General features: G+C 40.0%; 1 protein-coding gene across 1 annotated transcript; it reads left to right on the forward strand.

Annotated features, from left to right (window-relative positions):
• The first annotated feature begins 37,556 nt into the window (after positions 1-37,556).
• On the forward strand, positions 37,557-114,054 carry LOC128638024 (EF-hand domain-containing protein D2-like). The gene is made up of 4 exons (XM_053689901.1): positions 37,557-37,892; positions 42,817-42,964; positions 70,979-71,113; positions 113,421-114,054. Exons 1-4 carry the CDS (start codon positions 37,630-37,632, stop codon positions 113,451-113,453), a joined length of 579 nt encoding a protein of 192 aa, XP_053545876.1. The 5' UTR covers positions 37,557-37,629; the 3' UTR covers positions 113,454-114,054.
• The last annotated feature ends 20,585 nt before the right edge of the window (positions 114,055-134,639 follow it).

Here is a 134,639-nt window from a genome sequence, read left to right on the forward strand (position 1 = left end):
ATAAACCGGCGTTAGCCCAGAAAGCTCTTAACTCCTGCTATTTTCCGGCGGCTGGAGTTTTGTCGTTAGATGTCTAACGCTCACTTCAGAAACGACTCTAAATACCGGCGTTAGAAAGATCCCATTGAAAAGATAGGATACGCAATTGACGTAAGGGGATCTGCGGTATGGAAAAGTCGCGGCTGAAAAGTGAGCGTTAGACCCTTTAATCACTGACTCCAAATACCAGCGGGCGGCCAAAACCAGCGTTAGGAGCCTCTAACGCTGGTTTTTCACGGCTACCGCCGAACTCTAAATCTAGGCATAGTGTTTTTGGGATACTATAGGATTTCTCCTGGGTACTGACACAAGACCTGCTATTCTGTTGGTAATAATTGAAAACAGCACTTATGCTATAATAGTCTATATAAAAGGGGCTTTTTCAGGTTGTTAGGAAGGATAAGATTGATAGCAGGATATAAGAAATTTCTTTTTGTACAGACGTGCATCACATATCATTTATTTTTCAGTTACTCCTTACCTCCTTCATAACAAGCTATAAAAAACGCCTTTGTATTTTGAAAATTGAACAAAAGTATATTTATGTCTAGTTGAATTGGGCCACTAAAATGTTTTTTTTTGTTTTTTTTTCTTTTTCTTTTTTTTGGAATGATAATATTTTGTAAATATTGTTTTTTCTACTAAAGATCGTTTGATCTAACGCTGGGCCATAGCTGCTTAGGAAACTCACAAATTGCTTATTAATTATTCTATTATATTTCCCTGTAAAAGCTGCACTGCTAATATATACCTGGTAAAGGGCCTCTAATAATTTTAGCTCTTGTGGAGAGTGCTTAAAACTTTCCTTCTCAAATAACCTTAACTCCAGTAATTCTTAACATAGTACCAGTCATTATTGGTTTTAGAGTTACGTATAGTTCTGTGGTTAAAACTCTGCCTTGCTGGTTTTGAAAATAACTGTATTCATTTTGCTGGGGGCTACCTCTTAAAACTGAAACTTCACTAACTGTTTCCTCGCCTACACCTTTTTTTTTTTTTTTTTCTTTCTTTTTTCTCTCTTCTCCCTTCACAATCCTACACCTCATTTCATGAAGTAATCACATTATTTATTTATTTATTTTTTCTCACGACACTCACGATACCTTTTGGTCTAGTACCATCTGCACCTTAGACACCTAATTATTCACTTAGTTCTTTTTGGACATTAACACACACCATCCCTATATGCACTCAGCCCCCTGTCCTTTTCACCACTCCCCCCCCCCTTTTTTTTTTTTGTCTCTCCTTCACGGTAATATTACACTCAATTACCTTCTCACATCACCATAACACACACCTCGACACTAATATAATTCACTTCTCCTTCACCCTGGTTTAACAGGTTTAAAGCCCAAAGGGGGTTGTTTTATTCCTTCCCCTTCCCCCCCCCTTTTTTTTTTTCTCTTTCTCTTTCTCTTTCTCATTTCTCTCTTTCTCCCACCAAAATCATTCCACCGTTTTTTCATGATCGACACCTGTCCTATGGACACATTTCTAAATACTTCCCTGAGAACTCTCTCTCCAAATATGGCAGGTAGGCATAAAGACAAAAAGTCAAAAGGGGTTTCTGAAAATCTATCAGATACCACTGCACCTACTATCAACCCCGCTATAGAAGCTCTAAATATCCAAAATCTGGTCTCTAATATTTCTGAAGCACTAACTCCCAAGTTTGATACCTTAAAATCTGAGATAAAACAAGATATAGCACAACTTTCCCAGGAAATTAGGCAATTCTCAAACAGATTGCAAGAGGCAGAACAGAGGATCTCTGACCTTGAGGACCTTACTATTACACATAGCACTACCCTAGAGGAAAACAATACCAAGATCCATAAACTAATGTTGAAAATGGAAGACCTAGAAAATAGATCCCGTAGAAATAATTTAAGGATCATTGGGATACCTGAAGATAAAAAATATGAAGACCTCTCCCTTTTTGTTACTGAGACCCTTGTCCAACTTCTAGGAATGCCTAGCTCTCATATAATAATAGAGAGGGCTCATAGAATAGGTCCATCTCCAACTGACAACAAAACAAATAATAGGCCCAGACCAGTGATAGTGCGATTTTTGAATTATCTTGACAAAATAAACATACTCCAACAATTCAAAAAGAAACAACCAATCAGCTTAGAGGGTGCCAAGATTCTCTTGTTCCAGGATTTCTCTGTTGAGACTTCCGCAAGAAGAAGAGAATTGGCACCTATCTGCACAAAAATGATTAAAAGAAGCTATAAAGCCACACTGCTATATCCTTCCAAATTAAAAATAACTGTCAGGGACAAAGTATACTTTTATGAAAACGCACATGAAGCCGAAACTTTTTTTTCTGAAATAGAATCTGCAGTACAAAGTGGCGTTAGTTAGTCAGTAATAAACAAATATTTGATTAACCAGATTCACCAGGCCCCTACGGAGTAGGTATGGAGCTCAGTAGGACAAAGACGACCTCTAAAGAGGTCAAAAATGGGGTCAAGAACCAGCAGGGAAGGTTTTCCTGCTGAGAGTTGAATTGAGATATGATCAAATTAATTCTTTCTTTTTTCTCCGCCCCTCCCCCCCTTTTTTTTTTTTTTTTTTCTCCTCTCTTCCCCTTCTCCTCTTCCCCCTCTCTCTCTCTTCTTCTTGCCTCCCGTCCCTGCCCCTGCTATAGTTATCATAGACAAATTAAAGGATGACTAAGAGATTAGATAAACTCAAATTAATATCATGGAACATAGGAGGCATCTCGACTCCTATTAAAAGGAAGGCAATCATCTCTCACCTGAGAAAAATGCAGGCGGATCTTGCGTTTTTGCAAGAAACACATTTAAACATAGATGAAACTAAAAAAATGAAAAGTTCTTGGGTTAAGGAGGTTGTTGCCTCCCCCAGCTTTGGAAAAAAAAGAGGGGTAGCTATATTAATCGGAAAGAGGTTGGAACACGAATTAGTTCACTCCGAAAGGGATCCAGAGGGGAGGTTTGTACTGGTAAAAATTAAAATCCAAGGCCAACTATTCACTCTTTGTAATCTGTATGCACCAAACAAATTAGACTATGAGTTCTGGGATATGCTGCAATCTAAAATACTACTTTACTCAGAAGGTTTCGTGGTGATAGGAGGCGATTTCAATATGGCCCCGCAATCCCCCCTGGATAGACTGCGGCAGGTTAACAAACAAATAAAACAAAAAAGGGACAATCTTGAAACAAAATTATTTAAAACTTTAACTCACAACCTTGCCGTCAAGGATATTTGGAGAATACAAAATCCAGACGTCCGAGATTTTACCTGCCTTTCCAGGGCTCATAAAACTCTATCCAGAATAGACCTTTTTCTAATTGATGACAGATTATGTACATCGAAAACGACTGCAGGAATAACTCCTGTAATCCTATCGGATCACTCCCCTATCTTCCTAGAATTACAACTTAACCGTTATACAAACCCATCTGCAAGGTTCTCTTTTCCATATTATCTGGTCAATGACCCCAAATTTAAAAAACATTTAACTGATAGATTTAAGGAATACCTTCTATTTAACTCTGGATATGCAGATCGTCCGGAAATCTTTTGGGGAGCTGCTAAAGCAGTTATAAGGGGGGAAATAACGGCATACGCTGCCAGGATCTCGAAAAAACTGAGAAAGAGAGAGAAAGAGGCCACGAACTATGTGATAAATGCGTACAGTAGTTATCTAGTGCAGATAACACCCTTCTTTTGGGCTAAATACATAAAAGCCAAGAGCGAAAGAGACGCTGTGGCATTATTAATTGAAACACAAAGAAACTGAAGTTTCAGGCCAAGCTTTACCGGTTTGGCAACAAATCCGGCAAGCTACTAGCCAAATTAGTTAAAGGAGACAACAAGCCCCCCAGGATTGAAAAAATTTCCATCTAGGGAAGGTACTGGTTAAAGCAGACGACATTTTGGAAGCTTTTACAAAATACTATAGTGAACTTTACTCGGCAAAAACAGAGGACAAGGGCCAGTCTGAACAATTCTGGAGTCAGATCATTTGTCCTACAATTACACCAGAAATAAACTCTGCCTTAAATAGCCCGATATCCAATGAAGAAATTAGCAAAACGATATCCGAATTATCTATGAATAAAGTAGCAGGCCCTGATGGCATCCCCAATGAGGTTTATAAAATCTTAACTCAAGAGATAACTCCTTATCTATGTAATACCTATAATGATTTCTTCACCACAGGCAAACCCATACCAGCCGATTTCTCCGCTCTTTCACAACTTTACTTCTTAAAGGAGGCAAGGACCCCAATCACAAGGCTTCTTATCGACCCATAGCACTTTTAAACTCAGATTACAAGATTCTTGCCTCAATATTGGCACGCAGACTGCAAGGCGGTCTTCCACATATTATTCATAATGACCAAGCAGGGTTCATGCATCGACGAAATTCTGCTTCTAAGATACGGGAAGTTTTGCTGGTGTCCGAATTTTTTGGGACACGAGAGGAGGGGACAGGGGACAATAAAGATCTTGCAATAGTCGCCATTGATGCGGCTAAAGCATTTGACTCAGTTTTCTTCAGCCACCTTTTCACCTCTTTAAATAAATTTGGGTTCAGGGACAATTTCCCTAACTTCATAAAGAACCTATACTCATGTCCCCACACTAGACTTATAGTAAATAATTCTTTATCCTCTGATATTATCATCGAAAGGGGAACGCGACAGGGTTGCCCCTGTCCCCCCTTCTCTTTAATATTGCCATAGAATCACTAGCAATAAGGATCAGACAGAACATTGAGGGCATCGAAATTGGCAAACACGAAATGAAAGCTGCATTATATGCGGACGATATTCTTCTCTATATCTCAAACACAAAGGTAAATATACCCAAATTGTTCAGCATCATAGATCAATTTGGCTCATTCTCTGGGTATACAGTTAATGCTTCTAAGTCCGAACTATTCTGGTTAAAAAAGACCACTGACTCAATTAAAACAGCCCGCTCAGAGAGGTCTCTGAATAGTTTAAATACCTTGGAATTATTATTCCAGTAAGATTCAATGATCTTTATAAATTTAATATACACCTATCCTGACAATGATTTGTGAGAGATTAAAAACCTGGCAGAGTCTACCCATCTCACTTTCTGGGAGAATAGCTCTCTACAAAATGGTTCTCCTCCCGAAACTCCCTATACGTTTTACAAAACACCCCGTTAATAATATATGGAAAAGATATCCGGCTGCTTAATAAGGCAGTTAGAAAATTTCTCTGGCAAGGGAAGAAGTCGAGAATCTCTATAACAAAACTAACTCTGGCCAAAGAATATGGGGGCTTAACCTTGCCAGATATTAGGCATTACAATTTAGCTTTCCTTGCACGAACTGTTACAGATTGGATCCATTCTAAAAATTATGTCACAAACATATCGCTTGAGGTTAACAATGCCACCCATTTCTTCCAATTGGCCTGGCTCACTGCGAACCCAAATCTTTACCCCCTGAGATAAAGAAGCTTAAAAGCCTCTTGAATCCCATCAAAGCCTGGTGGAAAATAGGGGCCGCGTTAAGAATTGACTGCAGTACCTCCCAGTACCTCCCAATAAAAGGGAATTCCAAGTTTCAGCCTGGCTTGGAATCGGCTATGTTTGACAGATGGTCTCAAAAAGGACTTGGAAAAGTCCGGCAACTTTTTGAAAAAGACTCAAATGTCATAAAAACATTTGAACATCTGAAAAACGAATTTAATATACCACATAAGGAGTTCTTTGCATATTTACAGCTCAGACATTTTGCTCAGGAATAGCTAGGAATAGTGGTTTGTCTTGGACCCTTGGTAAATTGGAAAATTGGCTAACTCTGATCAAAGTGGGATGTATGTCTATAACCCCCTGTATGCACTCCTTAATTCCAACAAAGGAATTCCAATACTAGAACAATTAGCGTTGGCTTGGTCCAGGCTTATCCCTTCAGAATCCATAGATTCGCATAGCGTGCAGAAATCAATTGTAAGGGTATCCCGGGCTACTCTCTCTGCTACATGGAGGGAAGCACACCTAAAAACTTTACACAAAACATACTTTACTCCAGCTTTAGGCTATAAAATACATAATTCAGATTTAGTGATTGCCCCAAGTGCTCCCTTCCTGCAGCAGATATGTTGCATATGTTCGGAACTGTCCGAAGTACGTCAATTCTGGTACAGACTAGAATTTTGGATTAACAAGAATTTGGTAACTTCTCCCATGGTCCTCACTTTGCCACAGATCATATTTTGCGTCCAACCGGGGGAAGGGCAACAACCTCAGGAAAAACTTATTACCCTTTCAATTTTAGCTTCTAGATACTTGATTCTTAAGTATTGGAAAGATTCAGGATCCCCTTCAATCTCGGAGGTGAGAAATTGCTTAAAGAAGCAATGCATGATTGAGCAAAGAGATACTAACATTGATAATGAAGGTGACATTAAAAACATTTTTACGAAGTGGTCAGCCTTTATTAAAGGATACCGACTAATGAAATAGAAACGTTAATCTTTCCGTTTAGGAATTCAGAGCTGATATTGCTCAATCTTTGGTAAAAAGACCTTCTACATATCAATCAGCCTAACCAAGGTCCTCTGACTAATGCAACAAAAATGATAACTTTTACCATCTAATATGTCAGAAATGGGGGTTGTGACGGGGGGGGGGCTGGGGGTGACGGAGAGGAGAGGGGGGGAATCTTCCTTCCTTCAACCCCTTTTCCTTTTTTTTTTCTTTTTTTTTTTTTTTTTTTTCCTTTTTTGTTTGTTGTCTTGTTTGATGGTTGCTGAATGCAAACTTTGCAACCCAAGGGAGGGGAGGGTGAAGGGGTGGGATAGGGAGGGAGAGACTCAATACTAAACAAGTGAAGAATTAATTAATTAAAGGCAGGGGAAATGTTACATAATCATATGTGTTTGTCTATTTTTGTGTATGTCTATCCAAACTAATATGTTAACTAGATGTTTTTTCTTTGTGACATAATAGCCATATTTGATGTGTTATTGGATGTAACTGCCCTGCTTTTTATTTCGTCTTTTTTGAAATGTAACCCATTTGTTTTACTTCTCATGTAATATTAATGTATGTAATCCTAATAAATAGAAATTTAAAAAAAAAAAAAAAAGCACAATTATATTTCCAGTTACTCTTTTGTATGCTTTTTTTCTAATCCTTATTTTATCACCTCACTACTTGGCTATTCATTAAATTGAGTTATGGGTGTGGTGGGAGGTGTATTTATAGGCATTTTTAGGTTTGGGAAACTTTGCCCCTCATGGTAGGATTGTATATTCCATACGTCACTAGCTCATGGAATCTTGCCAATATGAAAGAAATTAATTTAGCAGGTAAGTTCTTACATAAATTATGTTTTTCTGGTGTTCCTTTTGCAGGAAATGCAGAAGATTTGCTCTAGCTAATGCCAAAGAGGCCTGGAGAGCCTCATCAGCAGGATGTTTCTTATGGGCTTGCTCAATGTTTGTAACCTGAGATAAAAGCGCGTTATAGCTGTCTTTTTTTGTCTAGAAAGTTTAGCTATCTGTTTGATTAGCACTCCTCTGATGGTGCATTTATGCGCCTCCCAGATAGTGGTATCCTGCGTGTTGTCATCAACATTGAGCTGTAAATATTCCACTAACATTTTTATTTTATTTCTGTTTTGAATAAGTGGTCATCTGATAATGTATCATCTAGCTTTCATATAAAGGGCGTGATTGGGGAGTTGGGCTAGAGTATTGAGCAGCTAACTGGCGCATGGTCTGAATGAATGTTGCTGTTAGTGGTGATGGTAAGGCCTCTCAGATCTGTAAAGAGGTAGTCTATCCTATAATATTTTCTGTGAGGGTTGGAATAGAAGGTAAAATCTTTTTGAGTATTTGGTGGGGAGTTCTAGAGATATCATCTGACGTGTCCAGTGTGGGATCTTAGGATGCATTGAGGTCCCCCCCAAATATAAGATGCCTGTTTGGATTTCTAGAATTTTACGGGTGATACTTTGAAGGAAGATATGTTGGGACTGATTAGAGCAATATATTCGCCAGTGTTATGGGCCTTCCGAAGAGTGAACCGGCCAGAATCAGGTACCTGCCCTCTGGATCGTGATGTGTTTGCGAAAGCTGGAAAGGTATTTTAGCGCTAATCAAGATACCTACTACATTTTTTTTTGTGGGGCCTGATGCAAAGGGGGCAGTAGCTTATCAATGGTTAAACCATGTGGGCTCATGCGCTGCAGAGAAGTGTGTTTCCTGTATATATATTATATCACCTCCTAGTCTATGTAGATCCCTATAGAGCGCTTGCTGGGGTTATTAAATCCCTTAAAATTTATAGTAAGGAGCTCTACAGAGAGGTTTTTAATGCAACTTTGTGATGAAGCCATAATAGCGGAGTGGGGAGAGAAAAAAAAAGGGGGGGGAGAAAGAAAGGGAAAAGAAAAGGGGAAGAGGTTAGGAAGCAGGAAGAAGGAGAGGTCCCTTACGAAGAGGGGGAAGCGTTGTGTCTAGAAGACCAGATTAAAGTTTAGTGTGAGTACTGTGTCTGGAGCAATACACTGATATAGCATATAAACAAAAACAGTCACAGTGAGTAAATGCAAACAAATAATATACAATTAGTGTTACAATAACAAATCAGGGGTAGTTTCCCCCATGTCTCCACATAGAATATAAACATTTAAATATGAATATGTAAATGTGTGCACTCCTAGGGTATGGGCTGTATCTCTGTCGCCTATCCAAACCCAGCTTAAAAGCTGTAACATAGGCATTTTCATCCATAATAGGGCAAGTAAACATAGTACAACCTTTCAAACTGTTGAATTATTAATAATCGCTCCCCAGTGGGCACCCAGTATACTGTTGGTGAGCCAGTTTTGCTGCTACCACGGTATTATCCTACTATTCATCTATTGGAATCATCCTTCTGTATAAAGCAGTTTAAGGATGCTCTGCATCTTATATATGCTTGGACCCCACTATTGCGATGTTGGTTAAAACTTTTTATTCACAGAACTTATTTGGAGACAGGCCTGCCTCCACTGCAGTGGATTACTGCTTATTCTACTAGGTCAGTTGACACTTCTTGGGCTTTCAAGAATGAGGCTTCAGTTGATCAGATTTGTAAGGCAGCTACTTGGTCTTCTTTGCATACTTTTACTAAATTCTTCCATTTTGATGTTTTTGCTTCTTCTGAAGCAATCTTTGAAAGAAAGGTCATTCGGGCAGTTGTCTGTTTGATGTTTTCCACCTGTTTGACTTATTTTAAGTGCATTAAAAAATAATTGGAGTTGTGGATTAAATTTCTCCCTTTGTTACTCGTGGACACCACAGCTTGGGAATTTGTTCCCAAGAGTAAAGGTTTGTGGACTCTCACCACCTGTATGAAAAAAATAATAATTTATACTTACCTGATAAATTAATTTCTTTCATGGTGGTGAGCGTCCACGAGTCTCCCACCCTTATGTTTTTTTGGGATTAGTCTTTTTTTACTGCACATTTTATGGCTGTTCTTTTTTTCTTACCTCACTTGCTTGGCTATACGTTAGACTAAGGTAAGTGTGAGGTTGGAGGGGTTTTATAAAGCTCTTGGGGTTTGCAAATATTTGCATCCTCCTAGTGGTAGAGAAGAGTAATTACCAAGAGTAAGGATCGTGTACTCTCACCACCATGAAAGAAATTAATTATTCAGGTAAGCATAAATTATGTTTTTCGACTTTGATCTGAACCTTAAAAATACCGGCCGTGTCAGTAAAATACCGGCTGGGTGGCAAACCTAGGTTAAACACATAGTAAAAGTACCACTATGAAGCCTCAGATCAGTGCTGGTCTTGGCCAGATACAGCAGTTGAGTCAATCAGCCTCAACTTAGGTTGTGTGACTGCCACAGCTATTTATTTTGGCCTGTCAACTAGTTTCATGTTTGTGAAACACTGGTCCATATGCTAGAAACTTATTGGCTGATAAGCAGAACTCCTACATCGTTATTGGTGTACAGTAGTTAGTATGATTTGATACCCATATGCTAAACCACTTGCCAATGATGTAGCATATCCGTAAAAAGCTGGCTAGAAGAAATATGTACATCTCCATGTAAAAAAAAATATATATTATATATATATTTTACCTCACAAATTTCTTACTAGTTAGAGCATTGTAGAGGAACTTCAAACAGCCAGTTTGGATGCCTGACCTTTGACAATCCCTTTATTTTCTAACTCAAGGAAGTTTAATATGAAATCTAGCAATAACATAGTGAAATCCAACAACATTTATGGCAAAACCCCACAAGATCACAGTAAAGAAAGTTGGTTTGTTTTCTTTCATACACCTGGTGAGAGTCCACGATCCATTACTCCTGGGAATCACTGTTCCCTGCCACTAGGAGGCAAAGATTCCCAAACCCCAAGAGGCCTATAAAAACCCTCCCACCTCACAGGCAACTCTGTTTTGTCTTTACCTCCACTGGAGGAAGGTACAGAATGAAGATGTGCATGTGATTCTTCAGTGAGAGGGGTTCTCAGATTGTTTTGAGTCCCATATCCCACCCCCCCCCCCAGTACAGTTTTTTTATTAAGGGATATATTTGTAGTATGGGTAGTGGCATATTTTTCACCCATTGGGATTTAGTCACAAGCCTTTCCACGGATGTTGCAGGGACTTGTCCTTTGCCTCCTCCTGTTGGGTCAACAACATACTCATAATAGCAGAGGATCTGGAATAGGTTTAAGCACTGGTTTGGCTTCCTACTGGTTTTCTCCAGTAGAAAGGGTGCCTACTGGTAAGTACTATATTTTTTAGTATATGGCACTCTATAAGCCTCTTAGGTTATTGTATCATATATTTGTTATATATGTATATAGCCTTGGGACAGTTTTTAGCGTGCATATAATTAACACTCCCGGTGTTTTTTGTGCGTATGTTTTTATGGACAAATGTGAGGTGCATACATTGTTTTAACGTACATCGGCTTTTGAGCTTGTATGCATCTGAGTGATAGCATACATAGTTTTGGTGCACTTTTTCTTTTATATGACGTCAGGTTGACACACGCTCCCTCTATTCCTTTGTACGCTATTTAAATGTTGGATTTCCTGATTCCTATTGCCTTTTCGTAAGTTTTTTAAGAGCTACTTTAAGAGGTGTTTCCCTTTCCTAAAGAGCTCTTTTAATGGGGATATTACCATTCATATTTATTTTTGTTTTTTCTGCATTTAACTTATACATATAAGTTTTTTGCAGTTATGGAGCATTCTGACTCTGTCCCTAAATCTACATTAGAAACTGTCATCTGAGCACTTTCCTTCCAATGCTGTGTTTGTATAGTAATCAGGTTGAGGTTTTACCTTTAGCAAATGTATGAAATAAATGTATTTTTTTAAAATTGTGTTTTATATGAACAAAACATATCAGGAAAAAGATGAACAAGAAATCATCAAATGGTGAACCGTAATACTTTGACCATACATTACATAGATAACAACAGTAAGTATTATCTATAGTAAATACAATGAACTATAGTTATAAGCTAGGCCTGATGGAAGTCTGGTTAATTAATATAGAAGATTAAAGACTTGATAAAGTGTGAACTTCATAAGTTAAATTATATATATATATCTAGGTTCCTGTCTCCAATGGTATTATAGGCCATATCTGGTTATTAATAGGTGACAACCTGTCAGGGTGCCAGGAATCAGACTGAGACGAGAAGTGCAAAAATAATCACACCTTTATTAACAGCAAAAAATTATAAAAAGTCCACAAGTCAAATAACAAGCCAGGAATCAAAACCAGAGCTGGTAGTCAGGCAAGCCGAGTCAGGAGCCAAACCGAATAGTCAGACGAGCCGGAATCAGGAACAAGGAAAACAGCAGAGTCAGGAACAAGCCAGGGATCAAGAACCAGGAAGGACGTCAGGCAGCCAGGTAATACACAGGAACTCTCACAAACAGGTCTGAGACAACGCAAAGGCAAAGCATACTGAACAGAGGTCCTTTAAATAATAAGTGATTACATCACAATTCTGAGACTGCATGTCTCACATGGATGATGCACACCAGTCTGGCCATAAAAGGAAGTGCAGGAAATGAGCAGCATCCCCCACAATGCACCATAGTCAGGAAGAGGTGAGTAAAATGGCTGCCAGCAGCACATGGCAAACACAACAGGGAAAAAACCCTGACAGTACCCTTCCCTCAATGACCCCTCCCCCTCGGGAGGACAAAAGGCTTATTGGGGAAACGGGCATGAAAGGCACGGAGGAGGGCGGGAGCATGAACATCAGAGGAGGGAACCCAAGAACGCTCCTCCGGACCGTAGCCTCTCCAGTGAACCAAATACTGTACACGGCCCCTGGACATACGAGAGTCAATAATGCTGCTGACCTCATACTCCTCATGGTTGTCAACAAAGATAGGATGGGGACAAGGCAACACAGTGGTAAACCGATTACAAACCAATGGTTTCAAGGGAGATATGAAAAACATTGGAGATGCGCATAGCAGGAGGAAGGTCAAAAGCGTAGGCCACAGGATTAACCCGTCGGAGTATTCGAAAAGGACCAACATAACGGGGAGCAAATTTATTGGAAGGCACACAAAGGTTCAAGTTGCGGGAGGACAGCCAAAATCTCTAAACAACCTGGTAGGAAGGTGCGGGCAGATGCCTATGATCAGCCTGGAAATTTTGGCGCTGCATAGAACGATGAAGGCAATCCTTGAATCTGCACCCACGTAGAACGGAGTTGCCAGAGATGCTCCTCCAAAGCTGGAATACCCTGAGACATGAATGAATCGGGCAACAAGGATGGTTGAAACCCGTAATTCGCCATGAACGGGGATATCTTGGAGGAAGCATTAATAGCTCTATTACGAGCAAACTCTGCCCAAGGTAACAGTTCAGACCAATTATTGTGGTGATCTGAGACATAGCAACAGAGGAACTGTTCCAGAGCTTGATTAGACCGTTCCGCAGCCCCATTGGATTGAGGGTGATATGCCGAGGAGAAGAAAAGCTGTATCCCCATTTGAGCACAAAAGGCAAGCCAAAATCTGGAGACAAACTGGCTACCCCGGTCCGACACTATCTCCTTGAGTAACCCATGTAAATGGAAGACCTCCCGGGCAAAAATTGAAGCAAGCTCCTGAGCGGTAGGCAGCTTTATCAAGGGAATGCAATTTGACATTTTAGAAAAACGGTCAACCACCATAAGGATAACAGTATTGCCATTGGAAACAGGGAGCTCGACAATGAAGTCCATGGAAAGATGTGTCCAAGGACACTCACCATTAGCAATAGGTTGAAGAAGACCCACAGGAAGACGTTGAGGAGTCTTATTCTGTGCACAAACTGAGCAGGAGGCAACATACGCAGCAACATCAGAACGAAGACCTGGCCACCAGAATTGTCGAGTGACAGACCAAATATTTGGTTCTTACCTGGGTGACCTGCGGCTTTAGGGTGTACAAAAGTTTAGTTAGAAGATTCTCAGGAACAAAACACTTACCACTAGGTTTCTCAGGAGGTGCATTGGTTTGTGCAGCCAGGATCTCCTCCCCCAAGAGAGAAGTCAAATTAGTACGTATGGTAGCCAAAATATGGTCAGGAGGTATAACAGGAGTAGGTACAGACTCCTCCTTGGACAGAGGCGAAAATTGTCGAGAGAGGGCATCAGCCCTAACATTCTTACTACCAGGCAGTCCAAGCGCCCATCTGGCCTGTCGGGGCGACAAACGTTTTGCTTCAGATAGATATGTTAAATTATTGTGGTCAGTAAGAATGAGCACTGGCACGCTAGTACCCTCGAGAAGATGCCTCCATTCCTTAAGTGCCAACATTATGGCTAGTAATTCCCTGTCGCCAATTTCATAATTGCACTCTGCTGGAGACAATTTCTTAGAGAAGAAACCACACAGATGCAAGGAACTGTCAGGCATAGGACGTTGAGACAAGAGGGCACCTACTCCAGTCTCAGTCGCATCGACCTCAAGAACGAAAGGCAGGACAGGGTTACGATGAGCCCGAACTGGAGCGGCAGCAAAGGCAGTCTTAAGACTATTAAAGGCCTTAATGGCAGTAGGTGACCAATGGACTGTAAATAGGTTCAGTAGGACAGGGGTGAGGAGTTGGCAAAATATTTTATAGAAGACCGCCGTAAACCCATCAGGACCCGGGGCCTTTGTATTTTGCATGTGGTTGACAATTAAAGTTCGTTAGAGTGGGGCATTAAGTCTTCTTTAAATGAGTCATCTAGAGAGGGTAGATTTAGTTTACTAAGAAAAGCTGTAATGGAGTCTAAGGGCGGGTCAGTAGTGGAGCCAGATCGGCCAAGATTGTAAAGTTTAGAGTAGTAGATGGCGAAAGCCTCTCCAACATCTTTAGGAGACGTTACCAAGGTACCTTCTTTGTCTATAGCCAATATCCGAGAACCTGAGGTTCTGCCTATGAGTTTGCAGGCCAATAAGGCCGAAGCTTTATTATCTTGGTAATAAAGGAGTTGTTTGAATCGAGCGCAAGCTTCTTGAACTCTCTCTAGTTCTTTGGTTTTGATTTGGGACCTAATATTGATTATCTCATCAGCTATTTCAGGGGAAGGTTTTGTTTTGTTTCAGTTCTTTGGATGTCAGCTTTGAGACCAAGAGGCCTAGGGGGGAATGGTATTTAGGACAGTAAGATCCACTGAGGGAACACCTCAGGGGAGGTTAATTAACAGTAAGTAACTGAATTTACTACATTTTGAATTAAGTTTTAGAGGAGAATATAGTCTACCAATAGCCGGGAACATTTAGAGAACATAGCACACAGAAATTGCTAAGATCAACCCCAAAAGGAGGACAATGAACTGAAAAATGTCTCTTATGTAAGGTAAATATCTAGACTACTTTTGAAAACAATAACTGAACTTGCTATGAAGTGACGTGAAGGAGAAACATATTTTCAGAGTTTTGGAAGTTCTCTCCAAAAGGAAAGGAAAGAACAAGCTGACTATGGTTATAGTCCTTCTGGGCAGCGTTAGGGGACTGTTCTCTGTGGCAGAGGATGCCACACTGGAGCTAAAGGCTGAAGTTGTTTTGTTTGAGTCAGCTGACTTGTGGGTTCGAGTGAAGTAGTTAAGTTCCAGTCCTTGAGCAAGGCTAGGCCTTCCATCGGAGTGGTGACTGTATGGGCTGCACCATTTCTGGAAATTATCAGCTTAGTAGGGTAGCCCCATCTATATCTAAAATTTTGTTTCTGAAGTTCTTGGGTGATAAACCTGAAGGTTCTTCCTTTTTTGTAGGGTATAGGCTGAGACATCTGGATAGATGACTATAGATTGGAACTTCTCTGGTAAGCTGGGGTTGTTGGCCATCTCTCGTAGAATTTTTTCTTTGTTTGTGAAGAAATTTATTCTCACCAGTACATCCCTAGGTTTGTCTTGTGGGACATTTCTGGGTCTGGGGATCCTGTAAACTCTGTCTAGGAGCAGCCCCAGAGGATCGGGAGCTGAAATAATCTTGAGGCATAGTTCAGTGATGAAGCTTTCTAGGTCAGAGGAGTTTACATCCTCTGGAACTCCACAAAATCTCAGATGATTTCTCCTAGATCTGTCTTAGAGGTCTGCTACCTTGAGTTCCAGGTCTGAGATTTGGGGAATAGGAGAGAAGATTAGCATGATCTACAGCCAAGTCTTCATGTTTTCTCTCTAGGGCCTCAGTGCGCTCGCCAGTGGTGGCTATATCTCTACGTAATTCTGCATCAGATCCTTTAATGACTTTGGTAAGAGTGTCCTGCATAAGATTCATGCGCTGAATGAGAATGTCTACTATATTAGAGGCCATATCTTGGGTGGTTGAGTTTGGCCCTGTAGGATCAGCAGAGTTTTGCTGAGAGTGATCACACTGGGGGGACGGTGGGTCTAAGGCAGACATTTCTCTAAAGTGATCAACAACTGTATTTTTATTAGGTAATATGGCCATGGATTTTTTTTTTTGCAGACTGAGGCACTGTATAAGATAGTAAAAATGAGCATCACTTCATAGTATTAATTATATATACTGAGTAAATATGGGTGAACTAGAACCCAGAGGTGAAAGCGTAGCTAATTACTCCATTATTATTTACAGAGCTACCGGCAATCTGGCTTACAAGGGTCCCAGGACATAGGTTGCAGTAGGATTCCTGTCAGCAGGATAATAGATCAAGCTTAAAGAGAGTTAAGAGCGGAGAGAGTCCGCTGGTACTGTGGCTGAGAGGAAGGATAGTGGAAAATTACTTTTAGAGCTCAAATGTGGATGTAGCTCTCCTTTCAGTATATGTGGGGTCACTTGGAGTGTTAAAGATGAGCCACGTGGCTTACTACCTGCTAATAAATGTCTTTTTAGGCTTCAGATGGGATTTAGAGGAAGGATCTCTCTATCTTTGAGGCTATCTGTTGCCACTACCCTCTAGTTGCCCCCTCAGAACCTTATGTCGCCTGTTCCTTGTTGTGGGCCTGCTTCCTAGAGATGATGCTGGGTGAGGGGCTATGTAGTAGAGTCAGATCGTCAACCTTGTAGCACTCCACTCTTCTGGATTCCTTAGTTCAGATGTTCCCTGTTTGTTGGTGTGGGTGTCAGGAGATGGACCGACAGCTGCTTTGTCCCATGGGGCCTCTGGTTGTGTGCCGGGATGTCGAGCTCGGTATAGGCCGCAAGCTTGCTGCTAAATTTGGACCTCTGTGCTGATCTCGGTTGACCGGGAATCAGGATCTGTGGCTGCACTGCAATCGGGTGTTTCCGATAAGGCGGGAGGTTCACTTTGGGCCAGGTTTTAATCCCACTTTCTTGATGGGTTTGATTAAGGTTTATGTAGGCCGCGGCACTGCCCGGCGCTGGAATTAGTGGGCCCGCTGCTCTTAGCATGATGGATGACCTGTCCAGGCTGCTCGCTGCTTCTATATTGTGGACCTTGCAGTCTTGATGATTTGGGCCGGTATAAGCACCTTTGAGAGGCTCAAGACTGATTTTTCTCCATGCAGCTCTGTGAAGACACGTCCGTTCAGCACGGCTGTACGCTCCGCCCCTAAATGTAGCTATGTTTTAATGCATTCTGACCAATCTAATGTGGCTTTTGCTTCTAAAGTTGTTACTGTTCCTTCTGTTTGTTCCACACAGAATAAGTAAATAGATTTTGCTCTTGGAGTGAAGGACTTTATTCGTTCTACAGTATCTGAAAAGTTGGCGGTTACGCCTCCTTCAGGTAAGTGTAAAAGGTGAGTTCAGAATTTACCTTCTACTAGCTCAAAGCCTTCTGAGGTTAATGTTACTGGTAGTGAAGCTACTGAGTCCTCAGAAGTATAGGTATTTTTCTGATGATCAAGGGGTTACCTCCTGATCATGAATCAGAATCATCATCCTTTACATTTAAGGTTGAACGTATTCTTTTTTAAAGGAGATTTTGCTTACTTTAGAGGTTAAAGATCCTAAGTAGATGGGGATAAGCCTATTAATCATTTAGATACTATCCTAAGTAGATGGGGATAAGCCTATTAATCATTTAGATACTATCCTAAGTAGATAGGGATAAGCCTATTAATCATTTAGATACTATTTAAAACATATGGTTAAATATCCTCAAGTGCTTCCTATTCCTGATGCAGTCTCTGAGATAGTTTTCAGAGAATAGGGTAAGCCTGGTATTCCTTTTAATCCTTCCACAAGGTTTAAGAAAATGTATACTTCACTGGCTTCAAACATTGAGTCTTGGGAAACCTTCCCCAAAGTTTCAGAACAAGGCCCCCCACGTAGGTGAAGGTTTTTTCTGTCTAATGTTCAGAGAAATCCAGTAAAGGCTCAGGTCTTTTTTCAATCAGTTTCGGATCTAGAAACTAAGGGGAGTGATTGTTCCTGTTTTGTTGTTGGAACAGGGAATGGGATTTTATTCCATCCTCTTTATCGTTCCAAAGAGGAAGGGAACTTTCAGACCAGTTGTGGATGTAAAGGAAAGCAGCAAAGGAGAGAAAATTGATTGGCAAAATAAAACAATTGGAGAAATATTAACAGAGGAAGGATGCCTTTAAATTTCAGGTGATGCCTGCCTGAGAGCGAAATGGGAGCAATGCCAAGCAGGTAGTAACTAGCATGTATACTTGTACTCTCCTTGTCAGCAAAATATAACCCAGGGCAAATGACCCAACGGTCAGTATGTAGTTAAAATTATGGTAAATCCTAGCGTTTGTGAAACGCTAGGATTTACTATTGGAACAAATAAAAGGGACTTTTAGCCGTCAACCCCCCACCCTGACAGCTGATCTGAAAGCGGATGGGGAGCCACAGCAACCTTTATATATCCGAAGATTAACTTGACTAGACAGAATGACATAAGTCTTGTGAGGAGGCAGTAAGTACATTTTTGTACCATTGTGTAGTAATGGGTTCTCGGGGCTGAACACCTTATACTATCAATTTTGAGCAACACAATATTCTAGCACCAAGGGATAGAGCTTTAAAGCCATAGACTTCAACTCTTTAAAGTGATGGTAAATCCTAGAGTTTCTGAAACGCTAGGATTTACCATTGGAACAAATAAAGGGGACTTTTAGTCATGAAGTATAAAATACTTCATGCTGAAAGCTCCTTTATTTGTTTGCAGAGTTCGCCACACTGAGCTGCTCAGTCAGACTGTGGCAGAATGCTATTTCTCTAAGAGGTAATGTTTCCACCACTTAGCCAATAGCCGTGGGGGAATGCCAGCTTGGCGCTATTTGGCTGAGAAGTGACATTTCCACCTCTTAGCCAATAGCCATATATACTTGTTTAGTTCATATTATCATATTCATCCCATAACCAATGACAAATCTTCAATTAGAACATCTGATTTTGGTACAATTACAATACCACCTGTGAATAAAATGGTTTTTTTTTCTTGAAACTCAATTTTTGGTAGCTCTCGAGTCCCTCCATCAAAACGATTGTATCTGCTAAACCTGTCATGTCTGTAATTACAGCTTTATCTGTTACTCAAGCGGTCTCTTGGAAATTGACTAGGAGATTTGTCACTTTCCTAAGTTTTTAGACAGTCATTATACCTAGACAAGGATGTTATAGTCATTTACTGCATTGAAGAGGTTTATCGATCTTCCCAATTCCCTTCCCCTGTTTGTAACCTTTAAAATTTAAGATTCAAAACTTTAAATCTTGAAATTTAAAAATGTAAAATGTATATGCTAGCTGTATGCTGGATCTAAAAGCTCTGAACAAATTTCTCAGTTACTATTTTCAAAATAGACTATTTCACTTTGCTGAACAAAAGACAGAATAGTCCAGTTTATGTCCACAATAGATTTAAAGGATGTTTACCTTCATGTTCCAATTCACAGGGAACATTATCAGTTTCTAAGCTTTGCCTTTCTAGACTAGCACTTTGTTTGTTCCTCTACCATTTGGTCTGGCTACAGCTCCCAGAATATCTTCAAAGGTTCTGGGTAGCATTTTTTTATGATCAGAACTCAGGGTATTGCAGTGTTTCCTTATATGAACAATATCTTGGTTCAAGCTCCATCTTTTCATTCAGCAGAATCTCACACCAACAGACTGTTGTTGTTCCTTCAACTACAAGGTTAAAATAAAGAATCTAAGAAGGTTGAAGCTAGTGTCTGCTTGTCTAAACCTGCAGTCTTCCTCTTTTTTCCATTATTGGCTCTCTGTATGGAGGTCTTAGGTCTTATGATTGCAGCTGCGGATGCTATTCTGTTTGCTCATTTCCATAGGAGGCCTCTCTAGCTTTGGCAATGAGGCAGGAATTATACTCCGCTATCTCAAAGGATTAATTCGATTTCAAAACAAGTCAGTCTCTGTCTTGGTGGCTGGATCATCAGCTTATTATGCAGGGTGCTTTTTTTGTTTGTCCTACTTGGTCTGTGATCACTACAGATGCAAGTCTTTCAGGTTGGGGGGCGTCTGTGGGGGTCACAAAGCGCACAGAGCGTTTAGTCTTCTTGGAAGGCGAGGTTACCAATAAATATTCTAGAACTCCTTGTGAGCCATTCAGAGTTGGCCTCTGAAAATGTCAGTAATCAGGGAGAACTCACAGTTCCCTAGCCATGAAGGAAGTATCTCAAATTCTTTCTTGGGCAGAAGTCAATTGCTGTCTAATTTCTGCTGTTCATATACCAGGAAGGGATAATTGGGAAGTATATTTCTTTCATGTAAATGGCAAGAGTCCATGAGCTAGTGAAGTATGGGATATACATTCCTACCAGGAGGGGGAAAAGTTTCCCAAACCTCAAAATGCCTATAAATACACCTCCCACCACACACATACTTCAGTTTTACAATCTTTGCCTCAGATGGAGGTGGTGAAGTAAGTTTGTGCTTAATTTGTATGATTTCTTCAATGATAAGCGCTTCTAAGCATTCTGAAGCCCAATTCCTCTCAGAGTATAGTGTTTTTCAGAGGGACGTGAAGAGAGTATTGCCTGTTGATTTTTATGGTTTCACTCATGGGAAATCTTTTCAAGGTTTCTCTGTTATCGGTCATAGGGATTTCATCTCCTACCTCCCTTTTTTACGATATACTCTTATACCATTACCTCTGCTGATAGTTTTCAGTACTGGTTTAGCTGTCTGCTATATGTGGATGGGTGTCGTCGGTAAGTATGTATCATTATTTAAGACACTCTCAGCTATGTTTGACGCTTTATGTATTAATATAAAGTTTGAAATATATGTATTTACTTATATTTGCCATGAGTCTGGTCTATGTGTATTTCCCTTTGCAATCTAACAGTTTCAGAATGAGAATTATGTTTTAGGAAGTTATTTTCTTACCTGGGGTTTAGTCTTTTTTTCCAGTTTGACTTGTTTTTCCTTAAATTTCGCGGGCAAATCTAATCGTGAGGGTGCAAAATGCTGTTATTTATTGCGTCATTTTTGCCGCAAATTTTTTTTGCCGCAAATTTGCCTTCTATAGTGTCGCAAGTTTTGTCATCACCTGCGTCTTTATTGACCTTAGGTTGTTTGGTGCAAAGTCGCACTTGTTATGACGTGAGTTGCGTCATTTATGGATGTTGATTGGCGCCAAAAAAATTTCACTTTGCGTCGTGCGTCATTCTTGCCGCCAAATTTTTTTTGTTACAATCACCCCACTCCCCACTTCCTTTATGCTCCCTGCTCTCTTTATATTTTAGAGTGTTATATCCTTTACCATTTGGAGTTTTGGGAAAAAGTCCCTAAGGTTGATGGGGATATTTCTACTCTTGCCAAACGTACTACTATTCCTATGGAAGACAGTACTTCTTTTAAGGATCCTTTAGATTGAATCTTATCTAAGGAAAGCTTATTTACATTCTAGCTATATTCTCAGGCCTGCCATTTTTATGGCTGATGTTGCGGCTGCATCAACTTTTTGCTTGGATAGCTTAGCACATCAGGAAACAGATCCTGATTTGTCTAGCATTGTTCGTTTGCTTCAACATACTAATCATTTTATCTGTAATGCTATTTTTAATATCTATATATTGATGCTATTTTGATATCTATATCTTGATGCTATTTTGATCATCAAGATTGATGTTAAATCTATGTCTTTAGCTATTCTAGCTAGAAGAGCTTTATGTCTTGAATCATGGAATGCTGACATGGGCCCCTAGTTATCAAGCCGTCAACCACAAATACGCTGGAATTCCACAGCGTATTTGTGGCGAGGCTGATTCGCCTTAGTTGTCAAGCCCTGCTGCCCGGCAAAAGTAGAATTTAGTGACGTAAGCTTCGATCCGCCAGACTCAGTCTGACACAGATCGATTCTTATGTCACTCCAGATGTTCCGAACACAAGTTCGGCACAATCTGATTACTTTTGCTAGTTATCAAAAAACTAGCAGGTACGCTCTGCACTTTTCCGGCCCAGCGTACCTGGTTTTCAATCCGCCGCCCTGGAGGTGGCGGATCCCATAGGAATCAATGGGAGTCTGACCATAGCGAAAGCTCATGTTCGCTGCTGCCCGACATCCCATTGATTCCTATGGGAAATGTGTACACCTAACACCCTAACATGTACCCAGAGTCTAAACACCCCTAATCTGCCCCCCCCTACACCGTCGCAACTAAATACATTTATTACCCCCTAAACCGCCACTCCCGGACCCCGCCGCAACCTACATTATACATATTAATCCCTAATCTGCCGCCCCCTACACTGCCGCAACTAAATAAAGTCCCTAATCTGCCGCCCCGGACCCCGCCGCAACTATAATAAATATGTAAAACCGCCACTCCCGGACCCCGCCGCAACTATAATAAATATGTTAACCCCTAAACCGCCGCTCCCGGACCCCGCCACCACCTACATAATACCTATTAACCCCTATCCTGCCCCTCCTACACCGCCGTCACCTATAATAAATTTATTAACCCCTATCCTGCCCCCCCTACACCGCCGCAACCTACATTATACATATTAATCCCTAATCTGCCGCCCCCTACACTGCCGCAACTAAATAAAGTCCCTAATCTGCCGCCCCGGACCCCGCCACAACTATAATAAATATGTTAACCCCTAAACCTGCGCTCCCGGACGGGACCACAAACTTTTCATTTGCTTTCAGACAGACAATATTACAACTGTGGCATATGTCAATCATCAGGGAGGGACTCTCATTCCTTTAGCAATGAAAGAAGTATCGCGGATAGTTTCTTGGGCGGAATCCAACTCTTGTCTAATTTCTGCAATTCATATCCCAGGTATAGACAATTGGGAAGCGGATTATCTCAGCTGTCAGACTTTGCATCTGGGGGAGAGGTCTCTCCATCCAGATGTGTTATTTCAGATTGTATAGATGTGGGGTATTCCAGAAATAGATCTGATGGCTTCTCATCTAAACAGGAAACTTCCCATATACCTTTCCAGGTCCAGGGATTCTCAGGCAGAGATGGTGGATGTGTTAGCAGTTCCTTGGTCTTACCAACTTGCTTATATTTTTCTGCCTCTAGTTTTTCTTCCAAGGGTGATCTTCAAGATCATAATGGAACAATTGCATATGTTTCTGATAGCACCAGCATGGCCTCACAGGTTTTAGTAGGCGGATCTTGTCCGGATGTCTAGTTGGTCACTTCGTTTAAGGCCAGACCTTCTGTCTCTAGGACTGTTTTTCCATCAGGATCTCAAATCACTAAATTTGAAGGTATGGATATTAAACTACTTTCTTGGAAAGTATTGTTCATTTTGGCTATCTCTTCTGCTAGAAGAATTTCTGAATTGACTGCTCTCTCTTGTGAGTCTCCTTTTCTAATTTTCCATCAGGATAAAGCTGTTTTGCTGACTTTGTTTAAATTTCTTCCTAAGGTTGTGAATTCTAACAACATTAGTAGGGAAATTGTTGTTCCTTCCTTGTGTCCAAATCCTAAGAATTCGCTTGAAAAATTGTTACATTCTTTGGATGTGGTAAGGGCTTTGAAATACTATGTTGAGGCTACTAAGGATTTCAGGAAGACTTCTAGTCTATTTGTTGTCTTTTCTGGTTCTAGGAAAGGTCAGAAAGCTTCTGCCATTTCTTTGGCATCTTGGTTAAAGCTTTTGATTCACAAGGCTTATTTGGAGGCGGGACAGTCTCCGCCTCAGAGAATTACAGCTCATTCTACCAGATCAGTCGCCACTTCTTGGGCTTTTAAGAATGAAGCTTCAGTTGATCAGTTTTGCAAAGCAGCAACTTGGTCTTCTTTGCATTCATTTACTAAATTTTACCATTTCGATGTATTTGCTTCTTCTGAAGCAGTCTTTGGTAGAAAAGTTCTTCAGGCAGCTGTCTCAGTTTGATTCTTCTGTTTATAAGAACTTATTTTTTGGATTTAATTTCTCAGAGGAAATAGCTGTTTTTATTGTATCCCTCCCTCTCTAGTGACTCTTCTGTGGACTTCCACATCTTGGGTATTTTATCCCATACGTCACTAGCTCATGGACTCTTGCCATTATGAAAGAAATTAATTTATCAGGTAAGTTCTTACATAAACTATATTTTTCTCAGTTTGCAGTCTCTACATCCTGGAGAATGGTCTCTACATTTAGGATGTTTTCAATCAGATAGTGGATCTTTGGGATCTCACAGACATAAATCTGATGGCTTCTCGGTTGTAACCACAAACTTCCCAGGTACTGTGCGATGCAGTGTTTGTGGATGCTCTAGTTGTTCCATGGTCATTTTAACTAGCCTATGTGTTTCCATTTCTGGTTCTGTTTCCAGACTGATTACCAGGATCAGGCAAGAGGAGGCATCAGTAATTCTGATTGCTCCACTTGGTCTCGCAGAATTTGGTATGCAGATCTGGTTCAGATGTCCAGTTGTGCTCCTTGGACAATTCCTCTGCATCCAGACCTGTCTCAAGGTCTGTTTTTCCATACGGATCTCAAGTCTCTAAACTTGATGGCATGGAGATTGAACAGTTGGTTCTGAGGCAGAGAGGGTTTTCAGGTTTTAGGCAAACTTCCAATTTGTTTGTTAATTTTTCTAGGTCTTGGAAAGGGCAGAAAGTTTCTGCCATTTCTTTAGCTTCTTTGTTGAAGCTTTTGATCCATAACGCTTACTTGGAGGCAGGTCAGCCTCCACCTAAACAGATTACTGCTCATTCTGCCAGATCAGTTGCCACTTCATGGGCTTTTAAGAATGAGACTTAGGCCCCTATTTATCAAGCCATCAACCGCAAATACGCTGAAATTCCGCAGCGTAATTGTGGCGAGCCTGATTCCCCTTATTTATCAAAGCCTACAGACCGGCAAAAGTAGAATTTTGTGATGTAACATACGATCCGCCGGTCTCAGTCTGACACAGATCGATGTTTATGTCACTACAGATGTTCAGAATGCAAATTCGGCACTATTTGACTACTTTTGCTAGTTATCAAATTTCTATCAGGTACGCTCGCCACTATTCCAGCCCAGTGTACCTGGTTTTCAATCCGCCGCCCTGGAGGCGGCGGATGCCATAGGAATCAATGGGAGTCTGAAAGCAGCAAAGCTCATGTTCACTGCTGCCCAATATCCCATTGATTCCTATGGGAGAATAAAGTTACGTTTACACCTAACACCCTAACATGTACCCTGAGTCTAAACACCCCTAATCTACCGCCCCCTACACTGCCGCCACCTACATTATACTTATTAACCCCTAATCTTCCACCCCCAACCCCGCGCCACCTACATTATACTTATAAACCCCTAATCTGCCCCCCCCCGACACCTACATTATACTTATTTACCCCTAATCTGCCGTCCCCAACATCGCCGCCACTATATTAAATTTATTAACCCCTAAACCTAAGTCTAACCCTAACACCTCCTAACTTAAATCTAATTTAAATAAATCTAAATAAAATTACAATCATTAACTAATAGTTACATTGTAGCTAGCTTAGGTTTTATTTTTATTTTACAGGCAAGTTTGTATTTATTTTAACTAGGTAGAATAGTTACTAAATAGATAAAAATAAAAAAGCCCCCCAAAATAAAAAAACATAGCCTAAACTACCAATAGCCCTTAAAAGGGCCTTTTGCGGGGCATTGCCCCAAAGTAATCAGCTCTTTTACCTGTAAAAAAAATACAAACAACCCCCCCAACAGTAAAACCCACCACCCACACAACCAACCCCCCAAATAACATACTAACTAAAAAAAACTAAGCTCCCCATTGCCCTGAAAAGGGCATTTGGATGGGCATTGCCCTTAAAAGGGCAGTTAGCTCTTTTGCGGCCCAAAGCCTTAACCTAAAAATAAAACCCACCCAATACACCCTTAAAAAAACCTAACACTAACCCCCTGAAGATCAACTTACCGGGAGATATTTTCATCCAAGCCGGGCGAAGTGGTCCTCCAGACGGCAGAAGTCTTCATCCAGACGGCATCTTCTATCTTCATCCATCCGGCGCGGAGCAGGTCCATCTTCAAGACATCCGACGCGGAGCATCCTCTTCTGCCGACAACTACCGGACGAATGAAGGTTCCTTTAAGTGACGTCATCAAAGATGGCGTCCCTTAGATTCCGATTGGCTGATAGAATTCTATCAGCCAATCGGAGTTAAGGTAGAAAAGAATCCTATTGGCTGATGCAATCAGCCAATATGATTGAAGTTCAATCCTATTGGCTGATTGGAACAGCCAATAGAATGCAAGCTCAATCCTATTGGCTTGCATTGGCTACCTTAATTCCGATTGGCTGATAGAATTCTATCAGCCAATCGGAATCTAAGGGACGTCATCTTGGATGACGTCACTTAAAGGAACCTTCATTCGTTTGGTAGTCGTCGGCAGAAGAGGATGCTCCGCGTCGGATGTCTTGAAGATGGACCCACTCAGCGCCGATGGATGAAGATAGAAGATGCCGTCTGGATGAAGACTTCTGCCATCTGGAGGACCACTTCTGCCCGGCTTGGATGAAGACTTCTGCCCGTCTGGAGGACCACTTCGCCTGGCTTGGATGAAGACATCTCCCGGTAAGTCGATCTTCAGGGGATTAGTGTTAGGTTTTTTTAAGGGTGTATTGGGTGGGTTTTATTTTTAGGTTAGGGCTTTGGGCCGCAAAAGAGCTAACTGCCCTTTTAAGGGCAATGCCTATCCAAATGCCCTTTTCAGGGCAATGAGGAGCTTAGGTTTTTTTTAGTTAGTATTTTTCTGGGGGGGTTGGTGGTGTGGGTGGTGGGTTTTACTGTTGGGGGGTGTGTTTGTAATTTTTCTTACAGGTAAAAGAGCTGATTACTTTGGGGCAATGCCCTGCAAAAGGCCCTTTTAAGGGCTATTGGTAGTTTAGTTTAGGCTAGGGTTTTTTTTTATTTGGGGGGGGCTTTTTTTATTTTGAAAGGGCTATTAGATTAGGTGTAATTAGTTTAAATATCTGATAGTTTGTTTTTTATTTTCTGTAATTTAGTGGGGAGGGGGTTGTACTTTAGATAATTGTATATAATTTAGTTAATTGTATGTAATTTATTTAATTTTATTTAATTGTAGTGTTAGGTGTTAGTGTAACTTAGGTTAGGTTTTATTTTACAGGTCAATTTGTATTTATTTTAGCTAGGTAGTTAGTAAATAGTTAATAACTATTTAGTAACTATTCTACCTAGGTAAAATAAATACAAACTTGCCTGTAAAATAAAAATAAACCCTAAGCTAGCTACAATGTAACTATTAGTTATATTGTAGCTATCTTAGGGTTTATTTTACAGGTAAGTATTTAGTTTTAAATAGGAATCATTTAGTTAATGATAGTAATTTTATTTATATTTATTTAAATTATATTTAAGTTAGGGGGTGTTAGGGTTAGACTTAGGTTTAGGGGTTAATAAATTTAATATAGTGGCGGCGACGTTGGGGACGGCAGATTAGGGGTTAAGTATAAAATTAAAAGAGGCTTCTTCCGGGTGGTAAATCGCCATAGAACTAGCTAATGAGCTGTTGTTCGTTCCTGGTAGAGCGCTTCTCTCTTTGTATGCAAGTTAATAAGTATAATGTAGGGGGCGGCAGATTAGAAGTTAATAACATAATATAGGTGGCAGCCGGATAGGGGTTAATAAGTTTATTAGAGTGGCGGTGGGCTCCGGGAGCGGTGGTTTAGGGGTTAATAACTTTATTTAGTTGCGGCCGGCTCCGTGAGCAGCGGGATAGGGGTAAAACAGTGTAGTATAGTGGCGGTGTTTAGTGACAGTATACCAATAAAGCTGTGAAAAAGCCGAAGAGTAGCGATATCGACAGGGACGTGCACTCATAGGAGGCAGCGGAGGCAGTGCCTACCCTGCCATATGTGGCCAACGCTTATTTGAATTTTAATTAAAACAAAATAAAAAAAGTCCAAAAAAAAAATATTTTCTCCCCATGTAATGCTATGGAGAGGCAGGTACAGGAACGCTTCTCTCCATTGCAGTACATGGGTCAAAGGAAAAGCTGTGCTGCAGCACCACCTTTGTTCAGTCAATATATTAGCAGCAAAAATTGGGACCAATAGGAGGCACCCTCTTGATGCCTCCTAGCAATTGAAGGATATATAGATTAATCAGAAGGAGGATGCAGTGAGCAGGGTCATGTGACACAACTGGAAGCTGAGGTAACCTAAGAACAGATGACACCATGCAGAAGAGTAAAGTAGTATTCTACATCTCTTGTGATTCACAAATTGTGTTCAGATACAGCTCATTAACAGGGGACAGTAAGTGAGCATAACCCAAGCAGAAGATTAAAGTAGTATTCTACATCTCTTGTGATTCACAAATTGTGTTCAGATACAGCTCATTAACAGGGGACAGTAAGTGAGCATAACCCAAGCAGAAGAGTAAAGTAGTATTCTACATCTCTTGTGATTCACAAATTGTGTTCAGATACAGCTCATTAACAGGGGGACAGTAAGTGAGCACAGGAAGTCAAATGGTCAATTCAAATTTAAATCCATAATTTAAAACCCAGAGTTTGAAGTTAAAGGGACACTAAACCTAACATTCTTTCATGATCCAGGTAGAGAATACAATTTGAAACAACATTACAATTTACTTCTATTATCTAAGTTGCTTAATTCTTTAGATATCCTTTGTTGAAGAAATAGCAACGCACATAGGTTAGCCAATCACACAAGGCATATATGTGTAACAGCCAATCAGCAGCTACTGAGTCTATCTAGATATGCTTTTCAGGAAATGATACCAAGAGAATTAAGCAAATTAGATAATAGAAGTGAATTAGTAAGTTGTTTAAAATGACATGCTTTATCTAAATCACAAAAGAAAAAAAATTGGGTTTCATGTCCCTTTAAGTGTGCAGTGTCCACATTATTTAAATTAAAGTTTTTGACATTGAATATTGCTAAGCCTCCCTTTTTCATGGTTATTTGATTTAATTAGGTACAAACTCCATATATGCTACAGGGAGTGCAGAATTATTAGGCAAGTTGTATTTTTGAGGATTAATTTTATTATTGAACAACAACCATGTTCTCAATGAACCCAAAAAACTCATTAATATCAAAGCTGAATATTTTTGGAAGTAGTTTTTAGTTTTAGCTATTTTAGGGGGATATCTGTGTGTGCAGGTGACTATTACTGTGCATAATTATTAGGCAACTTAACAAGAAACAAATATATACCCATTTCAATTATGTATTTTTACCAGTGAAACCAATATAACATCTCAACATTCACAAATATACATTTCTGACATTCAAAAACAAAACAAAAACAAATCAGTGACCAATATAGCCACCTTTCTTTGCAAGGACACTCAAAAGCCTGCCATCCATGGATTCTGTCAGTGTTTTGATCTGTTCACCATCAACATTGCGTGCAGCAGCAACCACAGCCTCCCAGACACTGTTCAGAGAGGTGTACTGTTTTCCCTCCTTGTAAATCTCACATTTGATGATGGACCACAGGTTCTTAATGGGGTTCAGATCAGGTGAACAAGGAGGCCATGTCATTAGATTTTCTTCTTTTATACCCTTTCTTGCCAGCCACGCTGTGGAGTACTTGGACGCGTGTGATGGAGCATTGTCCTGCATGAAAATCATGTTTTTCTTGAAGGATGCAGACTTCTTCCTGTACCACTGCTTGAAGAAGGTGTCTTCCAGAAACTGGCAGTAGGACTGGGAGTTGAGCTTGACTCCATCCTCAACCCGAAAAGGCCCCACAAGCTCATCTTTGATGATACCAGCCCAAACCAGTACTCCACCTCCACCTTGCTGGAGTCTGAGTCGGACTGGAGCTCTCTGCCCTTTACCAATCCAGCCACGGGCCCATCCATCTGGCCCATCAAGACTCACTCTCATTTCATCAGTCCATAAAACCTTAGAAAAATCAATCTTGAGATATTTCTTGGCCCAGTCTTGACGTTTCAGCTTGTGTGTCTTGTTCAGTGGTGGTCGTCTTTCAGCCTTTCTTACCTTGGCCATGTCTCTGAGTATTGCACACCTTGTGCTTTTGGGCACTCCAGTGATGTTGCAGCTCTGAAATATGGCCAAACTGGTGGCAAGTGGCATCTTGGCAGCTGCACGCTTGACTTTTCTCAGTTCATGGGCAGTTATTTTGCGCCTTGGTTTTTCCACACGCTTCTTGCGACCCTGTTGACTATTTTGAATGAAACGCTTGATTGTTCGATGATCACGCTTCAGAAGCTTTGCAATTTTAAGAGTGCTGCATCCCTCTGCAAGATATCTCACTATTTTTGACTTTTCTGAGCCTGTCAAGTCCTTCTTTTGACCCATTTTGCCAAAGGAAAGGAAGTTGCCTAATAATTATGCACACCTGATATAGGGTGTTGATGTCATTAGACCACACCCCTTCTCATTACAGAGATGCACATCACCTAATATGCTTAATTGGTAGTAGGCTTTCGAGCCTATACAGCTTGGAGTAAGACAACATGCATAAAGAGGATGATGTGGTCAAAATACTCATTTGCCTAATAATTCTGCACTCCCTGTATGTCTGTTCAGTCAGAGGATGCAGTATATATTTTTATTTTTCTCTGTGTCTCCATTTATTTAAAGACTGCTGTTAACTTGTAATTCACAAATCAATTGGAAGCTGTAGCATTGTGTTTTTAATATGTGCAGCTTTTATACAAGTTTATATTAATAAAAAAGAGATAATGAGTCATTTAAAAAATATATGTAATTATTGCAGTTAAATGTTTTTTAGAAATAATGCCACTGTAAAGTAAGTGGTTAAACACATAGTCAAAGGGAGACATTGAAAATTAAACTTTCATGATTGAGGTAGAGCATGCTATTTTAATAGACTTTTCTAGTTATTTATATTTTGAGAATTAGCATCAACTGTTACTGGCCCCATGTCAGCAAATCAAATTAGTTTTTGAAAGGAACATGAAAGTCATAATTACATTTCCATCATTCAGATAGAAACTGCACACAAAAAGTAAATAAATAAACTTTCTATTTTACTTTTATTATTATGTACTTCATTCTTTTGGTATCCTTTGGTGTCCTTTGTTGAAGAGCATACCTAAGTGGGATGTGCATGTGCGTTTCTTTAACACCATATTGCAGCAGCTGTGTTGGCAGTATTGATAAGATACAAAAAGTCCGGAGCTGCAGTTTAAAAGTTTCTTCTTTTATTAATCCAATAAAAGCATACATGTATGGATACAAGACAAAACATGCCCTTAGTGTCCAAAGCTTACGCGGTTCGGCTGGAGTGCCGTACTCATAGCTTCCTGACCACCTTCTCACTAATGGGCTATTTAAGAGGTGTAAAAACATTTGATTCGCTAAGGCTCATGTTTTAATTTTAACCGTTTGATTGCTGACCAGTTTAGCTTGGCAGTATTGATAACTTGTCCTTTCTGTAAAACTTGTATAGTAAATTATTTCTATTTTTACAATACAATAGTGAGTAGAAAAGAGATTGTGGATCATTCTAATTGCTTAGTAACTGGCACTGTGCCACAGAATTGTGTGAGTGTGTTTGTGAGCAGAGTGTGTGTGGGTGTCAGTGAGCAGAGTATGGGGGCTACTTATCAAGCCGTCTACTTTTCTGGCTTCGCCGGCCCAATACGTCCGCCTAAGCTCGCCTACCTTCGCCGCCGCGGACCTTGAATACGTTCGCCTAAGTTATCAAATAAAGCTGTCAAAAAGCCGCGGGGCGATGAGCAGCGGACTGTGACAGTTATCACTCATCCGATCTCGCTGCCCTTCGGCTTTTTCCCAGCTTTATTGCTAGCCTGTCACTAAGCACTCACACTAAACTACACTGCTCTAACCCCTATACCGGCGCCCCCGGAGCCCCCCGCAACTAAATAAAGTTACTAACCCCTAAACCGCCGCTCCTAGACCCCGCCGCAACTCTTATAAATGTATTAACCCCTAAACCGCCGCTCCTAGACCCCGCCGCAAGTCTTATAAATGTATTAACCCCTAAACCGCCGCTCCCGGACACCGCTGCCACCTACATTATACCTAGTAACCCCTATCCTGCCCCCCTATACCGTCGCCCTCTATTATAAAATTATTAACCCCTATCCTGCTGATCCTGCACCTCTCCGCAACTAAATAAATAGTTTAACCCCTAAACCGCCGCTCCATGAACCCGCCGCAACCTATAATAAATTTATTAACCCCTATCCTGCCCCCCACTACGCCGCCGCCACTGTAATAAAATGATTAACCCCTAAACCTAAGTCTAACCCTAACCATAACGCCCCCCTAACTTAAATATTAATTAAATAAATCTAAATAAATTAACTCTTATTAACTAAATGAATCCTATTTAAAACTAAATACTTACCTTTAAAATAAACCCTAATATAGCTACAATATAAATAATAATTATATTCTAGCTATCTTAGGATTTATTTTTATTTTACAGGTACCTTTCAATTTATTTTAACCATGTACAATAACTATTAAATAGTTATTAACTATTTAATAGCTTACCTAGCTAAAATAAAGAGAAATGTACCTGTGAAATAAATCCTAACCTAAGTTACAATTACACCTAACACTACACTATACTTTAATAAATTATTCCTATTTAAAAATAAATACTTACCTGTAAAATAAACCCTAAGATAGCTACAATGTAATTAATAATTATATTATAGCTATCTTAGGATTTATATTTATTTTACAGGTAACTTTGTATTTATTTTAGCTAGTTAGAATAGTTATTAAATAGTTATTAACTATTTAATAACTACCTAGCTAAAAGAAATACAAAATTACCTGTAAAATAAATCCTAACTTAAGTTACAATTAAACCTAATACTACACTATCATTAAATTAACTAAATAAACTACCTACAAAGAACTACAATGAAATACAATTACATAAACTAACTAAAGTACAAAAAATAAAAAAAGCTAAGTTACAAAAAATAAAAAATTAAGTTACAAACATGTTAAAAATATTACAACAATTTTAAGCTACTTACACCTAATCTAAGCCCCCTAATAAAATAACAAACCCCCCCAAAATAAAAAAAATCCCTACCCTATTCTAAATTACATAAATTTCAAAGCTCTTTTACCTTACCAGCCCTTAAAAGGGCCATTTGTGGGGGCATGCCCCAAAAAGTTCAGCTCTTTTGCCTGTAAAATAAAAATACAACCCCCCCCCCCAACATTAAAACCCACCACCCACATACCCCTAATCTAACCCAAACCCCCCTTACAAAAACCTAACACTAATCCCCTGAAGATCATCCTACCTTGAGTCGTCTTCACTCAGCCGAGCCACCGATGGAACTGAAGAGGACATCCGGAGCGGAAGAAGTTAATCCTCCAAGCGGCGCTGAAGAAGTCTTCGATCCGGCCGATGTCATCTTCAAAGAGGCGCTGAAGAGGTCTTCTATCCGGGCGAAGTCATCTTCCAAGCCGGGTCTTCAATCTTCCTTCCGCCGACGCGGAACCACCTTCTTCACCGACGGACTACGACGAATGACGGCTCCTTTAAGGGACGTCATCCAAGATGGCGTCCCCTCAATTCCGATTGGCTGATAGGATTCTATCAGCCAATCGGAATTAAGGTAGGAAAATCTGATTGGCTGATGGAATCAGCCAATCAGATTCAAGTTCAATCCGATTGGCTGATCCAATCAGCCAATCAGATTGATCTCGCATTCTATTGGCTGATCGGAACAGCCAATAGAATGCGAGCTCAATCTGATTGGCTGATTCCATCAGCCAATCAGATTTTCCTACCTTAATTCCGATTGGCTGATAGAATCCTATCAGCCAATCGGAATTGAGGGGACGCCATCTTGGATGACGTCCCTTAAAGGAGCCGTCATTCGTCGTAGTCCGTCGGTGAAGAAGGTGGTTCCGCGTCGGCGGAAGGAAGATTGAAGACCCGGCTTGGAAGATGACTTCGCCCGGATAGAAGACCTCTTCAGCGCCTCTTTGAAGATGACATCGGCCGGATCGAAGACTTCTTCAGCGCCGCCTGGATGATGACTTCATCGGATGGAAGATTTCTTCAGCGCCGCTTGGAGGATTAACTTCTTCTGCTCCGGATGTCCTCTTCAGTTCCATCGGTGGCTCGGCTGAGTGAAGACGACTCAAGGTAGGATGATCTTCAGGGGATTAGTGTTAGGTTTTTGTAAGGGGGGTTTGGGTTAGATTAGGGGTATGGGGGTGGTGGGTTTTAATGTTGGGGGGGGGGGTTGTATTTTTATTTTACAGGCAAAAGAGCTGAACTTTTTGGGGCATGCCCCCACAAATGGCCCTTTTAAGGGCTGGTAAGGTAAAAGAGCTTTGAAATTTATGTAATTTAGAATAGGGTAGGGATTTTTTTTATTTTGGGGGGGTTTGTTATTTTATTAGGGGGCTTAGATTAGGTGTAAGTAGCTTAAAATTGTTGTAATATTTTTAACATGTTTGTAACTTAATTTTTTATTTTTTGTAACTTAGCTTTTTTTATTTTTTGTACTTTAGTTAGTTTATGTAATTGTATTTCATTGTAGTTCTTTGTAGGTAGTTTATTTAGTTAATTTAATGATAGTGTAGTATTAGGTTTAATTGTAACTTAAGTTAGGATTTATTTTACAGGTAATTTTGTATTTCTTTTTGCTAGGTAGTTATTAAATAGTTAATAACTATTTAATAACTATTCTAACTAGCTAAAATAAATACAAAGTTACCTGTAAAATAAATATAAATCCTAAGATAGCTATAATATAATTATTAATTACATTGTAGCTATCTTAGGGTTTATTTTACAGGTAAGTATTTATTTTTAAATAGGAATAATTTATTAAAGTATAGTGTAGTGTTAGGTGTAATTGTAACTTAGGTTAGGATTTATTTCACAGGTACATTTCTCTTTATTTTAGCTAGGTAAGCTATTAAATAGTTAATAACTATTTAATAGCTATTGTACATGGTTAAAATAAATTGAAAGGTACCTGTAAAATAAAAATAAATCCTAAGATAGCTAGAATATAATTATTATTTATATTGTAGCTATATTAGGGTTTATTTTAAAGGTAAGTATTTAGTTTTAAATAGGATTCATTTAGTTAATAAGAGTTAATTTATTTAGATTTATTTAATTAATATTTAAGTTAGGGGGCGTTAGGGTTAGGGTTAGGTTTAGGGGTTAATCATTTTATTACAGTGGCGGCGGCGTAGTGGGGGGCAGGATAGGGGTTAATAAATTTATTATAGGTGGCGACGGTGTAGGGGGGGCAGATTAGGGGTTAATAAATGTATTATAGGTGGCGACGGTGTAGGGGGGGCAGGATAGGGGTTAATACATTTAATATAGGTTGCGGCGGGTTCAGGGAGCGGCGGGTTAGGGGTTAATACATTTATTATAGTTGCGGTGGGCTCCGGGAGCGGCGGTTTAGGGGTTAATATGTATAGAGTAGCTTGCGGTGGGCTCCGGGAGCGGCGGTTTAGGGGGTAATAACTTTATTTAGTTGCGGCGGTGTAGGGGGGGTCAGATTAGTGGTGTTTAGACTCGGGGTACATGTTAGGGTGTTAGGTGAAAACAGCTCCCATAGAAATCAATGGGATGTCTGTCAGCAGCGAACTTGTACTTTCGCTATGGTCAGACTCCCATTGATTCCTATGGGATCCGCCGCCTCCAGGCTGGCGCTTTGAAAACCAGGTACGCTGGGCCGTAAAAGTGCCGAGCGTACCTGCTAGTTTTTTGATAGCTAGCAAAAGTAGTGAGAATGTGCCGCACTTGTGTGCGGAACATCTGGAGTGACGTAAGAATCGATCTGTGTCGGACTGAGTCCGGCGGATCGAAGCTGACGTCACAAAATTCTACTTTTGCCGGTCTCGAGCCTTTGATAACTAAGGCGTATCAGCCTCGCCACAAATACGCTGCGGAATACGCAGCGTATTTGAGGTTGACGGCTTGATAACTACCCCCCTTTGTGTGCTTTATTCTCCAGGTGATCAATACATTTCCGATGAGCTGGTGCTTTAGTGAGGTGTTTCTCAACAATGGTCCTCAAGTACCCCAAACAGGCCAGGTTTTCATTATAGCTGAATCAGTGCACAGGTGAAGTAATCAGCTGATCAGTAACTCAGTGGTTACTAATTTGCTCTCACCCATCACCTGATTATGTCACCTGTGCACTGGTTCAGCTATCATTTAAACCTGCCCTGTTGGGGGTACTTGCGGCCCTCTGCACATGTGTTTCTCCGGCGTATCATATCTAGTGCCTCACCAGTCTCTGACCTCACTGCACGTCACTGGAGATCGATGACTGTTAGTTAACAACAGTCCGCTGCTCATCGCCCCGTACTTGGTGCGCGGCTTTTTGACAGCTTTTTTCATAACTTTGGAGAGCGTATTCAGGTCTGCGGCAGCGATGATAGGCGATCTTAGGCTAGCGTATTGGTGCTGGCGAATGCAAGAAAGTTGACGGCTTGATAAGTAGGCCTCTTAAAGTAAAAGCAAATCCTAGCGTTTTACAAACGCTAGGATTTACTATTGAAACAAATAAAGGGCACTTTCATCCATGAAGTATAAGATACTTCATGTAGAAAGCTCCTTTATTTGTTTCAATCGATCGCCGTTTTTAGTTGCTACAGCAGCCCACGGCTAAATGTTTTGGCTAAGAGGCGACGTTTTCACCTCTTAGCCAATAGCCGTGTGGTAAATTTGGCTTGGCGCCATGGGAACCGGATTTACCGCACAGCTATTGGCTAAGAGGTGAAAACGTCACCTCTTAACCCAAAAATTTTTTTTAGCCGTGCTCTGCTGTAGGAGCTAAGAAGAGCGGCAATCGATTGAATCAAATAAAGGAGCGTTCTACATGAAGTATCTTATACTTCATGAATGAAAGTGCCCTTTATTTGTTTCAATAGTAAATCCTAGCGTTTGTAAAACACTAGGGTTTACTTTCACTTTAAGTTGACCAAATTTGCAAGGTAGCTACTAGGTACTCTTTGCAGAGTTTCATTAAATTCTACCATTTTGATGTTTTTACTTCTTCAGAGGCAGCCTTTGATAGGAAAGTCCTTCTGGCAGCTGTCACATGTTAGTTTGTTTTTACCTGTTGGGCACTTAAAAAAAATATATTTGTGTTTTGCCCTTTTGATTCCTTTTAGGGTTGTGGATTTAGTTTCTCTGTGTAAAAAGATGTTATTTATATTTGCAGCAATGTAAAGTTTAATGAATGAAAGTGCCCCTGTTTTGTTTATATAACTGATGTCTAATCACGTGTGTTTGTGGCACGTGTGGTATTTGATAGATGTCTAACCTTTGCAGTAATTTGATAATCTGCAGATTAATGTGACAAATACATAGTGCCTGGTGACATTGCGGATCTCTGGCTATTTGTTGATGTGACCGCAGATCTAGTAATAATAATAAGTGCTGTGTTGTGACACTGGTGTATGATGATGTCTGTGCTATTTATCTACTTATGTCACTGGCATTGTACCCATGTATTATTTGTGTGGGGCCGTCCCCAGGGGGTGCAATGCACACAGTGATATTAATGGTAAGTACCAATGCCAGCAGGAGCATCCTCCTCATCCCGCAGCACAGAACCAATCCGCGCCCGCCAGCAGCCAATCATCTTGCGTTTTACTCGGCTGGGCCTGTCCGTGGCTCAGCCACATGACCCACCGGGTTGATGAGCTTTAGAGAAGCCGGTTCACTGTACTTGCTGCTCATGTAACCGCGACAGGTGGCAGCTTGCTGGGGCGATCACACAGGCATGGCGGCACCTGCGGACGACTTGGCTTCCAGGCTTAACCGGCATTTGAAGATGGATGCCGGGGAAGTAGCAGAGGATGCGGTGCCAGAGGAGACCCGGAACAACGCGGACCCTGAGCCGAATGCCAAGATGCAGCAGGGATCTGACCTGGCAGAGGGAGAGAGGAAGTGGGAGCACCCACACAGGAGGGTCTTCAATCCCTACACCGAGTTCAAGGAGTTCAGCAGGAAGCAGATCAAGGACATGGAGAAGATGTTCAGACAGTGAGAGCCTGCTGGGATCTGGGGAGGGAAAGGGGCTTGTAAAATGCACTGCCTGGGCTTTCCAGCGAATAACAGGTTAATGAGCTGGGTTATAACCCTATGTTATATCATAAACAAAATATAGGAAAAGGTCCCAAGCAATTAATGTTCTTTCGTCCTAAATAATGGCAAATGAACGTTATATGCTAATTACTTTTTACATTTACTATGTTACTATGGAGCCAATAAAAGTGAACCAGTAATGTGTATTTATGTAATATGTGTGTTCAAGTAGAGAGAGTGTAAGAAATAGGATTGTAAAATGATATGAATGTTATACGTTTGTGTGTGTAGAATTTGAAACACATACGATGTGTTTTCCCCCCACACTGAATGCTAGTGTTTTCATTATATATATATATATATATATATATATATATATATATATATATATATATATATATATATATATATATATATATATATATATATATATATATACGATACACCCACACATATGCATTTTAGATTCACTTATATAAATACCCTTTATATAGGCTTACCATAATTTTTCGAGGTGAAACTGGGATCAACTTGTGCGGTGCCAGTGGGGGTGTGGTCAGGAGCATGGTCAAGGGGGCGTGGCAATTACCGGTCCTTTTAAAGTAGTAGCTTTTATGTGTGTAGTGTTTCGTGGATGCTCTACCCTTCCTCAGTCAAAGTGAATCGCACAGTTTAAATAGACCATAACACCACCCCCTAGTGAAAAAGGTACCATTACTTTGTCATGGCAAATAAATCATTAATCTAAATCTCAGATTCTAAATAATGCCAAACATCAAGCATAATTATCACTTTCATAATTATCAATTTCACAATTTAATATCTGCAGTGTAATATGTGTTTTATGTGTCTAATTAAGGAACAGAGCCAAATACTGATAAGGCATAAATACAATATTGAATGAAAGTAAAAAAGAAACACGTACCTGCTAAAGCTGTTTAAGAGGCTACGCTATACCATAATGCAGGAAAATTATAGCCAAAATACTATCCTGCATGAAGTAAAGCAAGATCCAGGCCAAAAATCCTGCCTGCCGGCAGTTCCTAGTCATACCCATATGATTCCCCTAAAGGTGTATTACCGGCAATGACACCAAGGGTCGGGGGGGGGGGGGTTAAATTCTTAGAAAAATAAACCAAGTAGTACTACAAAATAAAAAAAAAACCTATGCTGCTCACTCAGCCTGTATTACTAAATGTAAACTTTGAAGGACACAAACTTTAAGCTAAGCAGGGCTGTATGTAACAAAGTACCAGCATCCAACTATGCTGGAGAGCCACAGTCCAGTCATTTTGAATAATGTGTCTGGGTTTCAGGTGGTCTGAAACCTGGACACATGATTTGAAACCTGGAGGGGGCAACCCTACTGGGACAGAATGAACAACTGGGTGGGACACTGGGACAGCGCCTCCAAACCGGGACAATCCCAGTAAAAGTGGGACTTCTGGTAAGCCTACCTTTATATACATAAAAATAAATGTGCATCCAATATTTTAGGTGTTTTATGTCCCATACTGCAATTTGTTTAATGCAATATTTTAAAATATGTTTTGAATCCAGTTGGGTGGACAGCAACAAGTAGGGTATTATAAGACTGTCTGATCCTGGGTTATTAGTATTCTGCACTGATCTCTATTTACCTATGTTTGAGCATCTTATATGGAAGCAGTCAGTTTTGTGTAACTCCACCTTACGAGCAATCTACTACGAAGCCCATATTGCAGAAAAATATATATTTTTATTGGATTGTATTTTCACTAGTAAATAATGTTTTTTTAGTACATCTTTAATATGAAATAAAAAAATATATTCTGTGTACATAACACTTTTGAAATATTAGAATTAATATTTTATACAAATCCTGACTGTATGTTTATAGTGTTAAAATGAAAATCTGTAGAATGGGGATTTAGTAAACTCAGTATCAGCATAATGTATTCTATTTTTTTCTTATACTAGACCTATCTTTTCAGCCTCTGTGAATATCTAAAATGAAAACCCAGCCTTTTGGGAATGATAATGTATCTTATGTCTGTCTTTAATCATGGATGTACCTTGTTTTTCCAGCTTAATGCACAACTGCTTTTCAGTTTTACAGTCAGTTATAGCTGTAACACAATTAGGGTTAAATATATGAACAGTATAATTACTGTGTGCGCCTGTTGATCAGTGCAATTACAAATGGCAAAGCTAAGCTTTTATATTGCTGTCACTGAACCAACCAAATATATCAAACAGGAACATCAGTTGTATTTTCAAAGCCCTTAAGTGACTGTGGGGGACGTAATATTTAAAAATAGTAGTGAACCGTTTGTGCATTTCAAATAAAAAATGAATGATCAGAGGCATATTCTTATATACATTTTTTTCTCAGTAATTTCCACTACCTTATCAGTTTGTATAGAGATCTTAAGTAATTTCCACTACCTTATCTGTTTGCATAGAGATCTTTACTGTACAAAAATCCCCAAAAACATTGGGTCTTTATTTTAAAATGTATTTTATATCTATATGTCTGTCTGTGCTAATATTATCTGCTCTATACTCTGTAAAGCAGTGGTTGGCTGTATATATTTTCTCAGATACGGATATAAGCCATAGTCCTCTGTCTCATATTATATAATTATTAGTATATTGGGAATATATGTGCATCATTTCTGTTAATGTTCCACATTTTCTTTCTGTGTATTATAAATATACATCTCTAATAATATATCACCTCTGCATTGGGCTCTAATACATTATCTGCTTATTTTTTTTTTTTTGCATTTTTCTTTCATACTACTGAACATCAGTCACATTTTCCTATCATACGTATAACAAAAGAAAAGGAAAAATGTCATCAGGATTTGTATTTAAAAAAAGCATGTACTAAGTACTATAGCTTGTAACTCTTAAAGGGCCATTGTAGTGTTTACATTTCAGGCTATAATTTGTTAGTTGCGATAGAGCATGTATTTTATGCACTACTTGCTCTGGAATTGTATGTTTTTAAGTTCCAGAAAGGGGTTACACACAGGAGCCGCAGAGAAAACAGCGACAGTTGCACTACATCGCCAGTCACCAGCTATGTTCAAGCTTGGGAGCTGCAGTGGTTGCTGCACCAGTGCAGACTTTACTTATGTGTTTAACCCTTTTCCTAGTATTATACACACAGAGTTCCATAGCTATTAGTGAACAAAATAACACTCCAATGAACTAGAGCATATATTCCTTTAAAGGGACATGAAACACATTTTTTTTGTTTCATGATTCAGATAGAGCATGCAATTTTAAATAACTTTTCAATGTATTTCTATTATTTGTTCTTTTTTTATCCTTTGTTGAAACATATTCCTAAGTAGGTTTAGAAGCTGCTGATTGGAGGCTGCATATATATGTCTCTTGTTATTGGCTTTCAGCTAGCTCACAGGTGTGCAATACTGCTCCTTCAACAAAGCATACCAAAAGAATGAAACAAATTAAATAATATAAGTAAACTGGAAAGCTTAAATTGTATGCTCTATCTGGATAATGAAAGAAAAGCTGGCAGAAAATGTAGTATTGCACATTTTTGTTTGCTTCTTTTCAGGGCCATTATCACATTTAAGGGACAGTCTAGGCCAAAATAAACTGTCATGATTCAGATAGAGCATGCAATTTTAAACAATTTTAACTTTTATCACCAATTTTGCTTTATTCTCTTGGTATTCTTAGTTGAAATATTAACCTAGGAGGTTCAGATGCTAATTTCTTAGACCTTGAAGCCCACCTCTTTCAGATTGCATTTTAACAGTTTTTAACCACTAGAGGGTGTTAGTTCACGTATTTCATATAGATAACACTGTGCTCGTGCATGTGAAGTTATCTGGGAGCAGGCACTGATTGGCTAGACTGCAAGTCTGTCAAAAGAACTGAAATAAAGGGGCAGTTTGCAGAGGTTTAGATACAAGATAATCACAGAGGTTAAAAGTATATTATTATAACTGTGATGGTTATGCAAAACTGGGGAATGGGTAATAAAGGGATTATCTATCTTTTAAAACAATAAAAATTCTGGTGTAGACTGTCCCTTTAAAGAGTCCCTAGCCTTAAAATGACATGTTCTTACAAAGTAAAGCATGTAATTTGTCATATCAGTATTCTCCCCAGGGCCTTTCTAGTGGGTGCACCAACCAAATGATTTCACTGACCACCCGACTTTATGTTCCGTTAAAGGGACAGTCTATTCCAGAATTTTATTGTTTAAAAAGAGTTAATCCCCTTTATTACCCATTCCCCAGTTTTGCATAACCAACACAGTTATATTTACATACATTTTACCTCTATGATTACCTTGTATCTAAGCCTATGCAGACTGCCCTTTATTTCAGTTTGTTTGACAGTCTTGCACTTTAGCCAATCAGTTCTTACTCATTAATAACTCCACAGGAGTAAGCACAATGCCATCTATATTGCACACATGAACTAGCACTGTCTAGCTTTGAAAAACTGTCAACATGCACTGAGATAGGCGGCCTTCAAGGGCTTAGAAATTAGCATGAGAGTCTACCTAGGTTTAGCTTTCAACAAAAAAATACTAAGAGAACAAAGCACATTTGATAATAAAAGTAAATTGGAAAGTTGTTTAAAATTGCATGTCCTATCTGAATCATGAAAGTTTAATTTTGACTAGACTGTCCCTTTAAATTTGAAGGGAAAAAAAGCTATCATCTCTAACTTTGAGCCTGATAGGTTTTCAAGTTTATCCAAAATGGATAAAGAACATATAGGACAAGATATCTGCAATTTACACATTTTGTACATATACTTAAGATGTAGAAGGTAGCTTTTTAAATCAGCAATAAATGTACAATAAATATATTACACATATTAGTAAAAATGTGTTTTTATAATGCCTTAGGTACGATGCTGGTAGGGATGGATTTATAGACCTCATGGAGTTGAAGTTAATGATGGAGAAGCTCGGCGCTTCACAAACTCATCTTGGTCTCAAAAACATGATCAAGGAAGTGGATGAAGATTTTGATGGCAAACTCAGCTTCAGGGAGGTAAGACTAATTGCCATAAAATAGCCCCTTGTCCGATATTGTGAGAGCTTACTTAGATAGCCAAGTTGTTTATTTGATGATCATTTTTAGTCCCAGCAGAGTCAACGTAGTGTTTAATTTTTAAATTAAATTCTAATAAAGCGGGTACTAAAAGCCATCAGCAGCAGCTAATTCTCCGTAATGAAGGAAGCCTTGGGCTTACGTATTTTGAGATATTTTTTAAAAAAAATTTGCTACATGTCCTGGAAGTGGTTGAATTAAACTAGGACATTTTTTAAAAATTAAAAATGGAGGAGAGAATAGTTTCTCCTCTGTCTCACACAAACATTTTGCAACTGCCCCAAAATGTTAGTAAGATGTAACTATTTACGCATTCCTTAATGACCTGGAGAAATATTTGAAAGAATTGAAAAAAGCAACCCTATGTATGTGGTAGGGTTGACAACATTAACATTCCCAAACTGGAAAAAGTGGTGAGTATCAAATGAGTAGTGCATCTGCCGATATATTAGATACTAAAGACCAATTTATATCTCTCTGGGAACCTTGGATTATGTATATTGAAAATAAGGATAGAAGACAACCTCAGTACACTTAGGTCTTGTACAAAGGACCCATACCTCAAATAGGATTCTTTTTAACTGATAGGAACATGCTGAACCCCTCCTTTAGGTCACTCAACATTTTGCCTTGCTCGTATGTCTGTTTTATAGTATTTCTTTTTTGTATAGGTGTATATTTGATTTTAGTCCCAGAGTGCTAGATGATTATACATCATCCATTCATGATTAGAAGTGGTAAAGCCGTGGAGTAATATGCTTATTCTACTTAACTACCTGAACTTATTGGACGTGTGATGATTGGGGAATGTATCCTAATTATTTTACTAACTGTGCTTATCTATAGAATCCCAGTGAAATATATTTCTTTCATGTAAGTGGCAAGAGTCCATGAGCTAGTGACGTATGGGATATACATTCCTTCCAGGAGGGGGCAAAGTTTCCCAAACCTCAAAATGCCTACAAATACACCTCCTACCTCACTCATACATTAGTTTTACAAACTTTGCCTCCTTGTGGAGGTGGTGAAGCAAGATATGCTTGATTTTCTTCTGTGATAGGCGCTTCTAAGCATATTGAAGCCCAGTTCCTCTCAAAGTACAGTGTTTGTCTAAGGGATGTGAAGGGAGTATTGCCTGATGATACCATGTTTTCACCTATGGGAAATCTATTCTAAGGCTCTCTGTAATCGGTCGCAGGGATTCATCTGCTGCCTCCCTTTACAGATCGACATTATACTCCTCTACCATTACCTCTGCTGATATGTTTCAGTACTGGTTTGGCTGTCTGCCATGTATATATATATATATATATATATATATATATATAATTTTTTAAGACACTCTCAGCTATGTTTGGCACTTCATCTTTTAAAGTTTTAAATGTGTATTGTATATATTTGCCATGAGTCAGGTCTGTGTATTTCCCTTTGCAGTCTAACAGTTTCAGCATGGAAATTATGTTTATGGGAGTTTTTTAGACTTACCTGGGGTTCCCAGTTAGTTGTAACTTGGAGTGTTTCTTTCAAAATTTTCGTGGGCTAAGGCTCGCGATGACGCAGAGTTTTTTTCTGCATTTGCGCCATTCTTGGCGCCACAATTTGTTATATTAAGTTTCTCTCCCTCTTTTGCTCTCTTCTTTCATTTGTTTCATAGAGGGCTAAGTTGCTTGCTTTTGATTATTACCTTATTTTTTTATAAGCATTTTTTTCCATTCCTGAAACTGCTACTTTGAGGAAATTGTATATTTTGTTTAAATGTTATTTTTTCTTTTTTGATACATTTTGCAAGATGTCTCAGACTGATCCTGCCTCTGATGTTACTGTAGGAACTAAGCTGCCTGAACACAATTCTCCCAAAACTAAGTGTGCATGTTGTAAATTAGCTGAACTTACAACTTTAGCTCAAATATGTGGCACTTGTTACGAAAAATTATTACATGCTGATAATGTTTCTATAAGTACAAATACATCTACTGTTAAACCTTCACAGTCTAATGTACAGGATATTCCTGTAGATATAAAAGATTATATTGATGCAGCCATAGAGAAGGCTATGACTGCTATTCCACATTCAAATAAATGTGAAAAGTCTCTCCTAAACTCTCCTAAATCTGATGACGCTTGTCTTGATCGACAGCATACTGAAGTATTTTCTGCTGATGAGGATTTCTCTGGCTCAGAGGATCCTACTTCATAGACTGAAATTGATAAATCAACTTTTCTTTTTAAGATTTAATATATTCATTCTTTATTAAAGGAAGTATTGTTTACTTCGGGTGTTAAGGAATCTAGTCCTCCTGATAACAAGAATAGCAAATGTGTAAATTCTGTTTTTAAAACTTCTGATGTCATTCCTGAAGTTTTTCCTATTCCAGATGCTATCTCTCATATGTTTACTAAGGAATGGTCTAAACTTGGTACTTCTTTAACCTTTCTTCTAGGTTTTTTTTGGGGAAAAAGACCCTAAGGTTGATGGGGCTATTTCTGTTGTGGCCAAACATACTACTATTCCTATGGAAGATAGTACTTCCTTTAAGGATCCTTTAGATAGGAAGATTGAATCCTATCTTAGAAAAGCATATTTACATACTGGCCATATTCTTAGACCTGCCATTTCTTTGGCTGATGTTGCTGCTGCTTCAACTTTTTGGTTCAACAGTTTAGCTCAACTGTTAATAGATCCTGAATTATCTAGCATTGTTCTTTTACTTCAACATGCTAATCATTTCATTTGTGATGCTATAATTGATGTCATTAAGATTGGTATTATGTCTTTAGCTATTCTTACTAGAATAGCTTTATGGCTTAAATCTTGTAATGCTGATATGGTGTCTAAATCTAGATTACTATCTTTATCATTTTAGGGAAGTAATTTATTTGGTTCTCAATTGGATTCTATTATTTCTACTATTACCAGGGGGATGGAGTTTTTCTACCCCAAGATAGGAAATCTAAGGGTAAATGTAAATCTCTAAATTGTTTTCGTTCCTTTCGTCAGAATAGAGAACAAAAGACCTCTCCTTCCCCTAAGGCCTCTGGCTCTAATTGGAGACCATCTCCGAATTGGAATAAATCCAAGCCTTATAAAAAAACAAAAAACGAATCCAGCCCCTAAGACTGTTGCATGAAGGTGCAGCCCTCAAACCAGTTCTACTGGTGGTGGTGGTGGGGGGGCGCAGATTGAAATTATTTCAACACATTTCGACAGTTTCTGTTCAAAATCAGGAGATTCAGAATATTGTTTCTCAAGGGTATTGAATAGGTTTTAGAATAAGACCTCCCATGGGAAGATTCTTTCTTTCTCATGTTCCAACAAACCCTGTGAAGGCTCAGGCTTTCAGGAAATGTGTTTAAAAACTAGTGCTTTCAGGGGTGATTGTTTCAGTTCCTCTGCAGGAACGGGGTTTGGGGTTCTATTCAAATCTATACATTGTCCCAAAGAAAGAAGATTCATTCACACCAATTCTGGATCTGAAATTTTTAAATCGTTTTGTAAGAGTCACAACTTTCAAGATGGTTATTATAAGGACTATTCTGCCTTTTGTTCAGCAAGGTCATTTCATGTCCACAATAGACTTACAAGACGCTTATCTTCACAATCAGATTCATCCAGACCACTATAGTTTTCTGAGATTCTCTTTTTTAGACAAGCATTACCAATTTGTCGCTCTTCCATTTGGCCTAGCGACAGCTCCGAGAATCTTTTCAAAGGTTCTCGGTGCCCTTTTATCTGTAATCAGAGAGCAGGGTATTGTGGTGTTTCCTTATTTGGACAATCAGACAAACGAAGGGTGGTGTGAGTGCTAGTCAGAGAAAAGGTTTTTGTGCTTAAATCCCTATGTGGTCTGATAAAATCTCCAATTACAGACTGTTAGACAAAGAGGTGAGAGATGGTGTGGGATAAGCGCTCAAGCAAAAAAGAGCCAACCAGATTATTATATAAATAAAATGAAATAACAAGAGGACCCAATGATACTAAAAAAGAATTTATATAACAATTTAGATGAATAACTTGTTAACACATACAAAATATGTTAGTATATACACAATTACAAAAGATGCCGGCATCAAAAACAGTAAAACATACTGATCATATTAAAAAACAGGAAAAAGTGGCCGATATAAAATTTATAAAAAATTCCCTGATTGTACCGTAAAAATATATATGAACAAACTTGATAAAGGTAAAAGGCTCTTAGCACAGTAAACTTAACTTGGCTAAATGTTACCAGTATTTTGATTAAACAATGAGATGTTTGGTCACAGTATTAGGTGGAGGCGTCTGATCTGTTCAGCCGTTAGGAGTAACTGTGAGTGATGGATCGTGAGGTGTGACGTCACGTCACCTGACTATTCTATTTCCTCCAATCTCTGTAGTATGTTTAGACACAGCGACTTTTAAACATGTATCCAATTTTCTAGTTGTATCAAAGTGTAGTTGATTATGTAATAGTTAGTAGCAATACTTGCGAATGTCCAGTGTCCAATAATCTGTCCAGATTTTTTAGCAGGTTTGTTTTATCAGCAGCTCTGGATCCTATGAAATGTTAATCCGTCTTGTTTTATATCCGTTCTGGAACGTGAAACTTGTCTTTTTGAAGAAGCTCCTAAGCACTTAGTTGTTATCCCCACTTTTTGTGTTTAATAGTGCTATGGTGGGAGCAAAAAAGAAACAAAGGGGCACACAGGAATTATTCATACATCGATCTCAGTGTTGAATCAAGGAGATAGAAATAAACCTGTTTTTTGTGCCAATAGAACAATTCAGCAGTTCAATAGCCTTAGTGGATAATTGGTTACACACAGGAATTATTCATATGTCTTCTCTCTATATTTATCATAGGGATAGAGATGAACCTGTGGATTGTAACACTATAAATAATAAATTCTCAAATGACAGGAGTAAGCAAATCTACGCGTTTCGGCAGTGTTAGCTGCCTTTATCAAGATCTATCCCTATGATAAATATAGAGAGAAGACATATGAATAATTCCTGTGTGTAACCAATTATCCACTAAGGCTATTGAACTGCTGAATTGTTCTATTGGCACAAAAAACAGGTTCATTTCTATCTCCTTGATTCAACACTGAGATCGATGTATGAATAATTCCTGTGTGCCCCTTTGTTTCTTTTTTGCTCCCACCATAGCACTATTAAACACAAAAAGTGGGGATAACAACTAAGTGCTTAGGAGCTTCTTCAAAAAGACAAGTTTCACGTTCCAGAACGGATATAAAACAAGACGGATTAACATTTCATAGGATCCAGAGCTGCTGATAAAACAAACCTGCTAAAAAATCTGGACAGATTATTGGACACTGGACATTCGCAAGTATTGCTACTAACTATTACATAATCAACTACACTTTGATACAACTAGAAAATTGGATACATGTTTAAAAGTCGCTGTGTCTAAACATACTACAGAGATTGGAGGAAATAGAATAGTCAGGTGACGTGACGTCACACCTCACGATCCATCACTCACAGTTACTCCTAACGGCTGAACAGATCAGACGCCTCCACCTAATACTGTGACCAAACATCTCATTGTTTAATCAAAATACTGGTAACATTTAGCCGAGTTAAGTTTACTGTGCTAAGAGCCTTTTACCTTTATCAAGTTTGTTCATATATATTTTTACGGTACAATCAGGGAATTTTTTATAAATTTTATATCGGCCGCTTTTTCCTGTTTTTTAATATGATCAGTATGTTTTACTGTTTTTGATGCCGGCATCTTTTGTAATTGTGTATATACTAACATATTTTGTATGTGTTAACAAGTTATTCATCTAAATTGTTATATAAATTCTTTTTTAGTATCATTGGGTCCTCTTGTTATTTCATTTTATTTATATAATAATCTGGTTGGCTCTTTTTTGCTTGAGCGCTTATCCCACACCATCTCTCACCTCTTATTTGGACAATGTCTTGGTACTAGCTCAATCATCAAGGAGGGACTCACAGTCCTTCAGCGATGGAAGAAGTATCTCGGATACTTTCTTGGGCGGAATCCAACTCTTGTCTAATTTCTGCGAGTCATATCCCAGGTGTAGACAATTGGGAAGCGGATTATCTCAGCCATCAGACTTTACATCTGGGGAGTGGTCTCTCCATCCAGATGTGTTTTTTCATCTTCCAGAAATAGATCTGATAGCCTCTCGTCTAAACGAGAAGCTTCCCAGATACCTTTCCAGGTCCAGGAATCCTCAGGCGGAGATGGTGGATGCCTTAGCAGTTCGTTGGTTTTACCAACCTGCTTATATTTTTTCCGCCTCTGGTTCTTCTTCCAAGGGTGATCTCCAAGATCATAATGGAACAATCTCATGTGTTTCTGATAGCACTAGCATTGCCTCACAGGTTTTGGTATGCGGATCTTGTTGGGATGTCCAGTTGCCATCCTTGGCCATTCCATTTAAGGCCAGACCTTCTGTCTCAAGGGCCATTTTTTCATCAGAATCTCAAATCTCTAAATTTTAAGGCATGGAAATTGAACACTTAGTGCTTAGTCATAGAGGTTTCTCTGACTTGGTGATTAGCACTATGATACAGGCTCGTAAGTCTGTTTCAAGGAAAATTTATCATCGGGTTTGGAAAACCTATATTTCATGGTGTTCCACTCATAATTATTCTTAGCATTCTTTCAGAATTCCTAGGATTTTACAGTTTCTTCAGGATGGTTTGGATAAGGGTTTGTCTGCAAATACTTTGAAAGGAAAAATGTCTGCTCTTTCTTATTTCATAGAAAGATTGTTAAACTTCCTGATATTCACGGTTTTGTTGAGGCTTTGATTCGTATAAAACCTGTTATTAAATCTATGTCTCCTCCTTGGAGTCTCAATTTGGTTTTGAACATTTTGCAGGCTCCTCCTTTTGAGCCTATGCATTCCTTGGATATTAAACTACTTTCTTGGAAAGTTTTAATTATTTTGGCTATCTCTTCTGCTAGAAGAGTTTCTGAATTGTCTGCTCTCTCTCGTGAGTCTCCTTATCTGATTTTCCATCAAGATAAAGCTGTTTTGCGGACTTCATTTACATTTTTCCCTAAAGTTGTGAATTCTAACATCAATAGGGAAATTGTTGTTTCTTTCTTGTGTCCTAATCCTAAGAATACACTTAAAGGTCTTTACATTTTTGGATGTGGTAAGAGCTTTGAAATATTATGTTGAGGCTACTAAAGGTTTTAAAGGCTATTTGTTATTTTTTTCTGGCTCCAGGAAAGGTCAGAAAGCCTCTGCCATTTCTTTGGTATCTTGGTTGAAATTTTCGATTCACAAAGCTTATTTGGAGGCGGGGAAATCTCCGCCTCAGAGAATTACAGCTCATTCTACTAGATCAATTTGCATACTTTTACTAAATTTTACCATTTTGATGTTTGCTTCCTCGGAAGCAGCCTTTGGTGGAAAGGTTCTTCAGGCAGTTGTCTCAGTTTGATTCTAATGCCTTTGTTTTGATTTTTTAAATTTTTTTTAAAAGAAAACTTAATTATTTTGGATTTAATTTCTCAGCGGATTTAGCTGTTGTTATTTTATCCCTCCCTCTCTAGTGACTCGTGGTTTTCCACACCTTGGGGTATTATATCCCATATGTCACTAGCTCATGGACTCCTGCCACTTACATGAAAGAAAACATAATTTATGTAAGAACTTATCTGATAAATTAATTTCTTTCATGTAATCGGCAAGAGTCCATGAGCTAGTGAAGTATGGGAAATACAATCCTACCAGGAGGGGCAAAGTTTCCCAAACATCAAAATGCCTATAAATACACCCCTCACCACACCCACAATTCAGTTTTACAAACTTTGCCTCCTATGGAGGTAGTGAAGTAAGTTTGTGCTTGATTTTCTTCGTTTATATGCGCTTCTCAGCATTTTGAAACCCGATTCTTCTCAGAGTGCAATGTTTTGTCAGAGGGATGTGAAGGGAGTGTCACTTATTGATTCTATGTTTTTCCTCACGGGAAATCTTTTCAAAGGTTCTCTGTTATCGGTTGTAGAGATTCATCTCCTACCTCCCTTTTCAGATCGACAATATATTCTCATATTCCATTACCTCTACTGATACTTTTTCAGTTCTGGTTTGGCTATCTGCTATATGTGGATGGGTGTCTTTCGGTAAGTATGTTTTCATTACTTAAGACACTCTCAGCTATGGTTTGGCACTTTATGTATTAATATAAAGTTTTAAATATATGTATTGTACTTATATTTGCCATGAGTCAGGTTTATGTTTATTTCCTATTTGCAGACTATCAGTTTCAAAATTGGGAAACATATTTAGGAAGTTATTTTTTTCTTACCTGATGTATAGTCTTTTCTTCAAATTGACTGCTTTTTCATTAACTTTCACGGGCAAAATTAGGCTCGCGATGTCCCAGAATGCTGATATTTATTGCGTCATTCTTGGTGCGAGAATTTTTTTCAGCGCGAAGGTACTTTCGGTGACCTAATTCGTAATTTCCAGCGTCTTAGTTGACGTCAGGTTTCCTTGCACAAGGTTGCGTCTGCCATGACGCAAGTTGCGTCATATCCGGATGTTGTTAGCGCCAAAACAATTCATTTTGCGTTGCGCGTCATACTTGGCGCCAAATAATTTAATTATTTAAACCCCACTTCCTATATGCCTCTTGCCTCTTTTTATGCTCAGAGGGCTATGCTGTTTGCATTTTTTCCCATTCCTGAAACTGCCTTATAAGGAAGTTGATAATTTTGCTTTATATGTTGTTTTTTTCTCTTACATTTACAAAATGTCTCAATCTGATCCTGTCTCAGAAACCACTGTTGGAACCCTGCTGCCTGATAAAAGTTCTACCATAGCTAAGTGTTGTAAGTTAGCGGAGATTATATCTCCAGCTGTAGTATGTAACAGTTGTCATAATAAGCTTTTACATGCAAAGAATGTATCCATCAGTACTAGTACAATGCCTGTTGTTCCTTCAACATCTAATGTACATGATATCCCTGTGAATATAAAAGATTTTATTGCTGATGCGATTCAGAAGGCTTTGTCTGCTATTCCGCCTTCTAATAAACGTAAAAGGTCTTTTAAAACTTCTCATAAAGTTGATGAAATTTCAAATGACTGACAACATACTGAATTATCCTCCTCTGATGAGGATCTATCTGGTTCAGAAGATCCTACCTCAGATATTGACACTGACAAATCTACTTATCTCTTTAAGATGGAGTATATTCCTTCCTTGTTAAAAGAAGTGTTGATTACTTTGGATATTGAGGAAACTAGTCCTCTTGATACTAAAACTAGTAAACGTTTAAATTCTGTTTATAAATCTCCTGTGGTTACTCCAGAGGTTTTTCCAGTTCCTGATGCTATTTCTGATATGATTTCAAAGGAATGGAATAGGCCTGGTACTTGTTTTATTCCTTCTTCTAGGTTTAAAAAGTTGTATCCTTTACCAGCATTTAGGTTGGAGTTTTGGGAAAAAATCCCCAAAGTTGATGGGGCTATTTCTACTCTTGCCAAACGTACTACTATTCCTATGGAAGATAGTACTTCTTTTAAGGACCCTTTAGATAGGAAATTTGAATCTTATCTAAGGAAAGCTTATTTATTTTCTGGCTACATTCTTAGGCCTGCTATATCCATGGCTGATATTGCAGCTGCATCAACTTTTTGGTTGGAAAGCTTAGCTCAATAGGAAACAGATCCTGATTTGTCTATGGTTGGAGAATCAATTTACCAAAAAGTTCCTTGATTCCTCAGACAAGGGTCACCTTTTTAGGTTTCCATATACAGTGGGGAAAAAAATGTATTTAGTCAGCCACCAATTATGCAAGTTCTCCCACTTAAGAAGATGAGAGAGGCCTGTTATTTTCATCATAGGTATACCTCAACTATGAGAGACAAAATGTGGAAACAAATCCAGACAATTACATTGTCTGATTTGGAAAGAATTTATTTGCAAATTATGTGGAAAATAAGTATTTGGTCAATATCAAAAGTGCATCTCAATACTTTGTTATATATCCTTTGTTGGCAATGACAGAGGTCAAACTTTTTCTGTAAGTCTTCACAAGGTTGTCACACACTGTTGCTGGTATGTTGGTCCATTCCTGCATGCAGATCTCCTCTAAAACAGTGATGTTTTGGGGCTGTCGCTGGGCAACACGGACTTTAAACTCCCTCCAAAGGTTTTCTATGGGGTTGAGATCTGGAGACTGGCTAGGCCACTCCAGGACCTTGAAATGATTCTTACGAAGCCACTCCTTCATTGCCCGGGCGGTGTGTTTGGGATCATTGTCATGAAAGACCCAGCCACATTTCATCTTCATTGCCCTTGCTGATAGAAGGAGGTTTGCACTCAAAAGCTCACGATACATGGCACCATTCATTCTTTCATGTACACGGATCAGTCATCCTGTTCCCTTTGCAGAGAAACAGCCCCAAAGCAGGATGTTGCCACCCCCATGCTTCACAGTAAGTATGGTATTCTCTCTCCTCCAAACACGACAAGTTGTGTTTCTACCAAACAGTTCTACTTTGGTTTCATCTGACCATATGACCTTCTCCCAATCTGCTTCTGGATCATCCAAATGCTCTCTAGCATACTTCAGATGGGCCCGGACATGTACTGGCTTAAGCAGGGGGACACGTCTGGCACTGCAGGATCTGAGTCCCTGGCAGCGTAGTGTGTTACTGATGGTAGCCTTTGTTACGTTGGTCCAGCTCTCTGCAGGTCATTCACTAGGTCCCCCAGTGTGGTTCTGGGATGTTTGCTCACCGTTCTTGTGATCATTTTGACCCCACGGGGTGAGATCTTGCGTGGAGCCCCAGATCGAGGGAGATTATCAGTGGTCTGGTATGTCTTCCATTTTCTAATTAATGCTCCCACAGTTGATTTCTTCACACCAAGTTGCTTGCCTATTGCAAATTCAGTCTTCCCAGCCTGGTGCAGGTCTACAATTTTGTTTCTGGTGCCCTTCGACAGCTCTTTGGTCTTCACCATAATGGAGTTTGGAGTGTGACTGTTTGAGGTTGTGGACAGGTGTCTTTTATACTGATAACAAGTTCAAACAGGTGCCATTAATACAGGTAATGAGTGGAAGACAGAGGAGCCTCTTAAAGAAGAAGATACAGGTATGTGAGAGCCAGAAATCTTGCTTGTTTGTAGGTGACCAAATACTTATTTTCCACCATAATTTGCAAATAAATTCTTTCCAAATCAGACAATGTGATAGTCTGGATTTGTTTCCACATTTTGTCTCTCATAGTTGAGTTATACCTATGATGAAAATTACAGGCCTCTCTCATCTTCTTAAGTGGGAGAACTTGCACAATTGGTGGCTGACTAAATACGTTTTTTCCCCACTGTAGATTCAGTGTCCATGACTATGTGCAGGGAAGTTTTAGGTCTCATGACTGCAGCATCGGACGCAATCCCCTCTGCTCCTTTTCATATGAGACCTCTTCAGCTTTGTATGCTGAATCAATGGTGCAGGGATTATACAAGGATATCACAATTATTATCCTTAAATCCCAATGTTCGACTCTCTGACTTGGTGGTTAGATCACCATCGTATAGTTCAAGGGGCCTCTTTTGTTCGTCAAACCTGGACTGTAATCACAACAGATGCAAGTTTTTCAGGTTAGGGAGCTGTCTGGGAATCTCTGACAGCACAAGGGGTTTGGAAATCTCAAGAGGCGAGATTACCAATCAATATTTTAGAACTCTGTGCTATTTTCAGGGCTCTTCGGGTTTGGCCTCTGTTGAAGAGAGAACCATTCATTTGTTTTCAGACAGACAATATCACAACTGTGGCATATGTCAATCATCAGGGTGGGACTCACAGTCCCCTAGCTATGAAAGAAGTATCTCGGATACTTTCGTGGGTGGAATCCAGTTGGATTATCTCAGCCGTCAGACTTTACATCCGGGGGAGTGTAAAGTCTGTGTTTTTTTTAGATTGTTCAGATGTGGGGTCTTCCAGAAATAGTTCTGATGGCTTTCCATCTAAACCAGAGACTTCCCAGGTACTTGTCCAGGGATCCTCAGGTGGAGTCGGTGGATGCATAAGCAGTTCCTTGGTTTTTCCAACCTGCTTATATCTTCCCGCCTCTAGTTCTTCCAAGAGTGATCTCCAAGATCATCATGGAACAATCGTTTGTGTTTCTGGTAGCACCAGCATGGCCTCACAGGTTCTGGTATGCGGATCTTGTCCGGATGTCCAGTTGCCAACCTTGGCCACTTCCTTTAAGACCAGACCTTCTGTCTCAAAGACCGTTTTTCCATCAGGATCTCAGATCGTTAAATTTGAAGGTATGGAAATTGAACGCTTAGTGCTTAGTCATAGAGGTTTCTCTGACTCAGTGATTGATACTATGTTACAGGCTCGTAAATCTGTTTCTAGGAAGATTTATTATCGCGTTTGGAAGAGTTATATTTCATGGTGTTCTTCTCATAAATTCTCCTGGCATTCTTTTAGAATTCCTAGAATTTTACAGTTTCTTCAGGATGGTTTGGATAAAGGTTTGTCTGCAAGTTCCTTGAAGGGACAAATCTCTTCTCTTTCTGTTTTATTTCAAACAAAGATTGCTAAGCTTCCTGATATTCACTGTTTTGGGCAGGCTTTGGTCCGTATCAAGCCTGTCATTAAATCAATCTGTCCTCCTTGGAGTCTTAATTTGGTTTTGAAGGCTTTACAGGCTCCTCCTTTTGAGCCTATGCATTCTTTGGATATAAAACTACTTTCTTGGAAAGTGTTGTTCCTTTTGGCTATCTCTTCTGCTAGAAGAGTTTCCAAATTATCTGCTCTTTCTTGTGAGTCTCCTTTTCTGATTTTCCATCAGGATAAGGCAGTTTTGTGGACTTCATTTAAATTTTTACCTAAAGTTGTGAATTCTAACAACATTATTAGGGAAATTGTTGTTCCCTCTTTGTGTCCTAATCCTAAGAATAGAGAGAGATCCTTACATTCTTTGGACGTTGTAAGAGCTTTGAAATATTATGTTGAAGCTACAAAATATTTCAGGAAGACTTCTAGTCTATTTGTTGTCTTTTCTGGTCCTAGGAAAGGTCAGAAAGCTTCTGCCATTTCCTTGGCATCCTGGTTAAAGCTTTTGATTCATCAGTCTTATTTGGAGTCGGGTCAGGCCCCGTCTCAGAGAATCACAGCTCATTCTACTAGGTCAGTTTCCACTTCGTGGGCTTTTAAGAATTAAGCTTCAGTTGATCAGTTTTGCAAAGCAGCAACTTGGTCTTCTTTGCATACAGTTACTAAATTCTACCGTTTTGATGTATTTGCCTCTTCGGAAGCAGTTTTTGGTAGAAAAGTTCTTCAGGCAGCTTTTTCAGTTTGATTCCTCTGCTTATGTTTTAAGTTTTTTTCTTTTCAATTATGAGAAAAACTTATTTTTTTGGATGTGGATTTAATTTTTTCAGCGGAAAATGGCTGTTTTTATTTTTATCCCTCCCTCTCTAGTGACTCTTCTGTGGAGTTCCACATCTTGGGTAATAATATCCCATTTGTCACTAGCTCATGGACTCTTGCCAATTACATGAAAGAAAACATACTTTATGTAAGATTTTACCTGATAAATTCATTTCTTTCATATTGGCAAGAGTCCATGAGACCCACCCTTTTTATGGGGATTATGTTTTTTTATATAAAGTACAATTGTATTTCCAGTTCCTTTTGTTGATGCTTTTTACTCATTCTTCTATCACCCCACTACTTGGCTATTCGTTAAACTCAATTGTGGGTGTGGTGAGGGGTGTATTTATAGGCATTTTGAGGTTTGGGAAACTTTGCCCCTCCTGGTAGGATTGTATATCCCATACGTCACTAGCTCATGTACTCTTGCCAATAGGAAATAAATTAATTTATCAGGTACGTTCTTGCATAAATTATGTTTTCTTTCATAGTGGCAAGAGTCAATGAGACCCACCCTATTTTTTGGGGTTATGATTTTTTGTATAAAGCACTTTATTTTTTCCAGTTCCACTTTTTGTATGCTTTTTACTCTTTCTTTTACACCTCACTTCTTGGCTACATGTTAAACTAAGGTATGAGTGAGGCAGGAGGTGTATTTATAGGCATTTTGAGGTTTGGGAAACTTTTCCCCCTCCTGGTAGGAATGTATATCCCATACGTCACTAGCTCATGGACATTATGATTTTAATGTTGTATCTGTTTACGAAAAACTTAAAAAAAAATAAAAAAAAATTGAGTATTTTTAATCCATAAATTGATCATTGCAGAAGCTAACATTCTCTTCCTATTGTCAAATAGTTGATTATGGAATATATGTTATGGACACATGATTCCTTTAAATGCCACGACAAACAGGCAAAGGCATTTTTCTATCCATAAACCAGCTTTTGATATGGAAATTAGGAGAACAATTACAAGCAGAAATAGTGAAGGAATGCAAGTAAGATATTAGAATAAGAGGTGACACAAAAATGTATTATCGGTAGTACTAAGCAAGCTCCATGGCAACACTGTCATGGAATATAAGGAAGATTACACTAAACCTCTTTATTTAGCCTATATTACACCAAGAATGTATCCAACCTACTAATTCTTATGTAAAATGTGCTTTTTTTCACAATCAGATACAGCACTGTTGATTAGGATCTGCCTCGAACTGGAAAGATTTGGCAAAAGTTGGAATTCTGTCTGTTACAAACGTGCCATAAAAATTCCTCTTAGCTGTTTGTAAAGTATTATAAGTAACACATAATATCTATCTTGTGTATATATATATATATATATATGTGTGTGTGTGTGTGTATGTATATATGTGTCACACTGCTCCGCCTTGGCAGCGGCTCTGCCTCTCCTACCACGGCCGTTTGCCGTGGTTTCGGCGGTTGTTGTGGAGATGACGTTATCGCTGCACACCGCTTCTAGCCTCTGATGCCGCTCTCCTGTTTGCTGTTCTTGGTTCGAACCTGTGCCTGTGTAAGTTCCTCTCACTTTATGCACTTTGCCCAAGTATAGGTGTTACTGTGTGAGCTCCTGGGTGCTTATATTTTCTACCTGAACTCTGTCTGTTTCAAGACCACTCTATTGCTTAACCCCTGAACTGCTGATTGCCTTATTGCTGCTGACCTCTGCCTGTTCCTGACCATTCTACTGGTTTACCCCTGAACTGTTGAACTGCTGATTGCCCTATTGCTGCTGACCTCTGCCTGTTCCTGACCTTTCTACTGGTTTACCCCTGAACTGCTTAACGGCTGGATTGCCTTATTGTTGCTGACCTCTGCCTGTTCCTGACCATTCTACTGGTTTACCCTTGAACTGCTGGACTGCCTTTCTGTTGCCGGACTTTGCTTGTCTCTGACCATTCTCTGCCTTACCCTTATTGACATGAAGGACTACCCTGTCTACTGTGAGTACTGCTTACCTCATTTCTTAAACTCACTTTGTTCTGGTATATTTCCACTTGACGCCGGGATAAGAAGACTACTGGCCAAGTTTGGTCTGATAGGGAAATATACCACAAGCATTACATTATACTTGGACCATGGACCCAAATGAGATAGCAAGAGCAGTATTTCTTCAAGGACAGACTCTGGGAACCCATGCCATACACTTACAGAATTTGGATTCTAAACTAGAAACTATAACTGCTATGCTCTCCTCACTTGTTGCAGAGAAAAACGATGCTCGTGTTGCCACACAGCCGGTCCCTGCTGCTATTGCTGCAACCTCCTCCCCTGTTTCTGGTAGTATAACCTGGATACCGTTGCCTGACAAGTATGATGGTACTACCAATTGTAGGGTTTTTCTCAACCAGTGCAGGCTGCATTTCCGTAATGACCCTCACACCTTCCAGTCTCATCAGTCAAAGTTTACTTTTATCATTTCTTTATTGAAAGACAAGACCCTAACCTGGGTCTCTGCCCTTTTGGAACAGAGTGCTCAGCTCCTGAACGATTCAGATACCTTCATTTCTGCATTATCTTCCATATTTGGGATCTCTGGTCGCACTTCTGCTGCAGAATACTGTCTCTTAGATCTCTGTCAGAGCAATAGATCTGTGGCACATTATGCCCTCAAGTTTTGCACCTTGGCATTTGAGACCAGTTGGGATGGCAGTGTTCTTAAAGCGGCCTTCAGGAGAGGCCTGCATGAGCTCATCAAGGATGAGCTCACTTATTGTGATGTTCCATCTTACCTAGATGAATTCATAACACTTTGCATCAGTCTGGAATCTTGCTTTCAGGAGAGACAAGCTGAGAGAGAGAGAACTCACAGAATCCTCCCCTCTCATCCTAATGCCCTTCCAGTCAATCGACTGTCCTCTACTCCTTCAGCACCTCCAGTTACCTCTGAAGAAGAACCCATGGATCTCTCTTGCCTTGAGCCCTCCTAATCTGAACTACAGAGAAGAAGGTTTTAAGACTGTGCTTCTGTTGTGGTTCAAATTCACACCAACTCAAGAATTGTGATATACTGCTGGATAAAAGTGGGGTACCTCTAAGCCTGGTCTTTACTAATTCCCCTCACTCTTCTCGAATCCTGGTACCTGTTACCCTTACCTTTCTTCGGAATTCTGTCCACGCTCAAGCTTTTATTGATTCAGGGGCAGCTGGAAATGTCCTAGATCACCGTTTCATGATTCACACAGGGTTGCCTCTTCTTCATAAAAAAACAATGTTTTAAAATAACCACTCTGGATGGCACTCCCCTTGGATCAGGTTTAATCAATTTTGAATCAGCATCCCTAACCATGACTGTGGGAGTCCTACATACCGAACTGTTGCAGTTCAATGTCATTCATTCTCCTGAACAACCAGTTATCCTTGGTCTTCCTTGGTTACGTAAACACAATCCTCAATTCGAGTGGACTGAGGGACAGTTGGCCTCCTGGGGTAAATCCTGTTTTCATTCTTGCCTGGCTAAGGTAACTCTGCTGCATCACATCCCTATAGCCAGCCTTCTGACCCCTTATAATCTTCCCTCAGTATATGCAGAATTTATGGATGTCTTTGAAAAGAAAGGAGCTGATGTGCTGCCACCTCACCATCCTTACGACTGCAAAATTGACCTCTTTCCTGGAGCCCTACTTCCTAAAGGGAGGACTTATCCACTCTCCAAAGCTGAAACCAAGGCCATGGAGGAATATTTCCAAGAGAACCTGGCTAAAGGCTTTATTTGCCCTTTCTCCTCTCCTGCGGGGGCTGGCTTCTTTTTTGTCAGTAAAAAGGATGGTGGTCTAAAGCCCTGTATCAACTACAGAGCCCTAAACAACATTACAATCAAGAACCATTATCCTATTCCTTTGATCACTGAATTATTTGATTCACTCCAAAATTCTTGCTATTTAACAAAATTGGATCTACGTGGGGCATACAATCTAATTCGTATCTTCCCGGTACTTGTGTGGAAGGCTGAATTCAACACAAGATAAGGGCATTACGAATAACTCGTAATGCCTTTTGGGTTGTGCAATGCCCCTGCTGTCTTTCAAGCATTCGTCAATGATGTCTTCCGAGACCTCCTTAATCGCACTGTCATCGTCTATTTGGATGACATCCTCATATTTTCCACCACCCTTGAGGAACATCATGAGCATGTTAAACAGGTACTTCTTCGCCTCAGAAACAATTCTCTGGTAGCCAAGCTGGAGAAATGTGAGTTTGATCAAGTCCAGATCCAGTTCCTTGGATATGACATCTCAAAAGAGGGTTTTGCCATGGATCCCACAAAGCTAACCGCAGTTCTGGAATGGCCTCAACCCACCTCATTAAAGGAACTACAGAGATTCTTGGGGTTTTCCAAGTATTATCGCAAGTTTCTAAAGAACTTCTCCCAAATCGTTGCTCCACTCACTGAGTTAACTAAACGAAACAGGGACTGCAAGAATTGGCCTCTAGTAGCTGTGGATGCTTTCTTTCGTCTGAAAAGGGTCTTTTGTTCTGCTCCTGTTCTCCGCCATCCTGATCCTGACCTACAGTTCACTCTAGAGGTTGATGCCTCCAAGATAGGAGCTGGTGCAGTCTTAACCCAAAGGGACCCTTTAACCTCCAAGTTGCACCCTGTAGCCTTTTTTCCAAACGGTTTGCTCCTGCAGAGAGGAATTAGGATGTGGGTAATCATGAACTATTAGCCATTAAGATGGCCCTTACTTAATGGCGTCATTGGCTAGAAGGTACTGCCAACCCCATTCAGATTCTCAATGACCACAAGAATCTGAAGTACCTAGAGACTGCACATAGACTCAATCCTCCACAGACTCTAGTTTTTTTTGTTTGTTTTTTTCCAAAATATTTTTTTATTGAGGTTGTTATAAACAAATACAGTGTATGTAGAATTGTCACAACTTAAGTAATACAGACGTTGGGACACAATTCACAGTGATAAAACAGTGTACAGTCAGGGAGATACAGATTCAGAATGAAATAGGCAAAGATAGCTGTAACCTCATTTTTATAATTATATAAACCTCCTCTGAAATTAGTAGGCCACTCTTGGACCATGGTAAAATATAAAAACTCAAAGGAGGCGAGTAAGCTGAGTCAATAGCCACTTTCAGACTTGGTAAAGCATAAAACATTAAATAGATATATTAACAACAGATTATGTAATAGGTTTCAACAACGATGGGTAAAATGTAGTTGTTCTGTAAACATATGTATTACATTCATCAACAAGTTATCACAGTCTAGAGAGATTCAGGTGATCAGACATATGCATACAATTAATACCGAACTAGTATCAGTGGTATAGTGTGTCATTTATCAATGTATCTATTCAGTTTCAATACAAATAATGTGTTATTCACACTTCACAGTCTATCTATGACTGTAAATTTTTAAGATCACTGAAAAGAAAAATTGTTGATGAATGAATTGGGTTGTTGCCATGCAAAGAAAAAAGAATAAACGTTTCTATAGGATTAATTTTCCTTTGCTTACGAAGTAAGCTCAATGGTGTAAGGGGGGACGGGACGCTTGTCTTTGTAAATAAGCCCATAATGTTAACCAATGATATAAGCTTATATAAGTTTGTTCTTCTGTAGAAATGTATATTTTAATCATCAATTTTTTATCTGAAGTAGGTAATCAAAAGGTTTCTATAAGATGCATTTTCCTTTGCTTATGAAGTAAGCTCAATGGTATAAGGAGGAGGGGTAAAAAGGAGGGGTGGGGGGACGGAGCCGAGATAAAATTTTAAGGCTGGGTTCGGAGAGAATATACAGTATATAACATTGTAAGGATAAATAAGATGTATGCATGAAGTTTTAATTATATAGGGTACTCAGTTAACTGTATCACCCCTCTGGGATTATATCACCACTAAACCAATATGGAAAGGGATATGTGTTGTATCTCCCCCCCCCCCCCCCCAGGGATTGCTGTCACCACTGGACGAAGACGGAAAAGGGGTATTGGATATGACCCACTCTGTCTCACAGAGTGGGAAAGGGTGAGGGGAGACACCTTTATAAACATTAAATATAGTATATTTTCTAAACATATCATGCAGCAAAAGGTATAAATGGTATAAAATGCCACCAATATTTCCTACATATGTCTTGAAATATTGAATTATATAATTTGCTAATGTATAGGAATGTCTCAGAATATAGCCGTCTGTATAAAGACAGTAAGTAAACAGTCACACCTTACGATTTGATTGTTTAAACAATATACTGTATATAAGTAGAATATAACATCTAAGACATGGGGATCTACATATGTGTACTTACACTAATCCAGGGGTTGATAACCCTGTTGTACCACATTTAGAGCACCTGTAAAAAGGGGTAGAATAGTACTCAAATAAATCACATATTCCATAGTAAACACCCACCTAGTATATATAAAAAAGAGAGACACAGCTATATGTCTTAACTAGAGTAACTGCTATGTCTAGTATCCTGAGAGATGATTGTAGCCCAGAAAGTATATTTATGTTATGTCATGGTAGCTTGTCACAGTAACCAATGCATTAAACCTAACATGTCTATTGCTGTTAGATGACTCAGGGATAAAAACCAAGTTGGGTAGTAGACATATACATAAAGCAAGTTATGACCCGCCTAGTGTAGTAGGTAAATACTACAGTGCAGATGTCTTTGTACTACTTTAGAAACATACATTACAAGACCAACCTGCACATTCTACTGTATCCATATAACTCTGCATTCTACTGTAAAATCAGAGTAATAGATTATTTGTTATCAAATTTATGTAGTGATTATGAGGTTTGTAAGTGATTGCAGACACAGATTCTGTCTGATCAGGCTAATAAGTCATCATGTGACACTTTTGACATATATTCATGTAGGGGTAGGCCCTCACTATCCATGACAAACATCAAAGTCAGTAACTAGTAATGTTATAACTAATTAAACATTTAAAACAGTGTGATTAATCCAGAGAAACCGAAAACAAAAAGCTGTTTACCGGTCAGTACTGCCATCGATAAAAAAAACTAGTGTCTCCCGTGTAATAATAAAAAACCATCACTGGCACAGCATAAATTATTTTCTAACAAACTACTTATCAATTATAAGGATCATTATAGCTAGCATGTTGATGAACACTCTTAGATATGGCTAGCGGATCTCCATGTAGAGTACAAATCACACACTGACATCCTTGGAGACTTCTAATAGTGAGTGAAAGCATATGGGCTTCTACCCTATGCCGAGTGATCCCATTCTGTGGAGAGTGAATTTTTCACTCCTGTATCTGGTGGTAGGTTGCCTATTCTCGGCGAAATAGTTTCTCCATACAATGCCATTCCAAATGGCTCAGCCCAGCTGCGAGGTAAATCTCTGACATGATTTGCTCTGCTGTAGCTCTCTAGGTACGGCGACAAAGAACTTCGCTGTCAGCTTTAGATCTGCACACCATCCATACTGGATCCCATTGACCTCAGCCCACCTATCTATCTTAGCATCTGCTGCTTGTCCTTCATTATCCGCCGGGTCCTGCTGATGATCGCATAAATGACCAGGAGCTCTCTTCTGGGGTTCGGCCGCATCCCCCAGTGAGTAAGTGGATAGAAAAAGGGAAGGCTCTCCACCCTGAGCGGATCCAATGATGGAACTTGTGGACTGTCCGACTACATCCTGTAGTATGTTTTCGATTTTTTTTGTCGCAGGGATTTTTCAAAGTCTGCAAAGAGGGTATGCAGTGTAGTCAGGAGACTTTCCATATTGGAGGATTAAGATTGTGTGCAGGGTCAGTTGGTCTCTCAATGCACTATTTCCAATACTCTAGCGTAAATGAGGTTCGGCAGCTCAGGCCGCCATTACTGTAGGGAACAACCTCTTGGCCTCAACGGGAAGGATATGCAGAAAATGTTTATATCAAAGTTCCAGATGCGATCTCTGCAATTTTTAATGAGGATGCCCAATAACACTGTATAGAGAAAGTCTCTAGTAGCTTTAGAATGTAAGCATTAATCTCCAAACATCGAAGTAGGATCAGGAGCTCCCAAAATATGTGTCTAGCCACTTCAGCAGTTGGCTCCGCCCCCCTTCTTTTCTAGTTTTAACTTCAGAGTCTCTTATCTTCCTGGGACCAAGAATAAAAAGGCTGATGCTCTTTCCCGTCAGTTTCCGCAGTCTAATGACTCTTCTGAAGCACGTATCGAACACATCATTCCTCCGTCCTGAGTGCTTGCTCACCTTAACACCTCTCTTTTTCAAAGACTGCAACGTGCCCAGTCTAGCAAACCTCCTGAAGCCTCTCTGGCTCCTGATATCTTCTTTGTACCTCCGAACCTTCACACTCCTGTGCTATCCTTGGCTCATGACAGCAAACTGTCAGGGCATCCTGGTTTGACAAGAACCTTTAAACTTCTTTCCCGACATGTATGGTGGCCTACTATGAAGACTAACTCTCAGGATTATGTTAAGGCCTTTCAGACTTGTGCTGCTAATAAGACTCCCTGATCCTTGCCTCATGGCCTACTCCAACCATTGTCTACTCCCAAGCAACCCTGGACACACATAGCAATGGATTTTGTAGTGGACCTCCCTCCTTCTGACATCATACGATTATCTGGGTTGTGGTGGATCGATTTTCCAGACTTGCTCATTTCATACCCTTGACAAAGTTGCCATCTGCCCAAGAATTATCAACCCTTTTTCTGTTACATGTGGTACAACTTCATAGAATTTCTGTGAATATTGTTTATGACAGAGGTCCTCAATTCATCTCTACATTTTGGAGAGCTCTTTGCAAGTTGATTGGAACCACTGTTTACTTGTCCTCTGGTTACCATCCCCAAACTAATGGGCTAACAGAGAGAGCATATCAAGATCTCGAGACTTATCTCAGAACCTATGTCAATTCTCTACATACCAATTGGTCTGAATTGTTGCCCCTGGCGGAGCTGGTAAAGAATACTCACTGGCACGCCTCTCTACGATGTTCTCCATTTCAAGCCGCTGCAGGCTATCAACCTTGTGTCTTTCCTCTTTCTGCTCAGTATACATGGGTTTCTGCTGCAGAATGTCACTTTACTGATCTCATTACTCATTGGCAATGTATTCACTCTGTTACATGCAGCTGTCTCCAAATACAAGAGGTTTGCCGATCATCATCAAGCTACTTTTTGTGCCTTTTCAGTAGGTGAACGCGTCTTTACCCGACATGTTTGTTTATGTCAACCATGTCATAAATTAGGGCCTAGGTATATCGGCCCATACAAGGTCCTTAACAGACTTTCTCCTGTTGTCTACAGCGTGGCTTTGCCCAGAACCCTGCGCATTCACCATAGTCTTCCATATATCACTGCTCAAGCCTTACATCACCAACAGATATACTTGACTCAGACCTCCTCCTCCTCCTCCTCCACTCTTGCTTCATGGTGAACCAGAATATGAGGTTGCTAAGATCCTAGACTCCAGACTCAGGCGCAGGAAACTTCAATAACTCGTGCATTGGAAGGGTTACTCTGTAGCGGATCGTTCCTGGATTCCAGCTCATGATGTGCATGCTGCATCTTTGGTCTCCAAGTTTCATTCTGCTCATCCCTCCAAGCCACATTAGGGTCCCTGGGGTACCCTTTGAGAGAGGGGCTGTGTCACACCGCTCCATCTTGGCAGTGGCTCTGCCTCTCCTACCACGGCCGTTGCCATGGTTGCGGGGGGTGGTTGTGGCGAGGACGTCATACCTGCACGCTGCTTCTTTCCTCTGATGCCGCTCTACTGCTGACCTCTGCCTGTTCCTGACAATAAACTACCAATAGCCCCTTAAAAGGGCCTTTTGTAGGGCATTGCACTAAAGAAATCAGCTCTTTTACCTGTAAAAAATACAAAGACCCCCAACAGTAAAACCCACCACCCAATCAACCCCCCCAAAATAAAAACCTAACTCTAACAAAAACCTGAGCTACCCATTGCCCTGAAAAGGGCATTTGTATGCCCTTAAAAGGGCATTTAGCTATTTTGCATTGCCCTGAAAAGGGCGCTTATGAAAGCCCAAACCTTAATCTAAAAAAAAAACAACTCAAAAAAAGTTAAAAAAAATAAATCTAACACTAACCCCCGATGATCCACTTACAGTTTCTGAAGTCCGGACATCCAGGCGGCGAGAAGTCTTCATCCAGGCGGCGAGAAGTCTTCATCTAGGCGGTGAGAAGTCTTCATCCATTCAGGCAGCATCTTCTATCTTCATACCGGGCGGCGCAGAGCGAGTCCATTCTTGAAGACATCCGGCACAGAGCTTCCTCTTCATACGGTCACCCCCGTACACTGAATCTTCAATGCAAGGGAGCCTTTTCAAAATGGCGTCCCTTGCTTTCCTATTGGTTGATTTGATTTTTGACATTCAAGTCAGCCAATAGGATGAGAGCTACTGAAATTCTATTGGCTATTCAAATCAAACATTTGTATTTTTTTTTACAGGTAAAAGCTTAATTCCTTAGGGCAATGCCCTACAAAAGGCCCTTTTAAGGGCTATTGGTAATTTATTGCAGGCTAGTTTTTTTTTAAATTTTTATAGGGCTATTCGATTAGGTGTAATTGTTTTTATTTTGGATAATTTTGTTTGTTATTTTTTGTAATTTAGTGTTTATTTTTTGTAATTTAGTGTTTATTTTTTGTAATTTTATAATTAATTTTTTTTTAGTAGTGTTAGTTTTTTTTACTGTGTAATTTAGTTTAATTTGTAATTATTTTAATTTTAGTCTAATAGTTATGTTAGGTTGTTAGTTTAAACTTAGTTTTTTTTTTATTTCACAGGTAAGTTTTTATTTATTTTAAGATAGGGATATTGTAATTTTAATTTAAAGTTAGGGGGTTGTTAGGTTTAGGGGTCAATAGTTTAATTTAGTATTTTGCAATGCGGGGGGCTGGTGGTTTAGGTGATGTGGGAGGTCAGAGGTTTAGGGGTTAATATCTTTATTATAGTATCAGCGATGTTGGGGTGCGGCTAATAGGGGCTAATAACTTTATTATAGTGGCGACGATGTTGAGGAGTGGCGGAATAGGGGTTAATAACTTATATAAGTGGGGGCGATGTCGGGAGCGGCAGATTAGGGATTAATAACTTTATTTCGGTGTCAGTGATATCAGGGGCAGCAGAATAGGGGTGAATTGGGGTTTATGTTAGGGTGTTAGGTTTAAACTTAACTTTTTTTCCCCATAGACATCAATGGGGTTGCGTTACGGCGATCGCCATTCCGCGCTTCAGGTGTTAGTTTTTTTTTTTCTAACATGCTCTTCCCATTGTTGTCTATGGGGAAAGTGTGCACGAGCACGTATTCTCAGCCCTTGGATTTTGTGCGGTATGGAGCTCATCACCACCATATCGCACGCACAAGGCGGCTTTTTAAAAACTTGTAATGGCAGCGCTATGGAGGGTGAAATAACGCAACTTTTGTTTTGTTCGTTTCGCACCCTCTATAGCGCAAAACTTGTAATCTAGGTGATAGTTATATGGCATTGTTTTGAAAATATCAGTATACATTATGCTTGCTAGTTAAACTGTATGTCTTCTTAATGGCATCTGAGGCCGCTTTTGGACCTCACTGCACTACAGAAGGTATACAGCTACAGAAGATAGCCATGAACATGCCAGACTGCGGACATCAATACATCCGATCGCATACATCAGGTTCATTGACACTCTCTACTAGCGGCCGATTGGCCACGAATCTGCAGGGGGTGGCATTGCACAAACAGTTCACCAGAATGGCTTGTGCAATATTAAATGCTGACTGCATATGCTGTCGGCATTCAGTGATGTCTGGCAGACATGATGCGATACAGTGGATCATGTCCGCCAGACATTGATAAATTGGCCCTCAAGTGTAAACAACAATATCTTATGTCATTTAGGCAATATTTACATGTCTATTTTTAGGTTACATGGACAACCTGCATTATGTTTTATCTCATTTTTAATACCTTTGTAAACATACTACCCTCAGAAAGATAATGCAGTACTGTAATCAGAAAGGGAATATTTGTTATTTGAAAAAAAAAAATATAGACTATTATTTGCATTTTAGAACATAAAAACCAAACCAAAGACACAGGCAGAGAAGACTGTAACTTACATGCATACATGCATGGAAAAAATATATATATATTCCTTTTATAGGTGCATTTTGGTGTCTGTAGAATATGAATATGAAAAATTGGAAACAAAGCAAAATTCATTCAAAACATTTAAGCTAATTGAATACATGATGGAATTTGGACATTCAAGAGCAAAACAAAACCAGCTTTTTCAGGAAATTGTGTTTGGAATTTAATTGCAATCTGTTTTCTTCAGAAGATGTCTTCACAGTTTGCAGAAGCTCTGTACTGATCTTTTTGTACAATATGAAGATTCTACTAATAACTGTAGCTCAGAAATGTATTTTTTGGATTCTGTCATTGTTTAAGCCTATACATTTGTATTTGCTTATTTAACAAAAAGCTGTACGGGAATAAATCTAATTTTAAATTATTGACCTTTAGGTATAGGTCTGATAAATATACTGATTAAAGGGATACTAACCCCACTTTTCTTTCCAAAGGCATGTAGAGTCCACAATTCCATTAATTACTGTTGGGAAATTCAACACCTGGCCACCAGGAGGAGGCAAATACACCACAGCCAAAGCTTAAGATCCCTCCCACTTCCCATACTCGCCCAGTCATTCTTTGCCTCTGTAACGAGGCTGACTGCATGGAGATTGAACAACTAGTCCTGTCAAAGAGAGGGTTTTCTGATAGTGTCATTGATACTCGTGAGTCAGTGACTCGTAGGATGTATTACAAGGTATGGTGATCTATCCTGGTAGTCTAGGTTTCCCTTGACACAAGGTGAGAGTTCCTCGTATCCTTCTGTTTCTTCAAGAAGGTTTGGAGAAAGGTTTGTCAGCTAGTTCTCTCAAGGGACAGATCTCTGCCCTTTCAGTATTACATAAGAAGTTAGCTAATCTTCCGGACGTTCAGTCCTTTGTTCAAGCCCTGGTTAGAATCAGGCCTGTGTTTAAGTCTGTTGCTCCCCTTTGGAGCCTTAAGCTAATTCTTTGTGTTCTTCAACAGGCTCCATTTGAGCCTATGCATTCTGTTGATATAAAACTTTTATCTTGGAAAGTTTTGTTTTTGTTGACTATTTCTTCTCCTTGCAGAGTGTCAGAATTATCTGTATTACAGTGTGATTCTCCTTATCTGGCCTTCCATGCGGATAAGGCTGTTCTCTGAACCAAGCTGGGTTTTATTTCTAAGGTGGTCTCTGACTGCAATATCAACCAAGAGATCGTGGTTTCTTCCTTTTGTCCTAATCCTCCTTCTCAGAAGGAGCTTTTGTTATACAATCTGGATGTGGTTTGTGACTTAAAATTTTATCTTCATGCTACCAAGTATTTTAGACAATCTTACTCCTTGTTTGTGTTTGTACACTGGTAAGCACAAGGGTCAAAAAGCCACTGCGACTACACTTTCCTTTTGGTTGAGGAGTGTCATTCGTTTGGCTTATGAGGAAGCTGGTCAGCAGCCTCCTGAGAGGATTACAGCTCACTCTACCAGTGCTGTGTCCTCCTCGTAGGGTATTTAAGAATGAAGCTTCTATGGAACAAATCTGTAAAGCGGCTACGTGATCCTATTTGCACACTTTTTCAAAATTTTACAAGTTTGATGTTTTTGCCTCAGCTGAGGCTTTCTTTGAGAGAAAGGTGCTTTAAGCGGTGGTGTCTTCAGTTTAGGTCTGCCTACCTTATTTTCTCTCCCTGTCCATTCTGTGTCCTCTCTAGTTTAGGTATTGGTTTCCCAACAGTAATGAATGGAATTTTAGACTCTCCATGCCTTTAGAAAGAAAACAAAATTTATGCTTACCTGATAAAAATCTTTCCTGGTATGTAGAGTCTACGAACCCGCCCTTATTATTTTTCGAAGGCAGAGTTTTTCCTATCCTTCTGGCACCCCTATACCCCTAGGTTTCTCCTACTTCTCCTTATTTCCTCTGCTGAATGACTGGGGGAGTATGGGAAGCGGGAGGGATCTTAAACTTTGGCTAGGGTGTCTTTGCCTCCTCCTGGTGGCTAGGTGTTGAATTTCCTGACAGTAATGAATGGAATCGTGGACTCTCCATGCCAGAAAAAAAAGCAATTTATCAGGTAATTATACATTTAGTTTTTTCCTTTCATGATAGAGCATGCAATTTTAAGCAACTTTCTAATTTACTCCTCTTATCAATTTTTCTTTGTTCGCTTGGTATCTTTATTTGAAAAAGCAGTAATGTAAGCTTAGTAGCCACCAAGCAAGCGCTACCTAGGTGCTGAACCAAAAATGGGCCGGCTCCTAAGCTTTTATTCCTGCTTTTGAAAAAAAAATACAAAGAGAACTAAGAAAAATTGATAGTAGGAGTAAACTACTAGACAGTTGCCTAAAATTGGATGCTCTATCCTAATCATGAAATAAACAATTTGGGTTTAGTATCCCTTTAAATAAGCATAAACGGCAAGTAAGTCCATAGAAATTTACTATTTTTTTCTGTATTCTCTCTCTTTCTTACATTTAAAGTTCCTATTAATCTTTCGCAAAGCTGCTGCTGGGGAGTTGCAAGAGGACAGTGGTCTTCATGCTTTAGCAAGACTGTCTGAGATCGATGTCTCAATTGAAGGTGTCAAAGGAGCCAAGAACTTTTTTGAAGCTAAGGTAGGAGTTCAATGACCCTATATATTTTAGTTTTTTGGGTTTGTTTTTATTTTATCATTTTGTAATAATAACGAGTTATAGACAGATGAAATTACTGTGTGTAGAGTACATGATACAGCACAACTCACCCTATGTTTTTAAGGTCTATATATTGATAATAAACAAGGCCTACTCCAGGGCATGACAAATATTAGCACTGGTGCTGATTCAGAAAAAAGGTAAAGAATGTTTCAAAGGTAGTGAAATGCGTCAGGTAAACTATAGCACAGTAATAACAAACATGACAGATGGTGTCTTTACTATTACATATAAAGTATTACATGATAACATTCTAAACATCTGAAAGGGGTTCCACATAGCGTTATACCATCAAAACCAGTCTGCTGTAAAAGATACTCTATAGGAGACTCACAATTTAGAATTTAAGAAAACGTTCTTGTTTCTCAACCACACTAAGGCTGTTACATCAGGCAATAAAGAGGATGTTTGATGAAACGTCCTCAGTCTGGCCAAGAAACGCGTTGCAAATATACGTAATGAAGCAGTAAAAAAACTTGTTTCTTTAGCAGTTATATGTGATAATTTTAGTGTGCACTCACTGAATTAATGCTAAACCACTTATAGGGAAGCAACAAGAGCAGAGTTTCTTTTATGTGCAAACATTCAGGATTTGAGCATGAACCGTAATGTATGATAGTTTGTGATTCGTTAGCAAGGGAAATCAGTGAAAAGATAAAACATAAAAGAATATACTCATTTGCCAAAATAATCCTGCATTATTCTTCTGCTTATAATTTGTTTTTAATGTCTCTAATAAATAAAATCAGATTCCTGTATTGGAATCGGACATGCACAGTGTGTTTTAAATAATATTGTTGTTCAATAATCGTAGGAATGTTTTTTGATACCCACAATTCCAAAATCAGTCATTTCAAGTAAGCAGGGGTTTAGTTTCAGACTGTAATCTCTACATATTTTGACAATTTGAAGCAAATTAATTGAGATGAAAGTTTTTTTTTTTTTTACTAGATGTTACTCAATAAGAAAGGTTTAGTCAGACCAACAGACCACACAGCTTAACGGTACTGCGTGCAATGTGCCGTTTTAGAAAAAGCAACTGAATTTGAGTAGCTTTTCGAGACATTTCTATTCAGCAACAAACATCACACAAGTATTAGGCTTACATCACAATAAATGCATATTAAATACCTTTATATGCTTTCAAAAAAATATATAACTCATAATAGTTTGATAGATATAGTTAGCCAATGAATTAAAGTACATTAAACATAAACCTTAAACCTCCTAAGATTTTCAACAGCAGTGAAAGAAAAGCAATATATTCATATTTTCCCCTGCTATTTATGCAACATACTCCCCAACATTTCTTGTCTCCAATTCAGAAGTGAGAGGTTTAGGTTAGGACAGGGAGATCCATGACGGATGGGGCAGAGTGACAGGTTGTGGGTGTGGCTAGGCTGTTCCTTGTTTCACTTATACAATCCGGGACATTTATAAAGCATAGATTACTGGGTGAGGGGGCCGTAGGTGGCACTCAAGAACTGTGAAAAGCCTGCACTATTTGGGAGAGTAATATTTTGCTCTCTCTTTTATTTTACTTTACTATTTAGCTTTTTACATAATCAGTATGATTATAGTAAACACAACTCATACAGTATAATGTTAGAAAGAGAGGGGGGGGGGGTCTGTTGCACTGCTTTACTTTATTCTTTTAATCTTCTCCCACTATTACATACTTTCCACCCCCCCCCCCCAACACATCTTTATATAATTTATGTTATTTGACTTCCTTCATTTCCCACTGTTTTTCCATTTTTTGTGTCCATGTACTCCCCTGTGACTCCTCTTGGTTCCTGCTTTATTAATTTGATACCATCTTAGGGGTGGTTCCCATTTTCCCACATTTTTGGTCTCTTCATCTCTCCTCAGAGTTATCCTTCAGAGACAACGTTTCCTCTGCATTTGTTAATGTTGCTGCATTACTAACATCCACTGCCTTTCTTATTTTAGTCATGTCCTTTTAAGAGAATTTATTTTATATTCTTTGTGTTCTATTGACATTTTAAACTTTTACCACTGTGTGTCACTATTCCTTTATTTATTCCTCACAGGTATTTCATTCAAGCCTTTATTGTTAACATTTTTACTACCCTACACATTTTCAATTATTTCCTTCATAATGTATCTGTATGTTTTTAATTCTGTTTTTTATTAATTTATATATTTTTTACAAAATTTATATTCACTTTACTTACATATAATAATAATAATATATATATATATATATATATATATACTGTGTATATATATATATATATATATATATATATATATATATATATACACACATATATACATATATAGTTATGGGTCAAAAGCTAATAGCCCAGAGGGAAAGGTTAGTAGATAACTCCATATTAAAGCTAGGAAAAAGTCAAATTGGAAATTAAAAAAAAAAAAAAAAAAAATATATATATATATATATATATATATATATATATATATATATATATATATATATATATATATATATATATATATACAGACACACATCTTTTTTCACTGAGAAAATAAATCCTCAACTCTTTAAAAAAATATTTTCTTTTTTTTTATTTTATTTTTAAATGCACTTAAAGCAACATAAACAAGTCTTAAAGGGACAGTCTACACCAGATTTGTTATTGTTTTAAAAGATAGATAATCCCTTTATTACCCATTCTCCAATTTTACATAACCAACACTAATATATTAATATACTTTTTACCTCTGTAATTACCTTGTATCTAAGCCTCTGCAGACTGCCCCCTTATTTTTATTTTTTAGGATAGACATGCATTTTAGCCAATCAGTGCTGACTCCTAGGCACAATGTTATCTATATGGCACGCATGAACAAACTAGCTGTGAAAACCTGTCAAAAAGCCCTGAGCTAAGAGGAGGCCTTCAAGGGCTTAGAAATTAGCATATGAGCTTACCTAGGTTTAGCTTTCAACTAAGAATACAAAGAGAACAAAGCAAACTTTATGATAGTAAATTTGAAAGTTGTTTAAAATTACATGCCCTGGGGCCCGATCCGATATACAGCGTAGTTTTCGGCGCAACCGAGGTAACCCGCGCTGCCCGTAGTTTCACCTCGCACATCGGGGTATCCAATATACCCCGCCGGCAGTTGAACTTCAATTCGATTGGCTGATTCAATCAGCCAATCGGATTTTTCCTACCTTAATTCCGTTTGGCTGATAGAATCCTATCAGCCAATCGGAATTCGAGGGACGCCATCTTGGATGACGTCATTTAAAGGACCAGCCATTCGTCGGGTAGTCGTCGGCCGAGGAGGATGTTCCGCGCCGGAGGTCTTCATGATGGAGCCGCTCATCGCCGCAAGGATGAAGATAGAAGATGCCGCTTGGATGAAGACTGATGGAGGACCTCTTCTGCCCCGATCGGATGAAGACTTCTGCCCGGCTGGAGGACCACTTGTGCCCGCATCGGATGAAGAGTTCGGCCCGGCTGGGTGAAGACGGCTCAAGGTAGGGTGATCTTCATTGGGGTAGTGTTAGGTTTATTTAAGGGGGGATCGGGTGGGTTTTAGAGTAGGGGTGTGTGGGTGGTCGGTTGTAATGCTGGGGGGGGTATTGTATTGCTTTTTTTTTTTTTACAGGTAAAAGAGCTGATTACTTTGGGGCAATGCCCCGCAAAAAGCCCTTTTAAGGGCTGGTAAAAGAGCTGGTTACTTTGTAATTTAGTTTAGGGTAGGGAAATTTTATTATTATGGGGGGCTTTTTAATTTAATTAGGGGACTTAGATTAGGTGTAATTAGATTAAAATTCTTGTAATATTTTTTTATTTTTTGTAATTTAGTGTTTGTTTTTTTTGTAATATAGTTTAGTTTATTTAATTGTATTTTATATTAGATAATTGTAGTTAATTTATTTAATTAATTTATTGATAGTGTAGTGTTAGGTTTATTTGTAAGGTAATTTTGTAATGATTTTAACTAGGTAGCTATTAAATAGTTATTAACTATTTAATAGCTATTGTACCTAGTTAAAATAAATACAAATATACCTGTAAAATAAATATAAATCCTAAAATAGCTACAATGTAATTATTAATTATATTTTGGCTATCTTAGGGTTTATTTTATAGGTAAGTATTTAGTTTTAAATAGGAATACTTTAGTTAATAATATTAATATTATTTAGATTTATTTAAATAATAATTAAGTTATGGGGTGTTAGGGTTAGACTTAGGTTTGGGGGTAATATATTTAATGTAGCTGGCGGCGGTGTAGGGGGATCAAATTAGGTGTTAATACATTTAATGTAGGTGGCGGCGGTGTAGGGGTATCAGATTAGGGGGCCTAGTTATCAAGCCGTCAACCTCAAATACGCTGGAATTCCGCAGCGTATTTGTGGCGAGGCTGATTCGCCTTAGTTATCAAAGGCTCGAGACCGGCAAAAGTAGAATTTTGTGACGTAAACTTCGATCCGCCGGACTCAGTCCGACACAGATCGATTCTTACGTCACTCCAGATGTTCTCACTACTTTTGCTAGTTATCAAAAAACTAGCAGGTACGCTCGGCACTCACCGCTAATCTGACCCCCCCATACACCGCCGCAACTAAATAAAGTTATTACCCCCTAAACCGCCGCTCCCGGAGCCCACCGCAACTATAATAAATGTATTAACCCCTAAACCGCCGCTCCCTGAACCCGCCGCAACCTATATTAAATGTATTAACCCCTATCCTGCCCCCCCTACACCGTCGCCACCTATAATAAATTTATTAACCCCTATCCTGCCCCCCACTACGCCGCCGCCACTGTAATAAAATTATTAACCCCTAAACCTAAGTCTAGCCCTAACCCTAACGCCCCCCTAACTTAAATAATTAATTAAATAAATCTAAATAAATTAACTCTTATTAACTAAATGAATCCTATTTAAAACTAAATACTTACCTTTAAAATAAACCCTAATATAGCTACAATATAAATAAGAATTATATTCTAGCTATCTTAGGATTTATATTTATTTGACAGGTAACTTTCAATTTATTTTAACCATGTACAATAACTATTAAATAGTTATTAACTATTTAATAGCTTACCTAGCTAAAATAAAGAGAAATGTACCTGTGAAATAAATCCTAACCTAAGTTACAATTACACCTAACACTACACTATACTTTAATAAATTATTCCTATTTAAAAATAAATACTTACCTGTAAAATAAACCCTAAGATAGCTACAATATAATTAATAATTATATTATAGCTATCTTAGGATTTATATTTATTTTACAGGTAACTTTGTATTTATTTTAGCTAGTTAGAATAGTTATTAAATAGTTATTAACTATTTAATAACTACCTAGCTAAAAGAAATACAAAATTACCTGTAAAATAAATCCTAACCTAAGTTACAATTAAACCTAATACTACACTATCATTAAATTAACTAAATAAACTACCTACAAATAACTACAATTAAATACAATTACATAAACTAACTAAAGTACAAAAAATAAAAAAAGCTAAGTTACAAAAAATAAAAAAATAAGTTACAAACACGTTAAAAATATTACAACAATTTTAAGCTACTTACACCTAATCTAAGCCCCCTAATAAAATAACAAACCCCCCAAAATAAGAAAAATCCCTACCCTATTCTAAATTAAATAAATTTCAAAGCTCTTTTACCTTACCAGCCCTTAAAAGGGCCATTTGTGGGGGCATGCCCCAAAAAGTTCAGCTCTTTTGCCTGTAAAAGAAAAATACAACCCCCCCAACATTAAAACCCACCACCCACATACCCCTAATCTAACCCAAACCCCCCTTACAAAAACCTAACACTAATCCCCTGAAGATCATCCTACCTTGAGTCGTCTTCACTCAGCCGAGCCACCGATGGAACTGAAGAGGACATCCGGAGCGGAAGAAGTTAATCCTCCAAGCGGCGCTGAAGAAATCTTCCATCCTATGAAGTCATCATCCAGGCGGCACTGAATAAGTCTTTGATCCGGCCGATGTCATCTTCCAAGAGGCGCTGAAGATGTCTTCTATCCGGGCGAAGTCATCTTCCAAGCCGGGTCTTGAATCTTCCTTCCGCCGACGCGGAACCACCTTCTTCACCGACGGACTACGACGAATGACGGCTCCTTTAAAGGGACATCATCCAAGATGGCGTCCCCTCAATTCCGATTGGCTGATAGGATTCTATCAGCCAATCGGAATTAAGGTAGGAAAATCTGATTGGCTGATGGAATCAGCCAATCAGATTCAAGTTCAATCCGATTGGCTGATCCAATCAGCCAATCAGATTGAGCTCGCATTCTATTGGCTGATCGGAACAGCCAATAGAATGCGAGCTCAATCTGATTGGCTGATTCCATCAGCCAATCAGATTTTTCCTACCTTAATTCCGATTGGCTGATAGAATCCTATCAGCCAATCGGAATTGAGAGGACGCCATCTTGGATGACGTCCCTTAAAGGAGCCGTCATTCGTCGTAGTCCGTCGGTGAAGAAGGTGGTTCCGCGTCGGCGGAAGGAAGATTCAAGACCCGGCTTGGAAGATGACTTCGCCCGGATAGAAGACATCTTCAGCGCCTCTTGGAAGATGACATCGGCCGGATCAAAGACTTCTTCAGCGCCGCCTGGATGATGACTTCATCGGATGGAAGATTTCTTCAGCGCCGCTTGGAGGATTAACTTCTTCTGCTCCGGATGTCCTCTTCAATTCCATCGGTGGCTCGGCTGAGTGAAGACGACTCAAGGTAGGATGATCTTCAGGGGATTAGTGTTAGGTTTTTGTAAGGGGGGGTTTGGGTTAGATTAGGGGTATGTGGGTGGTGGGTTTTAATGTTGGGGGGGGGGTTGTATTTTTCTTTTACAGGCAAAAGAGCTGAACTTTTTGGGGCATGCCCCCACAAATGGCCCTTTTAAGGGCTGGTAAGGTAAAAGAGCTTTGAAATTTATTTAATTTAGAATAGGGTAGGGATTTTTCTTATTTTGGGAGGTTTGTTATTTTATTAGGGGGCTTAGATTAGGTGTAAGTAGCTTAAAATTGTTGTAATATTTTTAACGTGTTTGTAACTTATTTTTTTATTTTTTGTAACTTAGCTTTTTTTATTTTTTGTACTTTAGTTAGTTTATGTAATTGTATTTAATTGTAGTTATTTGTAGGTAGTTTATTTAGTTAATTTAATGATAGTGTAGTATTAGGTTTAATTGTAACTTAGGTTAGGATTTATTTTACAGGTAATTTTGTATTTCTTTTAGCTAGGTAGTTATTAAATAGTTAATAACTATTTAATAACTATTCTAACTAGCTAAAATAAATACAAAGTTACCTGTAAAATAAATATAAATCCTAAGATAGCTATAATATAATTATTAATTATATTGTAGCTATCTTAGGGTTTATTTTACAGGTAAGTATTTATTTTTAAATAGGAATAATTTATTAAAGTATAGTGTAGTGTTAGGTGTAATTGTAACTTAGGTTAGGATTTATTTCACAGGTACATTTCTCTTTATTTTAGCTAGGTAAGCTATTAAATAGTTAATAACTATTTAATAGTTATTGTACATGGTTAAAATAAATTGAAAGTTACCTGTCAAATAAATATAAATCCTAAGATAGCTAGAATATAATTCTTATTTATATTGTAGCTATATTAGGGTTTATTTTAAAGGTAAGTATTTAGTTTTAAATAGGATTCATTTAGTTAATAAGAGTTAATTTATTTAGATTTATTTAATTAATATTTAAGTTAGGGGGGCGTTAGGGTTAGACTTAGGTTTAGGGGTTAATAATTTTATTACAGTGGCGGCAGCGTAGTGGGGGGCAGGATAGGGGTTAATAAATTTATTATAGGTGGCGACGGTGTAGGGGGGGCAGGATAGGGGTTAATAGGTTTAATATAGGTTGCGGCGGGTTCATGGAGCGGCGGTTTAGGGGTTAAACTATTTATTTAGTTGCGGAGAGGTGCGGGATCAGCAGGATAGGGGTTAATAATTTTATAATAGAGGGCGACGGTGTAGGGGGGGCAGGATAGGGGTTACTAGGTATACTGTAGGTGGCAGCGGTGTCCGGGAGCGGCGGTTTAGGGGTTAATACATTTATAAGAGTTGCGGCAGGGTCTAGGAGCGGCGGTTTAGGGGTTAATACATTTATAAGAGTTGCGGCGGGGTCTAGGAGCGGCGGTTTAGGGGTTAGTAACTTTATTTAGTTGCGGGGGGCTCCGGGGGCGCCAGTATAGGGGGTAGAACAGTGCAGTTTAGTGTGAGTGCTTAGTGACAGGCTAGCAATAAAGCTGGGAAAAAGCCGAAGGGCAGCGAGATCGGATGAGTGATAACTGTCACAGTCCGCTGCTCATCGCCCCGCGGCTTTTTGACAGCTTTATTTGATAACTTAGGCGAACGTATTCAAGGTCCGCGGCGGCGAAGGTAGGCGAGCTTAGGCGGGCGTATTGGGCCGGCGAAGCCAGAAAAGTAGACGGCTTGATAACTACCCCCCTAGGTGTTAATACATTTAATGTAGGTGGCGGCGGTGTAGGGGGCTCAGATTAGGGGTTAATATATTTAATATAGGTGGCGGTGTAGGGGGATCAGATTAGGGGGTAATATATTTAATATAGTTGGCGGCAGGGTCCGGGAGCGGCGGTTTAGGTATTGTGGTGGGGGAATTGCGGTTGACAGGTAGATAGACATTGCGCATGCGTTAGGTGTTAGGTTTTATTTTGCAGGCATTTTAGGGAGTTACGGTGCTCCAATACTCAGCGCAAGGCTTGCTACGCCTGCATTTTGTGGCGAGGTGAAAATGGAGTAAGTTTTCTCCATTTTCGCCACGTAAATCCTTACGCTGTATATTGGATACCAAACGGGCGAAGGCAGAAATATACGAGCGTAACTTCTATGTTACGCCGTAAATTGGATATCAAACTAGTGCAAAATCTGGCATCGCCGGCTTTTGCGGGCGACGCTGCATATCGGATTGGGCCCCCTATCTAAATTATGAGAGTTTAATTTTGACTAGACTGTCCCTGTAAGCAGAGACAACTGCCTGCAGGACCTTTCTACCAAAAGCTGCTTCATGTGAAGAAAAAAACATCAAAATGGCCTTCTTTGCATACTTTCACTAAATTTTACCAAGTAGCTGCTTTGCAAATCTGATCAACTGAAGCTTCATTCTTGAAAGGCCAAGAAGTGGCAACTGACCTGGTAGAATGAGCTGTAATCTGCTGAGGAGGATACGGACCTGCCTTCAAATAAGCCTTATGCATCAGAAGCTTCAACCAGGAGGCTAAACAACCGCAGATGCCTTTTGGCCTTTCCTAGAACCAGAAAAAAGAACAAACAGACAAGAAGTCTTCCTGAAATCCTTAGTAACATCAACATAATATTTCAATGCCCTGACAACATCCAAATAATGCAAAGATCTTTCCAAAGCATAATTAAGATTGGGATACAAAGAAGGAACAATAATCTCTCTGTTAATGTTATTAGAAGAAACAACCTTAGGCAAGAAATTAAAAGCTGTCCTTAAAACGGCCTTATCCTGATGAAAAATCAGATAAGGAGATTCGCAAGGAAGAGCAGACAATTCAGAAACTCTTCTTGCAGAAGAAATGGCCAAAAGAAACAACACTTTTCAGTAGTAGTTTAATGTCCAACTTATGCTTAGGCTGAAAAGAAGGAGCTTGTAAAACTCTTAACACCAAGTTTAGATTCCAAGGAGGAGAAATAGGCTTAATGACAGGTTTAATATGAATTAAAGCCTGAACAAAGCAATGCACATCAGGAAGATTAGCAATCTTACTGTGAAACAATACTGAAAGGGCAGAAATCTGTGCCTTTAAAGAACTGGCAGATAAATCCTTATCTAAACCATTCTGTAAAAACTGAAGAATCCTAGGAATTTGAAAAGAATGCCAGGAATACCCATGATCTACACCCCAGGAAATATGTTTTCCAAACCTTGTGATACATTTTTTTATACAAGCCTGTAAAAGAGACTCAATAACAGAGTCTGAGAAACCTCTGTTTCAAAACTAGGTGTTCAATTTCCATGCCATCAAGTTGAGAGACTTAAGATCCTGATATAAAAAAGGATCTTGTGACAGAAGGTCTGGCTAAAGAGGCCAAGGAGGACAACTGGACATCTGTACCAGATCTGCATATGAAATCATGTGTGGCAATGCAGGGGCAATTAGGATTACAAAGGATTTTTCCTGCTTTATCTTGGAAATCACTCTGGGAAGAAGGACCAGAGGAGGAAAGAGGAAAGCAGGCTGGAATGACCAAGGAATATTAGAGCATCCACTGCTACTGCATGTGGATCCCTGGACCTCACATCCCAAGGACTCCAAACCACTTGGTGCTATCAGAGACCCCCAAACTGCTCCCAAACCTGAAATACTTGCATCTGTGGTGATCATATACCAGGTAGGAGGAACAAATGAAGCCCCCTAAATAATGAAATGATAATTCAACCACCAAGTCAGAGACTGACTTGCACTGGAATCTAAAAATATCCTTTGAGATATTTGAGAATAATCCCTGGACCATTGGCACAGCATACAAAGCTGAAGAGGCCTCATGTGAAACAGAGCACCGGGGATTGCATCTGTGGATGCAATCATGAGTCCCAAAACTTCCATACACTGAGACACTGTAGGAAAAGAAAGAGACTGAAGGTTCAGGCAAGCTGACAACAATTTCACTCTTCTTAGATTCAGTGTCCATGAGTCTCTCTCTCACAGATCAATCTGGAAACCAAGGAAAGAGATCCTTGTCTGAGGAATTAAAGTACTTTTTGGCAAATTGATCCTCCAACCATGATTTTGAAGAAACTACAGCAGTTGTTAGGTGTAAAATTCTGCTAAAGGAAAAGATGGAGCTTAAACCACGATATCGTACAGGTAAGGAAACACTGTAATACCCTGAGTTCTGATAACAGACAAAAGGGCACCCAGTACCTTGTTAAATATCCTGGAAACTGTAGCTAGACCAAATGGAAGAGCAACAAACTTATAATGTCGATCCAGAAAAGTAAACCTCAGAAACTGATGATGTTCTGAGTGAATAGGAATTGTAAACTGACCTTGCTGCACAAAAGGCAGAATAGTCCTTACAGTTTTCATTCTGAAAGATGGAATCCTCAAAAATGTGTTTAGAGTCTTTAGATCTTAAACTTGCCTGAAAGCATTTTCCTTCTTTGGAACAATGAAGATTTGAATAAAATCCCATCCCCTGTTCCAGCAAAGGAACTGGCACAATCACTCCCATTTCTTCCAGATCTGAGACAGATTTAAGTAAAGCCTGAACTTCTACAGGATTCCTTGGAACATTAGACAGAAAAAAAAACTTCCTCTGGGAGGCCTTAATCTGAATCCTATCAGGTTACCCAGAGAAACAATATTCTGAACCCAGGGATCTGGGAAAGATCTTTAATCTGCCCCCTACCAGAATATCTAGAATGGGGGCTGCACCTTCATGCAGACTTGGAACCTGGGGGAAATATCTTACCCTGCTTACACGTATTCCAGTTGACAGAGGGTCTCCACCCGGAACTGGGATTACCTTCTTTCTGTGAAGAGTCAAATTTCTGTTCCTTATTCTGACGAAAGGAATAAAAACGACTAGGAGCCTTGAATTTTCCTTTGGACTTCTTCTCCTGAGGAAGAAAAGTACCCTTTCCTTGAAAAGAAAGAGATAACAGTCTAGATTTAGAAATCATGTCAGCATTCCATGATTTAAGCCACAGGGCCCTCCTGGAAAGAATAGACAGAGAAATGCTCTTAACATTAATTTTCATAATGTTAAATATAGCATCACCAATAAAAGTTTGTATGTTTGAGAACATTCAATAAATTAGAGGTAGCAGGATCAGAAGAATACTGCTGAGCAAGACTATCCAAATAATAAGAGGTGGTTGCAGAGACAGCAATAGTAACAGTAGGTTTAAGAATAAAACCAGAGTGTAAAAAGGACCTTCTTAAAAAAGATTCTAATTTTCTATCAAGAGTGTCTTTAAAAGAGGTACTGTCTTCCAAGTAATAGTAGTACGTTTAGCCACAGAAGAAATAGCCCCATCCAGCCTAGGAATGGTTTCCCATAACTCCAGTTTAGCAGATAATAAGGGATATCACTTTTTTTTTTTTTGTAATAATAATTTTTATTGAGGTTTTCAAAACATACAACGGTAGATAAAAGGGATATCACTTTTTAAACCTTGCAGAAAGAATAAAAGCCATGCCTGGTTTAGACCATTCTTTAGAAATTAAATCAGAAACCGCATCAGGAACTGGAAAAATCTTAGGTAGATTAGACACAGACTTATAGACTGAATTTAAATGACTGCAGGGTTTAATATCAGTAGGCTTAGGGTTCTCGGCCTCTAAGGTATTCAAAACCTCCTTTAAAAGAGAACAAATAAATATATTCAATTTTAAATAAGAAAGAGCAATTGTCAGGTTCAATATCAGGTAAGGAATCCTCACCATCTGAAGATACCGCAGTATCCCCTGTATCAGGACACTCATTGCTAGTAGAAGGCAATACTTGAACTGACCTTTTACGTTTGCTAGAAGTAGGCAAGGCAGTTAATGCCTGAGAAATCGCTGAAGAGATGCAATGCCTCTGAGTGAGTGAGAGTGTGTTTTGGAGTGGAAATGTTCACATGATATTCTGTGCCATTGGAGCGCCTTCTTGTTTTTATGTTCTAGTATCTGGAGTGATATATGTGAAGAAGAGCTGCTCATGTTACACATTTGAAGACTGCGGCAGTCTAGACGGGCACCTTTGTTAATTTGGACCTTCTATGTGGGGCATTTGTTATTGGTGAACCTTTACCATAATTGCCTGGGAGACAACCACCTCTTTGCATAGATTAACTTACCTGACTAGTTTGCACTCTATCAGTTCTTTCCTCAAAGATCATTATGGTGTTAAAATATTAACATTTTAAGAAATAGGTTGAATATTCTGGATCCAAGAGAGACCCTCATTTGCTTTTTTTTACCTTCTTAGTTTCTCTGTTTCTGTGACAACATTGGGTCCAAGAGTGGCCCTTAATATCATTCAGAAGGGTCCCAAATCCCATGTTTTTCCCTACCATATTAAGATTTTGTGATTGGTGCAAAAGAGACCATTACTTATCTGTACATGGAAATCTGGCAGTTTAACATAGGACATGTCCTTGGGGTAATGCAGTAATAAACCTCTAGTTTTATTTTTAAAGTTTTTTCCCTTTTGTTATTAGTTTTACAGGCATCCCTTGTTTGGTAGTCAGTAAATCACTTTAATTCTAGGAAGGCATTATGTGTATGGTTTTTGCAGTTGTACTGTGATTTATATCCATAGATAATAGAGCATACAATTTTAAACAACTTTCCAATTTACTTCTATCTCACAGATTTCATTATTAACTTGGATGAGAACAGGGAAAATAACCATGTTCACTAATCAGCTGATTATTTTACCTTTGCTCTAGTTCAGAAATCCTCAAAATCTGACCTGTTAGTGAGGCCTAAGGACAGGTTTGAAAACCAGTGTTCCATCTGAATTGTGAAAGAAAAACTTTGAGTTTCATGCCCGTTTAACTATTTCTCTTCTAGATAATCTAGGTTTCCTTATTAATAAAGTAAAAAACAGTTCTTTCTGCATGGTTATTATTTAGAGTACAGATGGAGCAGTAAAAGATGAGGTTTAAATAGCACTGAACGTATGAACTAAAGGTAGATGTATGCGAGTAGCCTCAATAAAAATGACCATTTTACCGAAAGTCTTGTACCTGTTAAGATGTCTCCCAATAAATCTTTTGGGAGACTTTTTGGATAGGTTTTATGCCTTATTTATGAGATATCTGGCAAGGGAAAAAACCTAGAATTTCAGGTAAAAGTCTGCAAAACAAATTTATTCAGGGAGGTCTCTCCCTACCAAACATTAAGGTCTATTATGAGGCACCCAGTCTAACACACATAGCTTTATAAGGTTCTACTGGGGAAGCTCAGGGTTAGAAAAGAGTTAAAACGACCTCCTTACCAGTAGGAATAGAATTAAAAGATCTATCCTGGATCCTGGTTTATAAATGGAACAGTTTAAATATACATAACGGGATTGTTCTAGAAAATTTAGAGATTTGGATATTGTTAAGACATTACATCGAAGTGGCCCCTCACCCTTCTCCTATACACTCTATCCCAGGATTATTGAGAAGTCTGCCTGACTCACGTCTCCCACTGGTGGTCTGGGGGTATAGCATTGGTTTCACAATTAAACTCTCAGGAAGGGCTAATGTTGCCTGGTGCCTTTTCCATGGATAACACTTCTATCTTTAACTGGATTTCCTATTGATATTTTGGGGGTTCCCTACAAGGGGATTAAAATTGTTAACTGGGAAAGCTGCTGGTCCTCTGGGAGCAAATAGTAGAAACTCCTCTCTCTCCATAATAAAATAATCTTAAAAGATGTAGGCGCAGGCAGGATTTACAAAAAAAACTCTTCATTGTGCTAACTCTCTGGAGTTATATATGAAAATCTTATTAAGATGGCATTATACTCCCTTAAGACTATCACACATGTTGGTGGGGATGTGGGGAAAAAGGATCCAATTTACATATTTGGTGGAGCTGTCCGAAGATAGATAAATGTTCAGAACAAATTTTTGCCTTATGTGTTGATCTAGGAATCAGTGTCCATATGAGAACTGAAGTTGCCCTATTCAATACACTGGTTGCCAAATTACCTAAAACTCAAAAAAGTATGGCAGTTTTTATCTTTTTCAAAAAAAGCGAATAGAACGGATCTTAAAAGAATATATCAAACTTTATTCTATTTAAAAATCGCATAATACAATCCACCTCGTAGCTTGAAAATAGGCTAGGAAACGGCCTATTTTCAAGCTACGAGGTGGATTGTATTATACGATTTTTAAATAGAATAAAGTTTGATATATTCTTTTAAGATCCGTTCTATTCACTTTTTTTAAAATACCTACTTCACGGAGTGAGGTTTCCGTTTTTTCTATACGGATCTTTTTTGCTGTTTGAGGGTTTTAGTGTATACGCCAAAGAAGTGGGAGGAGTCTATCGACACAGCTCGAATAGTCTATCCGAGGAAACCTGAGCCGCAGCAAGCTGAATTGGGTGAGAGGTGTAACGGATCTTACACCCCCCCCCAGGCGAGTAAGTCCATGGAGAGTAGGTGATACCGGAAGAGAGTGCAGTGGTGAAGGAAACCGCAGGAAAAGGTCGGTACCTGTCTTACGTTGGGATTTTGACTCCCGTTGTTTGTTGGCATTTTTGGAACAGTGATCTACCCATGGTATGTGTCCCGTATGCACCTTTAGTTTTTATCTTTGCGGCACTAAAAATCCAAATAGCAAGAGCATGGAAAAAGTTAGACCCACCCTCTCTGAATTTTGTGTTTAAAGCACTAGACCATGTTGCTAAAATGGAGAGAAGCTTCTATTAAAGCCTAGATAATTTAGATTCCTGTTGGACCATTTGGGATACATGACTTTATAGATGACCATGTAAGAGTTACCTGGTGACGCTGGGATTTAGCCCTATATTTCTTGCACTCTTTTTTTTTCTCCTTGTTCTCTTCTTCTCCTACCTCACTCACACCAAGAATACAAGTTGTGCTCTAAACCGGGTGCGTAAATAACGCAAAAAAATTAGCGGTATCGCACTCTCGATAGCGCTGCCATTACAAGTTACTGAAAAACATTTTTTTGTTGTGCGGTATGGTGCGATAAGCTCCATACTGCACAAAACCCAAGGCCTGACTTGACGTGCTTGTGCACGCTTTCCCCCATAGACATCAATGGAGAGAAAGTGTTAGGAAAAAAACTAACACCTGCGATTGCGGAATGGTGATAGGGTAACGCAATCCCCATTAATGTCTGTGGGGAAAAGAAAGTTGCGTTAAAACCCTAACATAAACCCCTAGTCTAAATACCCCTAAACCTCCGCCCCCTGACATCGCCGACACTAAATAAACTTATGAACCCCAATCTGCCGCACACCCGCATCACTAACACCTAAATAAACCTATTAACCCCTAAACTGCTGCCCCCTGACATCGCTGACACTAAATAAACCTATTAACCCCTAAACCACTGGCCCCCCACATTGCTACTATAATAAAGTTATTAACCCATAAACCGCCACCCACCCAGCCAACACTATATAAAGCTATTAACCCCTAAACCACCGCCCCACATCGCTACTCCTATAATAAACCTATTAACCCCTAAACCTAACTCCCCCCCCTAACTTTAAATTAAATTTACAATATAACTATCTTAAAATAAATAAAAACTTACTTGTGAAATGAAAAAAACTAAGATTAAACTATAAATAAACCTAACATAACTATTTTAATAAAATAAACTACAAATAAAAAAACTAAATTACAAGATTAAAAAAACCTAACACTACGAGAAAAAAAAATAATCTAATTACCAAAAAAACAATACAAATTACACCTAATCGAATAGCCCTATAAAAACAAAAAAGCCCCCCCAATAAAAACACCCCCTAACCTAACAATAAACTACCAATAGCCCTTAAAAGGGCCTTTTGTAGGGCATTGCCCTAAGTTAAACAGCTCTTTTACATTAAAAAACCAACCCCCCAAAATAAAAAAACCTAAGTCTAAAAAAACTAAGCTACCCAGGGGCATTTGTATGGGCATTGCCCTCAAAAGGGAATTCAGCTCTCTTACTGCCCATTAAAATATAAAAAGCCCTAATCTAAAAAAACACTCCCAAAGAACCCCCGAATTCTAACCCCAGGAAATCTACTCATAGTTCCTGAAGTCCGGACATCCATCTCCATCCAGATGGCGATCTTCCTCCATCGCTGGGGCATCTTCTATCTTCATCCCGGTGTGGCGGCGCAGTGCTGTCCAGGACCGGCGGCGACATCCAGTGCGGACGTCCTCTTCATGCGACCGACCGCCAAACACTGAAGCTTGAATGCAAGGTACCCCTTTTATATGGGGGTACCGTTGCATTCCTATTGGCTGAAAAATTCAAATAATCCAATAGGATGAGAGCTGCTTGAATCCTATTGGCTGATATCCTTTCAATAGAAGGGTAAAGTGGTCATGAGAGTAGATAGTAAGTTTACTAGCATGACTTACAGGGATACAAAACCCAAAATTTTTCTTTCAGATAAATGTGCATTTTCTATGTGTTTAAAATTGTATGTTCTATTATCAAATTTTCTTCCTTTTTTGGTTATCCTTTGTTGAAAAGCACAAAGGTGAGTTCAGGAGTGCGCACGTGTCTGCAGCACTATATGGTAGCAGTTTTGCAACAATGTAATACATTAGCAACAACACTAGATGGCAGCATTATTTCCTTTCATGTAGTACTTCAGATGTGCATGCTACTGATCTAGATATCTCTTCATTAACCCCTTAATGACCGAGGACGTGCAGGGTACGTCCTCAAAAAAAAGGCAGTTAACGCCTGAGGACGTACCCTGCACGTCCTCGGTGTGGAAAGCAGCTGGAAGCGATCCTGCTCGCTTCCAGCTGCTTTCCGGTTATTGCAGTGATGCCTCGATATGGAGGCATCCTGCAATAACCTTACATGGCCATCCGATGCAGAGAGAGCCACTCTGTGGCCCTCTCTGCACCGGACATCGATGGCCGGTATCGTTGGTGGGTGGGAGCCGACTTGGGAGGCGGGTGGGCGGCCATCGGTGTGCCGTGTGACGTCGAGGGGGGCGGGACTGCCGGGGGCGGGACTGCCGGGGGCGCGCACAGATGCGCGCGCGTGCACGGAGGGTGGCGGGCGGGCGCGTGCACGGGGCGGGAGCGGGTGGGAACCGCTACACTACGGAAAATTAATAAAAAGTATAAAGTTAACAGTGCCATAAGCACACAAAAAAAAAAGCACAAAAAGAGATTGTGGAGGGGTGGGGGGTTGGTTTTTGTGTGGGGGGAAGCTACACTACAGAAAAGTTAAAAAAATGTAAAACAAAAACCTTTTTTCTTCTAAACTGGGTACTGGCAGACAGCTGCCAGTACCCAAGATGGCGCCCATTAAGTTAGAGTGGGAGGGTTAGGAAGCTGTTTGGGGGGGATCAGTGAGGTTGGGGGCTAAGGGGGGATAGTACACAGCAGCATATGTAAGTATGCTTTAAAAAAAAACAACAAAAAAACAAATATAGCTTTTATTTTAGTACTGGCAGACTTTCTGCCAGTACTTAAGATGGCGGGGACAATTGTGGGGTGGGGGAGGGAAGAGAGCTGTTTGGGAGGGATCAGGGGGTCTGATGTTTCAGGTGGGAGGCTGAGCTCTACACTAAATCTAATATTAACCCTGCAAGCTCCCTACAAGCTACCTAATTAACCCCTTCACTGCTAGCCATAATACACGTGTGATGCGCAGCGGCATTTAGCGGCCTTCAAAATACCAAAAAGCAACGCCAAAGCCATATATGTCTGCTATTTCTGAACAAAGGGGATCCCAGAGAAGCATTTACAACCATTTGTGCCATAACTGCACAAGCTGTTTGTAAATGATTTCAGTGAGAAACCTAAAATTGTGAAAAATTTAACGTTTTTTTTAATTTGATCGCATTTGGCGGTGAAATGGTGGCATGAAATATACCAAAATGGGCCTAGATCAATACTTGGGGTTGTCTACTACACTACACTAAATCTAAAATTACCCCAAAAAGCTCCCTACATGCTCCCTAATTAACCCCTTCACTGCTGGGCATAATACACGTGTGGTGCGCAGTGGCATTTAGTGGCATTCTAATTACCAAAAAGCAACGCCAAAGCCGTATATGTCTGCTATTTCTGAATAAAGGGGATCCCAGAGAAGAATTTACAACCATTTGTGCCATAATTGCACAAGCTGTTTGTAAATAATTTCAGTGAGAAACCTAAAGTTTGTGAAAAAATTTGTGAAAAAGTGAACGATTTTTTGTATTTAATCGCATTTGGCGGTGAAATGGTGGCATGAAATATACCAAAATGGGCCTAGATCAATACTTTGGGTTGTCTACTAAAAAAAATATATACATGTCAATGGATATTCAGAGATTCCTGAAAGATATCAGTGTTCTAATGTAACTAGCGCTAATTTTGAAAAATAAAATGGTTTGGAAATAACAAAGTGCTACTTGTATTTATTGCCCTATAACTTGCAAAAAAAGCAAAGAACATGTAAACATTGGGTATATCTAAACTCAGGACAATATTTAGAAACTATTTAGCATAGATGTTTTTTGGTGGTTGTAGATATGTAACAGATTTTGGGGGTCAAAGTTAGAAAAAGTGGGGGTTTTTTCAATTTTTCCTCATATTTTATAATTTTTTTACAGTAAATTATAAGATATGATGAAAATAATGGTATCTTTAGAAAGTCCATTTAATGGCGAGAAAAACGGTATATAATGTGTGGGTACAGTAAATGAGTAAGAGGAAAATTACAGCTAAACACAAACACCGCAAAAATGTAAAAGTAGCCTTGGTCCCAAACGGACAGAAAATGGAAAAGTGCTATGGTCATTAAGGGGTTAAACAATAAAATAAGAACAAAGCAATGTTTATAATAGAAGTAAATTGGAGACTTTTTAAAAAATAAATTGTATTCTATTTCTGAATCATGAAAGAAAATGTGGGGTTTTATGTCCCTTAAACACTCACTGTAACAACGATACAAGCTCTTTTTAATGATATGTGAGCTGTGGTGTTTATTTACTGAATACAAGAGAATTAGTTCCAAAAATATAAAGTGTTCTAACAAGATAGAACAATTTAGCCAATAGTATCCTCCTTTTAACAAATAAAAAGATCTAGTGCATAAAGAAAAAGCAGTAACAGTGTTGTCTGTGGGGTAATGTAAAACGTATGCTCTAAATCTGGTATAAGCAATTATCAACAGTTATGGTCCATTAACTCAGCTAACCCAGTTATTAAAATTTGAAAAATCCTGTATCAAGCAAGAACATATATATTTTACCTTTCAATCTCAGTTTATTGATCAAATACTGCCTAGTTTGTGATAATAATTGTACTAAACTTGTATGAATTATAGGACAGTCCCACAAAGCGATATAAATCCCACAGCCAAGTTCAGCATCCCACATGATCACTTATTGCAAGGCAGATTTTGATGTGCAGTTTAGGAGTTAAATATCACTGGTGTACATTTTAGGATGGACACATAACCAGCCTATAGAAAACGGAAGCTGCTCACTTGTATTTCTTGATATCAAGACCACCACACTAACTCATGTAGCATAAAAAGAGACGCACACAGGTGTACCAGAATGAGCATGGTAAAGATTTGTCTCAAGCACAGACTAAGCTGCCTGGCAGATTTACGTTGGCACCAAGTTAATTTTATGATACAGCAGGAGGAACAATGGGCAGTTTCCAAATTGCGGGACTTTTGGGAGTGCTGTGCTAGGCTAGAAATTGTTCCTTAAAGAAAAAAAAATTGTGTTCAGTATCCCTTTAACCCCTTAATGACCGCAGCACTTTTCCATTTTCTGTCCGTTTGGGACCAAGGCTATTTTTACATTTTTGCGGTGTTTGTGTTTAGCTGTAATTTTCCTTTTAATCATTTACTGTACCCACACATATTATATACCGTTTTTCTCGCCATTTTCTCGCCATTAAATGGACTTTCTAAACATACCATTATTTTCATCATATCTTATAATTTACTATAAAAAACATTATAAAATATGAGGAAAAAATGGAAAAAAACACACTTTTTCTAACTTTGACCCCCAAAATCTGTTACACATCTACAACCACCAAAAAACACCCATGCTAAATAGTTTCTAAATTTTGTCCTGAGTTTAGAAATACCCAATGTTTACATGTTCTTTGCTTTTTTTGCAAGTTATAGGGCCATAAATACAATTAGCACTTTGCTATTTCCTAACCACTTTTTTTCAAAATTAGCGCTAGTTACATTGGGACACTGATATCTGTCAGGAATACCTGAATATCCCTTGACATGTATATATTATTTTTTAGAAGACATCCCAAAGTATTGATCTAGGCCCATTTTGGTATATTTCATGCCACTATTTCACCGCCAAATGCGATTGTTCACTTTTTCACAAATTTTTTCACAAACTTTAGGTTTCTCACTGAAATTATTTACAAACAACTTGTGCAATTATAGCATAAATGGTTCTAAATGCTTCTCTGGGATCCCCTTTGTTCAGAAATAGCAGACATATATGGCTTTGGCTTTGCTTTTTGGTAATTAGAAGGCTGCTAAATGCCACTGCGCACAATACGTGTATTATGCCCAGCAGTGAAGGGGTTAATTAGGGAGCATGTAGGGAGCTTCTAGGGTTAATTTTAGCTTTAGTGTAGTGTAGTAGACAACCCCAAGTATTGATCTAGGCCCATTTTGGTATATTTCATGCCACCATTTCACCGCCAAATGCGATCAAATTAAAAAAAACGTTATTTTTTTCACAATTTTAGGTTTCTCACTGAAATTATTTACAAACAGCTTGTGCAATTATGGCACAAATGGTTGTAAATGCTTCTCTGGGATGCCCTTTGTTCAGAAATAGCAGACATATATGACTTTGGCATTGCTTTTTGGTAATTAGAAAGTCGCTAAATGCTGCTGCGCATCACACGTGTATTATGGCTAGCAGTGAAGGGGTTAATTAGGTAGTTTGTAGGGAGCTTGCAGGGTTAATTTTAGCTTTAGTGTAGAGATCAGCCTCCCACCTGACATATCAGACCCCCTGATCCCTCCCAAACAGCTCCCTTCCCTCCCCCACCCCACAATTGTCCCCGCCATCTTAAGTACTGGCAGAAAGTCTGCCAGTACTAAAATAAAAGTTTTTTTTTTAAAGAAAAAAAAAAAAAAGCATATTTACATATGCTGTGTTTAGGATCCCCCCTTAAGCCCCAACCTCCCTGATCCCCCCCCCAAAAACAGCTCTCTAAGCCTCCCCCTCAGCCTTATTGGGGGCCATCTTGGGTACTGGCAGCTGTCTGCCAGTACCCAGTTTGAACAATCAAATGTTTTTTTTTTTAATTTTTTTATTTTTTCTGTAGTGTAGCTCCCCCCCCCACCTAAATGACACCTAAGGGTTTTTTTTTTTAACATTAAATGTCCCACTTTTATTTTGTTTTGGGACACATTTTTTCTGTCGTGTAGCGATTCCCACCCGCTCCCTTCACGTGCACGCGCCCGCGCGCTCCCACGGACTTCCCCGCCCACAATCCCGCCCCCCTCCACATGACCAGGGCCATCGATGGCTCCCACCCACCAACGATACCGGTCATCGATGTCCGGTGCAGAGAGGGCCACAGAGGGGCTCTCTCTGCATCGGATGGCCGTAAAAGGTTATTGCAGGATGCCTCCATATCGAGGCATCACTGCAATAACCGGAAAGCAGCTGGAAGCGAGCAGGATCGCTTCCAGCTGCTTTCCACACCGAGGACGTGCAGGGTACGTCCTCAGGCGTTAACTGCCTTTTTTCTGAGGACGTACCCTGCACGTCCTCGGTCGTTAAGGGGTTAATGATTCTGATAGAGCATGACATTTTAGGCAACTTTCTAATTTATTCCTATTATCAATTTTTCTTCGTTCTCTTGGTATCTTTATTTGAAAAAAGCAGGAATGTAAGCTCACAAGGCAACCCATCTTTGGTTCAGCACCTGGGTAGCGCTTGCTGATTGGTGGCTAAATGTATTTATTTTTTCAAATAAAGATACCAAGAGAACAACGAAAAATGTATAATAGGAGTAAATTAGAAATTTGCTTAAAGAGATATTAAACACCTAAAATTGTATTGTATAAAAAGATAGATAATCCCTTTATTACCATTCCCCAGTTTTTTTATAACCAACACAGTTATAGAAATAGACTTTTTACCTCTGTAATTACCTTGTATCTAAGCTTCTGCTGACTGCCCCCTTGTCTCAGTTCTTTTGACAGACTGGCATTTCAGGCAATTAGTGCAGACTCTTAAATAACTCCACGTGCGTGAGCACAATGTGATTTATATGAAACACATGAACTAATGCCCTCTAGCTGTGAAAAACTGTCAAATGCATTCAGATAAGAGGCGGCCTTTAAGGGCTTTGAAATTAGCATATTAGCCTCCTAGGTTTAGCTTTTAATTAAGAATACCAAGAGAACAAAGCAAATTAGATGATAAAAGTAAATTAGAAAGTCGTTTAAAATTGCATGCTCTATCATCAGGGATGGGGAACCTTGGCATTCCTGATGTTTCAGAACTACATTACCCATGATACTTAGGCACTCCGAGGTCCAGTTGAGCATCATGGGATATGTAGCTCTGAAACATCTGGAGGGCCAAGGTTCCCCATCCCTCTATCTGAATCATGAAATAAAAAATGTGGGTTCAGTATCCCTTTAAAAAAAAAACCTTGGCCATGTTCTACAAAGGAACCAGGAACAGGTGTGGATAATTGCAGAACATTCCTACTGTTAAATTATGTTATTTTAAACATATTGGAATTTGTATACTGATTCATTGTGTTCCTTAAATATTCCACAATTCTTTGTGATGCTTTGGACTTTTGAGCTTGTCCAGCAAGGTATGAAAGATTCGTTTTTCGTGCTCCAAAAACTTCTACTGAGAGTTTTCTTAGTTATCTGTCCTAAATGACTATCAGCAGACCTTGTGTATAACAGACAATGTAGTTGTGTAAGGTAACAACATAGAGCACAATTTGTTTCGTATTAACATTTACAGGCATAGACAAGAAATGATTACATATAAAACCTTTTTTACTCCAAAGAATCATAAAGCTCATAGAAAAATGGCATCTCTTATGTAGATTTAAAGGGACACTCAAGTCAAAATTAAACTTTCATTATTCAGATAGAGCAGCAATTTTAAACAACTTTCCAATTTACTTTCTTTAAAAAAAAATGCAGTCTTTTTATATTTAAACTTTTTAAGTCACCAGCTCCTACTAAGCATGTGCAAGAATTAACAGAATAAGCGTATATGCATTTGTTATTGGCTGATGGCTGTCACATGGTACGTATATGCATTTGTGATTGGCTGATGGTTGTCACATGGTACAGGGGGAGTGTAAATAGACATAATTGTCAGGAAAAAAAATCTACTATTTGAAGTTCAGACTAAGTGCTATTGCATTGTCTTGTTATCTTGCATTTGTTGATTATGCAAATCTACTGTGTTGACTGGTCCTTTAATGTTCTTGAGGAAAATGCTGTTCTATGCTCTATAAAAGTTTAATAGCTCTCCTAAATAATACCAAAATCGCAGTTGCACGTCCATCTAATAGTTATAATAAAAAATTACAAGCCAGACATTTCAAGGACCTCAGAATTAGTCTAGAATGAAAAGTTTTCTTTTGGATAAACTGATTAATAAGAATGTATCTAAAATATAACTTTATATACTACAGGTGGCAAAACCCCTTAGAGCACAATTAATTATTAGTCTAATCAATGTGTATTATTTGATTAATATTTTTTTTTTTAGACAAATCCTAAATTGTGTGGTTATTAAAATAAATATGCTAATTTTACAATACAAATAATAAACAAAATGCTGGAGTGCCTCTATTATACTCAAAACTTAATTCCAAAATACGTTTATTTATGCATAATGAATAAACTTTGCAGTGTACTTTTAAATTTGTCTGCTTTTACTGTAAAACTGTTGTGTGCAGTACCTTGTGTATATTTCTCCTTAATTGCCTACAACAAAGGAAGCAAGATGACACTTGCAGAACAATGTATATTTTTCTCACAAAATGACAGTTATAAGTACTCCTAAAACAATTACTTTCCCTGCAAAATAAAAAATACTTTAAAGGACAAGTAAATACAGATGATTTTTCTCATCTCATCTTCATCCGCTTATCTGGGGTCGGTCACGGGGGCAGCAGTTCTAACAGCAGTTCTAACAGGGGACCCCAAACTTCCCTTTCCCTGGCCACATTAACCAGCTCCGACTGGGGAATCCTGAGGCGTTCCCAGGCCAGTGTGGAGATATAATCCCTCCACCTAGTCCTGGGTCTTCCCCGAGGCCTTCTCCCAGCCGGACATGCCTGGAAAACCTCTCCAGGGGGCATCCTTACCAGATGTCCGAACCACCTTAACTGGCTCCTTTCCACGCGAAGGAGCAGCAGCTCTACTCCGAGTTCCTCACGGATGACTGAGCTTCTCACCCTATCCCTAAGGGAGACGCCAGCCACCCATTTCGGCCACTTGTACACGCAATCTCGTTCTTTTCGGTCGTGACCCATCCTTCATGACCATAGGTGAGGGTAGGAACAAAGATTGACCAGTAGATAGAGAGCTTCGCCTTCTGGCTCAGCTCTCCTTTCATCACAATGGTGCGGTAAAGCGAATGCAACCACCCCCCTGTTGCTCCGATTCTCCGGCCAATCTCACGCTTCGTTGTCCCCTCACCCAAGGTAGCTAGACTTAAAATTCCTTTACTTTGGGTCCCAGAGGCAGAACTTTTTTTCACTTTCTGCGATGAGATTTATTTAGTGAAAAATTTTCTGCAGATCATTTTTAAATCAAAATTAATTTTAAATTAGGCTGTTACACTAAAGCACCAGATCAATTGCAACGTGTTAGTTAAATGGAGAATAAAGCAATATTTAAAGTTTTATAATATAGTGCAGTAGTTGAAAATTGCATTGCAAATTAGCTTCAAACATAGTCTAACATAGAAGTAGTAATAAAAAAAGGTGCATTACTCATACAAACGTCTTACATTCAGAAAAACAAAGCTTTGCCGACAGTTAAAGGCTAGAGGATGGGCTTGAAACAATCTCTGAGAGCCAGTCAATCAATAGACTACTGCTTTGCAGCGCTACTGCATATTTCACTGTTCACTTAAAACAGCACTTTGCTCTGGATGAACGGTGATAAGGAAAACTTACACAGACAGTGCAGCCAGAGAACAGCTCTGTTTGAAGAGAACAGCACTGAAAAGTTAAATCGCTAACAATTCCTGCATGTGTCCTGTTCTTTCTGCAGACATGCTGCATTTTCTGCGATGGCATCTCAGATCACTGTATGTTCTGCCTTGGGGCTTTGGGTAAGGACTCATTCCCTACCTGGAGTATGCAATCCACCGGTTTCCTGCTGAGAGTCATGGCTCAGATTTAGAGGTGCTAATCCTCATTCCAGCCTCTTCACACTCGGCTGAAAACCGATCCAGTGAGTGCTGAAGGTCACTGACCGATGAGGCCATCAGGACCACATCATCTGCAAAAAGCAGTGATGAGATCCTCAGCCCACCGAACTGCAACCCCTCCCCTCTATGGCTACGCCTCAATATCCTGTCCATGAATATCACAAACAGGATTGGTGACAAAGCACAGCCCTGGCGTAGGCCAACCCCCACTGGAAACGAATCCGACTTACTGCCGAGAATCCGGACACAGCTCTCGCTTTGAACGTACAGAGATTGGATGGCCCTAAGAAGAGACCCCCTCACCCCATACTCCCGCAGCACCTCCCACAGTATTTCCCGGGGTACCCGGTCATACACCATCTCCAGATCCACAATACACATGTAGACTGGGTGGACATACTCCCAGGCCCCCTCCAAAATCCTTGCAAGAGTAAAGAGCTGGGCCAGGACGAAATCCATATTTTCTTTCCTAAGATATGGTGAGTCCAAGGAATCATCAATTACTAGTGGGAATATCACTCCTGGCCAGCAGGAGGAGGCAAAGAGCACTACAGCAAAGCTGCTATATATGTCACTTCCCTTACCCATAATCTCCAGTCACTCTCTTTGCCTGTGGTGCAAGGAGGAGGTGAAGTTTTGGTGTCTGATCTACAATCAAGATTTTTTTATTTTAAAAGCAGAGTAGGTTTGCTCTGATCTTTCTAAAGGGTCTAGCCTCAGCCCATGTCAGTCTCTTCAGTAGGGCAGTGGTGGCTTTTAAGCAATTGGGAACTTGTGGGGTACAATCCTCACTGCGTTTTCCCAAAACATTTTGCTGCCCTATTTAGATAGCCTGAGTAAGTTTACTCAGACTTTCTGTATTTCCACAGGTCCATGTGAGGGATGCATCCTCTCAAAACAGGTAAGCTGTCCTACTGCTGGACAGATAAATGTTAAGGTAAGTGCCAGTTTTATTTATCTATGTAAGCAGGGAAAAATTTGTCACTTATACAGCTAAAATGCTGCAGGGGACGTTTTTCATTATTCCTTTCAGGGGACAGGTTTTTATGGCAGTTTTTTCAGTAATTTTATTGATGGCTCAGTGAGGATCCATTTTTAGTAACGGATTATGTACTTTTATTGGGGGTTTTATTGTTTGTTTTTAAGCCTGTTTTCAAGAAAGTTTTTTTTTTTTTTTTAAAAAAGGCTTTTTGTTAGCTGTAGGACCGCCCCTTTTAGGGAGGTTCTGATTCTTTGATGTCAGAGCTTTTTTTGGCGCTTTTCCTCACTTTCTGTAGAGTGAGGTGCGCAGATTTCAGATGGCTCTGCTGTTTAAAAGGGCTCATGCTGTTTTTGCTTCTCTGGAATCTGGATTGTAAACAGGATCATTTTATTCCTCAGTTTGCTGCGGGTTGCAGGACAGGTAGGGCACCTCAGTAATTCTGCTGAGGTGTAGAGTGTTACCTGGGGTATGTTTTCTTGATTTGGTAAATTTAAAAGGAACATTTATTTATGTTTTTTTTTGTTCTGTATTATATCCTTTGTTAAAAGATAAAAAAAAATGTATTATGGATCAAGAGGATGTTTCCTGTAGCTTATGTTTTGATACCCAGGTGGAACCCCCAGTACCTTATTAAGTTCTTCATGTATTGAAAGAACTTTAGCTTATAGAAATAGACTTTTTGACCCTGAGCCATCATTAGGTAAGGTGGATGCTGCTCAGTAGCCTCCTGTTTCAGATGTCCCGCAGCTGTCTCCTCAAGCGTCCCAATCCTATGCATCTGCAAATGCAGTGCTCTGCGTTTCCTCTCATGCTCCGTCTGGAGTTATTTTGCAAGATATTGCTGCCCAGGTATCTTCTGCGGTATCTGAGGCGCAGTCTGCTTTTCTCATGCTGCAGGGAAAACGCAAAAGGAAATTTAAAGAAACAGTAACTAAGGTTTTGTGATTCTGAAGTGGCTAATCAAAGTATTTCCTCTCAGAAGTCTGAAGATGAATATTCTTCAGGTGCATCTGAGGGTGAAATCTTGGATTCAGGCAGTATAATTCCTTCTGCTAATGCTGAAGTTGTGTCCTTCAGATTTAAGCTGGAACACCTCCACTTGTTACTTAAGGAGGTTTTGGCTACCTTGGATGACTCCGATACTACTATCATTGTTAACCCTAAGAGGTCTAGTAAGCTGAAGTATTTTGATGTTCCCTCTGCGGTGGAGGTATTTTCTGTTCCAGACCATGCTTCTGAGATTATTGCATGGGAGTGGGAGAGACCTGGTATTCCTTTTTTCTCCATCTCCTATTTTTAAGAAAATGTTTCATATAGCTGACTCTATTAAGAAGACCACTATTCCCATAGAGGATAGTTGTTCTTTTAAGGATCCAATGGATAAGAAATTGGAGGCATTATTAAAGAAAATGTATGTTCACCAAGGCAGCCTGCGGTGTGTATTGCTACTGTTACTAGCGCTGCAGCTTACTGGTTTGATGCCTTGTCTGAATCTATTCAGACAGATACTCCTCTTGAGGAGATCCAGGACAGGATTAAGGCTCTTAAGTTAGACAATTCCTTTATTACGGATGCTTCCTTACAGGTCATTAAAGGGACACTGAACCCAATTTTTTTCTTTTGTAATTCAGATAGAGCATGCAATTTTAAGCAACTTTCTAATTTACTCCTATTATCAATTTTTCTTCTTTCTCTTGCTATCATTATTTGAAGAAGAAGGCATCTGAGCTTTTTTTTGGTTTCAGTACTCTGGACAGCACTTTTTTATTGGTGGATGAATTTATCCACCAATCAGCAAGGACAACCCAGGTTGTTCAACAAAAATGGGCCGGCATCTAAACTTACATTCTTGCATTTCAAATAAAGATACCAAGAGAATGAAGAAAATTTGATAATAGGAGTAAATTAGAAAGTTGCTTAAAATTTCATGCTCAATCTGAATCACGAAAGAAAATTTTTGGGTACAGTGTCCCTTTAAACTAGGAGCAAAAATGTCTGGTTTTGCGGTTCTAGCTCGCAGAGCCCTTTGGTTAAAATCCTGGTATGTGGATGTTTCTTCTAAGTCTAAGTTATTAGCTATTCCCTACAAGGGTAAGACCTTGTTTGGCTGAAATTATTTCAGATATCACAGGAGGAAAGGGATCTTTTTCTTCCTCAGGATAAGAAGAATAAGCAGAAAGGGCGTCAGAGTAATTTTCGTTCCTTTTGTAACTTTAGAGTAAACCCTCTGCTTCCTTTTCCAAGCAGAAACTATCCAAGTCTTCCTGGAAGTCTGGTCAGTTTTGGAACAAGGGGAAACAGTCTAAGAAACCTGCGGCTGACTCCAAGTTAGCATGAAGGGTCGGCCCCCAATCCAGGAACGGATCTAGTAGCGGCACGCTTTCTCAATTTGCTAAGGCTTGGATACGAGATGTCCCAGACCTGTGGGCCGTGGAAATTGTATCTCAGGGGTACAAGATAGAATTCAAGACATTTCCTCCCAGAGGCAGGTTTCTTCTCTCAAGATTATCTGTAGACCAGATAAAGAGAAAGAGGGGACTTTCAGACCTATTTTAGACCTAAAGTGTTTAAACAAGTTCCTCAGAGTACCGTCCTTCAAGATGGAGACTATACGTTCCATTCTTCTTTTGGTTCAAGAGGGTCAGTTTATGACAACCATAGACTTAAAGGATGCGTACCTTCATGTTCCCATTCACCGGGATCATCACAAGTTTCTAAGGTTTGCTTTCTTAGACAATCATTTTCAGTTTGTGGCTCTTCCATTTGGCCTTGCCACAGCTCCCAGAATTTTCTCAAAGGTCCTGGGGGCTCTTTTGGCAGTGATCCGGTCTCGGGGCATTGCAGTAGTACCTTATCTGGATGACATTCTGGTTTAGGCACTGTCTTTTCAACAAGCAAACTCTCATACAGAGATCTTGTTGTCTTTTCTTTGCTCCTACGGTCGGAAGGTGAATCTGGGACAGAGTTCTCTGATTCCACCCACAAGAGTAGTGTTTTTAGGGACCATAATAGACTCCCTACTAATGAAGATATTTCTGACAGAGGTCAGAAAAACAAAGATCTTCTGCTCTTTTCTTGTCCTTCAGTCCTCTCCTCGGCCGTCATTGGCTCTATGTATGGAGGTAATTGGTCTGATGGTAGCTTCCATGGACATCATTCCGTTTGCTCGGTTCCATCTCAGACCTCTGCAGTTATGTATGTTAAGGCAAAGGAACGGGGAATATGCAGATCTTTCTCCACAAATAGTTCTGGATCATACAAGGGACTCTCTTCTCTGGTGGTTGTCTCAGGAACACCTCTCCCAGAGAACTTGCTTTCGCAGACTGTCCTGGGTGATCGTGACCACGGATGCCAGCCTTCTAGGTTGGGGAGCAATTTGGGGGTCATTGAAGACTCAGAGTCTTTGGACTCGGGAGGAGTCAGTTCTCCCTATAAACATTTTAGAACTGAGAGTGATTTTCAATGCTCTACTGGCCTGGCCTCAGTTAGCCCTAGCCCAGTTTATCAGGTTCCAGTCGGACAACATAACATCGGTAGTGTACATCAACCACCAGGGGGGAACTCGGAGTTCCTTGGCCATGACAGAGGTGGCTCAAATTATTCAGTGGGCGGAGGCCCACAACTGCTGTCTTTCTGCGATCCACATTCCAGCAGTGGACAATTGGGAGGCGGATTTTCTGAGCGACAGACCTTTCATCCGGAGGAGTGGGAACTCCATCCGGAAGTATTTTCCAGTTTCCAATTCTCAATTGGGGGGCAGCCAGAACTGGATCTCATGGCTTCTCGGCAGAATGCCAAGCTTCTGAAATACGGCTCGAGGTCAAGGGATCCACAGGCTTTCTTGATAAATGCTCTGGCGGTCCCTTGGAATTTCAGTCTAGCTTACATATTTCCTCTGTTCGCTCTCCTGCCAAGAGTGATTGCTCAGATCAAGCAGGAGAGGGGCATCAGTGATTCTCATAGCGCCAGCGTGGCCTTGCAGGATCTGGTATGCAGATCTAATGGAAATGTCGTCTCTACCTCCGTGGAGACTCCCTCTGAGGAAGGACCTTCTACTTCAGGGTTCTTTTCTTCATCCAAATCTTGTTTCTCTGAAGCTGACTGCTTGGAGATTGAACACTTGATTTTATCTTAGCGTGGGTTTTCAGAGTCGGTCATTGAAACCATGATTCAGGCTCGTAAGCCTGTGACAAGAAAAATGTACTATAAGATATGGCATAAATATCTGTATTGGTGTGAATCCAGAGGCTACTCTTGGAGTAGAGTCAGTATTCCTAGGATTTTCTCTTTTCTCCAGGAGAGTCTGGAGAAGGGTTTGTCAGCTAGGTACTGTGAAAGGTCAGATTTCTGCTATGTCTAGTTTATTGCATAAGCATTTGGTGGATGTGCCAGACATACAATCTTTTTGTCAGGCCTTTGTCAGGATCAGGCCTGTGTCTAAGCCTGTTACTCCTCCCTGGAGTCTTAACCTTGTTCTTAGAGTTTTACAGCGGCCTCCGTTTGAACCTATGCATTCCTTAGATATTAAGATGTTATCTTGGAAGGTTTTGTTTCTTGTTGCTATTTCTTCTGCTCAGAGAGTTTCGGAACTCTCGGCTCTGCAGTTTGATTCTCCTTATCTTATTTTTAATTCTGATAACGTGGTTCTACGTACTAAATTAGGTTTCCTACCTAAGGTTGTTTCAAACAAGAATATTAATCAGGAGATCATGGTTTCTTTCTTTGTGTCCTAATCCTTCTTCTCCTAAGGAGCGTTTGTTGCACAACCTAGATGTTGTGCGTGCTTTGAAGTTTTATCTTCAGGTGACTAAGGACTTTCGTCAGTCTTCTGCTTTGTTTGTTTTTCTGGGAAGTGCAAGGGTCAGAAAGCTATGGCTACTTCTCTTTGGCTAAGGAGTATTATTCATTTGGCCTATGAGATTGCTGGACAGCAACCTCCTGAGAGAATCACCGCTCATTCCACGAGGGCTGTTTCTTCTTCCTGGGCATTTAAAAATGAAGCTTCTGTGGAACAGATTTGCAAGGCTGCAACTTGGTCCTCTTTGCATACTTTTTCAGTTTTATAAATTTGATACTTTTGCCTCGGCTGAGGCTTCTTTTGGGAGAAGGGTTCTTCAGGCAGTGGTGCCTTCTGTTTAGGTTTACCTGTCTTGTCCCTCCCTTATCATCTGTGTCCTCTAGGTTGGGTATTGATTCCCACTAGTAATTGATGATTACGTGGACTCACCATATCTTAGGAAAGAAAACATAATTTATGCTTACCTGATAAATTGATATATTTCCGAATATGGTGAGTCCACGGCCCACCCTTTATTTAAGACAGTAATGTTTTCTAAAACCTCAGGCACCTCTACACTTTTGTGTTATATTCTTTTTTCCATTTTTCCTTCGGCCCGAATGACTAAAGAGTATGGGTAAGGGAAGTGACATATATAGCAGCTTTGCTGTAGTGCTCTTTGCCTCCTCCTGCTGGCCAGAAGTGATATTCCCACTAGTACACTAGTAATTGATTCCGTGGACTCACCATATCCGGAAAGAAAGAAATTTATCAGGTAAGCATAAATTATGTTGTTCCTTTTCAATCTGAGGTTCGACTATCGGCCGTACTCTCCTTTCCAGCACCTTAGAGTAAACTTTACCGGTGAGACTGAGAAGTGTGATACCCCTGTAATTGGCACACACTCTCTGGTCCCCCTTTTTGAACAGGGGAACCACCACCCCTGTCTGCCACTCCTTTGGCACTGTCCCAGACTCCCACGCAATGTTGAAGAGACGTGTCAACCAAGACAGCCCTCCCCACCGAAAGCTTTCAGCATCTCTGGACGGATCTCGTCAGTCCCAGCGGCTTTGCCACTGTGGAGTTGTTTGACTACCTCAGTGACCTCCGCCAGAGAAATTGACGATGATCCTCTACATCAGCCTCTATAATAGAGGACATGAGTCCGATTCAGAAGTTCCTCAAAATGCTCCTTCCACCACCCGACTATGTCCTCAGTTGAGGTCAACAGTGTCCCATCCTTACTATACACAGCTTGGATAGTTCCCCATTTCCCCCTTCTGAGGTGCCGAACGGTGCTGACCCGAAAGTCCTTCTCTATAGCATCTCCGAACTTCTCCAACACCCGCTGCTTTGCCTCTGACACGGCAGCAGCTGCAGCCCTCCGGGCCCTTCGATACCCTGCAACTGCCTCCAGAGTCCTCTGGGATAACATATGCCTAAAGAACTCCTTCAGTCGGACAGCTTCCCTGACCACCGGTGTTCACGGGTTACAGCCCCTTGAGGCACCTAAGACCTTGAGACCACAGCTTATTGCCGCAGCTTCAGCAATGGTAGCTTTGAACATTGCCCACTCAGGTTCAATGCCCCCAACCTCACCAGGGATGCCAGAAAAGCTCCGGCAGAGGTGAGAGTTGAAGATCTCTCGGACAGGGGCCTCCTCCATACGTTCCCAGTTCACCCGCACTACACGTTTGGGCTTACCAGGTCGGTCCAGTGTCTCCCCCCCCCCCCCCGATCCATCTCACCACCCGATGGTGATCAGTTGACAACTCCGCCCCTCTCTTCACCTGAGTGTCCAAAACATACAGCCTCAGATCAGACAATGCGATCACAAAATTGATCATCGACCTTCGGCCTAGGATGCTCTGGTACCACGTACACTTATGAGCATCCTTATGTTCTAACCTATTGTTTGTTATACACAATCCATGACTAGCACAGAAGTCCAAAAACAGAACACCGCTCGGGTTCAGATCAGGGGGGCCATTCCTCCCAATCACGCCCCTCCAGGTGTCACTGTCGTTGCCCACGTGGGCGTTGAAGTCCCCCAGTAGAACGATGGAGTCCCCTACTGGAGCCCCATGCTGGACTCCATTCAGTGTCTCCAAGAGGATGAATACTCAGAGCTGCTGTTCGGTCATATTTTTATAATCAACAAAGCATGAAATATAACTGAGTAGTAGACGGTTATGGTCTATTTCCACTCCTCCTGTATCATGTGACAGCCATCAGCCAATCACAAATGTGTATACGTATATTCTGTGAATTCTTGCACATGCTCAGTCAAAGCTGGGGATTTAAAAAGTGTAAATATAAAAAGACTGTTCACATTTTGTTAATGGAAGTAAATTGGAAAGTTGTTTAAAGTTACTGCTCTATCTGAATCTTGAAGTTTAATTTTAACATAAGTGTCCCTTTTTCTCTTGTTAAGTGTATCCAGTCCACGGATCATCCATTACTTATGGGATATTCTCCTTCCCAACAGGAAGTTGCGAGAGGATCACCCACAGCAGAGCTGCTATATAGCTCCTCCCCTAACTGCCATATCCAGTCATTCTCTTGCAACCCTCAACATAGATGGAGGTCGTAAGAGGAGAGTGGTGTTTTATACTTAGTTTATTTCTTCAATCAAAAGTTTGTTATTTTTAAAATGGTACCGGAGTGTGCTGTTTATCTCAGGCAGTATTTAGAAGAGAATCTGCCTGCATTTTCTATGATCTTAGCAGAAGTAACTAAGATCCATGGCTGTTCTCACATATTCTGAGGAGTGAGGTAACTTCAGAGAGGGAATGGCGTGCAGGTTTTCCTGCAATTATTTATGTGCAGTTAATATTTTTCTAGGGATGGAATTTGCTAGAAAATGCTGCTTATATACCGGATTAATGTAAGTAAAGCCTTAAATGCAGTGATAGCTACTGGTATCAAGCTTATTAATAGAGATGCTACTCTTATAAAAATGTAATATAAAACGTTTGCTGGCATGTTAATCGTTTTTATATTGTTTGGTGACAAAACTTATTGGGGCCTAGTTTTTTTCCACATGGCTGGTTTGATTTCTGCCTAGAGACAGTTTTCTGAAGCTTTCCACTGTTGCAATATGAGTGGGAAGGGCCTATTTTAGAAAGCTTTTCTGTGCAGCTAAAATTACAGACAGAGACACTCAGCTTCCCTCTGCATGATACAGGACATCTCTGAAGGGCTCAAAAGGCTTCAAAGTCGTGTTTGAGGAGGGTAACAATCACAGTAGACTGTGGCAGTTGTGACTGTGTTTAAAAAAACGTTTTTGTCATTTATTATTCTGTTTTTGTTATTAAGGGGTTAATCATCCATTTGCAAGTGGGTGCAATGCTCTGCTGACTTGTTACATACACTGTAAAAATTTTGTTAGTGTAACTGCCTTTTTTCACTTATTTCAAATTTTGTCAAAATTTGTTTCTCTTAAAGGCACAGTAACATTTTTTATATTGCTTGTTAACTTGCTTTAAAGTGTTTTCCAAGCTTGCTAGTCTCATTGCTAGTCTGTACAAACATGTCTGAAACAGAGGATACTTGTTCATTATGTTTAAAAGCCATGGTGGAGCCCCATAGGAGAATGTGTACTAAATGTATTGATTTCACCTTAAACAGTAAAGATCAGTCTTTATCTATAAAAGAATTGTCACCAGAGGGGTCTGTCGAGGGGGGAAGTTATGCCGACTAACTCTCCCCACATGTCGGACCCTTCGCCTCCCGCTTAAGGGACGCACGCTAATATGGCGCCAAGTACATCAGGGGCGCCCATAGCGATTACTTTGCAGGACATGGCTGCAATCATGAATAATACCCTGTCAGAGGTATTATCCAGATTTCCCTGAATTGGGAGGCAAGCGCGATAGCTCTGGGGTTAGACGAGATACAGAGCGGTAGATGCTGTAAGAGCCATGTCTGATACTGCGTCACAATATGCAGAACCTGAGGACGGAGAGCTTCAGTCTGGTGGGTGACGTCTCTGATTCGGGGAGACCTGATTCAGAGATTTCTAATTTTAAATTTAAGCTTGAGAACCTCGTGTATTGCTTGGGGAGGTATTAGCTGCTCTGAATGACTGACACAATTGCAGTGCCAGAGAAATTGTGTAGGCTGGATAAATACTATGCAGTGCCGGTGAGTACTGATGTTTTTCCAATACCTAAAAGGCTTACAGAAATTATTAGTAAGGAGTGGGATAGGCCCGGTGTGCCCATTTCCCCACCTCCTATATTTAGAAAAATGTTTCCAATAGATGCCAACTACACGGGACTTATGGCAGACTGTCCCTAAGGTGGAGGGAGCAGTTTCTTACTTTAGCAAGCGTACCACTATCCCGGTTGAGGACAGTTGTGCTTTTTCAGATCCAATGGATAAAAAAATTAGAGGGTTACCTTAAGAAAATGTTTATTCAACAAGGTTTTATTTTACAGCCCCTTGCATGCATTGCGCCTGTCACTGCTGCGGCGGCATTCTGGTTTGAGGCCCTGGAAGAGGCCATCCATACAGCTCCATTGACTGAAATTGTTGACAAGCTTAGAACTCTTAAGCTAGCTAACTCATTTGTTTCTGATGCCATTGTTCATTTGACTAAACTAACGACTAAGAATTCCGGATTCGCCATCCAGGCGCGTAGGGCGCTATGGCTCAAATCCTGGTCAGCTGATGTGACTTCAAAGTCTAAATTACTCAACATTCCTTTCAAGGGGCAGACCTTATTCAGCCTGGTTTGAAAGAAATTATTGCTGACATTACTGAAGGTAAGGGTCATACCCTTCCTCAGGACAGGGCCAAATCAAAGGCCAAACAGTCTAATTTTCGTGCCTTTCGAAATTCCAAGGCAGGTGCAGCATCAACTTCCTCCGCTTCAAGACAAGAGGGAACTTTTGCTCAATCTAAGCAGGCCTGGAAACCTAACCAGTCCTGGAACAAAGGCAAGCAGGCCAGAAAGCCTGCTGCTGCCTCTAAGACAGCATGAAGGAACGGCCCCCTATCCGGCGACGGATCTAGTAGGGGGCAGACTATTTCTCTTCGCCCAGGCGTGGGCAAGAGATGTTCAGGATCCCTGGGCGTTGGAGATCATATCTCAGGGATATCTTCTGGACTTCAAAGCTTCCCCTCCACAAGGGAGATTTCATCTTTCAAGGTTATCTGCAAATCAGATAAAGAAAGAGGCATTCCTACGCTGCGTGCAAGACCTCCTAGTAATGGGAGTGATCCATCCAGTTCCGCGGACGGAACAAGGACAGGGTTTTTATTCAAATCTGTTTGTGGTTCCCAAAAAAAGAGGGAACCTTCAGACCAATTTTGGATCTAAAGATCTTAAACAAATTCCTCAGAGTTCCATCTTTCAAAATGGAAACTATTCGGACCATCCTACCCATGATCCAAGAGGGTCAGTACATGACCACAGTGGACTTAAAGGATGCCTACCTTCACATACCGATTCACAAAGATCATCGGTTCCTAAGGTTTGCCTTTCTAGACAGGCATTACCAATTTGTAGCTCTTCCCTTCGGGTTGGCTACAGCCCCGAGAATCTTTATGAAGGTTCTGGGCTCACTTCTGGCGGTTCTAAGACCGCGAGGCATAGCGGTGGCTCCGTATCTAGACAACATCCTGATACAGGCGTCAAGCTTTCAAATTGCCAAGTCTCATACAGAGATAGTTCTGGCATTTCTGAGATCGCACGGGTGGAAAGTGAACGAGGAAAAGAGTTCTCTATCCCCACTCACAAGAGTCTCCTTCTTAGGGACTCTTATAGATTCTGTAGAGATGAAAATTTACCTGACGGAGCCCAGGTTATCAAAGCTTCTAAATGCTTGCCGTATTCTTCATTCCATTCCGCGCCCTTCGGTGGCTCAGTGTATGGAGGTGATCGGCTTAATGGTAGCGGCAATGGACATAGTGCCATTTGCGTGCCTACATCTCAGACCGCTGCAATTATGCATGCTTAGTCAGTGGAATGGGGATTACACAGATTTGTCCCCTCTGCTAAATCTGGATCAAGAGACCAGAGATTCTCTTCTCTGGTGGTTGTCTCGGGTCCACCTGTCCGAGAGTATGACCTTTCGCAGGCCAGATTGGACAATTGTAACAACAGATGCCAGCCTTCTAGGTTGGGGTGCAGTCTGGAACTCCCTGAAGGCACAGGGATCGTGGACTCAGGAGGAGAAACTCCTTCCGATAAATATTCTGGAGTTAAGAGCAATATTCAATGCTCTTCTGGCTTGGCCTCAGTTAGCAACACTGAGGTTCATCAGATTTCAGTCGGACAATATCACGACTGTGGCTTACATCAACCATCAAGGGGGAACCAGGAGTTCCCTAGCGATGTTAGAAGTCTCAAAAATAATTCGCTGGGCAGAGACTCACTCTTGCCACCTGTCAGCAATCCATATCCCAGGCGTGGAGAACTGGGAGGTGGATTTTCTAAGTCGTCAGACTTTTCACCCGGGGTTGGATCTCATGGCGTCTCGCCAGAACGCCAAGCTTCCTTGTTACGGATCCAGGTCCAGGGACCCAGAAGCGACGCTGATAGATGCTCTAGCAGCGCCTTGGTTCTTCAACCTGGCTTATGTGTTTCCACCGTTTCCTCTGCTCCCTCGACTGATTGCCAAAATCAAACAGGAGAGAGCATCGGTGATTCTAATAGCGCCTGCGTGGCCACGCAGGACCTGGTATGCAGACCTAGTGGACATGTCATCCTTTCCACCATGGACTCTGCCTCTAAGACAGGACCTTCTAATACAAGGTCCTTTCAATCATCCAAATCTAATTTCTCTGAGACTGACTGCATGGAGATTGAACGCTTGATTCTACCAAAGCGTGGCTTCTCCGAGTCAGTCATTGATACCTTAATACAGGCACGAAAGCCTGTTACCAGGAAAATCTATCACAAGATATGGCGTACATATCTTTCCTGGTGTGAATCCAAGAATTACTCATGGAGTAAGGTTAGGATTCCTAGGATATTGTCCTTTCTCCAAGAGGGTTTGGGCAAAGGATTATCAGCTAGTTCCTTAAAGGGACAGATTTCTGCTCTGTCTATTCTTTTGCACAAGTGTCTGGCAGAAGTTCCAGACGTCCAGGCATTTTGTCAGGCTTTGGTTAGAATTAAGCCTGTGTTTAAACCTGTTGCTCTCCCATGGAGCTTAAACTTGGTTCTTAAAGTTCTTCAAGGAGTTCCGTTTGAATCCCTTCATTCCATTGATATTAAGCTTTTATCTTGGAAAGTTTTGTTTTTGATGGCTATTTCCTCGGCTCGGTGAGTCTCTGAGCTATCTGCCTTACAATGTGATTCTCCTTATCTGATTTTTCATGCAGATAAGGTAGTTCTGCGTACCAAACCTGGGTTTTTACCTAAGGTGGTTTCTAACAAGAATATCAATCAAGAGATTGTTGTTCCATCATTGTGTACTAATCCTTCTTCAAAGAAGGAACGTCTTTTACATAATCTGGGTGTAGTCCGTGCCTTGAAGTTTTACTTACAAACTACTAAAGATTTTCGTCAAACATCTTCCCTGTTTGTCGTTTATTCTGGACAGAGGAGAGGTCAAAAAGCTTTGGCAACCTCTCTTTCCTTTTGGCTTCGGAGTATTATACGCCTAGCCTATGAGACTGCTGGACAGCAGCCCCCTGAAAGAATTACAGCTCATTCTACTAGAGCTGTGGCTTCCACCTGGGCCTTTAAAAATGAGGCCTCTGTTGAACAGATTTGCAAGGCCGCGACTTGGTCTTCGCTTCACACTTTTTCAAAATTTTACAAATTTGATACTTTTGCTTCTTCGGAGGCTGTTTTTGGGAGAAAAGGTTCTTCAGGCAGTGGTTCCTTCCGCTTAATCCCTGCCTTGTCCCTCCCATCATCCGTGTACTTTAGCTTTGGTATTGGTATCCCATAAGTAATGGATGATCCGTGGACTGGATACACTTAACAAGAGAAAACATAATTTATGCTTACCTGATAAATTTATTTCTCTTGTAGTGTATCCAGTCCACGGCCCGCCCTGTCCTTTTAAGGCAGGTCTAAAATTTAATTAAACTACAGTCACCACTGCACCCTATGGTTTTTCCTTTCTCTGTTTGTTTCGGTCGAATGACCTGGATATGGCAGTTAGGGGAGGAGCTATATAGCAGCTCTGCTGTGGGTGATCCTCTTGCAACTTCCTGTTGGGAAGGCGAATATCCATAAGTAATGGATGATCCGTGGACTGGATACACTACAAGCGAAATAAATTTATCAGGTAAGCATAAATGATGTTTTCTCTTGTTAAGTGTATCCAGTCCACGGATCATCCATTACTTATGGGATACCAATACCAAAGCTAAAGTACACGGATGATGGGAGGGACAAGGCAGGGATTAAGCGGAAGGAACCACTGCCTGAAGAACCTTTCTCCCAAAAACAGCCTCCGAAGAAGCAAAAAGTATCAAATTTGTAAAATTTTGAAAAAGTGTGAAGCGGAAGACCAAGTTTTTTATAAAATGATTTTTATTGAGGTGAAAAGTTGGCATACAAACAAGAAAATTGCAGCAGTATACAGTATAAATCTAGAATGGCTTCTAACAGGGTACAATGCGTAAATTCTAGGTTGATAAACATTACATGTGGTCTCAATCACGCTAAGCCATACGGAAAACAACTTCATCTGCCACATGGATAAAAACAAATAATACAGTAGTTCACAGAAATGCCAATAAAAGTATAGACCTTCGCATTTATCTAAGCGGCCGCTCTTGGGCCTCATAACAAACAATATTAAACAGCTATAACGGAAGGTTACTCCAAAGATAAGAGGCCCCTTTTGGACCCCATCATGAAAACCTCAGATTTTGGTATAATTGCGCTATATGATTGGTATAAAACACGCTTAATTAAGTAGATTTAACAGGGTGGTATAGTATTAGGAAGCTGTAAGTAAGACTCTGCAAGAGATAGTACTAAACCATCCTGCACAGCTAGGGGGGAAAAGTAGTGCCAATATAATTTTGTAGTGCAAGATATAATTGTAAAAAGGGGGGAAATAAGGTGTGGTATTTAACGAGAGAAACACATAATTCACTCTCCTAAAAATAGGAGGTATATTAAGGGGGGGAGGTGGGAAGTTACATAAGGTGGACAAATTGTAAAAGTTGCGTTATACTAAGGTATACATGGAATTGGGTCAATTGTGTGCCAAATTTATATTATACCAGGGTTAGAAAAATTGAAAGCTCTAAGATAGAAGACAAAAGATCTATCATGAATTATGAGGCTTAGCTGTGGTATTGTGAGGAGAGAGGTTATATGTAGTGATAATAGTGCAGGTCCAGCCCGCCCTAGAATACAAGACTAAATACTGACAGGAAGTGCAGCTCATCATAAGATAGGGATGGTCAGGATTACAAATAGGGAGCTCAACACATAGTAAATATAATAGCAGAGAAACCTGCATATGCACCTATATATGTGAACGTGCTGTTTGGCCTGAGACTACACCCATATAGTTTCCAGGGTGTCATACTTAACACTAATAGACATCAGGTAAGTGGGTCTATCCACCAAGGTGTGATCACATAGAAAAAAGTAAATTATTTAATCCTGGTTTGCCATGAGGTCCCCCATCAGCATATAAGTTAAAATTGTAGAAGGCTCAGACATCTCGGCCGCAGATATCCAAGCCCCTAGTAGAATTTAAACTAGTAGGGAACACCATTGCAGAGATCCCTTTAGGAGAGTATGCATAGCCATAAGTGTCCCTTTTAAAGTCCTTTTAAGTATGGAGAAATTTATTCAGACTTGCAACATGCCATGCAGTGATTTCTTAGATCAGAATAAAAGCTCACTCACATCCATAACAGAGTAGACCCAGGAACATGAATTCCACTAATGAGTGGTATGCCTGAACCGTTCTTGATTGGCAGAACTGTAAATTGTGAAAATTAAAGTGTTCAATGCTTTTAAAATTGTTATTTTGTGTGGAGTTCTTTTGCCATGTTTTGTTTTAACATGCTATAAATGATTATTTTTAATTGACTTAAATGCCATTGAAAAATCAGCAACTGACTGACCCTTGGTCCTACTTCATGTAGGTTTAAACAGATTTCAATAAATGAGCATATTTTTATCCAGTATCTTTGTTGGTGACAATATAGATGAATATATATATATATATATATATATATATATATATATTATATATATATAATATATATATATAGTATATATATTTCTATCAATGTTTGACACCAGGTTTAAATGAATAAATAAACCGTTAGCAGCTGTATTTACTATAAGCCGTTCTCTACCAAATACAGAATCTACAGAAACTAATCTCTGTAAACTAATTCAGGTACACGCTATGAATCACGGAAGTCGGTTTTGAACAAGAGATTAAAGCTGAACAGAAGAAAAGAAGAAGCAAGCTGAAGAAAAAGAACAGAGAAAAGCAGCCTTTAAAGAGCTACAATCTGCCTTTAAACCATAAAACAAAGATAAATAGATGTGGGAAGCTCACATGTTTATCATGCATTTTAAAGACCATCATTTATCAATGCAAATTTTCACATGAAAAAAAAATTGATGCTTTGAAGACTCTATCATATGCTGCTTAAACCTTTCCATTCTGCTGAAACTTTGCACAAAATACCTTGGCACAGGTCCTTCCTAAGTGGACAAAAATGAATCTTATTTGTGGTGTAGAGGCATTTTCTTTGCATCAAAATATAGTGTAAAATTTGCCAATTCTAAATGCAGGATACAACTTGTGGGGTTTTCAAGATATTAAATATTTTCATAGCATGCAAATATAATAAATATGAGAGATATCTCATTTAATTGCTTATGGTTGGTTTGGACCAATTAAAAGAAAAAGAAAAGCATTTTAGTGATTTCATTTATTTTTCAGTTGCAGACCTCAATATTTTTTTATGTAATTTTACTGCTGATTTTTGTCAAATGTGTAAATAAAATGGATCACAACTCAATTTAGTAAATGTGTCTGTTTTGTTCCAATTTGGTAAACGTGGAAACATAAAATTATATAAATGTCTTAATATTTGAAGCTTAACACAACAACAAATGCAGCAACGTTTCGGTACCACCACCTTAGTCATGCTCTAAGGCATGACTAAGGTGGTGGTACCGAACGTTGCTGCATTTGTTGTTGTGTTAAACAATAAACACTATTTGGTTTGCTGCTACTCTGTTTGGATTTTCTATTAACTGTTCAGAGCCTGGAGTGGAGCTCTGGAGTGGCGTGCAATGGGTCGCTGTGTGCTGAATTAAGAACTTTGTATTTTTAATATTTGAAGCAACAGCATAGTTTTCTCAATTGACTAGTATAGAGTTTGTTAAAAACTTACCAGAATAATTCTGCATTTCCTTTAAAAGGACAGTAAAAACTTCGAGATGGTAATATAAAATGATAAATTGCATATATAAATAAAAACTTTGCAGTATAGTTTCATTATTTATTTTGTCCTCTTTTCCTGTAATTCTATACTGAAATTGTGAGCTTTTCAATTCCTGTTAGAAATAGAAGTGCAGAACACTGTTATATTGCACACAGCCATTGCTGCACACTCTAGTGACCTATTTATAACTGTCCCTAATTGGCCACAGCAGAGAAGGTAACCTAAGTTACAACATGGCAGCTCCCATTGCTTCAAAGACACTAACATTTTTACACTTATTTTGCCAATATTTAAACATCTAATGAAACTTTAAAAACATAAATTATACTTACCTGATAATTTAATTTCCATCTGTATGAGGAGAGTCCACCGCTTCATTCATTACTTGTGGGAAATACAGAACCTGGCCACCTGCCAAAGGCATAAATACCTCCCCCACTCCCATCATCCCCCAGTCATTCTGCCAAGGAAACAAGGAACAGTAGGAGAAATATCAGGGTATAAATGGTGCCAGAAGAAAAACAAAATAAATTTAGGTCCGCCCAACGGAGAACCAGGCGGGGGCCATGGACTCTCCTTATACAGATGGAAATGATCAGGTAAGCATAATTTATGTTTTCCATCTTAATATGAGTAGAGGCCACGGCTTCATTCATTACTTGTGGTAAACAAATACCCAAGCTCTAGAGGACAATGAATGAAAAAAACAAGGAGGGTAAAAAAAAAAAAAGGTGGACCCCTATTCTGAGGCACCACAACCGGCAAAACCAAAAGCTGCTTCCGCCGAAGCAAGCACGTCAAATTGTAAAACTTAAAAAAACTGTGAAAAAAGTATGCAAGGAGGACCAGGTATAGCGCCTTTACAAATCTGCTCCATAGAGGCCTCATTCTTGAAGGCCAAGAAGAAGCACAACTCTAGTTGAGTGAGCCCTTAATCCTATGAGGAGACTTATGTCCCCCTGTCTCATAAGCCAAGCGAATCATGCTGCTCAGCCAAAAAGATAGGGAAGTGGAAGAAGCCTTCTGCCCTTTGTGCTTCCCAAATAGACAACCAAAACAATTCTGAAGTCTTTCTGAAATCCATCATAGCCTGAAGATAGAATTTCAAAGCTCGAACTACATCCAAATTATGAAGTAACCTCTCCTTTAAAGAAGAAGGGTTAGGACACAAGGAAGGAACTACAATCTCCTGATTGATGTTGCGATCAGACACAACCTTAGGGAGATAATACCAACCCAGTGCGAAGGACAGCCTTGTCAGGCATGAAAAACCAGGTAAGGAGGCTCACATTGCAAGGCCGCCAACTCAGAGACTCTGCATGCCGAAGCAATAGCCAGTAGAAAAAGAACCCTTCCAAGACAGTAATTTAATGTCAAGCGAATGCATAGGCTCAAAACTGAGCCATCTGCAAAACCCTAAGAACCAAATTCAAACGCAATGAGGAGCAGAATGTCTAAAATACAGGCTGATCCTGGACAGAGCACTGAACAAAAGACTATAAATCAGAAAACTCAGTGAGCTTCTTGTGTAACAACACAGATAGAGCCGAAATCTGTCTATTTAAGGAACTGGCGGCGAGTCCCTTCTCAAACCGTCCTGGAGGAAGGAAAGGATCCTGGATACCTTGACCTTATGCCAAGGATAACCACGAGCCTCACACCAGAATAAGTAGGTCCTCCCACACCTTATGATAGATGCGTCGGGTGACCGGCTTCCTGGCCCTGAATGAGAGTATCATATCACACTCTCAGAAAAACCCTCTCTTGGCTAGGACTAAGGTTCAATCTCCATGCCAGTCAGCCTCAGAGATGTCTAGAATTTTGATGCACAAAGGAAACCTGTACCAGCAGATCCCTGCGACAGGGTACCCTCCATGGAGGGATGATGACATCCCCACCAGATCCCCGCAACACCACATCCTCCGCTGGCCACGACGGAGCAATCAGAAATAGTCGATGCCTTACTCCTGCTTGATGCAGGCCACTACTCGAGGTAGAAGTGGTATAATGGCGGAAAATATATAGACTAGGTTGAACCCCCAAGGCACTTCTAAGGCATCTATCAGTTCTGCCTGGGGATCCCTGGACCATGACCCGTATCTAGGTAACTTGAAGTTGAGTTTGGACGCCATGAGATCTATCTCCGGTGTCCCCCATCTGTTGCAAATCTCCGCAAACACCTTGGGATGAAGAGATCATTCCCCCGGATGAAACGATTGTCTGCTGAGAAATTCCACTTCCCAGTTGTCCACACCCGGAATGTGATTCTTTGGCAGCGAACAGTTGTGAATCTCCGCCATTCCAGAATCCGAGATACTTCCCTCATGGCTAGGGAGCTTCTCGTTCCCCCCTGATAGTTGATGTAAGCCACTGAGGTAATGTTGTCCGACTGGAATCTGATGACCTGGACGAATCCAGGAGGGGACAAGCCCTCAGAGCGTTGAAAATCGCTCGAAGTTCCAGGATGTTTGTTGGAAGGAGTGACTCCTTCTCGATTCCACCTGCCCTGTGCCTTTCTGGCACCCCAAACAGCTCCCCATTCTGAGAGGCTCGCGTCCGTAGTCACAATCTCCCAGGATGGTCTCAAGAAGGATGCCCCCTGGGACAGCCGATCTGGACAGAGCCACCAAGAGAGGGATTCTCTCGACCGGTTGTCCAGAGAAATCTGTTGGGATAGATCTGAGTGATCGCCATTCCATTGCCTCAGCATGCACAACTAAAGAGGTCTGAGATGGATCCTGGCGTAAGGAATGACATCTATGCTGGATACCATGAGCCCAATCAATTCTATAGACCGGGCCACAAATGGCTTTGAGGAGGTCTGAAGGGCAAGACAGCTGGAAGCTATTTTGCAGCGTCTCTGGTCTGTCAGGAATATCTTTATAGATATGGAGTCTATTATCGTGCCCAGGAACTCCACTCTGGTACTGGGAATCAGAGAACTCTTTCCTGAGTTTATTTTCCATCCATGAGATTGAAGAAGTAGAAGAGCTCTCAAATGGTCCTCTGCCAGCCGGCAGGACGGAGCCTGGACCAGGATGACGTCCAGATAAGGTGCTACTGCAATACCTCTGGATCTCGCCACCGCAAGCAGAGCTTCCAGAACCTTTGTAAAGACTCTTGGGACAGTAGCCAGACCGAAGGGAAGAGCTACAAACTGGTCCAGAAATGCGAATCTTAGGAACTTGAAGTGATCCTTTTGAATTGGCACATGAAGGTAAGCGTCCTTTAAGTCTATCGTAGTCAAACTGTCCCTCTTGAATTAAGGGCAGAATAGACCTTATTGTCTCCATCTTGAACGATGGGACCGACAGAAGCTTGTTTAAGCACTTTAGGTCTAGAATCGGGTGAAACGTACCCTGCTTCTTTGGACCATGAAAAGGTTTGAATAGTACCCTAGACCTCTTTCTGCTAGAGGTACTGGTACAATTACTCCTAGAGAGGAGAGATCCTTCACACACTCTAGAAAGGCATCTTCTTTCTCTGGTTTTGACGATAGATTTGACAAGATCTGCCACTGAACGGGTTTCGTGGCAGGCTGCTGTCGTTGGGACTTGCCCAAACGAACGGGACGAAAATTAGGACCCTTAGGCTTATTCTTCTTATCCTGCGGTAGAAAGGCACCCTTGCCCCCCGTGACCGTGGACCAGGCCTAGACCGAAAATAACTTTCCCCTTAAATGGAAGGGAGAGTAATCTAGATTTGGACATCATGTGCGCAGACCACGACTTCAAACACAGAGCCCTCCGTGCCAGAACAGAAAAGCCTGATGTCTTGGCATTCAAGCGAATAATCCGCATATTTGCATCACAGAAAAAAATAATTAGCTATCCTCAGGGCTTTAATCCTTTCCTGTATCTCATTGAGGGGAGTTTCCACCTCGATCATATCTGACAGAGTCAACAGCAATAGGTAGCGGCTCCCGCGACCGCTGCTGCAGGCTGAAATAAGAACCCCGTGTGCTGAAACATCTTTCTTAACAGGGTCTCTAATTTCTTATCCATGGGCCTCCTTAAACAACGAACTATCCTCGGGAGGGATAGTGGTGCACTTAGCGAGCGTGGAGATAGCTCCATGCACCTTAGGGACAGACCCCCACAGCTCTAGCTGAGAGTCAGGAACAGGGAACAATTTCTTAAACAAAGAAGAAGGGGAGAAAGAAGATCCAAAACTCTCCCATTCATTCTTAATAATATTTGCCATCTTTACGTGAACCGGGAAAGTCTGGGGCACTACCCTGTCCTCGTAAACTTTATCAAGCTTAGGAATAGAAGGTTCCTTGGGTAACTTCGGTTTCGGAACCTTTAAAGTAGCCAACACCTCTTTTAATAAATAAGCGTAAGTGCTCCAAGTGCAGCCGGAGGTTTAGAGGCCACAGATTCCGACCCAGAGAAAGAGTCCTCTGTGGTATCGGAGTCTTTTCCATCAGCAGATAATCTACTTTCAGATACATCCAACGAAGTAGATGACCCCTGGGAAGGATAGCAATGTTTAACCTTTCGCTTGCGTTTAGCAGGGCGAGGTAAAGCACTGAAGGCCGCAGACACCGCCGTTTGCAACTGATCAGCAAAATCTGGCGGCCACATGGCCCCTCCGGCAGGAGGATTAGTAATGCACTGGGGAGCTGCATGTGTAATCGGAGATGATTGTAGGGAACGCACCTCGCGAGACGGAGACCCCCTAAGAGGTGGACGGCTCAGTGGTACTAAACATCTTGTTCTTTTTAGATATCACTATTTATCAAGGCATGTGGAACACAGTTGACCAGGCAGTTATACCGTAGCCTCCTTACAATAAACACAGGCATTAGATTTAGGCAAAGACGGAGTACACTGTAACGCATCAGAGTTCTCCATAGCTTGCACCCTTAATATGGAATATAGAAAAAAATAAAGGCACCTTTATACCCCAATGGCCGGGGCATTCACCACCTCCTATGACCCAGGCCCACAGAGAAACGGCTTTGTCTCCTGCAACTGACGGTCAGGAAAAAGCAAGATAAAGGCCACACCCAAGTCACATGGAGTGCCATGCAGGACCGCCCCTGCAGCCGAGAAAAAACGTGACAAAACTAAACAGTCTGCGTAGTTAATCAAAAATGAAGGAAAACCTGACTGTTCACACATTGCCAGAGCCACATCTCACACATGTCACAGCAAAAAACACAATAAAGCAATCATGTATAAATACCCCCCGTTCAATAATCCCCTTCCGGAGATATTAACCCTCGATTCTATACTGATAAAAGGAGTCACACTGTGACCCTGTCTTCTTGCGTTATCATACATGTATAATAAATTAAACGATCTTACCAGAAACTATGCCGTGGAACAGGAACACGGCCTCTCAAGTTTGACAGTGTTGTAGCATCGCTCCTGACATGGACTTGAGTGGTAGAAGCAGACAGTGAAACTCGTCAACACTGATTGCTTAAGAAGCTGTTAATACGAGTTTGGATGGTTTCGCAGAAAGACTCTCCATGCATCTCCAGACCCTAACTTTTGTCAATGCCTCTTACTGGAGGGCTGACAAGACTACTTAAAACTCCAGTCCCATTTTGTAGAGTACTACCCTCCATAAGAGACTACTCTGAATCTTCCAACACTTCTCTGCCATTCTCCCTGTGACGAAAGGCAAAGAATGACTGCGGGATGAGGGGAGTGGGGGAAGGTATTTTAACCTTTGGCTGGGGTGTCTTTGCCTCCTCTTGGTGGCCAGGGTCAGTATTTCCCACAAGTAATGAATGAAGCCGTGGACTCTCCTCATATTAAGATGGAAAATATATCTACATGTTATTCTCAGACTAATCTTTTCTTTGAATGCATAATTCTATCTAGTATTTATTTAGTGTTTAATGTCCCTTTAAAAGTTCCCTTCTCTTTCCTTTGTGGTCTAATTTGGGAGATAAAGGGAAGATGTTGCTTTGTATATTAAGACACTGATTTAATTCCTGTTTTCTACAAAGCAGAACTACTTCACTAAAAAAGATTAGTTGCTGTCCTCAAGGCTGATGAAAAGCAGCTAGGAACTATCTATGGTGACTGATATGGTTCATACCATCTTCATCTGTTCAGGACACATGGTGGACAGGATGGTAAAGGACCAGAGCATATGTTTTAAAGTTTCCAATTTACTACTAATAGCAAATATACTTAATTCCCTTGTTATCTTTTGTTAAAAAGCAGGTAGGAAGGTTGTAGGAGTGTGCACGTGACTGGAGCAATATTTGGCAGCATTTTTATATATTTATACATTTGCAAGAACACTAGGTGGCAGCAGTGTTTTCCTGTCATGCACTGCTCCAGAAATTAACATGCTACCTAACTAGGTATCTCTTCAGCAATTATTACCATGAAAAAAAAGTAAATTTGACAAAAGAAGTAAATTGGAAACTTTTTAAAAATTGTATGTTCTGCCTAGATCACAAAAGAAATGCTTTTGGTTTCATGTCCCTTTAATTTATCTGCAGTGAAAGCAAAATATAAGCACATTCTGTTTACTCACTTAAAGGGACACTAAACCCCAAATTTTTTTCTTTTGTGATTCAGATAGAGCATGACATTTTAAGCAACTTTCTAATTTACTCCTATTATCAATTTTTCTTTATTCTCTTGGTATCGTTATTTGAAATGCAAGAATGTAAGTTTAAATGCCGGCCCATTTTTGGTGAAAAACCTGGGTTGTCCTTCTTGATTGGTGGATAAATTCACCCACCAATAAAAAAAAGTGCTATCCAGAGTTTCTGAACCGAAAAAAAAAGCTTAGATGCCTTCTTTTTCAAATAAAGAAAGCAAGAGAATGAAGAAGAAAAAAAATAATAATAGGGAGTAAATTAGAAAGTTGCTTTAAAATTTCATACTCTATCTGAATCTCTGAAATTTGGGTTCAGTGTCCCTTTGATGGGGATATATTTGCTTTGCAACAGTTTATGACTATGATTAATCGATTTCTACGACAGTATATTAAAGAGATATGAAAAACAAATTTTCCTTTGATGATTCAGAACATATTTATACGGCCTTCTATTATCATATTTGCTTAATCTCTTGGTATACCTTTGTTGAAGAAGTAGCAATGCTTTACTGGTATCTAAATTAACCGATCAGGTGAGGCAAAGGCAAGAAGCCACCAATCAACAGCTAAGAGCCTATCTAGGTATGCTTTTTAACAAATTATATTTTAAATTGAAATTTTTATCATGAAAATTCAATTTTGACTTTACTGTCGTTTTAATTTCATGAGTAGGTAAAATCTCTTCTGGGAGGATCCTGTTTACTCTATAGGTACCCCCCTTCCTAAAGTTCAGCTTACATCACCCTAAATGTTTTAAAAAAAATCCTCTTTTGCAGACAAAGTTGTTTTAACAGGATGTTGTCCAGATAAGGAAACACAAGAAAATAAGCTCACGTTTTCACAAGAGGAATAAGATCAATAACGAACAAAGCATTGAACTACAAATCTAAGAAACCTGAAATGATCTGAATGAATGGAAACATGAAGATCAGTAGCCTTCAGATATATTGTAGACATGAATTTATTCTGTTTCTAGAAGGATGACAAAATTCTTTGCAACAATTTCTTGTTTGGAATAAAACCCCAGACCCAGTACTGATAGGGCATGGGAGTAACCACTTCAAGATCTAGAATGCCCTGAAAGCTCCACCCAAAGAAAAAACACTTTGATTGTGACGGCCTCTGGAGCATACAATGCTCACCTAAACTTCGTAAGAGGATGAATCTGGCAATAATGATGTTTCAAGGCTTAATCTGTAATTGTGATAAAATCTTAGACATCTCGGTGATATCATCTGAAATTACATACACTCCCTCATTAGTCCTAAACAATGATAGTTAACCTCTGCCCTAAAAGGTCATTAAACCCTTTGTTAATTTATTAGTACATTTATAAAGGTCTTCTACTGGCCTCACCAGAGGAAATAAGGAATACAGGGCTCTAGGGAAACCTAAGTGATCATGTGGAAGTACCCATTACTAAATGGAGACTACACTTTTAAAATATTTAAAACTAGTAATATAATTTTTAAAAAATAAAAAAGGCATTATAGTCTCAGGCTTATCTTTGACTGGAGTACATCATTATATGATTTATTTAGTGTTTAATGTCTCTAAGATCAAGACTTATATAAAGCATTTAAAACACATTTTAAGCCTGTACAGGGCTACAAGACCAAACAAATGCTTCTCCGCCCTCTTATAGTAATAAGGAGAGTCATAAGAACATGAATGGCTTCTTTCTTCGAACCAAAAAGATGACCACCCATACAAAATGCAAGACATACTTATTCTTGGCAAAAAGTTACAGGTCACTACCAAAGTTGATATGGAAATCTTTTGTAATAACATTCCAAAGAGATGTCCCTTATATAACTGCTGAAAATATTAGTGCAAGGTCTATAAACTATTATTTTGTTCACTCTCAATGGATATTAGAATTAATGTAAGTTACAGGTTCCGCCGTGATCAAAGAAGGAAAAAAAGCCTAGATAGATAGCGTACACATGCCTGGGGCACTACATGACAATAAACAGTGCTGCCATCTAGTGCTCTTGCTAATTAAAAACATTGAAGCACTACATGGCACCAGTTTTGCAACAGACACGTGCCCACTCGAGATTACCTTACTGCTTTTCAACAAAGGACAAGAAATTTGATAATAGAATGGAGAAAAAAAGTTGTTTAAAATTGTTATGTTCTATCTGAACCATGGAAGAATAAATGTTGGGTTATATGTTCCTTTAATTTCTAGATGCTGTTGTACTCTCACTGTCACCCCACCCCTCTATAAATTATGCCTACTGATAATTTAATTTTCTTCTGAAAGGTAGAGTCTACAGCTGCATTCATTACTTTTGGGATTAACAGAACCTGGCCACCAGGAGGAGGCAAAGACACCCCCAGCCAAAGGCTTAAATACCTCCCCCACTTTCCTCATCCCCCAGTCATTCTGCCAAGGGAACAAGGAACAGTATGAGAAATATCACGGTGAAAAAAGGTGCTAGAAGAACAAGAAATTTACAGCCCCGCACTCATAGAGATCAAAACCCTTGGCGGGAGCTGTGGACACTTCCTTCAGAAGAAAATGAAATTATCAGGTAAGCATAATTTATGTTTTTCTTCTTAAAAGGGAAGAGTACACAGCTGCATTCATTACTTTTGGGAAAACAATACCCAAGCTAGAGGACACTGAATGCAATAATGGGTGGATACAAAAAAGGTCAGACCCTTCGAAAGGCACCAACAGCCTGAATTACTCAACACCCAGAAAAGAAAAAATATGTACAAACGACACAGAGAAAAAACCTGAGCCCAGGTTACTGCACAATCAGTAAAGCCAAACTAGAGACCACTCGGACCTAGAGTCCCAACAACCTCCGAAAACGTCTGCCCCATGGGACGCGACAACCCAAGAAGGAACCCGGCTAAAGACAAGGACTGCATCTGCCCCAAAAGGAAACCCGAGACCAGGAAAATCCAAAGGAACTACCCCACTCAACACCTAGAAAGCAACCCATGGTCGTCTTTACAAAGGCATCGCCAGGGAGAACAAACTCCCTAGAACACAAGGACCCAAAAAAGAAGGATCTATATACAAGGAACATGTCCTCAAAAGGACTCAAGGAACCCCTCATGTCCCCCAATCCCATACCATACCCTAAGGTACTCCAGGAAATTCATGAGTTCTCCAATGCTCCATAACATATCTAGATCTGGAGGCTAGATCGGCGGAGACAGCAGGATAAATATCCCAGCAGCTAGAACAGAGCTCTCTCAGAGATACTCAAACTGTCTGAACAGGAACTCTCAAAGACTAGCCTCCAAAAGGAAGGCTGACCCTATCGCTAACTAAACCTCCTAAAGGTGAGTCAAGCTAGTTAACATCCAGAAGCAAGTAGCTGTAACTGGATTACACCATCACTAAGCAAATCGCTATGGATGGTTTCAACTGTAAACCACCAAGGGAGTACAGCCACTGAATAGCGGCTCCAAGAAGCGCCCCCTCCCGGCACCAGATGCCGGGTAGAGAGAAGGAGGACATTCAAAGTCCTCCCTCAAGGAAAGGGCCAACAGAAAAACGTCAACACTGCGTAGAGTAACCGATCCCTACCCTTCCCTCCGGGCTAACGGTCCCAGCCCAAAGGCTAGTCAAAAAGACCAAATACAAAAATCCCCAGACTACAGGAGAGAAGAGAGGATCAACGAGGAACAAAATCCCCCTGTTAGACCGCTGCTACAAACGGCAATGCTACCGTGAGTCAAAGAAACATTGTGCTCGGGTACGAGACCCCCTACACGCAGTCGTGGGAAAAAAAGGGCACACTTCCCAAAGGAAGAAGTCCCCCAAAAAGCCTCAACATCCATATATTGGATACACGTAGTAGAAGCCCCACGGGATCAAAGGACCCCCAGCACTCCGCGATACTAAGGTAATTCCGAACCCGGAGAACCCAATGAACAAACGGAAAGAAAACCTACCATAGAGGCAAGACCCCTCGGCCACACCACCAAACCCAGGTGAAAAGCACCTGGAGTCAACAGGAACATCGTGAATGCACCAGAAGACAGGTAGGGGCCCATCAGAAAAGGCCTAAAGCCTGAGGCCACAGCCACAAAGGCATCTCTCACAGAGCCCCAGCCCCAACGAAGAGGGCTCACTGGACCACAACTTCAAGTGAGAACCGAATCGTGCACACCCCATCCACAGGGAGACGAGGACCAGGTCAGGGTTCTCGACAATGGACGAGGAAAAGATCCATAGATCTGGCGATCTCAAACTCAAGAGTCATGAAGGACTCCTGAACAGTCTGAGAATCAGCATCCAGAGAAATGGATCGCAAGAAATCTCGTAGGCAAGCGGCAACACATGATACACACCCAGGCAGTGGTAACATCAATACCCCGAAGGAAAATGATAATCTAGGGCCCTGCTCGCCATCTCAGAGAAATAATACAAGGCATTGCCCACGAAAACTCCCAACGGAGTATCTAGGAAAAAGGGGACAGCTGCCTGACCCTCGAAGGGCTGCCCTCTGTACCCAACCTTGACACTGATATTGACAAGCCCCAAGGCTAGCATAACATCAAGGACGCAACACACTCGAACGGCAAAGGACCGTAGTCCAACCGAGGGGTATTAGCTGAAATAGACGACAGTCAGAGAGCTTGAAAAAGCTATTATTCAATGAAACTACTTAAAGCAGGCAAACGTTGGAGTTGAAACTCCCACAAGAAGGCAGGGAACTCCTGAACACCACCTCTCAGAGTAACATTACTCGGAACAGAGAAAGACATGCCCCACACACCCGACCAGACAATCCCCTCCAAAAGAGGGGAAGGATGAAGCTCCGCCAACGCAAGAAAAGAGCACATTAGGCTAATGAGTCAGCGTCCGGAAAGAACTTTTGAGTGGAAAACCAAACGTTATATCACCCGGGCCACACCACACCTCCCAACTTCCATTTAAATGAAATAACGGTTCTAAGTCTCGGGGGACCTGAGAACCTAGTCGTTTGCATAGCTCATGCGAGTAGCGCTGAACGACCCACCCCTTAGAGTTAGATGCACAACCCTCCATCCGAAGAGTAGCAAATAAATCAAAGGCCTCATACAACAGTAGGATCCGAGCCCGGGAGTCCATAGAATAGGCCTAGAGGTATCCTCGGCACACCGAAGGTGACATGAACCCTGTTAACAGCTAAAAAAGCAACCCGACCAGTACCAGCCTGGTATAAGAGCACTCTGGAACTGTGCAAGGTCCAAGACAATTTGTCCCGAAGGATCGATAAATGAACTAGAAACAAAAATTCTAATATTCAACAAGCGTGCAACCTCCCGAGGGACGTGCCCATGCGACCACGAGTCACAAGTATCTGTTCCAGATAAGAACATTCATAAAACGAAATCTAACAGACCTGAGCTCAAGGAAGAAATTAAACACACTCCATCTGGATCAAAAAATAAAATGGAAGCCAGCACCCATCAGGTAAACGCACAAGGTGAATGATAACGACAACAGACAAGCCGAGAGTAGAGGTCCCATTCACCCAAGCTCAGAAAAGGAACTAAAAAACATATAAAAAATAAAATGAAGACGATAAGGAGATTGGCCTTCATCCCTAACGTCATATCCATTTTACCATCCAAATTCTAAGGCCTCGGATCCCTCTGCCCACTAGGATTTGGGATCTCTAACATTGCCAAAACATGTCTTAAGAGAAACCTTAAGGCGAGCCAGCCTATAACGGAAGGCAAAAATCATTCCTTCGCCGAATCTGCTGGAGACCTCGGCTTCGAGATTGGGGCCCCTGAAGCCCCAGGGTCCAACGTTTCCCCGGAAGGCCGAAACTGAAATCGGGCGATACCATGCTCGATGGGCCTAGGTTAACGGAGCACGGACAGTATCGAAGAATACTTCTCTTGGGAGATATAAATGAGACAGTGCCATAGAAATGGCCATGCAGAACCGTGCTGTAACCTCCGTGGAAACAAGCCACTCTCCGGAGAAGCAGTTGAAGGCCATAGGGACACCTGCGCGCGTAGCCGGGAGTCTTGGGCACGCGCCCACGGGTCATAAAAACTTTAGAGGCGGATTGGCTCAACGGACTCTAAGCTTCCAGACTCACGGAGAAGAGAATACTCTAGAAAAGGCACCCGGAACATAACTGATGGGCATTAATTACCCGGGCCATTTCATATTCATCACAAGACACATCCTCCGTATCGGAGGCACCCGTGTCACGAATATCAGAATCCTCCATAATCTTGGGATTACAAGAAGACAAACTAACTGGCACCCTTTAACACCACCAATGGCTGGGGCACTCACCACCTCCTCTGAACCAGACAACCCACGAGCTAGACTCTTGCGGACGCACACAGTCAGTATACGGAAGTGAAAAACCAAAAGAAACCGCATCCGTCACCTAGGTGCACCGTTGCCAGTCATAAAAAAGGGCGCGTGTGATCTGGAAAGATTGTGTAATTAAAAGGCTGTTATGTCAGTAAAAGGCCGTGAGCCTAAGTAAAGCTACACATTTGCAGATAGAACCATATCACACAAACATGATTAAAAGTCCCGCCTGTTCAATAACTCCCCTCAGGAGATATTAACCCATGATTCCTTATTAAGATAAAAGGTGTCCCACTGGGACCCTACCTTGTTTCACTAACATTACATTCATATATCAAAATAAAATTAAACAATCTTACCGGAATCTACGCCGTGGAACAGGAACACCGGCCCTTCTAATGTGCGACAGAAAAGTAGCCTCCGCTTCTGACATGGACTTGAGTGAAGAAAGGTAGGCAGCGAAACTCGTCAACGCTGATTACCAAAGGAGCTGTTAATGAGTCGGGATGGGTTCGCAGGAAAACTCTCCTTGCATCTCCGGACTCTAACTTTCATACATGCTCTCACTGAGAGGCTGACAGGATTACTTAAAACTCCAGTCCCATTGCAAAGAGTACTACTCTCCATAAGAGACTATCTCAAACCTTCTGTACACTTCTCTGCCAACCTCCTGTCATGAGAGACAAAGAATGACTGGGGGTATGAGGGAAGTGGGGAGAGGTATTTAAGTCTTTGGCTGGGGTGTCTTTGCCTCCTCCTGGTGGCCAGGTTCTGAATTCCCAAAAGAAATTAATGCTGCTGTGGACCCTTTTAAGAAGAAAATAAATAATATGTCTGCACTTGCTGATTGTATTACTAGCCTTTTCAAAATCTTACTCCCTTCCTAAATAGATACAAAATTGCCACAATACCTAAAAACAGAGGGCGTTATAAAGCTAAATACATATTACACATTTATTCAAATTACCTTGCATAGATAATAACATATAAAATTCACTATATTGGGATATCTCCCAAAATAAATGATACCACCTAAATAAAAAACAAAATCTAACAGTCAATATGTAGCCCAATGAATGAATCCCAAATTAAAATCCATATTACCAAGACAATTTTTAAAACACTTTTTTATGACAGAGTAAAGGATAGATTTATCAACGTTGAGGCTTACACCGGGCGTGTATACGCGCCCCTGTACGCCTCAGCCTCGCCTGTGGCGGGGCGAAATTACCCCACAGGTAATTAACATTGCACACGAGCGCAATTTTGCGCTTGCGTGCAATCCGCCCCTGCCCACACACAGCCAATCATGCGCGGGCAGGAGCTGTCAATCTCCTCGGGCTCAGACTCGACCGAGGAGATTGAATTAGAGGTGGCGAAGGATGTTAGGAAGCAGCGGTCTGGTGACCGCTGCTTGATATATCACGGCGAGCAAGTTCTTGAGAGAACTTGCAGCCGTAGAGGCTTTGATAATCGAGCCCTTTAGTCCACTTCCACTATTGACCATCACTGGTAATTGTGTGTATACTTTCCTTGAATAGACGAAAATGCATGGATCGTTAATGTCCCAACTTGCCTTGATCTATTCTAGTAGAGCCTTCAGTAATATTACCAACAAACCTCACTCAGTACAATTAGCACAGGTCTTTAGCTTATACCTCGCTGATGATTCCCACTATGATTTCCATATCCTTCTCACCCTTGTTCAAATATCAGCGGGTGTTCCTATAATTATTTTCGACCCCATAAGAATGCTGGACTGCATCACTTTCGGTGATGTAGAATCAAGCTGTTTGACAGAAAATTTTTTCACTACGCATGCGCTCCACCACATTACAAATCGCCGCAAGTCTGTCCAGTTCTGACCAAAGATTCAATTACTGTGCATGGGCTCCACCACAGAAGCTAATCTCTGCAACGAAACTGTTTGCTACCCACACTTATATACAATGGACACTGTAATTCCCCCATTTCAACAATTTTACCTTTTTACCTCTGGCATCCACCCAAAGTGAACCTTGGGGAAATGAGGTTTACAAGGGGGGCTTAAAGATAGTGAAGATGGGGGAATTACAGTGCATCATATATATGTTTGATGCTGTGACTCGATGATGCGCATTCTCACTCTGGGATTTGCAGTAACGCACCTCCAAACAGCTGATTCCGCATCACCGGAAGTGACGTGGTCCAGCATTTCTTATAGGTCGAGAAAAATTATAAAACACCCGGCGTGCTGGGTATACACAAAACAGATAGTGTGACGTCACCTTTGAAGTGTATTTAGCGTATTAATATGCACGACAAATAAAGTTCCTTCTATGCTGCAATAATCAACAAAAAGTTATTTGACTTTTGACCTGGAACAGTTTCCACCTCGCTATACTTAGTATGCCAAATAATTACCCTGGCCTTGGCTCTGCCTGGACTTTCACCACTATCCTGCATGCCCTCTGGATAACCAGTCTGTACACTTAGATTTGTCTCATTAGCATATCTCAAATGATATTGTATGTGATACAAAACTACATTTCCATAACTCTGGTATAGCCTGTGTCTTTCATTCTTGTTCTTACAACTGGGATTCCAGCTATCACAACAAAGTGCTAGTTAAAATGCAGCAAGTAATTATGTTTTTGTTTGTAAAGTGAACTGCAACAATGAGTAACAGCTTGCCGTGATGATCCCATGCTGTCGGATTATTGCAGCAAGTGTATGGCAGCTTTGGTGTTGCCCCAGCAAGAGAGATGAAAAGAAACTTATTATTGGTACTGGAGCTGTACAAACAACGGGTTGGATAAAAGGTGACCTGCAGCTTAAAGGAACATGAAACCAAACATCTTTCATAATTTAGACCAAGTAAATTTGAAATTGTTTAAAATTGTATGCTGGTATCAAATTTGCTTCATTCTCTTGATATTCATTGTTGAAGGAACAGAAATGCGCTACTGGGAACTAACTGAACACACCAGTTGTAACACAAAACAAGAGGCATATACGTGCAGCCACCAATCAGCCTCCAGAAGTGCATTACTGCTTCTAAACCTTCCTAGGTATGCTTTTCACAGTACTATAAAATGACAAAACAAAGGGGCGCTTCATGTTGGGTATCGTCAAGTAGAACAAAGCACAGACAAAAGCCAAATGGGTACTCACAAGGCTCTGGAGCACACCTATGTGCTTGTAGGAACAGGCTGCAGATTTTATCAGGTGTGACAGCTCACCCAAAAGGATATCAGTCATTAACTGTAGTAAAAAGATGAACACAGGAAAAGCACCAAATTGCGCAGATCACTAAGGATATGATGTTAGCTTAACACAGATGAAGATTGGGTACTCACATATTGGAATGAGCACACCTATGTGCTAGTAGAAGCAAGCTGGCATAATTTAGATATGGTGTGTCAGCTCACCAACAATGAACCTTTCTTCAATGTGCAGTACCCCAAATGTGGCAGACTTCTGTTTGCTAGACTCCACTTCATGCAGATGAAGGTAGGTAAACTCACTCACAAGAGTATTTTTATAAATAAAAATACTATTAAAAACAGATTAAAATACATATACAAAAGATGTGACAGGGGGAATACAATCTATCCCCCTGTAAATGCAACGCGTTTCTCGGCATGCAAGCCGTTTCATCAGGTCTTAGTGATCTGCACAATTTGGTGCTTTTCCTGTGTTTCATCTTTTTACTACAGTTAATAACTGATATCCTTTGTGGGTGAGCTGTCACACCTGATAAAATCTGCAGCCTGTTCCTACAAGCACATAGGTGTGCTCCAGAGCCTTGTGAGTACCCATTTGGCTATTGTCCTGTGGCTTTGTTCTTACTTGATGATACCACACATGAGGCGTCCCTTTGTTTTGTCATTTTTTATAGTACTTCTGGACCGCTGTTGGTGAGGAGAAGGCTGCCACCTTTTGGAAGAAATCATACTCCACTATTTGAATCTGAACTTTTATTCAATATTACTTCATATATTTAACTGTTGGTCATTCAAATTGTATCTTGAATTTCATATTTTATTTGAGGTCATTATTAGCTATTAATTAGCGCCCCCTCCCCTTTCTTTGTGTAGAATGCTTTTCAACAGATAATCTTAAAGAAAGAAGCAAATTTAATAAAAGTTAATTGGATAAATGTATAAATTGCATGCTCCATCTGGTTTATGAATGTTTAATTTTGACATTGGTGTACCTTTTAATGATGCACATAGATATAGTTTACACCGTGCAAAACATAGGCAGGGCAGAACTACAATAGAAGTGCTAAAAAGAACACAAAAAAATGAGAAGAACAACCTCATAGCCAAGATATGAAAATGTAGCATGTGCAGTAAATATATTTAAAAAAACTGGAGAGTGTAAAAAGTAGTCCAGTGTTTAAGGGACATTATACACTCATTTTTTCTTTGCATAAATGTTTTGTAGATGATCTATTTATATAGCCCATAAAGATTTTTAAAAAATAAAAATGAATAGTTTTGCTTATTTTTAAATAACATTGCTCTGATTTTCAGACTCCTAACCAAGCCCCAATGTTTTATGAGAATACCGTCAGCTACCTTCTCCAGCTTGAGGCTTCTGTTTGTATAAAGGGTCTTTTCATATGCAAAAGAAGGGGGAGGGGGGGAGTGTCTGCTATTTCCCACTTGCAGTGGGCTTTCCAGCTACCTTTTCAACAGAGCTAAACTGAGAGCTTTAAGTAAGTTTTTAAACAGTTTTATACTGGATTTTTATATCAGTATCTGTGCATCTTATTCTTTATAATAGTGTCTATTACATGCAGTACATGAAAATTAGTGTATACTGTCCCTTTAACCATGCTAAGGATATGTATAAAATCCTGCATACTGTACTTACTGTTTGATGAGTTGCAGTGATATGCACCCTGTAGGGAAGACTTTTGATCTTCAGTCATGTGGAAGCAGAACATGGGAAAACTCCCCTTTTAGAGAGATCCATGTGAGGTAATCCAGTAGAAGAGGAGATGTGTAGAGTTACACTCTGGATAAGGATTTGACAGCTAATACTAAGGTATAAGGGAAGGAAAAAGCCAGAAAACCTGTGCAGCAAGAGATATGTACCCTTGGAGCTCACATGAAAAATGGGCAGGAATCAAAGATTGAGCTGAAAAGTCACTGCAGGACATATACCCACAATGCATCAGCCAAGACACGTCTTTTCAATTGGGAAAAAAATACTGTAGAATATGAAACATTACCTTTCAAAGATAATAAAAATGAACACACACAATTGGGCATATGCCTAGATAATAAATATATATTTTCTTCTATTTCCTTTAATAATTAAAAAATATAATAGTGTAAAAGCATAACTGAACAAAAGTTAAAAGTTATATTGTGATCCTTGGGAAGACATGAATACCACTGGTTCTGCAGTGATTAATACGCCACTCTGTGCTGCACTGCAACTAGAATGTCAGGCTACAAATTAGTTCCGTTACGATGGTTTCTTCAGAATTATAGTAAAAATAAAATTAAGAGGCCGGTGGCAAAAGAATAAGGTTTTTATTGCACTTAGAACCCCAATGCAATAAAATGTTCTTAACACAGGGCAGCTTTGGAAAAAAAATAATCATAAATAATCATAAATAAAAGTTGCCTTGACATGAAATTGATTACAATATTTGTTATTTTGCAATAAATTAAAATACTAGGTGAATGTAAAATAAGGTGAATAATTTGTCTGCAGAAAATTGTATTTCAAAAGCTCCACTAATCATTTGTCTTATTTGGAGAAGCCAATTTTTATAAACAAAGGTTACATTGCTTTGTGGTTTCTTATATAATCATCTCAGCTGAAGCCAATTAGGAACATACATGTGGCACGTTTAGCCTTGTGAAGACGGCTATGTGTTACTTGTAGAGATCGGAAGAGGGGGGAAAAAACTGAGGTAAATTACAGAAAAGAACGTCAAAATAATTAAAGGAATATTAAAAACTAAATACATTTCATGCATCTCACTCTAATCATTGGTGCTTTCATTATGGAACATAGATTACACTGCAGGTATCTGAGGGTGCAAACACATCAGCACTAAATGTAGTGAAAGCTAGATTTTAACATGGCGGCACTCATGAATAACTGAAATACTATGCTTACAAAATGTATTTAGTGTTTAATGTCCTTCTAATCAAAGTGTTATATAAATCAAATGTTTAATTATGCAATACAGTTACAAAGTGTATACGGTCCCTTTGAATACAAACCGTGCACACAGCAGTTCCAGTAGGGTAAAAGTGACACTAATTGCAAAAGCTTCAGTTAATGGTTTACATGTCAGGCGTATGTACAATATGATAACCCTGTTTAAATGTGTTTTCTACAGAATGTATCGCTTAATAGTGACCTGCACTAAAAGTATATCTACAATAATGTATATGGAGTAATATAATTTAATGGAGGCTATTACTTAGCTGGTAAGCAAAAAAGAAGCAGGCATACATACATGCGTATGCTCCAGTCATTGGCCATATCTTCATCTAGAGTAGGAGTGCAATGGTGACTATGTGTTTAACCTTTTTGAGTTAAACACACAGTAAAAGAAAATGTATTCAAATCGAAAGAAAAGACAAAATTGATTCAAAGCATACAAATTATAAAAAACTTTTCAATTTACTTGTATTATACAATTTGCTTTATACTCTTGGTATCCTTTGTTGAAGATTAACCCTACATAGGCTGAGTTTAGAAGTGTGCACCAGTCTTTAGCAATCTAGGGCAGCAGTATTTGTATACACTGTATAACACTGCTGTAAAACAATGTGCATGCTCCTCAGCTCACCTTATATTACTCTTTAAGAAAGGATATCAAGAGAACTAAGCAAAATTGATAAAAGAAGGAAAGTTGTTTAAAGTTAAATGGATTGGATAGAGCATGAAATTTTAATTTTGACTTTACTGTCCCATGAATGAAACCCAAATGTTTTCTTTCATCATTCAGATAGAGAATACCATTTTTAAAAAGTTTACTAATTACTTCTATTTTCAAATTTGCTTTGTTATGTTATTCTTTGTTGAAGAGAGATATTGCACATGCCTAAGCACTACATGACAGGAAATAGTGCTGCAATCTAGTGGCTCTTCCTGATTTATAACATTGTTGCAAAACTGCTTTCATATAGCGCTGCAGACGCATGCGCACTCCTGACCTTTACATCCCTGCTTTTCAACAAAAGAAAAACAAAGAAAATATGATGATAGTAATACATTAGAAAGTTGTTTAAAATCGTATGCTCTATTTGAATCATGAAAGAAAAAGTTG

This window comes from Bombina bombina, chromosome 8, assembly GCF_027579735.1.
Source record: "Bombina bombina isolate aBomBom1 chromosome 8, aBomBom1.pri, whole genome shotgun sequence".
Classification (NCBI taxonomy): Eukaryota; Metazoa; Chordata; class Amphibia; order Anura; family Bombinatoridae; genus Bombina; species Bombina bombina.

What these genes read in the sequence shown, in the direction of transcription:
- LOC128638024 (XM_053689901.1), top strand. Translation starts at nt 37,630, where the DNA reads ATGGCGGCACCTGCGGACGACTTGGCTTCCAGGCTTAACCGGCATTTG. An exon ending in ATGGAGAAGATGTTCAGACA is followed by an intron (nt 37,893 to 42,816) that starts GTGAGAGCCTGC and finishes ATAATGCCTTAG; the next exon opens with GTACGATGCTGGTAGGGATG. An exon ending in GCAAACTCAGCTTCAGGGAG is followed by an intron (nt 42,965 to 70,978) that starts GTAAGACTAATT and finishes TTACATTTAAAG; the next exon opens with TTCCTATTAATCTTTCGCAA.